At 51.4% G+C, this 142,537-nt stretch overlaps 2 protein-coding genes and 1 long non-coding RNA gene across 3 annotated transcripts; 2 read left to right on the top strand and 1 right to left on the bottom strand.

The window, feature by feature from the left end:
* The first annotated feature begins 43,989 nt into the window (after window positions 1-43,989).
* Wfs1 (wolframin ER transmembrane glycoprotein) lies at window positions 43,990-70,121 on the top strand. Its single transcript, XM_059275772.1, has 8 exons — window positions 43,990-44,101; window positions 51,115-51,354; window positions 58,902-58,984; window positions 60,662-60,806; window positions 62,230-62,400; window positions 62,915-62,995; window positions 64,512-64,663; window positions 67,489-70,121. The coding sequence occupies exons 2-8, from the start codon at window positions 51,120-51,122 to the stop codon at window positions 69,292-69,294; spliced, it is 2,673 nt and encodes an 890-aa protein (XP_059131755.1). The 5' UTR covers window positions 43,990-44,101; window positions 51,115-51,119; the 3' UTR covers window positions 69,295-70,121.
* Window positions 70,122-79,464: 9,343 nt separating this feature from the next.
* On the top strand, window positions 79,465-81,659 carry LOC131920617 (uncharacterized). Its single transcript, XR_009381725.1, has 3 exons — window positions 79,465-79,923; window positions 80,822-81,043; window positions 81,254-81,659. It is a non-coding gene; the product is annotated as an uncharacterized LOC131920617 (long non-coding RNA).
* A 446-nt stretch (window positions 81,660-82,105) lies between these two features.
* Window positions 82,106-115,544, bottom strand: Ppp2r2c (protein phosphatase 2 regulatory subunit Bgamma). The gene is made up of 8 exons (XM_059274734.1): window positions 115,422-115,544; window positions 113,165-113,330; window positions 110,858-110,970; window positions 108,342-108,519; window positions 99,222-99,386; window positions 88,596-88,765; window positions 86,594-86,685; window positions 82,106-83,514 (listed from the first exon to the last, which is right to left on the bottom strand). Exons 1-8 carry the CDS (start codon window positions 115,542-115,544, stop codon window positions 83,223-83,225), a joined length of 1,299 nt encoding a protein of 432 aa, XP_059130717.1. The 3' UTR covers window positions 82,106-83,222.
* Window positions 115,545-142,537: the final 26,993 nt, after the last annotated feature.

Genomic DNA, 142,537 nt, shown 5'->3' with positions numbered 1-142,537 from the left:
GGAACGCAAGGCAGGAACAGACGCCAAGGGCCATGGAGCAGTGCTGCTTACTGACTTGCTCAATCTGCTTTCTTATACAATCTAGGTGCACCTACCCAGGGTGGCATCACCCCCAGTGAGCTGGGCCTTCTCACATCACAGCAATCAAGACAATACTCCATAGACAGGCCCACAGGCCAATCTGATGGAGGCAATTCCTCAACTGACATTCCCTCTTTCAAGGAGTATCTAGTGATCCTCTGAGGTCCACTTGTAGCTATGACAGGGGCCTTCCCCTCTAGAAATAAATAAATGTCATTAAATTATTTTTAATTTTTTATTTCATGTGCATTGGTGTGCACATATATCCGTATGAGGGTGTTGGCTCCCCTGGAACTAGAGTTACAGACAGTTGTGAGCTGTCATGTGGGTGCTGGAAATTAAACTCGGGTCCTCTGGAAGAGCAGCTAGTGCTCTTAACAACTGAGCCATCTCTCCAGCCCCTAAAAAAAATATTTTTAACTATGGCATCCTATCCCTAGCCAACTCTGAGTCACAGACATAGCACTTTGAGCCACACTCTTTCATTGTTGGCCCCAAGACCTTATGTTACTATCACAATATAAACACAGTCCGATTTTAAAAGTTCCATTCCTTAAAAAATTTCCATGATTTTAAAGACCATCATCTCTTTAAAAATCCAACATCAAGGCTGGTGAGATGGCTCGGCATTAAGAGCATATAAGCTCTTGAAGACGATCTAATATTCACAAGATGGCTCACAACCATGCCTAGGCATGTACACAGTCTACATACATACATACAGGAAAAACATTCAAACACAAAAAATAAAATAAATCCAAAATTTTTATAAATAAAAACCCAGAGGCTAGAGAGATAGTTCAGTGGTTAAGAGCACTGGCTACACTTGCAAAGGACGTAGGCTTGATTCCCAGCACCCACATGGTGGCTCATAACCATCTGTAACTCTAGTTCCAAGTTATCTGATGCTCTTTTCTGACCTCTGCAGGCACCAGGCATGTACACACACACACACACACACACACACACACACACACACACACACACGCACACACAGTATACTTACATACGTGCCGGCAAAATACTCACAGACAAAAAAATATAAAAATAATAAATAATAAATCCAAATTCTGTCAACTGTGGGCTCCCGTAAAATCCAAAACAAGTTATATACTTTCTTATTTCAAGAGGGAAGGACCAGACCACAGTTCTAATCAAACCAAAACAAAACCCACACTTAACAATGTGAAAAGCTCCAAGTCCGTCTGAGACTCACTCATGATTTTCTGGGCTCAACTGACTTGGTTATATCCACTCTCCAGTTCCGAATTCCACAGCACATAGCTTGTCCTGTCAGCTCTAGCCAGTTTTCCAACCCACTGCCACTGTCCTTGCCAAATGTCCCATGGTGCCAGCACCTCCAATATTCTGGGGTCCAATACCTTCAACGATGGCTGTCCTGGCCTTCAAATTTCAGCTTCTCTCTATGACCCCTTCAATCCTGAGATTTTTCACTGCTGGTGAGGCTGTACCTTCACCAACGGCCTGGCCTCTCATGGTGCCAAGCCTCTGCTGTTCTGCATGACCCCTTCATGCCTTCAAAATAAGTACCACCAGAGACACTCTTACACACATTACCAAGTTCTGCTGCCAGCTTGAGATGCAGACTCGACACACTCTGGACCACACACAGCTTCTGTGTGCTTACCCGGAGGAAATGCTTCCCCAAAGATTTCATTTCAGGGATGCTGGTCTTTTATTAACCACCATTGATTCTTCAGCCCCAGTTGGCCAGAAACTACAAATTTTTTTCATTCAAAATATCACATGAATGGCCCCAATAGAGTCTTTGAGGGACTCTCAAACTTCCCCTCCGAAGCTTCACAAGCCAGGCCCTCAGAGTCTGCACTGCTCTCAGCACCCTGTATTTCCAAGCTCCCACAGAACAGCCCATTAAGCTCTGAGCACTCAATGGCTTTTCTAGCCCAAGGCATCAAATGCTTCCACCATCCCCCAAAACAACATGGTCAGGTCCATTATAGCAACACCCCCTAGTACCACTTTCTGATCTAGCTTGCTTTCTGTCACTGTGACAAAATATTGACTGTAGTTGGTTGTTTTTACTCTTTACTCTCTTGAGGGCCCACCATCTAGCTCCCAAGCAAACACATGGAGACTTTTTTTTTCTTACTTGTAAATGTCCAGCCTTAGCTTGGCTTGTTTCTAGCCAGCTTTTCTTTCTTAACTTAAATTATTTCATTTATCTTTTGCCTCTGGGCTTTTACCTTTCTCTATTTCTGTTTCTCTCTCTCTCTCTCTCTCTCTCTCTCTCTCTCTCTCTCTCTCTCTCTCTCTCTGAGGGAAGATTTTGAGACAGGGTTTCTCTATGTAACAACAGCTACAGCTGGCCTAGAATTCACTTTGCAGACCAGGCTGGCCTCAAACTCACAGAGATCCGCCTGCCTCTGCCTCCAGAGTGCTGGGATTAAAGGCGTGCGCCACTACACCCAGCTCTATATCTTTTCTTTCCTTCTTATTCCCTGGAGTCCTCCTCTTTCTCTTCCTCCTCTATCTTCTTCATCCCAAATTTCTCCTGTTTATTCTCTCTGTCTGCCAGCCCTGCCTATCCTTTCTCCTGCCTTGCTATTGGCCATTCAGCTCTCAGGTGTTTCAGACAGGCAAAGTAACACAGCTTCAGAGAGTCAAACAAATGCAACATAAAAGAATGCAACACATCTTTGCATCACCAAACAAATGTTCCACAGCATAAACAAATGTAGCACATCTTAAAATAATATTCTACAACAATTGACCCATAGCAACTTCAAGGTGGGGGGAAGTGAGAGTTGTTACAGGTTACAATCCATCATTGAGGGAAGCCAGGGCAGGAACTGAAGTCAGGGTCTTGAAGGCAAGAACTGAAGCAGAGGCCATGGAGAAGTGCTGCTTACTGGATTGCTCCCCATGGCTTGCTCAGGCTGCTTTCTTAAAGAACCTAGAATCAACTTCCCAGGAATGGCACTGTCCACAGTGGGCTGGGCCGTCCCACATCAAGTAACAATCAAGACAATGTTCCACAGACCAAGCTGATGGAGGCAATTCCTCAATTCAGACTGCCCTTCTAAGGTATGCGTAGGTCTGTGTCAGATCGACGAGAACTAAGACACCAGGGCCATTGACTCTCACCAAATGAGGAAACTAAAATGCCGGGGATCCTGAAAGGTGCAGATATTTGCACAGTTAACAGCTAAAAGACAAAGCTGGCATTGAACCTGAGGCTGACATTTGTACTGGGCAGTGAGGGTCAGTAAAGAATTCAGATGCAGTTTAGGATGATAGAAAGTTCTGGAAATGGGTGACAGCCACGGCTACAGAGCAATGCAAATGTGCTTAGTGCCACAAACTATGCACATAACCAAGATTACTATGATGGCCATTATTAAATAGCAAATATACAGTTAATATCAAAATATTTTAAGAACTGATTAGCAAATTTTGACATTAGACATAAGATATCCTATACTCTGTACCTCATAAACAAGTAAAATTCAATGAGTGGCAATAAAAGTATAAAACTCCAAGAAAAAAAATGAAGAAATAAAGAACACAGACTTCCTGCCTCCAAACTTGTTGGCTATGTGACCTGGACAGACTGTAGAGCCTCTCTGTGCCCATTTATTAAGAGATTCCCCCTCTGGGTTCCTCTGGAGTCAGAGACAGCACTGCTCACAGGGCAGCAACCCCCTCTGCCTGCCACACCAGCTCTGTCAGGTTCAAGCCACAGCAGCCCCCAGCCATCCTGCACAGAAAGGCAGGGCAGGGCTGTGTTCCAATAACTTTATTTACATCAGCACCAGCGGCCAATCCTGCTGTGGACCCTAGTGCTTGGTAAGAGCTTTGCCATAATGTTCAAAGAACTATGGCATCTGCCACTATGCAAGTTCATGAGGAGCACACTTCCTGAGCAGCTTTGAAAGTACATCAAAGCCAGAGGCAAGGGCAGAATGTCATCTCCCACCCCATCACTTCCTGTCCTCTACCCTGTCCTCAGAAATCTGGCCTTCTCTCTATTACGTCCAGTCAGGCCTTTCCTTAAAAGATTGATTTTTATTTATTTTATGTATATGAATATCTTCCCTGTGTGTATGCCTATGCACCATTTACGGGCCCAGTGCCTGCAAAGGCCAGGAAGAGGCATAGAACCTCTTGGAACTGGAGTTGCAGATGGTTGTGAGTTGGCATATGGGTGCCAGGAACCCAACCCAGGTCCTCTTCAAGAGCAGCAAGTGCTCTTAACTGCTGAGCCATCGCTCCAGACCCCCAGCCAGGGTTTTGACCCAGCATGCCATTACCTCTCCCAAGTTATCACTGTCCTGGTGTCTACTTCCTTCCTGCCTCTCCACTCTCTGCTCAGGCTTTCAGAGCTTACCGCCCACCCCACCCCCACCCTGGTTCTCCGGCTGCCTGTGGCCTCTGTGCCTTCAGGGGCCTGAAGAACCACATAAGCAAAGCAAGCATTTCCCCAAGGCTTTGGAGTCAGGGGATTGCTGGCCAGCCCAGGACCCTCTTCTACCCCTCAGACAACAGCAGCCCCAGTGGCTAGGGGGGTGTTACGGGGGCATGTTTCCACAGAAAGCAGGGAGAAGGTACTTCAAATCTCAAGCTAGCGCCACAGGAAGGTGGTGATACACTGCCCAGTGGGGCAGCATCTGAGGTAGAGGAGAACTCACTGATCTTCTGCTCCTCCTCTTCCCACGATCTCTACCTGCATGGCACGGTGGGGCTAAAATAAGATCCCCCACAGCAGAAGTGGGAGGTAGAGCAGCGCAAGCTACTCTCCTTATATAACCTTCGCTCCCACAGAGCACAGAGACTTCGTGCCTTGCCTAGAGACACAGAGCCACCGGGACCTGAGCTCACCTCACCCATGACTGTTTCTTAGGATCACCAGGCTAGCTGGGAAAGGGCAAAAGAGAACTTCCAGTATTGGGCACCTCTTCTGTGACAGAGCTAAAGGACACAGGTCATCACACACTTGTCATCATGACCATTTAATAAGAAGACCACACCTCTGATCCCCCAAACAACTCAATGAAAGAGAAACATTGTCCCCATTTATACAGGAAACGAAGAGTGAGAGAGCTTAGTCCTCGGGACCAGGACCTCACAGCAATAAGAATCAGAACATAGATGAGTCTAGTAGGTACATTCCATCACCTTGGAGGAAGAGACCCACCTGAGAGAATGGGGACCACAGGAATATCTCCCCAAGGGAGGACCTTTAGTCAGAACACCCAGGTGGGAAACACCTGCCCGTTCGTTCCAGCTAAGTGGCATGAAGGGTCTAAGACACCTCAGTCCCCCAAATCCCTAGTGGGCTAGATCTGACTCAGGGGAAAACCACACAAATCCTGTTGCTGCACACGTGTGGGAAGCTCTGGGAGGTGCAGATAAGGAGTCACACAGTCTGGTAAATAAAGAGAAAACCACAAGAATGTAACTCGAGTGCAAGGCCTTATCGTGTGGAGTTCCCAAGCAGACAAAAGAGGAACATTATTTTAGAGAGAGAGAAAAAAACATTTTTTAGAAAACTTGTGTGCAGACATGACCATGGAGCACAAACGTGGCTGAGACAGGACAGCAGGAAAAGGGATCAGGTGGGCCAGGGACTCTGATTGGTGGGGACAGTGGGACTCTGCAGATGGTTTGTGGTACAGGGAATAGCAGTCTCGTCATCTCCTGAGACCACGGACCTTTTCAGGATTTCTTGTTGCAAAAAGGGCAAGGTGAAAATTACCTCCAACTCCTGTGCAGACCCCAGCAATCCAACCTGGAGCAAGGTCCCATGAGCATGTTGCAGAATCCTCAGCCTCACAAACGGACTCACAAAATGAGCTCCCTCCGCCCCCACCTCATTTCAAACCAGTCCCTTCCAGTTGTCCCGCCCAGCTGATGGAACTGCCATCAACCAGCCCTCTGTCCTGGAGAAACAGCCAGCTCCTCCCCCACCTTTGCCCACACATCAGAGCCTCCCAAGTTACAGGAGGTGACATCAGGTGTGGCTGGCCTTGCCCTCTTCACCTGGGCTGGTTCGGGAGGCGCAGCTATCCACCGTGAAAGCCCAGGGTGACAAAGCCCAGGGTGACAGGCCCTGCCATACCGGGAAGCTTAGACTGGCAAGGAGCTCCTACTTTACTTTGGTCTACAAGGATCTGGCCAAATGAAGGAAGGGCGTGCCCAAAATGGGAACAACACAGCAAAGACCAAGGTCAGTGAGCCTGAGTATGCTAAAGGCAGGTGGCTGGGCACGGCCAGTGAATGTATCTTTGAGCCTAAAGCGTAAAGCAGAGACTGGCGGAGAATGGGGGGGCGGGGGGGGGGGAAGAGTGTGCGGGAAGGGAAGCAAAAAGGCTTCAGCCTGGCCAGTGGTCTAAATGGGCCTATCCTCAGGATCCCGCAGCTAGGAGGATGGAATGATGGAGAGAAGGCCTAGGAATGCGTCGCACAGCGCAGACCCCTAACACGAGGCCGAAAGGTCGCCGGCCTTATCAGGAGCACGGCATGGTACCCGGCGAGGTGCTCTGCACCGCCGAGCCGATCCTGGTGCCAGCCCCGAAAGCCGGTGAGCCCAGGGAGCGCCGCCGGGCACAGGGTGGGTACCAGCCTTTCTTCACAGCGCCCCAGCCTTCTCCCCGGCGCACACGTGGGCGGAGCGGCGCGAGGGTGTGCGTAGCCCGGCAGCCGCAGCGTGTGCAGTGCGTGGGGTGGGATACCGCCAGGGCGGCCTCCCCCTCCCGGTCACCCCTACAAACCCTGTGCTCCACCTAGGCGGGGACCTGCAGGACAGAAAGCCGCCGGCCAACCACGCCCCCCTTGCTGAGGCAGGGGTGGGTCTCCTCTCACTCCTCAGCTCCAGGACATAAGGGGGAGAGGAGTGGAAAGCCGGGTGGCGTGAGCGACACAGGGGAGCCAGGAGCTAGTGTCGGGGAGAGCCGCCACCACAGGAAAGGTTGGGGGGGTCTGGAGAGAGTGGGGGAGGGGAGATGGGCGGGGCCGGGAGGTGGGATGAACAGTGCAGGGCTGTCGTGAGGGGTGCGGAGGCTGGGGGTGGGGATCGGACAGGCAGCACCAGTAAAGGTGTCCCCGCCGCAGGGTCCGCCCACTAGGTGCGGTGTCCCGGGCCCCCTCCCTCCGCGGCACACCTGTACCCACCTGCTTGACGCTCGGACCCGAGCCGGGCAGCAGCAGAGCGCCGCATTCTCCGGCCGCCCCCTCCCCGCGCGTGCCTACGCCGCTGTCGCCGTCGCCGCCGCCTTAGAAGGGACGAGACAGGACAGAAAATGAATGCATGCAAAAAATAAAAATAAAGAAAGCCTAGACCGTAGCCAAGGAGGCTCGGCCCGCGGGGGACCCTTGCGCGATACGGGGACTGCGGGGACCGGCACCGCACACTAGCGGCTGCAGTTCGGTGGGCGCCGGGCGCCGGCTCTCAGTGCGGCCCCGCCCCCTCCCTTGTCGTCCCTCCGATTGGTGCGTCCTCCCGCCAGTCAGTATGGAGGGCGTGGCGTCCTCCCGGCCCCCAGGCAAAAGCCCAGAGCGGTGGTCAGCTCTGGGCACACGCGAGCGTGCGCACTGAGCTGGGAAGGCCTAGGGGTTGTTAGTCCCTACCCAGGCCATCTCAGGCAGGAGCAACGTGAGGAACCTGTCTCAGGCCGAGAAGCTTGCGCCCTGCCCTCAGAGGCCGCCTGCCGCGGGATGGTAACCATCCTGGGAAAGATGTAAGGATGGCGATGGTGGAGTGTCTGCCAACCCCCCACCCCTTTGGGCTAATGGGAAAGCTGAAGATCAGAGGTTAAAGCGAAATGTTCAAGGTCACAAGTGGTAAGCAGAAGACGCAGGATTCTAACGGTTCCGACATCTCTGTCATTGAGCAAAACAGCACCAAACCTACTTCATGACAATGCAATGTGGCAACCGGGTTCTTGCAGGAGGGTAGGCTTTAGCTAGGCAGAGATTCATTTGTTCAGTGTCGGTCTACAGATATGTATTGAGAACCTACTGTGTTGTCCCTAAGATCTAAGGATACCATAGTGGACAAACCATCAAAGATGCGGAAGAGCGTCCATGCCCGGGGAACAGCGTCTAAAGACATTGGAGCGTATTTGAGACTGAAAATGAATGTCTGCTTCAAGGCAGACTGGAAAGGTGAGAAAGAAGGGATGGTCAGAGACTGTTGCACCTTGGGAAAAACCGCTGTCAGATTCACACTCTTTTAATGTACCAGTCAAGATGAACTCTGTTGAGCTGCGGTAACTAACAAGCAGAAATCTCACTGGCTTGTTTTTAGCTTACGCTACTTAGGTCAGTGGAGCTCTGTTGACGGACATCTATCACAGGCACATGTTTATGAGATTGGGTCAGAAGGCGCACCCACAATTTGCAGAGCACTGTGAAGGAAAGGTGGCCTGATTCAGGTTTTTTTTTTTTTTTTTTTTTAAACCAACCCTCCCACCTTACCTCAAAAACGCGACACTCCCCCTTGCATTTCATTGGTCGAAGTAAGTCACATGGTCACGCCTGACTTCAAGGAGTGAAGACCATCCCCTGAATAGGGGAGGGAAGATACAGAATGTTTGTGAGAGACTCCAAGGATGTCATTAACAATAGAGTAGCTGTAAAGAAAGCATGGACTGAAATGAAGGTTGGGTGGCAAAACTTGGAACAGCAGAAAGGTGGTGGGACTGTAGGACTTGCTGGTGGCTTGAACACGGGTAGCAGGGAAAAAGCAACAGGGATGAGGCCCCCGTGTTTCAGGAATGAAGCCTGTCTCTCTCTGTACCTCGCAATATGACATATGACGTTTGTTTAGAAACAAGACCTTGGAAAGTGTCATTAATGAAGATGAAGCTATCCTGTAGTACACTGGCCCTTCATCCAGTCTGACTCCCATTCCTATGAAAATGGGTACAGAGAGACACACAGGAAGGACATAATTTGTGAGCCTGAAGACATCACCAGAACACCAAAAATCAACAACCCAGCTTGAGAAAGGAGCAGAGGGGAGTCTTCTGAGAGCCTCAGGGGAGTTTGGCCCTGAAGAGGACTTGAGCAGATGTGATCTAGCTTAGAGCTGAGACAGTAAGTTTCTGTTACCAGAGCCGCTGAGTTCGCCCTGCTTTGATACATGTGTATCAGTTACAGATTACATTTGGCCACAAGTTATCCAAAGCACTGTTACACAGTGGGTTAAATTGCTTCTTTCTCACTTAACAAGAAACTCGAAAAAAAAGAAAGAAAGAAACTCAACGCAAGCCAACCCCAACTTTCTCCTGTGGTTCCCTCCCCAGCATGAGATTTCCTTCCTCATAGTGATAAGGTGGCTGCCTGTCTTCCAGCATCCCAGCATCATTCCGGTCAAGAGAGGGAGAGACAATAGGCACACACACTCCACAGCTCCTTTCACAGCTTCTCTAGAGGCTCCCGTTCGGTATGTTTGGCCAGAACAGAGCTGCACAGCCCCTCTGACTCCAGAGGAAGCTGCATTTCTTTTTCAATTAAAGAAGCATTTTTCAGATGCATGAAGAAAAATGATACCCTGGAGTTCTGTTAATGGGTAAGAGAAGAATGGATCCTGAACAGATGTCTATTTGGTACATGAGTTTCATGCTGCCCAAAGCTTCTAAAGTCAAGAGAATGAGAATTACATTCCCCTTAAAAAGAATGAGAATTACAAAATCCCATGCAAAAGACAAATCTTTATTTAGAATAATTGGGCCCATAGAGATGGTTCTGTGGATAAAGTAACTATCAGTAGGTCTGATGACCTGAGACCCACATGGTGGAAGGAAAGAACCAACTCCCACAGTGGTCCCCTCCCTGGTGCATGTGTACCACCGTGGGAGTTAGTTTTCTCCTTCCACAATGTGAGTCCCAGGGATTGAACTCAGGTCGTCAGACTCGGTGACAGCTGCTTTTACATATTGAGCCATCTCTCTGTCCCCAGTTATTCTAAATAAGATTCGTCTTGAAGCTATAGTAGAAGTGAGTCAGTCCTCTGCCTCAGCCCCTGGAGTGATGGGATAATGAGTCTGTGACAGCATACCTGACTATAAGCTCTCATGAGGAGAAGCATCTACCTAATCATTGCAAACAGAAGGGAAGCAGGCCAGCATTTCCAGTCCTGGGGCCCATCCCTGCCACCTAGGAAGAAAGAAGAAAAAACCCAGGTCCCCAAGCTCCCCCAGGTCCACTGAATGAAGTATCAACACGGCAGGCCAAGGCTCTGCAATCTGGTGTGTGCTCACTGCATCTGATGTCTGTTGGTGCTGGCAGTGAACATTCACTGACTCTCAGTTGCCCTGTGGCTCTGGCAGCCTATTTATGAATCCTGGCCAGGGCATTTTATCGCACCAACAAGAAATGAAACCCAGACAACACTGGCCATGGGAACCCACACATGAGGCCATCCCAGACCCTGGAAGGGGCAATGCTTGACCTCTCAACCTTGAAGGTGAATCTACCCCATTGCTACTGTGTGACTGCTGCATAACCCTAGTTAGGCCTGGTGAGAAGGGTACCATCATGCTGTCCTAATAAAGGACGAGAAGCTGGGCCCAGGTAGCTAGCACCTGAGGACACACCTAGTATCCAAAACTGCACCCCGCTACTGTGTCATATGACACCCAGCCCTAGGACCAAGGCTCAGCTCCACACAATGGCATTCGCAGTGTTCCCAGCATAGAAGCACCTTCTGAGAAGCCCAGAGAGCCACCCTGTGGTGGAAGGCCTACTCCTGAGAGGGAGAAGGATTTCAGGGGATCACGAACCAGAGAGTGACTGGTAACTGCAGACAGCGCGGCAATTCCCTCAAAATAGAAAGGGTTTTTTAAAAAATCGATCATCCTTTGATAACCTTGAAGGCACTTCACTGAGGCTCTCGTTCTGCACAGAATCAGGGAGGTGTGGTCAGGGGCTGCAGGGTTTCCTCTAAAAATTAGGAGTGTCAGCCTCAGGGGCTTGTGAGCCTAGCTTGACTCTCCCAGCCAGGTCATGAGGCTTCATGTGGGAGCTGCAGGTTCCCCTGATGGGGCACTGCTACCTTGGTTCACACTCTTGAATGGGTGTAGTTTGCTCTCTGTGAGTCCTGTAGAAAGATTTAAATAGTGCAGGCAATTGTGGAGAGGAAAATAAAAGCCACCTTCAGTCTTACCTCACTGGATGTGTTTATAGACACTTGCCAACCTTGCCTCAATGTCTCTCCTTGTGTGCAAACACATACACAGAACTTTATAAAGTACAGACTCCCCACCCCCGCACCCATCACACCTTATCAGGCCCATCTCCACAGCCTGGCTAGTTTGGGTTTTATTTTTAGTACTTGGGGGTTGAGCCTAGGCTACCAGATGTGCCAGGCAAGTGCCCTACTGCTGAGACATAAGCCACATTTTCCTGGTTCTCACTCTGAACTCCATCGGCACCTCAGGAAAATCCCTCCAGTGCTTTGGATCTCTAATTCTCCTTCTGAAGGGCTGAATGCCACAGTGCTATACACTTTCCTCTTGGTGGCCAGCCTCTTCATTACTGCCATCCAGGGACAACGGCATGAGACACTCTTCCACACATGTCCTTAGATGCCAGGAGTTCTGTTCCTGTGAGATATCTTCCTAGGGGCAGAGTTGCCAGTTTCTGGGTCTAGGCTTATTTTTAATAGATGTTCCTAGGACCCTGTAACATATTACTCCTGCATTCTTAGTTCCCATGATCAACCCATGTTACTGTGCCGCAGCTTTAGCAGGGAATCATAATGTGGCCTGTCCTTGGAAGTCATTTTCAAATAGTGTTTTGTATATTCTAGTCTGGCTTAAACTCATTATGTAGTCTGTAGGGATACCTTTTCCAAATACATCCTTTGCCTTAAAAGAGACTGAACTTTTGCCAAACCTTGAATCCAAGTTAATAATATGCCATGAGATGGTTTAAAACTATGCACTTAATGCTGGGAATGGTGGCCCACACCTTTAACCCCAGCACTCAAGAAGCAGAGGCTGGAGGATCTCTGAGTTCAAGGCCAGCCTGGTCTATAGAGTTCCAGGACAACCAGAGCTATACAGAGAAACCCTGTCTTGAAAAACAAACAAGCAAAAGACTACGCACTTAACTGTTGTAGAATATTTGTTTATACTGTAAAGATGTGTTTCTGCCTAAGACACCTAGTGATTGATGTAATGGCCAATAGCTAGGCAGGAGAAATGAGGGGACTTCTGGGCAGAGAGAGAAAGAGGAGATAATTGAGGTGCGCAGGAGATGCCATCAAGACACAGAATAAGTGAGACACATAAAATGGGAAAGAGGTAAAAAGCCATGTGGTAGAATGTGGATTAATAAAAATATGGATTAATTTAAGTTTAAGAGCTAGTGGGACAAGCCTAAGCTAAAGCCAAGCTTTCATAATTAATAATAAGTCTCCATGTTGTTATTTTTGAGCTGGTCGCCCAAAGGATAGTCCAGTTACACTTAACATGCTGTCCTATTGTCCTTAAACCTTTCTTAGGTTTAAGATTAACCATCTTCTAAGGAAACGATGTAACCAACCTGACTATACCTTGGGCTTCCCATGTAATCAGCTTTTATAAACTAAGCTAATGAATAGCTTTAATCTTAACTTACGTACTCTTCCATGTCCAGAATAATGTAGATGTGTGTGTGTGCTGAGGTAATCATTTGCTGAAAGCAGCCAATAGGTTGAAAGCAACCTTAAACAGCAAATATCCCATAAATGTTTAAAGCGATATGTAGATCCAGTTGATAACATCTGTTCGCAGCTAGAGTTCTTCTCAGTTCAGCTAGGGTCATAAGGTAACTTCGTTCCTTCTAAAACCCTGTTAAAGATTTCTGTAAAGAATTCCTCATTTTCACTTCTTTTCCATATCTTATTTCCTGTGATGTTCAATAAATACAGAACAAAGCCCTTTGTTAGGGGCAGTCACAACAAGAAGGCTGTCTTCATTCTTTAATGCTATATGCCATCGGGCCCAAGTTCAATCCCCAGTACCTACATGGTGGTTCACAACCATCTGTAACTCTAGTTCCAGGGGATCTGATGCCCTCTTCTGACCCTGGAGGGCAATAGCCCCTCATATTATTAGAGGGGGCAGCGAATGGCCAGAGAGATGACTCAGTGGTTAAGAGCACTTGCTGCTCTTGCAGAGGACCTGGATTCACTTACCAATGCTCACATGGCAACTCACAACCATCCATAACTCCATTTCCAAGGAATGGAACCTGAAATCCTCTTCTGACCTCCATGTCCACCAGGCACACACATGGTACACAGAGATACTTGCAGGTAAAACACTCATACATATAAAATAAAAACAAATGTGTCCTTTTTTTTTTTTTTTTTTCTTTTTTGGTTTTTCGAGACAGGCTTTCTCTATGTAGTTTTGGTGCCTGTCCTGGACCTCTCTCTGTAGACCAGGCTGGCCTCGAATTCACAGAGACCCACCTGACTCTGCATCCCGAGTGCTCGGATTAAAGGCATACACCATCGCTGCCCAGCCCAAAAATAAATGTTTTAATAATTAAGAAACTTAAAAGCACTTGGGTGAAAAAGTTGACCCCATAAAGTATCCTTATGTGGAAATTTTTCCTACCGTGTGGCATATTGCAAGAATATCAGAAAAGACATGTAACAAACACCTTCTCCAAAGGCCAGTGAGAGGCTTCCAATGAAGTCAGTTCTGCCTCAAAAGTAAAACCCACAAAGCCAAAGACAGTGAGACCATACCACACAATTCGACTGGTATAGACCCAAGACAACTCCAAAGAAACTGCCACCCTCTGTCACTATCCCTCATGGCAGTGAGTTCTCATTGCCCTTTGTGAGAGCAGGGTGGGCCAGAGGCATGACTGTATGTAGATGTGCGTTTGTAGATCGTAGTGCATTCAGGAGTATGGAATAAACATTAGGGACCAGCATTCACTTACACAACAGCATCCGAGGTCCATCCCCTGGGCCTCTCCTCAGTGTTTGTCTTTCTCACTCCATGTGCAGGGAGTTGTGACTATAAATCTAATCCAAATTTTTAGACCTTTAAAAATCCCTAATTTTTTGGGTTACCTGTGTCTTGGAGAGACATTGTTTTAAAACATATTGCAACAAGGCAACTTGAGCATTTGGGTGTCTGACCACGCTCCTCCAGAGCACAACACTTGATCTTGGGGGCAGGATGATTCTTGAGCAGGGAACAGAGCTATGTACTTACTTACAACACTTACTTGAAACTCCATCTTGTGTCCAGCCTGTGGCACAAACAAAGCATCACAGCATCTCCAGCCTCCATCCCAAAGGGGCCAGAGCGTCTTCCCCTGTGCTGCAGCAAAGGGAGAGCAAAGTTGCCCCAAGGAGAACCATGATAGAAGTGTGTCTGCCGTAGAAGTGGAATGGCTGGCAAGTCTACAGAGGTGTGAACATCATCAACTTCACAACACAAAACAACCCTCCAAGACATGCGTGCCAGTTTATCACACAGCAGCTATAGAGGAAATGTTTGCCAATTCCCAGCCGTAACCCTACATCTTCTAGGTGCCAGTGCTGGGCTGGGATCTGCTCCACACATGTCTTCTCCCATATTGCTGTGGGTTCCTCTGCATGAATGAAAACAGTGCCTTCGATGCAGTCAATGCTTGCAATACTTTTCTCTGTTCTGTGATTCTGTGTTTTAATAAATTCTCAATCTTGAAGCAATAACAGAATATACTCCCACATTCCCTCAGGATGCACTCAAGTTTTACTTTGTTTTTTCATCTCAAATAATATTGTCCTGGAACTACAGTTTTGTTGCATGTTTATTTGTTACATCATTGTGTGTGTGTGTGTGTGTGTGTGTGTGTGTGTGTGTGTGTGTGTGTGACACATGTGTCATATAGCACATGTGTATAAGTCAGGGGACAACGTTGTGGAGTCAGCTCTCTCTTTCTACCTTTACATGGGTTCCAGGGACTGAACCTGGGTCTTCAAGCTTTTGAAGACAACACCCTTACTTGTTAGCCATCTCTCAGATCCAGAACTGAGGCTTACGAGCACCTAGGCCAGTGTGAGTCTGTCTTTCCCGGGAGGAAATTAACAGCAGTACTAGCAACACTTACGTAAAGTTTTGTGTCCACACGGAGTTTCCCTTACGTTTTGTTTGTCCTGATTACCCCATTTCATGGGTCTACTCTGCCTCTTGCCACACTGTCCTGGTCACCTGTCCGGGCACCTCCCCTAACTTATTCATTGTCTCAGAGCATGGAAGCTGCTCTTAACCCTCTGCTCTTCCATATAAATTTTGGAATTTACTTGGCAGTTTTTGCAAAGAGCTGTGTTAGGGTTTGATCAGCTGTGCATTGAATTGATCACAATTTATACACACACACACACACACACACACACACACACACACACACACTGGCTGGCCAGAAAGACTGGTGATCCTCTTGACTCTGCCTCCCCATAACTGGAATCATAGACACATGGGACACGTCACCATGCCCAGCTTTTTATGTGAGTGCTAGGAATCTGGCCCCAGGTCTTGTGCCTGCATGGTGGCACTTTGCTGACTGTGCCATCTCCCTAGCTCCGTTCTTTTTCATCTTTACCCTTCCCACAGGTGTGTGGGCCATGTCATTGAATTCCATGCCCTTGAATGCATGATCAGTAACAGTTCTGTTTTCATGAATTTGTTTGCTACTTATTTATCTTCATGTTTATTTAACTCTTGAGCCATTTTTAATTATTTGGTTTTCTTATTGGATACTGAAGATTTTCACTTTCATGTATTTATATCATATAGTCATATAATAATGTAATTTCTTTATCCCAGTCTCTTATGTTTTCACATTAAGCAATATCTTATATTTTTGCCATTATATCTGAGAAATCTTTGCCTAACCCAAAGCCACACCATTTTTTTCCATTTCCTGCTGCAAGTTTTGCAGATTTAAGCTTTTACATTTACGTCTGTCATTCATTATGAAGAATTTTTTATAAATGGTTTAAGATTTGACTCAAAATTGATTTTTCATGTAGTTATCCAATTGTCCCAACACCATTTGTTGAACAACACTATCTGTTCTCTACTGAATTTTCTTTGCATCTTTGTCTAAAAAAAAATCAATGTCCCACATGTGTGTGCGTCTATTTGTGCATCTCCTGCTCCATTGATCTGTCTCTGATATCAACACCATGCTTATTTGTAAGACTCTAATGCCTTAAGCGATATTTCTCTGGCTGCTTTGATTTTGTTTATTGCTCATTTCCAGCAGGCTAGAAAGTGTGTCTTCATGTGTGCACATGTTTGGGGGTTATTGAGTTGTTTGATACTTGTTTTCATCAAATTTAGAACTTCTGGGACTATTTGTTCCAGTATTCCTATCTGCCTCCCCTCTTCCAAAGCTGACATATGTAATCTCCTGAAAGCACTCCTCAGGTTACTGAGGCCTCCCCTCCTGGCATCCCTTTCCCTCTGCTTCAGCCTAGGGGGTCTCTGCTGCTCCGTGTTCATGGCCACTACCTTTTATCTTATGCAAAGCTAACCCAGAAAATTTTACATTTCTGAGATGGTGTGTCCAGTTCCAGAAGACTCATTGGTTCATGGTTTCATCTTTATTTCTTCACCGGTTCCGAATTTCTCTCTAGTTCCGTACATATAACAGCAGCTTCTCCGCAGCCTTGGATGCCAGCTCCTCCTCTCTTTCCTATCGGGGAGTTTCCTTGAGCTTATTTCCCTCTAGTTATGTTTCCATTTTCACTGTTACAGGATCTCAGTTAGCCTAGGGTGTCCTTGAACTTATGACCCTCCTCCAATACTCTCCCCAGTGCTGAGATTACAAGCCTGCTCACTCCAGTGTGCCCAGTTCATTCGGTACTAAAGAAGAGCCCAGGGTTTCGGGTTTGTTGTTGTTTTGGTTTTGTTGTTGTTGTTGCTGTTGTTGTTTTCAAGACAGGTTTTCTTTGTGTAGCTTTGGAGCCTTTCCTGGAACTCGCTTTGTAGACCAGGCTGGCCTTAAACTCACAGAGACCTGCCTGCCTCTGCCTCCTGAGTGCTGAGATTAAAGGCATGTGCCGCCGGGCAGTGGTGGCGCACGCCTTTAATCCCAGCACTCGGGAGGCAGAGACAGGCGGATCTCTGTGAGTTCGAGGCCAGCCTGGGCTACCAAGTGAGTTCCAGGAAAAGGCGCAAAGCTACACAGAGAAACCCTGTCTCGAAAAACCAAAAAAAAAAAAAAAAAAAAAAAAGGCATGTGCCACCACCGCCCAGCAAGCCCAGGATTTTATGCATGCAGTGCAAGAACTACCAGCAGAGTCACACCCAGCCCTCTGTTCACATTCTCCTCTTCCCATATTTGTCTAGTAGTTTTTGATGGGTGCCAGCCTTATGGTTTATTTGCAGAGTGCACTTTGTGCTTTCTTCCTTTAAAGAATGTCTGGTTTTCTTCCATCAGATCACATAGTTACTTGAAAATCAGCTTGATCTTGTTTGTCTTGAGGTAGAGTCTCAAGTAGCCCAGGCAGGCCTCAAACTTGCTGTGTAGCTGAGGCATGCACCACCATACCTGACCTAACTCAACTGAACTGTTCATTGTGGCTCATGGTTGACTGGCTCCCCTAACCTTAAGAACTGTGGTGGGATGGGACATCATGGCAGAAGGATTAGGATGGAAAGCTGCTTACCTCGTAGCAGCCAGGAAGCAGAAGGTCACAGGAAGGGGCTGAAGATATAGCTGCTCTCCCAGGAAATCTGCCCAAGGACCCATTTCCCCCACCCCAGCCCCACCTTCTCATTTTCACGCTTCCCAATAAGGCCATCAAATTATAACACGATGAAGGAATAAGTCCATTGACAGTCAGAGCCCTCATAAGCCAATCTCATCCTAAAGGCCCACCTCTGAACAGTGCTGCTTCCTACCCAGTCACAACAAAAGAATCATTGGGGGACATTTCCTCTCCAAGCCAGAACACAAGCCCATTAGTTCTGACACCCGCAAAAGTCCTCGGTCACAACAGCTAAGGCACTTGCTTTGCTCTTCCCACACTCACACTTTAAGAGTGTGCACAAAAATCCCCAAATCCTCTTATTTAACAGGCACAGTTATTATCCCCACTTAAGCGGCATCGAGATTGAGCCCCTAGAGATGTGAAGACACCAGCCTGAGATCAATCAGCAGAGATGATCCCAGATTGTTGAGCTACAGGGACATTACCTTGATGTAGGCAGCGCAGAAACTTACACAAAGAGCCTAAGAACCCAAGGTTACTTTACGGTCACCTAACACAAGCCTGACACTAACACGCAAACACAGCAGGAATGCCTTTGGAGCGGGGCAGTGGAAGGAGAGCTTGCTGTCCCAAGTGTTTAAACTGTCATTTAAATTGTATCTTTTTTTAATATTAAGGAGGTACACCAAAGCATTAACAAGATAAGCACAAGGACTCTGCTCTGAGCTTTCATTCCACCACCAGCGATCATGTAGCATGTATTCTTATGAGATCAGGAAATATAAAAAGACGTATAAATAATTTAGAAAAGAGACTATCGAGACAGCTCCCTGTTGGCAGCAGGGGAGATCCGCTAGCATCCAGGCCCACACCGGATGGGGCGGGGCTTCCAGGCCCTCAGCCCCTCCCACTTCAGCTTCCTCCAAAATTCGGGAGCTCGAACCCCGAGTGACCACGCCCCAGGACCACAGCAGGAGACTGCCGACTTCCCTCTGCAGGGCAATGCCCACCGGAACCGTGCAGCTGGACAGCAGCCAAATTCAGCCGCAGGTCTTGGTCCTGTGCCGCCTCTATCGCGAGAGCCAGGCTTCTCGGAGCCGGGAATGAGGTGTCCTCCAGAAGGGACAAGGCACCCCAAGTGATTCCCCAGGTCCTGGCACGTGACTAGCCTCACACCCTTATCCCGTCCTTGGCTCCAGTAACTCCATGCAGGAGTTACCTAGCTCAGGAGCTTCTAGGACGCTGGAGCTGTCCGCCGCCTGGTGCTGAAAGGGACAAGGCGGGTTCGAGATGGTCTGCTGCCAGGCCGGCCACAGGACGGGTAACGCCACTGCTTGGGGAGGGCAGTGACGCGCGATGCTTGGCTGTTTCGTGGCACGCCCACGGCGTCCTGCCACAGGGATTGGCCCAAACGCGTTTTTTAAAAGGCGTCCAGCACCTTGAACCTGGATTGGAACCCACATTGATACCGTTCTGCCTTCCAAGCCAACCGTGCAGATGGTGAGACTGACGTTGGAAAGATGTGATGTCTTTCTGGAATTTACCTTTATGCAGCTGCTCCGCCCACATTGAATGGTTCCATGTTTGGGGTGTACCTTAGAGTGACATCCCTTGTACTGCCCGCTTCCTGGGCGCAGGCATGGCAAGAACCAAGTTGTCCTTAGTGGCTCCCTCTTGGCAGCCCCTCCTCCCAGGTGAAAAACAAGATGTGACCGGTAGGTGGCAGCACTGACTTAAGCTATACTGTCCTAGTCTAAGGTGTGGCCGCTACACTGTCCAGCTGCTCTGCAGGCCTGGGCTCCAGGCAGGTGGCACCACTGGCAATCTTGGGCATCTGAGGGTCTCTGCTTACCCAAAATTAAAACAAGAGTATTTGGTCGATTGACCATTTACTGTATTCTACCTTCTTCAGGCCACATTGCTTTGCCCGCTGCTGTTTCATCTGTTTACGGCTTGGCACACCCTCATACTAATGTCTGTCCACAGAATGAATGGACAGGCCAAGGGCAGCCAGCCACCTGTGTTCTTTCCTGGTGCTCACCAAGCTTGAGCCCTTGGGAAGGGATCGAACTGGGGGAGATACAGGCAGGTCCTGTTGGAGTAAAAGTCCGGGGTGTGGTAAGTAAGGAGAGGATCTTTATTTGTCAGTGAGGTGCCTGGGGAGACGTGGAGAGCAGGTCAGGGGGCAGTATTTGTCTTCCCTGACCACATCTATGAACTTGTGTCTCCTTCTGTCCAAGGGATATGCTGTGTGTTGCTATAGTTAAGGAGTAGATGTGAAGAAGATTCTGTGGGAGAGGCTATCTGAAGGGCCTGGCCATGCTGGGGGGATTGTTGTTTTGGTTTGGTTTGGGTTTGTTTGTTTTGTTTTGTTCTTTAATCCTTGACTTTCAGAGATAATTTCGCAGTTTGGATGATGGGGCTTTAGGCTGCAGATGTGGGGCTGGGCATTCTAGAACCTCGGATGCCAGGCTGGGATGCCTGGGCTTCATGCCAAAAGTGATGGGACCTGCAGAGGGCACATGCATGCCTACTGGCCCAGAGGCAGGGAGTGCTTATATGAGAGGGTCCTCCACTTCTGGGAGCAGCCATGGAGAGAGGAACATTCCACCAATCCATCTGTCAAAGTTGCTTTTCTTATGGGTGTGACAAAATACACAGCAAAAGCCACTCATAAGAGAAAGAGTCTGTTTTGCCCAGTTCCAGGACACAGGTCATTATGGTGGAGAAATCTTGGTAGCAGGGGTGTGGAGCAAATGGTCACACTGTGTCCTTAGTCAAGAAGCAGAGAGCGTTGAATATTGCTGCTTAGCTCAACTTATCCTTATTCAGTCTTGGACTGCAGCTCAGGAGATGATACTGCCAACATTAGGGTAGGTCTTCCTACCTCAGTTTACACAATCTGGAACTACCCTCGCTGAAACACCCATAGGCACGTATATGTTTCTATGGTGATTCTAAATCAAGTCAAACTGAGGAGGGCTATGGATCTTCATACCACAGGCACACCCTTTGACTCAGCAGCCCAATTCCTAGGAAGCTCACCACACACATGCAATATCATGGAGACCATGATTGATCTCTGTACCTATCACTGGGCTGTTAATGCTCTGTGACTCATGGGCACAACCATCATGGTACAGACACTTCCAGAAGACATGCATGGGGCACAGAGACCACTGAGACACACTTGCACTAAAAAAAAAAAAAAAAAAAAAAACCAGTTCAGAGCAGCATGCCAAGGGTGCTAGTGTTCAGCAAAGTGTTCACGGGGGCAGACTCACTCTGTATCTTTGGGAGGAGCAAAGGAGAAGCCCAGCCTCCAGGGAAATCATTACATGCTGCTGAACCAGGGTGGGGCTAGCTGTCCTTTCCCACCATCCCCTCAACCTTAACTTCTGAGCCATACTCATGAGTTATAACCCAAACCCAGAATTCCATAAAAACATAAAGCATAGTTTCAGCAATGGACTCCTGGGCCTTGCCTAAGCTCAGGTGTGTGGGGACAGAAAGGTGAGAGAAGACCAGGCCAGGCCTTCTCTATTTGTGCCTTTGCTCTTTCCAGAAGTTCCTGAGGAGAGTCTCTTCTTTCAGACTCTCAGAATGATTGGCAGGGAACTGGCTTCTGTGTTGTGGCTTCATAATGGCAGGGGCATGATGAGGTCACCTGTGAGAATGCTACCTTGAGAACTGCTCAGTATGAAGGGCCTAGCTGTGGCATAGGGTATGATGGGCAGGTCCTGGGCTGGCTGCCAAGAGACTTGAGTTCAAAACCTCGCATGTGCACTTCATGCCTATGTGGTTCTGGGCCACCTGTGTCTCCCCACATCTTAGTATTCCCATCTACATATTAGATCATGCATGTGACTGGGGAGACAAGCCATGGTTATGTGTGAACCAATTGACCTGAGCTATGCACGTGCCACCTACTACCTCCTGCCCTCTTGTGAGCAAAAACTGAGGCACTAGCTCAAGCCTGACACACTCATGTGGTATCACTGTCAGCTTCAGATGTCAACTTGACACCAACCTAGAGTCACTTGGGAAGAGTGAATCTCAGCTGAGGAATTACCTCCCCAGGATTGACCAATGAGCATGTCTGTGAGGCATTTTCTTTTTTTTTTTTTTTCGAGACAGGGTTTCTCTATGTAGCTTTGCGCCTTTCCTGGAACTCACTTGGTAGCCCAGGCTGGCCTCGAACTCACAGAGATCCACCTGGCTCTGCCTCCCAAGTGCTGGGATTAAAGGCGTGCGCCACCACCGCCCGGCCGAGGCATTTTCTTAATTGCTAATTGATGTAGAAGGGCCCACTGTGGGCAGTGCCATCCTTGGGAAGTTTGGCCTGGCTTGTATGAGGAAGGTAGCTGAATGTGAGCCTGAGAGCAAATCAGTGGTTTTCTGTTTCAAGCTCCTGCCTTGAGTTCCTGTCTTGGCTTCTCTCCATGATGTATTATTTAGCCTGTAAGATGAAATAAAGTCTCACCTCTACATATTGGTTTTGGTAGTGTTTTATTACAGCAACGTAAACAATTGAGAGCATATACAAAGATCACAATCGGTATAAATACCCCTTCTAGCTCACTACTCTGATAGCCTTACCATACTGTCTCATGGTCCAAGGTAGCTGCTAAATCTTCTTTCCATCCCAGGAAAGAGATAAGGATTATAAAAGATCCCATGTCCTTATAAATCCGTTCAGAAGTTGAACACTACACTTCAGTTTAGTCTCATTGGTCAGAACTTGCCTACAATGGATACTGAGAAGCATAATTGTCCCAGGTGACCACAGGAGCACCTAAAATTCAGGGCTCGGTTGCTCCTGGAACATGGCAGACAATAGCTGAATTGGGCTTCTCAGCCCACAGACATGAAGGACCAAGATCCTGGCAGCAGCTCAGCCTGCTTCTGACAAAGGGCCTTATTCTTAGATTGCAGAGGCCCCTGTCTCTGTGTGTCTGCCCATGACAGGGGAGGGGTGTTCTTACAAGGACACAGCCCTACACATGGAATTAGGACCCCATCCTTAACCTTAACTATCTCCTGGACACCCCATTTCCAGATGATGGAGGTTAAGGCTTCAACATGAGATATGGAAAACATAATTCACTCTAAAGCATGGTGGCAGTTCATTTCCAAACAAATACACTTGGAGCCTGACTAGAGGCAGGGCTGTGATATGTGAAGGTGTGGCCCAGGCTTAGCAGTCCTCTGTGAGGTGGCTGCAGTTCTGTAGAAAGCATCCTCATAGCTCAAATAGGCAGAGCACCACATGCCCTTGAAAAAGCCATCATCCACATAGCAGGGGCTGGGGCCCAACCTTCCAAAGAATTTGTAAAACCTCAGAGGCCACAGCTGTTCCCTAGCCATAACTGTACTCATTGTGTGAGCTGGAGCCCAGCTCTCCATTGAGTGACATGGGAAGCTGCATAGATTAAAACATCTGTCCATCTAAGACTGGCCCAGGCTCCTCGTAGAAGCCTGTCTGTTGGCTCCAACCTTGGTTTTTTTTCAACACTGAGGATGGCAGGGAAGGAGGACGTCCCTGGCACTTCTGCTCTGTGCCAAGCCCTTCATGCACATAAGCACAAGTGGCCTCATCTCCTTTTTGCCTTTTTCAGTGGCAGCTGTAGGAGTAAAATGCTGACAGGTCATGTGCGGCAGGGCTGGAGCTGAGCCGACCACCATTCAAGCCCAGCTTACTTGGCCTTTGTGAAACAAAAGCCAGTTTGTCGAACCAAATGTCCAAAATGCTCTGCTGCAGTCTGAGCCTGATGCCTGTGCCGGGGAGAGGTCAATCAGGTGGACTCTTTGGCCCCTTGAATTTTGCTCCCCTCTTGCTTTTCTGCAGCGCGCCAGCTGCACTCTTTAACCGGCTCTACCCTTTGAGCTACACTTCCTCCTTTTCCTTTTCTGCTGATGCACTCTAGCCGGTGGTGTGCTGTCCACATGGAGATGCCCTTTGCCTAGCGATGAGCTAACAAGCTCACGGTCTGCCTGGCTCTATGTAGGCTAGAGGCTGTTTGGTATACACCCTGCATGAGAAAGTCAACAGGAACAACAACCAAAAAAAAGAAAAGAAAAGAAAATTATTCTGCATCCCGCTCGAGTCTTTTTGTCCTAGTAACCATGGTGTCTGAGCAAGCAAAGGGAACACTCAGGAAGGATTTTTATCTTAATGGGAAGCTGACACAAAGGGCTGAGAAAGACTCTAGGGAAAGGCTCCACCAATTTGATTTTTTAATTTAGACTACTGGAATAAGGAGGGTGGGAGTAAAATGCATAGAATATTCTCTCCAATGATGCAAAACTCCGCCTTGTGGAGTAGCTGAGGAGAAAAGAGGTGGTTATGTGCTCCAGGGAAGAGAAGACCTGACCCAGGTTCCAAGTGGGGTCTCCATCAGAAATGCTGGCTCCTGCAAGCTATGAGTGCGTTCTGGGCACGGGGATCTCAGCAGTGCCACTCGGTGACACAGTAATGACATTTTTCAGTGGTGTGGAATGATAATATTATTCACTGCTGGTGGGAAATGACACTCAGATTCAGGAATGGGGTGGGGGTGGGGATCCTGGCTGGGTCTAGTCAATGGCCTAGGGCTGAGCTCTCCGAGGTGCTGAACGTCCCTCTCTTCCACAACTACACAGCTCAGCATAGAAGTAATGAATGTTTGTGAATCAGATTGTATTTGCTGAGCGCCTACTGTGTGCCTGGTGCCTGGCTCCCTACACAGCATTACTCATTAGCACACATTGTCCCTAACCTGGGTCTTTGTCTTTGGTTGACCTGAGCTCTGTCTGTCTGCTCCTGAATCCTCTGTTGCCACCCTGACCCTCGTGTGACTTGAACAGATACTCTGTCCCTAGCACAGATAACCTGCCCATGACAGCACCCTGTGGCTTGCCTGCTGGGCCCCTCACTCACTCTGTATCTCCTGCCCTGGGAAGGCAGCATCTGGTTCCTGGACAGAGCCTCACTCTGTAGCCCAGGCTTGTCTTGAACTCACTAGGCAGCCCATCCTGGCTTCAAACTCACAATTGTCTTCTTGCCTCAGTTCCCCAAACATCGGAACCACAGACATTTGTAACCCTCGCCAGCCAGGGTTTTGTCTTGCTCAGCCCTGTGTCCTCCACATATAGTACAGAGACCCAACAACAGGAGGACTCAGTCACATGACTGATGGACCTAGAAATGAGATTGATGGCAGAGGGGACTGAACCTAGGGCTTCTATCCCTGGCTGGCTTCTGTGGGGAGAGCCTTGTACCTCAGCATCCTCTGCTCTCAGGAATTCCTAAGTATTAACACCCCAGATCCTCCCTGCGACCCACAAGGTTGTACTTACCATTCGTCTTCATTCTATAAGCAGGGAAACTGAGGCATGGGGTCAGTTGATAGTTATCTGGAAAACAAACCATCCACTTTCTCACTGTGTCCTGTGCTGAGGTGGACCCTGTCCACTGTGAATCTATCGAGTTAAGCCTGGGTACTGCTTCCTGACTGTGCCCAGTGGCTCCCACACCCACTGGATGATGCCGAATGGCCAGAGCATCTCTCTGGGCTTTCAGGACACAATAATTTCTGCTCTGCAGAGTGGCTGGCAGGTCAGAGGCCATCTACATGGCACATGGAAAGAACCCTGTTGGTACACTGTCACTGGTGTGCACTGTGACTCACACATGCTCTGGTATTACTGACAATCTTGGAGTCTTTCCTCTACAGATTTCTGTTTTAGAAAAAACGTAGAAGCCTGGACCAAAGACCAAATAAACCTCAGAAGGGCCTATCTGTGCCCTGGGTGCCTACAACAGGCAGCATCAGGGACGTTAGACCAACCCAAAGGGAACATCACAGTCAGAGCCTGTACTATAGCCTGGCCACAACCTAATCTCAGCTTTCACCTGCTCATTTCAGCCTGTGATCCTGAGGCTACAGGGAGGAGGGGGCAGGCTAGCTGGTTCTGAAAACTACAGTTAACTAGGAGGCTGGGATAACTGGCTTGGATCACAGCTGGGAGGTGGTGTGGGGACGGAGGTTGGAGATCCAGGTTTGCAGTCAGGTCATGTAGGTTGACCTTCCTCAAAACTCAGCTTCTTTCCTTGTTATGCTGACTAATCTTATATCAATGGGACACAAACTAAAGTCATTTGAGAGGAGGGAACCTCAACTGAGAAAATGCCTCCCTAAGATTGGGCTGTGGGCAAACCTGCAGGGCATTTTCTTAATTAGTGATTTATGGGGGAGGGTCCACCCCATTGTGGGTGGTTCCATCTCTGGGCTGGTGGTCCTGGGTTCTATAAGAAAGTGGGCTGAACAAGCCATGAGAAGCAAGCCAATAAGCAGCACTCCTCCATGGCCTCTGCATCAGCTCCTATTTCTAGGTCCCTGCCTTGTGTGAACTCCTGTATTGACTTCCTTCAATGATGAACAGTGATACGGAAGTGTAAGTTGAACAAACCCTTTCCTCCACAACTCGATTTTTGGTCATAATATTTTCAACACAGCAATAGAAACCCTAAGACATCTGTGTCCTGTGACTTTGCTCCTTGTCCTCTGTATCTTGGGCCACAGAAGGGAGGCTCATGCAGATCTCCACCCTGAGATTCCCTTTGTCCCCCTTTAAAGCCTGCATGGCTCTCTCTTTATCCTCAGGGCTGATACAAGTCTGTAATGAAAGTATATTTCCTGGAGTCCTATAGACCAGGGATGGCCACATAACCAGCCACAGCTTATCTTTGTCCGCTCAGCCTTCTGACAGGAGAGGAGAGGGGCTGGACCTGGGGCCTTAGGCCTGAGAGCAGGTGGCTTCATGCATATTATATGGAGGGGAAACAGATCTGGTAGGCTGAATGAGCCTGGAACATGGCTGTGCACTGGGGAAGGCCTTCCTTTCCTCCCAGGTTGCAGGAATAAGTCAGGCAAGTATTTCCTTCCCTTAAGTGAACCTCCTGGGGGACCACCTGGCAAATGATGGTTGTTCCTCTATCTAGTGAAATCCTTGTACCAGCAGCCTGCATCCAACCCTGTTCCTCATGTATATTTCGGGACAAAATCTCCCCAGACACCTTCGGTGTTGTGAGCATGATCAGGGGGGTATATTTCAGGGAGCATGTGTCCATTGACTTCTTTTTTATTGACATGGAACAATTGCCCATGTTTCTGGGGCAAAGTGTGTGCCCTGTATGTGACAGCCCCAGGTGTGATAAAGCCTGAGCAGTTAGCATGTCAGCACCATCAATACCCAGTATCCAGTGCCAACTGTCTCCTGGGATCCTAATGCTGTCCTCCTGGCAATGCCATTCCATGTACCTTGTGTACCTTGTGATTTGAGCATCTAGTCTGGACCATAAGCCCTTTGACCCGAGGCATCAATCCACACATTCCACCTAGGAATCCAGCCTACCCAGGACCCCCAACCTTGTCCTCTGTTTTGGGTTGAATTGAGGCTAGGTCAAGTCAGGACCACTAGTTAAGATTGGGGAGACCAGAGACACAGAGGGGGTGACGGGAATGCGGGCTGCAGTCCACACCTCTGCACTGACATACAATCCTGACGGTTCAGCCACCAGACAACCTCCTGGCCAGATTCCCGAGGGTCAGACCCTGGTGGGACATGCTTCTCTGCAGTCACTTAAAGTTCTCCCAGGACACCAAATGACAGGGTGACAGGCACAGAATAGGACCAGGGGTGCTCTGTGTGGGTGGGAAACTCCCAGGCCATGCAGACCCCACTTCAGTGGTGATCAGTGTATTTACTAGTGAGCTGAGCTGGGACATGGTGTGACTCAGACATCTCGTACCATGACCCAGGAAGAAACACACATCTCAGGTGATCCTGGACACAGACCAACCATTGAACTCTGTGAGACAAGGTTAGCCCTCCTCAAGAGTGACTCAGACAATTTGTCCACTTTTTCATCCCATGTTCTAAACAGCCAGGCACCACTCAGTAAACTGATTGCAGACCTTCTCCATCGGCCATGAGCTGTACTCTTACAGCTTCAGACAGCGGCTCAGGGATGGGCAGTTTAGCTGGGAGAGTGCTCACCTGACATGCATAAAGTCCTAGTTTGATAGGCACCACCGCATAAACCAGATGTGATGGTGTACACCTGGAATCTCAGCATCTGAGCAGTGGCAGCAGGAGGATCAGAAGTTCAAGGCCATCCTCCGCTGCATGATAAGTTGAAGGCCAGAGACCCTGTCAAAATAATATGTAAAAAATAAAAATTAAAAATTAAAATTATTTTCAAATTTTAATTCAGGCATCTTTCCCTGAAGTCCTTGGTCTGATTACCTCATTTGGAACCAAGCCGTTAGGAATCCCCAGCCTAAGTACTGGCCTCTTTCTATTCTAGCAGATCAGCAGGAGCCTGAGAGGGTCATGGTGCTCTGCCTGCTGCAGGTCTGTGTGAGACCTGACGCCAGGAGAGCCGGGGATGAAGATGGTATACCACAGCCAGGTGGGGCAGCCTCTCAGGACACAGGGGCCATTCCTACAGGGAACTGGGTCAGATGCTCCACCATCTGGAACTTTTCTTCCCTTTGTCTTTGAATTTGTGTTCTATGACAATGGGGCATCAGAGTACACACACACAGAGAGAGAGAGAGAGAGAGAGAGAGAGAGAGAGAGAGAGAGAGAGAGAGAGAGAGAGAGAGAAAGAGAAAGAGAGAGAGAGAACATGGCAGCTGGGGCAGCTGGTCGGGGCTGGAAACCAGGTCAGGGTTGTTGCTGGTGATAGTGATGGCAGCTGTGGGTATCCCGGGAGATGAGAAGATTCCTGTGGGGTTAACGCTCAGACCATCTGAGAACGTGGTAGACCACTGGCTCGCCATCTGGGAAGCCTGGCCCAGAGGTGACTATGTGTGAACTCCGGCCAAAGCCAAGATCAGAACTGAGGGTGCAGACAGTGAACATGACAGAGGTCTGGAAGTATGCACAGAGTCAGAGCAAAGCGATCAAGGGAATCAACATAAAGCTTCTCCAAAAGCTGAACACAGAGGTACCACATGACCCAGCTAGACCCCTCACAGGAATCTATACGTAGGATGCTGGATCCCACCGCAGAGATCCTCAGACACCCGTGGCTATTGCTGTACTTCTCATGATAGCCAGGAAATGGAAGTCATCTAGATGACCAACAGAGGGAGAGATGGATAAAGAACACAAGGTGCCCGGTGGGATTTTATGCAAATGAAACCATTTCCATGAAAATGAATGGGATGGCAAAATTATGTTAAGTGGAACAAGCCAGATTCAGAAAGACAAACACCACGTGATTTCCCTCCTGTGGAACCCAGACTTAAAAATTATATGAGGGGTGGGGCTGGAGAGATGGCTCAGTGGTTAAGAGCACCGTCTGCTCTTCCAGAGGTCCTGAGTTCAATTCCCAGCAACCACATGGTGGCTCACAACCACTTGTAATGAGATCTGGTGCCTTCTTCTGGCCTGCAGGGACTCATGCAGGCAGAATACTGTCTACATAATAAATAAATAAATAAATAAATAAATAAATAAATAAATAAATAAATAAATAAATCTTTAAAAAATTATATGAGGGGTGTGTGTGTGTACATGTTTTGCATGTCTATAGGTGTATGTGCATATATGTGCACATGTATATGGCAGTCTGAGGTTGATGTCAGGAAGCAGAGAAAGATAAATGCTGGTGCTCAGCTCACTTGCTCCTTTCAGTTCACAATGGCAGCACACGGGATGATGCCACCCACATCTGGGGCCGGTCCCACCTTCGTAATTAGCCCAATCTAGGAACGTCTTCAGAGAGTGTCCATATGTTTGTCTCTGAGGTGACTAACTATTCTGTCAAGTTGACAATATTAACAAACCTCTGTACTGGTCAGGGTTCTCTAGAAGAGCAGGATCGATCGAATGTGTGGATATAAAAGGAGATGCATTGGATCAGCTTACATGACGCAGTCTGAGCCGTCCACCCACAGCTGTCTACAGGCTGGAGAGGCTGAGAACCCGGTATCTGCTTCATCCCTCAGTAGTCTCAAACTGACACTGAGGCCTGGAAAGGTTCCAGGAGAGCCACTGGTGCTCAGTCCATGGGTGGAGGTACAGGTCTGACATCCGCAGAGCATGGAGGCTGCAGTGGCAGTGGAGGGTAGAGACAACAGCAAGAAGGGAAGCCAGGCAGGGGGGCTCACCTTGCCTTTTCCTTGGATCTCTTTATATCCTAAAAGCCATGTCCCTCACTTAGTTATCTTCTCTCAGAATGGCCACATAGACATGCACAGAAATGTGTCTCTCTGGCAGATCCAGACCCCACCAGGTTGACAAGACCAACTATCACAGCTTGTAAGTGAACTTGCTGAATGGTGACCTGCAAAAACTTGACATTCGGGTGTCACATGCATAAAATGTTGGGGCTGGGTGATGGCTCAGAGGTCACATGCTTGCCACACAGGCATGAGGATCAGAGTTGGGATCCTCAGAACCCACAAAAATGCTGGTGGGTGTAGTGGCCAGTCTGTAATTCTGTTCTCGGAAAGTAGACACGGGCGATCTCCAGAGCAAGCTGGCTAGCAAGATTAGCCGTATCGGAGAGCTCTGGGTTTGACTGAGAGTCCCTACCTCAGTGAACAAGGCTTGGATGAGCAATAGGGAACGACTCCCAACATCAAGCTTGGTCCTTAACATGCATGTACACACATGTGCACCCAAACACAAATGAAAATGGAAAAGTTTAAGCTGCTTGGTACACAAACTACAATTTCTCAGAATGTTAGTCTTTCAGTTTGTGCTGGCTAGTTTTTTGTCAAGTTGACACAAGCTAGGGTCATTTGGGAAGAGGGAATCTCAGTTGAGAACACACCTCCATAGGACATTTTCATGATTAATGATTGATGCGGAGAGCCTAGCCCACTGTGGGTGATGTCACCCTGGGCAGATGGTCCTGGGCTGTGTTAAAAAGCCAAGGGGAGCAAGCCAGTAAGCAGCATTTCTTCGTGTTCTTTGAGTTAGGTCCTGCCTCCAGGTTCCTGGCTGAGATCCTGCCCCGACTTCCCTCAGTGATGGGCTGTGATCCGCAAGTGTTAAGATGAACTAAACCCTTTCCTTCCGGGGTTGCTTTTGGTCATGCTGTTTTTCACAGCAACCAGCAGCAAATTAGGACACCATTTACATGTTTACGTTGTGTGTTGGTTTGAATGAAAATGGCCCACATAGGCCTATAGGGAGTGGCACTATTAGAAGGTGTAACCTTGTTGGAGTATTTGTGGCTTTGTTGGAAGAGGTGTGTCACTAGGGGGCTGGCTTTGAGGTCTCAGCTGCTCAAGCCAGGCCCACTGTGGCACTCTCTTCCTGCTGCCTGCAGGTCTGGATGTAGAACTCTCAGCTCCCTCTCCAGCGCCATGTCTGCCTGCATGCCACCATGCTTCTGGCTGTGATGATCATGGACTAAACCTCTGAACTGTTAGCCAGACCCAATTAAATACTTTCCTTTATAAGAGTTGCTGTGGTTGAAGGGACACTAGCCCACTGGAATGTTGCTCTGGCAGGCCTTGCCCTTCTCCCCAATCCCCTCTGCCTTGTTAAAAACCATTAGCTTACATTCCTAAAGGTGGCCACCAAGGTTTATTCCCTTATTTGGCCATTTCCTCCTCCTGAATTTGACTACCAAGGTCCAGCCATCAAAGTATTGAAGTCCATCAATCAAAAGCCCCCTTTGGCTCACCTCATCCTAATATGGGGTTTCCCTCTTTACCTTTACAAACCGCCATTTTTCTGTGTGCCACATCTGATCCTCCCTAGCCAAAGGCAGTCCTTTGATCCTCCAGGACAAATACCCTGCTCCCTCTTCCTTGTTCTTTTCCCTTCTCCTTCATCTTCTATCTCCTCCACCACTGCACTCTAGCCCATTCTAAGACAGACCACCCTTTCTTCTCTTCTTAAAAATTACACCTGCAAGGTCACTTGCTGCTGTTTCTCTGCCTGACAGAAAGCAGCCACTTTTTTCTTCCCTGCTTAATAAAGGATCTCTGTGAACACAGGTGATTGGGTGTGGTTTGGGTGTAATTCAGGGTCTGGGAGGGAGCCCCCACTGTTTGGGAGTCCCCTTCAGTGGTCGTGGTGTCTCTTCACAGCAATAGAAACCCTAACTAAGACATGTGTCACTCATCGTTAATATTGCCCCATCACGGTCTATAAATAATCAAATATAAAGAGAAGAGTGTCCTGTTCCACATCCTTGCCAGCATGATCTCTTGCCCTCAGAACAAGCGACCTGTGCTATTTTAAACCGGGTCCCTTAAACTAATCAAGCTCTGTGCAATGTAACTCAGGGCTGAAGGACCCTCAGCACACTTTTTTCCCTCAAGAGTCTGCTGTGTGTTGCTTGGGTGAGAGAGCTCCAGCTTGGAGTTAGCCCTCCCCAGCATATATCCCAGGGGAGCTCCAGCTCTACCCTTCTTCTGACAAGAGCTGGAGAGATGGCGGTGTCTCCTGCCTGCACCTGAGGGCAGGGTCTAAAGCCCTAGCTGCCTTCCTCCCACTGCTGGTGGGCTCTGTGCCCCAGCACCTACGGAACCTCGACTGGTTGCTTGTCATAAATGCAGAATCCCAACCATGCCCATGTCTGCTGAGATGGCATCCAGGTCCTAATAACATTCCCAGTGGACACGAAGCCCTAAGCAAGAAATGAACTCTGCTCAGAAAATTTAATTTCACTTATTGCTGTTTGCAACATGGCCACTGGGGGGCACCAGAGCTAGGCATTAGATAAATGGTTTGCCCGACAGTCTGAAAGGAAAAACAAATTCAAAACATGATTCTCCACCTAGATCCCAGTATAGGAGCCTATGCCAACTGCAACAACAACAACAACAACAAAATGTGTTTCATTGGAAAAGTCTTTGCAATGGGCATATCAATCAAAATTAAGAGGCTGCTTCCCACCATGGAAACCCCAGGGCACAGGCCTTAGACACCCTGTGCTTGCGCGGCTCCCACTGTGACCAAGACCTGTCTCCTGTCTGGGATGAGTGTCTCCATGCACAATGTACAGATATTTGGGCTGCAAGGTCCCCAGAGTCCCTTCTGGTTCCAAGGCTGAGGGTCAGACTGTGGGGGTCATTCTTTTCTTCAACCTTCTGTGCTAGGCCCTAGAACTTTCCAGGGAAATGGAATATGGCTCTATACCCCTATGTCCATAAGTAGAACATACTCCTTGCCTGTGTCTATCCTGGGAGACCTGGGGCTTGCTGAAATTGGGGTTCTGCATTCCTGGGTGTGAGATTTTCCAGTCCTCTAGAGGTAAGGGCACTTTGGTCTCTTGGCTGCAATGACTCTGAACCTCAGTAGGGAAACATAGAATGAAGCAGGAAATCCACCTAGCCATTCAAGGATGGAGGAACTGGGGCCCAGAGAAGGAAACAGCCATAGCCTAAGTCCCTGTGGGTCAGTTATGGTAGAGCAAGGAACAGAGCCCAACTGTCTAAAAACCAGGAGCTGCACCCCAATGCTGTTGCTTCATCCAAGGGCCCTGGACTGGAGCAGTCAGAACTCATCAACCCGTCCAGGAGCAGCTGCCAGGGCAGTGTGTTGGCCTCGCCAGCAGAGAAAGATCAGGTCTAGGGGCTACCCATGGTCCTAACATGTCTGCCCAGTAATGGGCTCCTGTTCTTGTGAAAGGCAGGCAAACAACATCCCAGGAGTGAGTCTGTGGCACCCAGAAGGGCAGGTTAGAGGACAGGCAGGGCCCCATGTGGTGGTCAGGGAAAGCCTCAGGAGGTGACTCATGTGTCAGAAACATGGGATTTGGGGGTGGTTGTGTGGACTTAGGGAACAGCATCCAGGCAGAGGGAACTGCGGGCACAAAGGGCATGCGATGGGTTCAGTGTTAAGAAACAGGAATCTCCATTCATAACAAGAGTACTGGAGACTCGGAGTAGCGAAAGTGAAGCAGTTTAGATGATGATTTTGCAAAGCCAGGTGTCTCGAAAATTAACGTGGGGGAAGGGGGCAACAAGACGGCTCCTCAGGCAAAGGCACTGGCCACCAATCCTGACTGTGGGGGTTCCCAAGCTCTACTGACTTGGCAGAGAAACAAACCACGGGAAGCAAGAAGGAAACCCGTTCAGCATGACTTAGTTAGCCGGGCCTGGAGTCTGACCCCAGGAGGTTTGTTTTGACATATTTAAACACAGCACAACTTTGGAAAAGGGTTTCCTCATGACAATTATCACAATAAAGCTTCAGGCATGACTACATGAAAACTCCTTTGCAAAGCACATGTCTTTTGCAAGTCACTTGTGACCTCTCCCATAAGAATGGGTTCTACTGACTGAGAAACAGTGCTCAGGATAAGGGTCTAGGGAGGAAGGGTTTGTAATGGCAAACTCTTTGGCAAAGTACATGGGACCTCTTTCACAAGAATGGGTTATTCAGGTGAGACCTGGACCTACAGATAGTAAAAGATCAGCAGACTGTTAAACAGCATCCCTCCTAGGTTTCTGGATGGAAAACAGGTATGCGTATCCCTTCTGTTGAAGAAAAAAGCCTGTATGTTTAACAATTCTGGTTTCTCCATCGCTATCTATGAGCATGGAGGCCTTGTGTCCTTCTACACACACACACACACACACACACACACACACACACACACACACACACACTTTTTCTTAATTAAAATAAAATCTAGTAGCCTAGAGACCATATCAGAAAACCCTTAGACCTGATAAATTGATTTGGTAAAGTAGATACAAAATCAACATGAAAAGCCAACAATCATTAGGAACAGCAACACTGGACATGCTGAAAAAATAACAGGAAAACTCTGCCATTCACAACACTCTCAAAAACTACACACCCAGGTTAGGAATAACCTAACCAAGGGGCAGTGTGATCTTTACAATTAAGTTTTTAGACACTGAAGGAGGAAAACTGCAAAAGCGCCTAGAAGATGGGAAGACTTCCCATGTTCACAGATGGACCAGGCGAATTAATATTGTGAAAACAGCTATATTACAGAGCAACACTCAGATTCAATATTCCCCATCAAAATTCCAACGTCATTCTGTACCCACATGGATCAAAAAAAAGACCATGAAATTCAAATGGAAACACCTAACATTCTGAATAGCCAAAGCAATCCTGAGCAAAAAGAGCAGTGTTGAGGGTACCACAATATCTGCATTCAAGTTATACTTCAGAGCCACAGTAACACAAACAGCATGGCACCATCAGACACAAACAAGCAGGCCAACAGACATGGGACCTAAACAAACCCACGAAGCTCCAGCCACCTGATTTTTGAGAAGGGGCCAAAGACAGGCTGAAGGAAATACAGACCCTTCAATCCAAGTGCAGAGAACCTGGATACCCACACGGAAAGGGTAAAACTAGATCCCTGTCTCTCGCCCTATGCAGAAATCAATCTCAAATGGACCAGTGACCTTAACAGAAGACCTCAAACTTTGAAGCTGTTATAGGAAAACAAAGAGAAAATATTTTAAGATCTTGGCACCGGCAAAGACTTTCTGAAAAGGACTCCAAATGCCTAGGGAATAATCACAGGAACTTTAAAAGCTTGTGCACAGCAAAGAGACAATTAACAGAGTGGAGACAGAATGCACAGTGGGAGAAAAATCTCTGCTGTATCTACACACATCTGACAGCATATATGAAGGCTATATGAAGGACTCAGAGAGTATCCAAGGTCACATCTCAACTGTCCACAAGGCTCCTGCCAGCATCCGAAAACTCTCCCCCTCCCGCCCTCCCCGATGTCTCCACAGGTCTAAGCGGTCTGCTGCTGAGCCTCGAGGGTGTTGAAAGTTTGGAAGGCTTCTGAATTGGGCAATTTTCAGTTCCTCCTCAAATCTGAAGTGCTGCATTGCTAAAGATTTTCCTCTATTGTTTCCTGCTCCATAGAACAAGGCGTTCCCCTCCCACTAGCCCTGGGCTTTGTAAGGGTGACAGTGGGGACATGGGGCTGAAAGCGCTTCACAGCAGAAGTAGGGGTGGGTGCCATGCACCGCCTCCAACCCGCAGCCTGGGTGTGTGAGATGTTCTTAGCGTCTCTTCTTTGGAGCCACAGGAAATGTTCCGGGCACACCTGTTGGGTTTTGAACACTGAGGGTGGGGCATGTTGCAACAGGGTTTGGGAACGCTTGGACCCAGAAGGTGTCCATAGTGGCTCTGGGCATACCCTTCAACCTCTCACAGCTGTGGCTTCCTGCTCTGTGATGGGAACAACATCCTCTTCCCGTGGCTGTCCCATGGATTAAATGAGCTATTGGGTATGGCTCAGGGAGAGGAGCCACTGACCCCTGGAGTGACTACAGAACACCAGCTCTGGCAGATCACATGTCTGATGTTGTACTGGGTCAGCTCCACAGCCCAGAGTCTATTGAGGGGTGCTCAGAGAGGATCATGGGATTTCTGCAGGTCTAAGGGCACCTCATGGGCCAGACTTACTGATGTCCCTGTCCAGGCTCAGCCACCTGACTTAAAGGCAATTGCTCTTGAAAACCAAGATGCCTTGAGCTGTGACTGGGTGAAGGGTCCTGACAAGGAAATGTCACTCATCACTAGGGGAGAAAGAACCATGGAGCCATGAGGGGAGCATCTAGTGACAGACGCTAAGAGAGAGCTGGCCACTGGGCTGCTGCCCAACACCAGCTTCCTGACATTCAGGCCAAGAGAATAGTGGGGACAAAGGAACAGTGGACAGACTAGACGTCTAGGCCAGTGATGCGTTCTTCCTGAGCCTTCATGGTCCCTTTGTCTAAACCCAGAGAGCATCCAGGACCGAGATCCCAGAGGTAAGGTCCAGCTCCAGGGAGATAATGACCTGCTGGTACTTCCAGGAGCTGGAAGTCCACAGTGGGGGAGACTGGGCAGAGAGAGGGAGAGGTAATGTGATATCCAGGATTTTCTGCTTCATTTTGCTGTGAAGCTTAAACCTCTCCAAACAATGAAGTTTATTAAAAGGCAGAGGAGGAAGAGGTCAAATGGGGGAGGAATGGAGTCACCACCTCCTCCTGGGAGCCTTCCCTGACTGATGCTCACCCCTGAAGGCAAACCATCTCCCATCAGGGATCTCCACCACCAACTTTTTTCTCAATTGGCTCTGCCCAGACCCCCCAGGCTAACCAGTTCTTCTATTTCTAGCTGGCCAATTGACCCCTTGGGGTGGGGGCTGAGGGGGAGGGTGCCTCAGACCCTCACACTCCTGCCTTAGTAGCAGAGAGGCCTATGGAGCACAGCATACTTGTCTAAGTAGCTGTAAGCCTTCCTGCTTCTTCTGATGACAAGACAGACACAAGGACACACCATGCTGGGTACTCTGGCATGCTCAGTTTGTAGTGCCACTGCTGCTGCGTCTACCTCTGTGACAGCCTGGGACGTGAACCGCCACCCCTGAAGCACGAGGCCCGTGTGCACATCCATGGCCACTCTTCCCGTTACACACGATGTCGGTAAGGGCCTGGGCACAGGAAGTCACCTGTTTTCGACATGGTGACTCAGTGGGCTGCCTGGGAGCAGACATCCTCAGACAATGGTCCTCCTCCGAGGGGCCTCGCCCTTCTCGCGCAGTTCCCCCACACTCTCCCCGCATGATACTTCCCAATGCATCGGGTGACTCACTGGCAGGCGGTGGTATGCGGTTGGCTGTCGCTCTCTGCCTTCAGAGGTGGGTACATCACGACTCAGACTCACACAGGGGTTCAGAGCTCGGAGAGACAATGGGGTGTGTGCACGCTGGGGAGCGTGGAGGTGTTGGCAGTCGTGGGCCTGATGTAGCTCACAGCCCTGTGACACGAGCCGTGTGACCGTCACCAACTCAAACTCCCACTGCTTGTACTGCGATTCCCAGAAGACAGTGGAGTGGGTGCCGCTTGGGTGAATGAAGGAGAGATGGAAAGGGGTGTGGGGGATGCTGCCCACGGCCGTGCTAGGAGGTGGGGGAGAGGAGGATGGGGAAACAGGGGCTCTGCCATTCAGCAGCTGCACAGTGTGACCCTTAGGAACCTCCATCTTTGACAGGGGGACAGATAGGTTACAGGGTGTCAGGGAGATCCCTGGAGCCCAAACAGCAAAACAGCCTGATGTAGCCAAAGCCTGGAAAGCCTGCGCAATGCAACAGGGGAGGGGGTGAGCTTAGCATGACCAGGAAAACCTCAGAACTGGCTACATGTTCAAGGTGATCATGTGCACCTGTTCCCGGGACTCCCGTGGAATTCAGCCCAGTCGCTGGGGTTGGGGGACATGCTCCCCAAGTATGATGTGGAATGACAGCCTCCTGCCTACAACGATGTCTCCAGGTCTCACAGGCATCCCGTTAAAGTGAAGCCCTGAGCTGGGTGGTCTAGGGTTGGGCTCTGCGTTTCTACTTTGATGGCATGGTGACCGATCACGTGACCAGCTGGCTTGGTAGTCGTGGGTAAAATGTTTGTATTAGTGAGGTTTCTATTGCTGTGATAAAACACTATGAACAAAAGCAACGTGTGGAGGAAAGGGTTTGTTTAGGTTTTAGTTCCACGTCACAGTTCAATCACTGAAGGAAGTCAGGACGGGAACTCAAGCAGGGCAGGAAGCTGGAGGCAGGAGCTGATGCAGAGGCCATGGGGGGAGTACTGCTTACTGGCTTGCTCTCATGGCTTGCTCAGCCTAATTTCTTATAGAACCCAGGACCACTTCCCTAGGGGTGGCACCACTCACAATAAGTTGGTCCCTCCCAAATTAATCACTAATTAAGAAAATGCACGACACACAGACCAATCTGGTAGGACATTTTATCATATGAAGGTCCCTTTTCCCAGGTGACTCTACCCTGTGTGAAGTTGATACAAAACTAGCCAGTACAGTGGCCCTATACATCAGAGATTCCTGGGCCTAGCTCATTGGGTGCTGATGTAACTCATCAACTCTGTCCTGCTCCATGTGTTACCTCTATCAACCATAGGACTAAAAGCCCCAGATTCAGGCTATGGGGATGGATATGGTGTCTTAGGTTTTCTATTGCTGTAGAGAGACACCATGACCATGGCAACTCTTAAAAAGGAAAACATTTGATTGGGGTTGGCTTAAAATTTCAGAGGTTTATTCCATTATCACCAAGGCAGGACACGGTGACATGCAGGCAAACATGTTGCTAGAGAAGGAGCTGAGAGTTCTACATCTTGATCTAAAGGCAACAGGAAGTGAACTGTGTACTGGGCGTAGCTTGAGCATAGAAGACCTCAAAGCCCTCCCCAACAGTGACACATTTCCTCCAACAAGGCCATACCGACTCCAATAAAGCCACACCTCCTAATAGTGCCACTCCCTAGGGCACTATTTTCTTTCAAACCACCACAGATGGTAAGTCTCTGAAACATTTGACCTGGTCACTCAGGGGCTAGCCACTGTGCTCAGCACTGCTTGCGTATCCTGTGGGCACTGGGTCTTTCATTTCACGAATGTCTGTTTAAATGCCAAGGGGTTGACCACACTCTCTCCAAGGCCATCCTTGTTAAAGACCAGAATTTTCACACCCAAGCTTATCTATGGGAACTTGGCTGGGTACCAGGTACCACAGGGCCATAATCCTGGCCATGTTATCACTGACTGTTCATTTCCTGTGGTTGCCTTGTGATAACTTGGTGGCTTCCAACCACTGAGATGTACCTGCCACCATTCTGGAGCTAGCCCTCTGAGGTCGCTATCACTGGGCTGTCACTAAGGAGAAGCCATTTTGCCCCTTCCAACTTCCAGTGGTGGCCAGTTGCCACCACATCCTTCTAAGTATAGCATCTCTGACCTCTCTTTGTCCCAGATTCATCTTCTTCTCTATGTGGTTCAAACCTCCTGCTTCTCTCTCCAGATGAAGACCCATGATTACATCTAAGGCCCACCCCCACCCCCAGGCTACTCCTGCACCCTTAATCAAATCTGCATGGTTCCATTTACAGGATTCAGCAATCAGGACCTGATATTGTTGATTCATTTCCTGGCATACCAGAAGACTGGAAAAGTTCCAGTTCAGCTCTCCTGAAAACAATTCACCAGCCTCTGCCCTCAGTGTCTGTGAGTTTGGGTGTAGCCCAGTACCTGGATGTGGACCTGGGAAGAAGTCACTGAATCCTGTCAGCAAAAGGGAGTTGCAGGGGAGCAAGGTGGGGGGGGGGCACTTGAGTGGAGGATCTGAACATCATGACATCATAGGAAGAAATTAGGACTAGGATGTGGGAGGAAAACAAGGCAGGTGGCCCTGGGTGCTATAAGAAAGCAGGCTGAGCAAGCCATAAGGAGCAAGCCAGTAAGCAGCACTCCTCCATGGCTTCTGCTTCTGTTTCTGCCTCCAGGTTCCTGTTTCGAGTTCCTGCCCTGACTTTCTTCATGATAGACTGTGTTCTGGACCCACAAGCTGAAATAAACCCTTTCCTGCCCAAGGTGTTGGGTGGTGGTGTTTATCACTGCGACAGAAACCCTCAATTCTGCTTCCTTATTGGTCCTCTGGCCTTGCCTAACTTCCACATTAATTCAGAAATTCTCTGCCACTTTCCCACTAACGACAGCTTTCTGATTCCTGAGCCACAAATGGTTTTTTTTTTCCTTTAAAGCATTAAAAATAAATGGCAGTGGTACCCCACAAGGAGCCTTTCATGCCCTGCTTTCTCTCCAAACTAGACTTCCTTCCGTCCTCCCTCCCTCTCCCCAGTCATGTGTGATGCTAGACTGCCCTGACTTCTCTAAGAGAAGCTAGATTGTATTTTTTAGTTGTGGGTTAACATGGACTTTCCCAGGAGCTGGTGGTGTACTATTTGAGAGCCCCACTTGACAGCCCCAGCAGGGAGTTCTGGTTCAGATCAAATCAGAGCTAAGAGCCACTGCTGGCCACCACTTCCTGTTTCCGGCTGTACTCTGTCTAGTGGTCTCCACTATGTTTGGGATGTCACCGTCAGAGCAGAACTTCCTGACTATTTCCCTCTACAAGGCGGCTCAGCCCAGCTGTTTGCCAGGTTGCATGTTTTCTTTCTCGTACCTGACAGATGAGTCCTGTCACTACAGGGGAGGGAGACTTGATTTTGCTCCACAGGTCCCCAGAGGCTTGGTGCCGCCGGGACTCTTCCCTCCTTTGGTTGTGACCCTTCCTTGCGGACATCCCACACGTATTCCTCCATTTCCTTGGGTCACAGGGTACCTGTGCAGCCCAGGGTCACTGCCCATCTCTTCTTCCACCTTCTCTTCCCCTCCAGTTCCTTCTGTTTACTACATAGCGCTCCTCTCGGGATGTCTTTTAGATCATTAACTCCTCTTCCTCCATCCCTTCCTCCTCCTGCTCATCTTCTTTTTGGTGCATGTGAATGTATGTGCTGGTGTGTGGTGTGTGTGTGTGTGTGTGTGTGTGTGTGTGTGACGTGTGTAGTCTATGTGGGTGGGTGCATGCTTCTGTTTACAAATGCAGAGGCCAGGGGAGGAGGTGGGATGCTCTGCTCTAGCACTCTCTCCCCCTGACGCCCTTGAGACAGGGTCTCCCACGGAACCTGGAGCTGGGCTGGGGACCAGCAACCTCTAGGGATCTGCCTGTCTCCGACCACCGACAGAGCTGTGGTTTGAGGCAAACATGTGGCTGTACCCAACTTTTTACGTGAGTGTTCAGGAGTCGAGCTCAGGTCCTCAGGCTTATGCAGTAAGTGCGCTCACCCGCTGGGCCAGCCTCTCAGTCCCAACTCTTTTTGTCTGGTGTGGTTTGTGTTTTCTCTCCTCATTATTTGGTGCTCGCTCCTCGAGTTACCTTCCAGTTTGCTAATTGGCCCTCACTCCCACTGTTCCTTTCAGATTTGCCTGTGACTTTGTCCATTTTTTAATCTGCCATGGAGAAGGCAGCGTGGTACTGCATCCCAAGACCCTGCGCAGTCAGAGGCAGTTTTCCTCAAATCTCTTCCCTCAGCCACAGGACGATTTGTTCCATGTGTACTCTCCGTGCCCTCGCCCCATTCTGGTCTCTGTGCGGCAGCTTATGCAGCATGCTGAGTCAGGCTGTGTGATCTCCCAGACAGTGGCCAGCAGTGGTGGATGACCAGGCCAGGCATGCTCTCAGAGGCCCTAAAGAATGAGTAGGCAAAGCCTAGCTAGAGCAAGCCTAGCTATGCTGAGCCTTGCAAGTGTGAAAAAGATGCTAATCCTCAGGGTGGGCCAAGCCCCAGCCCTCCCAGATGGAGGGGAGGTGGCCCAAGTGTGAAAAAAAAAAAAAAAACCTTCACCAAATTGGTTTTTAAAGAACTTTTAAATGCTCAAGAGATAATTGGGAGGGAAGTGCTTCCCAGGAGGAGGAAACAGGTGTGTGGTTGAGCTGTGGTTTGTAGGAGGTGGTGGGATGGGGGAGAGGTGGGAGGTGGACACTGAGTCAGAGGAGGGAGAAGTTCTGGTGGATGTCACACAGTAAAGTGGCCCTATGCTTATGGTGATGAGCTGTGCATCTCAAAAATAGAAGAAAATCATCACCGAGATGACAAACGTTTGAGCTATGTTTACCCTGACTTAAATCTCAGTCTGTGTGTGTGTGTGTGTGTGTGTGTGTGTGTGTGTGTGCTCCTCAAACAGTACCCATACACCTGTATAAGTTTTATGTATCAGTTAAAGTGTATTTATGTTAGCAGTGTGTTTCCCACTGTGAAGAGTTTAGAGGAGATGGGCCTTTGAGGTGGTTAGGTCACTAAAGGGGTTGGAGTCTTTTTAGAGGTGCATTAATTACTGTCATTTAATTAGTGTCTACTGAGCAGGACACAGAATGTGGTGCCTTGTGCGTTCTACTCTTCACATCCTACCTACCCTTCTGTTTTTCTGCACACGTTGATGCAGGACAAGGTCCTTGCCACATGCTTCTGCCTGATCCTGCCTTCTCCCACCCCCAGAACAATGAGCCAAATAAACTTCTTTCCTTTGCAAATTACCCAATCCCGGATATTCTGTCATAGCAACAGAAAATGCATTAAGACAATTAGTTACCATGGAAATGTGAATTGCTACTGCAGGGGCCACTTTTCTTTTTCCATATTGGGAAAGGTTTATAAAAAAAAAAAAAAAAAAAAGTCATTCCTCCAAACAACTCCTAGAAACTTGTTTTCGTAAGATAGGTCTGAAAAAGCCACTGGTATCTGGTGCTTCTGCGTCCTGAACTCGCCCCCCCCCCGCCCCCCCCCACGGCAAACAGTCACCCACACACAGGGGTGAACCAGAAAACCTTCGTTTCTGAAAGGGCCCCAGATGGAGCCAGGGCAGAGCCATGCTGCTGGGATGAGCTTCCTTCCTCCTCCGTGAGCCTCTCCGGGGTACGTGAGGAGATTAGGCCCCCAGAGCAGCTGCAGAATCAAAGTATCTGGTGAACCATGTGCCTTTGACAGAGCACGGTTGGAGTGGTTCAGGGGACCGAGACCATCTCCAAAGCCACCTGGACTACCTCCTGACACGCTGGAGGTCCTGTCTCTGTAAGCCTGAACGACGGTTGCTGCACGTAAGCAGGACAGGTTTTCCGTGCAGTGGGTTGTGCGGTCCAAAGAAAGGAACACAAAAATTAAACCATAGCTCTGATCTCCAAACCACACCTCTCAGACACCAAAAAGAGGATCAGAAAGAAGGGGCCTTCCAACTGCCTGAGCCAGGCAGGCATTATTGCCTGGCTAATCTTAAAAAGTGTGCTAGTCTGAGTTTGGTTTTGCTCATTTAAAGCGGTATTTGGTGGCACGTGCACACTTACTCGGGCCACACTTATTTTGTACTTGCTGCTACACTGGGGAGTCCTCTGTGTATCTAGATGGTCGGAATTAGGACTCCTGGCACGAGATGCGCGCCGTCAGTAAGCACTGCAATACCCGGTCTGAAGTGTGAAGATGGAGCTCCACGGTGCAGAGGCGAGCGGAAGGTGGCGCGACTCTTGCTCCTGGGTCCAACCACCTGTTACTCAGCAGGCTCACAAGCTTGGGTCAAGAAAGAAACGTCCTGGAGGCGGGGCGGCTAGGGGCAGGACTCCGGCCGAGTTCACTCCGAGACTTTCACTGTGGGCCGGCCGCACCCGCCCTCCGGGCGCCATCTGTCCACTGGTGGACCTAAGAGAGCGCATCGATGCAAGGCGAGGCGCACCGTGATTGGCGAGGGCAATCGATGATTGGCAGGCGCACCAGCCGCTCAGCGAGCCGAGTCCCGGGAGTCGCTTCAGGAATGGAGGGCGGCAGAGGCCCCGCCCAGGCCCCGCCCCTTGGCCGTGGCCGCGCTGGATGCAGGGCCGCGCGCTCCGCCTCGCTTGCTTTGCTGGCCGCTGCAATCTCCGCGGTTCCTGAGCAACTTCGCGGCGGGCTGGGAGGCCCAGCACTGCGGCCGGTGAGTACTTCAGGATCGTTGTGCTGTGGCCTTGGCCCTGGGCACGCAGCGGCAGGGAGGGTTCCGGAGCGCTGGGAGGCGCTGCTCTGCCGGCCTCAGTTTCCCCTGATGGGTGGCCGGGCCCCAAGTCAACTCCAAGTTGCTAGAAATTGGAGGCCAGGACTCTCACTGCTCCGAAGAGCCCGAGGCGCCTACTGCCCCATCCGAATGGGGTGTGTCCCAGCCGCGCGCCCCTCGTCCAGCCCCGGAGTCCCAGGCATGCCTGCAAATCTCCCGGTGAGACTGTGCTGCGGATGGGACACCTGGTCTGAAAGACTGTCCGCGCCCTAGAGCTACCCCATCATGCCCTACCCCCCCCCTCCCCTTCGCAGGGCGGCACAAGACCTGATCCCTGGGGCGTATAGGGGCTCAGCCCACCCCGGAACCGTCTGGCTGTTTCTCTCCTCCTTCGGGTCCTCAGTGAAGGAGGCAGGACAGTGGGAACCCTTGGGACCTGCCTGGAGTGACCCACCCTAGTATGAACCACTGGCCGTGGTGTGCCCACACCTCTGGTATGCCCCGCACCTTGGGAAACTTAGGTTCTGGTCAGATGACTGGAAGCCTTCTGGAAAATCTGACCCTACCCTTTTGGGTGTGATTGGAGCTGCGTCCTTTCACCGCATTTGGTTAGTTGGTGTTATATGAGATTCCAATAAACCAGCGTTTGGGTTCCTTAGAACTCCCTCCCTGCCACCGCCACCTGCCACCGCCAGCGAGCCTCTAGTGACAGGGGTAGAACTTTACAGTTTCCATTTGACACCAGAGTCTCAGTGAATTTGGGTCCTGGCCAGGGCCACACAGCTAATGGACAGAGCTAATGAACCTCTGGCCCCAGCAAGCAAGTGCAGCCCTACCTCCCTCACCTTGGACAATGACCCCTGGTGGTTGGCTGGGACTTTCCCATCTCTGGGATCCATCACTCTCTCAGAGCTGTGCCCTAGACTCTTAATGCCCATGAGAAGCGCAGGGGCTGCCTTCCCACCTTCCCCACCTGCTGACCTCTGTCTCTACGGTGCTGATGACACTCACAGGTGTTTTCATCTGACTAGGGATCTAGAGAGAGGTTCTTTTATGCACTTCCTTTCTGCATGCTCCTTGCACCTCCTCAGACACAGGCAACATCGGGTGGAGAGGCGCTTTGCTTTTTTTCCCAGGTGGAAAAATGTGGGGAACACCCCAGTGCTGGCCTCCCCTATGACTTCAGAAAGTTTAGGGCTGGTCACACAGGAGACCTAGCTCAATCTTGGCCCCAGAAATACCTACACTGTAGGACAGATGCCAGACACATCCTTGTCCCTGCCGGGGACACAGTGACAATGGGCAGGGAGCACTATGCTCTATAAGGCACCCCTCTTCCCACCTTTCCAACTTTAGGAGGGGGCTGAAGCCCCCAGCCACATGCCAAGCCACTTCTGAGTCCCCACTTTTTAGTTCTCCTTACATCTTCGTCCAGTTACAACCTCCTGTCTTTCCTGGCTTCCCATCTACCCCGATGCTTGCCCTGTCCAGGCCCCTCACTCTGCCTGGATGGCCCCGACTCTCCTCCCTGGTCTTCCATGGCTCCAGAAATTCTCAGCCGTTCTTACATTCTTGGGCCTATGGGATCACACTCACTCCTAGCCTGGCATTCCTTCTGGCCCCAGGGGACTGATGTTTGTCTATCTATCCACCCCTCCCCCAGGGCACGGGTACATCTAATGCTGAAAATCTCCTCTCTGCTTGTCCCGAAGGCTCAGCCAGGCCTTTGCAAAGTCCCTAATGTGTCCCTTCCCACGGTTAAATGAGAGCTTCTCTGTCCATTCAGTCACTGTGGCTTCTTCATCTCAGGCTGTCTAACTAGATATCACCTTCCCACCAAGACAGGTGCTCAAAGATTAGCCCTGGAGCATCTTCTCCTGGGCAGGGAAGCTCAGTGCCCGACAGTCCCCGATAGGCCCCCAGTCCAGCCTGCTGACCCACACAGCCAGCCCAGAGCAGGTGCCAGACATGACAAGCTTGGTTGCCCACCACTGCAGCCAGGCCCCTCCCAGTTCACTCCCCCTCTGTTCCTGTGAACTTGTCACATTGGGAGAGCTGGACTGTTCCTTGGTTTGGACTTAATACTCTGGGCAAAAATAGGCACCTGGGAGCCATCAAGGGCTTTGTGACCTTGTCTTGAGGGTCAGCCCTGTGCCAGAGGGCTGGGTCAGGCCAAGCCAGAGTGGACATCCTAAGCCAGGGGCTTGGCCACTGGTGGATTTTAAAATAATGCTTCATTTTAACTCCCCAAATGCTCCACATTCATTATAGAAAATTAAGGAAATGTATTTTTTTATGCTAAAGTATAACCACCTATGTTCCTTATCGAGAGATAGTAAGTATTGCTGTGGGGGAGGGGCATTTCTTCCATCTTTTCCTACAGATGAGTTTTATTTTCATCCTAAACAGACCCAGAGTGATTACCAAATCTGTTTCAAACATTGCTTGACAGCATTATATTTTGTTTTCTGTCTTTGACTCTTTGTACACAAGATCATGGTTCATAGCTGTGCAGCGGGTACCATGTAGGGGCTGAGGGCTTTATCACTGGGCTCTCAGGACACCAAAGCATTGCTGTGGGGGATGTTTCTGTGTGTGAGCCCTGCAGGTGTCTCTCACGAGTGCCATGTGGAAGTAGACATGCTGGCCATCTTGACTTCCCACGGGCCTTGTTACCAAGGACCGAGAGAGTGGCACTACCCCCTGCAGAGCAGGATGAAGTTGTCCTGGGAGGGCTAGAACCTCTGGATAGAAGGCTCCATGTGGTCCTATAGCCCTAGCCTCTGTAGACCACAGTCAGGCAGCCCTCTCCAGAGTGGCCTCTCTGGGAATGGCCACTCCTCAGCACAGCTCCTTGACGCTGACATTTGTGTTTAGATGGGATAAAAATATGCCTTGGTGTTCACAGGGAAAGAATGCTAGCCACTCTGTGTTTTGGGATCTTACTCAATGATGGGTTCTAAGCCGCTGCTCTGGCCACCATGGAGCTGGGACCAGAGCTGGGTGACAAGGTTCTTGTTCTACAGCCAGGGATTTCCAGCCCTAGGGAGGGACTTGCCTAAGGTCATTCAGCCCCATCGGTCCCAGGGTCCTGAAACCTGGCTGCCTCTTGTTTCAGCTTGCATCCATTAAGCCGTGGTGTATACCTTGAGGTGCAGCCCTAACTTCTGGGCTCACAGCAGCACCCAGCAGGTCCTCCCCCCCTCCCCCCTCCCCCCTACTCTCCCCCCCCCCCCCCAGTCAGATCTGATGGTCTGATTCTTGTGTCTCTGTGGCCAATAATTCCAGGGAACTGTTTTGAGTTAACAAGCTCTTTGACCTAAAGTAGGCTTGGCCAGTGCCCGCAAAACCTGAAATGAATTCCCCTGCATCTACCCTGTCTTACCAGATTTCTTTCATTCTTTCGTCTTCATTTTTTTTTTTTTTCAAGATAAGGTTTCTCTGTGTAAGAGTCCTGGCTGTCCTTGAATTCACTCTGTAAACAAGTAGACAAGGCTGGCCCCGAACTCACAGAAATCTGCTTGCTTCTGCCTTTCAAGTGCTGGGATTAAAGGCTTGCGCCACCACTGCCCAGCCTTACCAGATTTCTTAGAATAGTTTTGCCTTGACTGCAGTGTGCGCATGGTGAGTTACCTAGGAGCGTAGCAGCCAGCCACAGCCTGATTCCCTGACATTTCCTTTTATAAGGTGTTTTTCACCTGAAGGAGAGGTTTTCACACTTGGGTTTCTCTCTGTGTGTGTTTATATGTATGCATGTGGGAGCCAGAGGTCAACCTTAGCTCTTGTTCTTCAACCACTGTCCACCTTGGTTGTTCGAAACAGGGTCTCTCACTGGCCTGGAGCTCGGCAACTAGGCTAGGCTGGCCAGCCCGCAAGCCTCCTGGATCAGCCTGTCACTGGGATTAAGTGACATAAGACTTGTTTTTACTTTGGGATTGGAGACTGAACTCAGAGCTTTATGCCTGGCAAACATTTTTCCAATTTGAGCTATTCCTGCAGTAGTCCCCCATTTAGGGATTTTGTTTTGTCTTGTTTTTTAAATGCCTCACCATTTACAGGTGGCCTTCTCCTGTACCTTTGCACCAGATGTGGAAGGTGTAAGGAAACCGAGGCAGGGAAGCTAAGCAGCTACTCCCCATGGTACCTGTGGTTATGAAGCAGTGTCCTGTTGTCAGGAAGGTGGCCTCTTTTTCGTCACAGAGAGAAAGCTGGACAGAAGCCCTGAGAGCTAGAGTTCAGGGCCTCAGTGGAGGCATTTGGGAAACCCTGGCCAAAGTGTAGATGGAGCTGCAGCGGAAGGTTGTGGGGCTTCGTGCTGAGGAGGGGCGGAAGGACTCCCGAGGGGCGCGCTGCAGGCACAAGCGTGGAGGTGGCAGTTGCTAGGTACTGTGGAATGACAGCCAGTGTGTCAGTGAAGGGACCCGGAGAAGGGTAGGGAGCATGCAAGGCCTCTTTCAGCAACGTGTTTGCTGAGGTTGGAGGAATCGGAAGAGTGGGTTTGAACCCAGCCCCAGAACCTCAGGCTGTTTTGACACTTCCTCCTCCTTCCAGACCTCAGAGTCTGGGTCTGGGCGATGGATGAGATTAAAGGCTGAACAGTTTCTTCACCAGTGACCTGGGATGGGGTGTTCCTGGTCACTGATGAGGACTGAGCAGAGCTTTTTCCTAATGACAGTGCCGTGCCTTGTGTCTGTGGGGTAGGGAAGCCCCTTCTCCCTTTAGTGAAAGTGGTGCCTTTGTTCTGTGGCGGGGGAGCCAGTGGAGGAGGCAGCTTGTGGGTGACCTTTCTTGAGTCTGAGGTGGTCTGGTGACCTGAGTAACGTCTCTCTGGGTGGAGAGCCCAGCCCCGTGCTCCCTGTACTGCTGGCTGTGGTCCCCTTGGGTCTGTGGGCTCGCGTGGGTATGAAGCCCCTGTCGATGCACATATCCTCATGGGTCTGTATGTCCCTGTGGATGTGTAGCCCTCTATTGGTCTACATGTTCCCTTGGATCTACATGCCCCCATGTGGCTAGCTGAAAAGATTTGCAAGGCTTTGCCATTCCCTGAAGCCTGCATTTGGGAGACAGCTCAGAACCCTGCGCTGATTTCCAAACAGATTCATGAGGCTTGACCATGCTTTTGGTTTTAAATATCCCTAGGGAATGTTTTAAAATATGGGCTTAAAAAACATAAATAAGAAAGTAAATTGAATTAAGGACTCTGCTCTGTGCAGGAGAATGTTAGATTGAAATCTGCTTTGCCCTGTGGACACAGCTCCCATTTCTGGGACCCATTTGTAGTTGGGGGTGGAACTGAAGTGGAAGAGTCTGTGACTAGCATGTAGGCCTGGGTCCATTCTTGTGCACAGTGTGCAGAATCACCCATCAGGGAGCTACTTGGCCAGGATCAGGGATAGATGCTGAGACCTGGTCCTTTTCAGCTTGGGCTTAAGTCCCCTGTCCTCACCATCACCCTGAGCATTCAGGGTGATAAGAACGCTGATGCTTGGAAAGGCACATGTCCATTCAGGATCGCACGGCTGGTAGCCCAGGCCAAGAGGTCAGGGGCCCTTTGAATCAGAATTCTATTTCCTCATTGCCAGACTCCCAAGCTTGTTTCCTTAAAGATGATGGAGAGGACAGATATGGCCTTAGCTTTGGGGAGTGTCCTTTGGGAATCTGAGGAATGATCTCACCACACTCCAGTGTGCAGAGATCCAGCAGTTTCAGGGGTCTCTGTCCCCTCAAAGTCCTTCTAGGCTCGGGAACCTCAGCACTTGCTGTTCCATGATCTCTGCTCATGGCTGCCTTAATTATGATGACCTGTTATTTTCCAAGTTGCTAAGCTGCTTGCAAGGCCCTTTTGCTGACTGGCCAAGCCCCTTCACCAGTGCTGCGTACTGACCGCTCTCCAGGCTCTTCTAGATGTCACTTCTCACACCACTACTGGCTTTTCATAATGTGTATTAAAAGCTGGGGTGTGTGGTCCTGAGACTAGGACCCGATCCCCAGGATTCTCCAGTTGTGCCTCCGACCTCAGCCTCATCATGTATGTTTACTCTACCGGGGTGTTTGTTTCTTCTTAAAAAGAGATTGGTTTTTATTTTATGTATATAAGAGTTTTGTCTGTGTGTATGTATGCATGTATACCACGTGCGTGCATTGCGGTGCCAGGAGACGGCATCATACCCACTGGAACTAGAGTTCTAGACAGTTGTGAGCTGCCATGCAGGTGCTGGCAATCAAACCCAGGTCCTCTGGAAGAACAGCCAGTACTCTTAACCGCTGTCTTTCCAGCGCCAGGGTCCATTTCTTCACGCTTCCATTAGAAATCAGTGTGTTTACTGAAGCTTACTCGTGTGTTTACAGTGGGTCTGCTGTTGTGGAATCCAAAGGCAGAAGCCAAGATGTGTCCAGTCCTGGTCCTTCTGGAGACTCCAGGCTATTCTCACCTCTCCAGCTCCTGGGGTGGCTGTCAGTCCTTGGTGTTTGGCCTCTTGTAGCTGTGTTACTGCAGCCTCTGGTCCATCTCCACATGGCCCCTGTGCTGTGTCTGTTTCTAAGGACCCCACCAATTGAACTTAGGACCAGCTTCTAAGCCCATGTGATCCCATTCAAACAGCTTCTGCTATTACGTCTGCAGAGACTCATTTTTCTGGACAAAGTTACTTCCACAGATGCTGGGTGACAGATGTAGGTCCCCATGCATCCATCCCCCATGGTCAGGTCCTATCTACGTTCAGTATACCACATGCTCCATCTTTCTGAGTGTCATCAATGTCATCCTCATTTCTCAAATGAAGGCACGAAAGCCCCAGGTCACCTGGCCTGACCTGATGAGATGGGAACTGGAAGCCACCCCGTGGGGCTGTCAAATGTAACGAGATTGCCGAGCTTGGCGCACCCGGTTCCTTGTTTTACCATCAGGCTGGTTTAGGGGCCTTTTTGTTATGTCTGACCCTCCTCTTTGTTTGCAGGCAAGATGGACTCCGGCACTCCGCCTCCAAGCCCCTCTGGCCCACCTCCTCCATCCGCACCACAGCCCCAGGCCCGGGCCCGGCTCAATGCCACTGCCTCACTGGAGCAGGAAAAGGTTGAAGCACCACATGCTCCCAGACCTCAGGCTGATCCCAGCGCTGGACCGGGTGCTGGGGAAGCCGCCACTCCAGAGCCACGGGCCCCTCACGCCAGCAGCCGGGAAGGAGTAAATAAGGCTGGTAAGGGGTTAGGGTCAGGAGGTCCTGCAGTCCTCAGCCCACAGCAACTTGGGGAAGCAGGGTGGGCACGCGGCCCGGGTTCCTCAAGTTGGCGTTGCTCTGCAGTACCGAGGCTGCAGCATGCAAAGTGTGTGTGGATGTCAACTGTGTGACCAGCCTTCCAGTCACTACCTTTCTCCCGTGCAACAGCCTCATTTACAGGTGGACCACATGACTCAGAGATGTCCACAGTCACGCCTGCCGTCTCTGTGGTCCTACTTGGACCCCCAGCTCTCAGAGTGGCTTGAGGACTTAGTGGTTCAGTCCTGTGTCTTGCCTCTGGGGTGTCGCCTGTTCCTCTCTTGGGGTCATTCTGCGTCCTTCAGATTGGCCCTTGTGGTCTCCCATCTCCTTTTTGCCCACTGAGAACCTCTGTCCCCAAAGTGCTCAGCTCACCTTGCCTTTTGGGATGCCACTTGCTCATGAGGTCTTCTACCTCTGGCTCTTTCCAGCCTCAACCTATGGGAAGACCATATATTCTGTTGGTGCCTTTGGAGTGCAAGCATACATGTACACACACATTCATATTCTCTCTCTCTCTCTCTCTCTCTCTCTCTCTCTCTCTCTCTCTCTCTCTCTCTCTCTCTCTCTCTCTCGGAACAGAAGTTTCCCGAGAAATATCCTCCTTATTCTATGTCCCAGTCTGAAGGTCTCTTCCCAGTTTCTTAATTAAAATTAAAAAGTACTTCTTTGGGGGAGCATTTGAATTGACCTCATGGGCCTCTGCTGGGTGAACACTAAGCCTTGGGAATAGTTACCATTCACCTCTGACTTAAAAGTGTCCTGAGATGCAGTGGGACCGTTATGGGCTGAGTGTGAGACTCTGTGCCTTGCAGGGGCTGGCCTATGTGATCACACTGGGGCTTCTTGTCAGCCTCTGGCCTCTCCAGATTCTGTTGCCTCCAGACAGCATGTGTCCCTCTCCTTCTGTGTCAGATGCCAAACGGGGATGGGGGGGCCGGAGCGGGGGATGCGGAGGTGGAAAGTAAGCATCATATAAAATGCATGAGAGCACTGCACACTACCAGCAGAGGTTGGAGTCCAGCAGTGCAGGACAGGGTCAATGCTGCAAGGGATCTGCGGGGCAGAGGATGGGAGCCTGTCAGGAAGGTGCACCGGGGACCATGTGTAGAGAGTGGATTTGACCTATCATGATGCAGAAGGACAATGCTGCCTCTTGGTGGCAACTGACTGGCACTGACTCTGGCTCTGGGTCCTGTGTACTAGGCTCATCCCCTCCAGTTAGTCCTGCCACCCTGGCATTTGTGTGGCTTTACAGTTTCACTTGACACCGTGTTCCAGTGTGTGGCATCATTCATTGGACCTTTGCCAGTGGTGGCCAGTCACAGACTGGGGCTGTATCTTTGGGTGAAGGTTTGTGTCAAATTACTTCTCTCCACAGGCTGTAAAGAGGGGGTACCTATGTGGCCTCTGCTGCTGCCATGCAGATGCTGAGACTATCCCTTGCTATATCTGGCTGGGTTGGTACGAGGCTCCTTTTGGTCCCTGGGTGGTAGGTATGAGTGATGGGGTACAACCTCCAGTCCTGGTCAGTTAGTCTGTAGTAGGCTTTCTCAGACCACAGCCCCCAAATCATGACACAGAGACTTCTTTTTAATTATGAAAGCACAGCCTTTAGCTTATGTTGTCTAACTAGCTCTTATAACTTAATTTAACCTCTTTCTCTTAATCTACATTTTGCCTCGGGGCTTTTTACCTTTCTTTCATTCCATATGTCTTACTTTCTTGCTTCTTCCCTGTCTGGCTGGCCCCGGGTGTCTCCCTCTCTTTTTCCCTCATTCTTTTCTCTTCTGAGCCTAGATTCCTTCTCCTACTTATTCTCTCTGCCTGCCAGCCCCATCTATCCCTCTACTGCCTAGCTATTGGCCGCTCAGCTTTTTATTAGACCCGTCAGGTGTGTTAGGCAGTCAGGGTGAAACAGCACCTCATCTTTACATAGTTAGACAAATGCCGCATAAACAAATGTAACACATCTTTACATAGTTAAAGCAATAGTCCCCAACACAAATGTAAACCATCTCTTACCTAGTTGAAGTTATAATATTTAATAGTCAATATTCCACAACATTGTTCCGTCACCGTGTTCCAGCTGTTGGCACCTTCTGTTTCCTCCAAGCAGCCCTCAATGACCACTCCAACTCAGCAGCACCCCCACCCAGCACCTGTCGGGTCCCCAGATTAGTGGTGAACACCCCTGTGTCTTCCACTGTTTGCCAGCCTGTCCACAGATCGAGGCCTGGAGTTTCAGTTCCTGGATCAAGGGCCCACATCTTCTGGCTGCCTCCCTGGCAGAGCTGAAGGGTTTCGGCCTGGTTGGCTGGGGCTGAGGCTCCTGGGCAGCTAACACTGCCTGGCCAATGCCACCCTCAGCGCTGCCCTGCCCTCGGGCCCTTGGCTTTATGAATCTTCTTAAAAGATCACCGTGTCCCTCAGCTTCGCCTCCAAGGCAGGCAAGGCCTGACCCCAGATCCAAGCCTGGCGCCAAATGCCACCCACTCCTTCTCTCTGATATCGTGTGACTATGGGGGCAGAGGCCGTGGCCGGAAAGCTGGGTTTCAACCTGGGTAACTGAGTAAAAGGCCCAGACCGCTGTTTCAGATACCACCCAGGAAGCAGACGTCAGCTGTGTGTGCTCTGAGACCCACAGTGGCACTGGGAAGAGCCAGCCAGGCAGGTCAGCAGTCTGGAGTTTCTAGTCCTTAAAGTCCAAGCTTCAACTCCCCTGTCCCTGGTCACTGATGTGGGATGGTGGCAGGGGCAGTGGGGCCTAGAGGTCCTGCCAGGGAAAGTTCAGCCAGTCAGCTAACGTGTCTGCAGGTTTACTGAGCACCTGCTAAGATACGGACATGTAACTACAGCAGGAGGCTTTACCTAGTACCTCTTTAGGCCTCCTACTGCGTCAGCCCCGCCCCCACTACGAGCCTAGGGTTGGGCACTGTCGCCTGTCACCATCTCCTTCCTCAGATGAGAAAGCAGATGGAAAAAGAAGCTGTGGACCCAGGGTCCCCAGCTAGAGGGGGAGACATGGGAGTTGGGAGTAGTTTGACTCTGTGCTTACCAGTGGGCCACCAGGGACTAGTTGGCCAAAGACAGAGGATACACTGCATGCCTGGTGAATTGAGTCCATTGTGCCCAGGGAACCTTCACCTTCCCCAGAGTGGAGCCTGCCAGGCTTTGGTGACAGGGTCCAAGGCTCATGACTGCCCTATCGGACCCTTCCCAAGCCTGTGCTGTATGATGGTAAACTGTTGTATCCTTAGGGTTGATCTCAGTGCTGGGGACTTTGGTTGTAGCCCCTAAGGGAACCCAGAGTGGTCTATTTCCTCTTCAGAGCATCAGAAGTATGCCTGGGGGGCTGCCTAGAGAAGGTATCATCTGAATTGGCTTTCAAAACCTGGGACATGGACCAGAGCTGCTTAGGGGGGTCCTCATTCTCCAGCTCTCCTCCAGATTCCCTTCTGGTCCACAGAACTTACTGGAGCACCCACACTCCTGACCCTGCCGTTAGTCCGGCAAGCCATATGCCGCATGAGAAGACGCTATTCATGGTGCTCATGGCCGGACTGGGATGCTCTGAGACCAGACAGCCAAGGGGACCGGTGACACGGGCTAGCAGAACACCATAGGAAGTTGTGAGACTCTGGGGGAGCAGTGGTGCCCACTGCACATCCAGATGGGGCCCTTCTGAGTTTTTCCCCCCGAAGTGCTGCCCAGGTCACAGGCGAGTTGCCTCCAGCTGTGTCCAGCCTGTCGGCAGGAGCTCATAGCAGCATAGCCTGTAGGTCAGCAGAGGAGCCCAGCACTTCTTCATAGATGTCCTGGGCTTTGGCCTGAAGGGTCTTGTCAGTCTCCTCAGCAGAAGCCCAGAGCCTGGTCCTAGCAACCTAGATGGCCTAAGTGACACCGTGGACACAGAGGGCCGCTGATGAGCCCTGCTCATGTGCCCCTCTGGTGGAAGGACTTGAGTAGACTTTGCTGCTAGGTTGGGTTAAGCGACACTACTCTGGGCCTGTCAGAGACTTATGGGCCATCATGCTGCACAGCGCCCCTGGCCTGGCGTGTGCGGGTCTGCAGCCCTGGCCTGGATGCACCTTGGACCAGACATGGGCCTCTGAGACAGAGGCCGTCTCGGTCCCAGCCTGGTTACAGCCCTTTCTCCTCACCCCTCCGGGCCTCTCAGGAGCCCCTGGGCCTCACAGGTCTTTGGTAGAACCACGGCTGTTTAGGTGTCAGGAGCCAGTGTAGATGTGAGTGTGGGACCCTGCTGGCCTGAGGTCACACAACGGAGCACCGCTCTCAGAGTCACACTGTTGGTAGTTTAGGAGGCAGCGAGGCTTCTGTTCCCCAGCCCCCGACCTTGTACCTTCCTGTGTACCCATCCTTGAGTGCACACTGTGACCTAGTGCTTAAGCTGCCTGCCGTGAAGCCACCCGTGATGGTCTCTGAGTCTTCCGGAAAGCGGGCAGCAGCATGCCTCTGTGTGTTACTTCCGCCTCTGGCTGCATTCCAAGCCCCTGATGTCAGCCTCTCCAGGAAGTCTCTCCAGGCAGGGCTGTTGTCTCCAGTCATCATGTTACCTGAGCTGACAACATGGATGTCTTCACTGGCTCTCGGAGTGAGCTGTGACAATGACAGGTTCATCAGCTTGGTGCCTATGGCTCCTTGGCCCAGCAGCTGCCTGCTGGGTGGATGATAGGGGCCGAATGCCTTAGCCTGTTCAGGCCACTACACTACGGTTGTCTACCTGTGCCTTCCCCAAAGCTCTGCTAGCCAGAGGGTGGAGTCCCTACTGTCCCACAAGTGTTGAAGAATCCCTCTTCCCAGAGTGATCCTGATTGTCCCAAGTGGGGGATTCTATCAGTTCTGACTGTCCTGTGTGGAGGAGTGAGTATTCCCAGCTCCCTGTGGGAGGCCCCTTCAACCTGGCTATCCTACCTGGGAGACCCCGTGGGCCCAGGGTGGCCCCAGCTGCCCTGTTTATTGTGGAGCCCCTCAGCCAGGTAGCCTTGACTATCCAGTGTAGGGAAAACCCTGGTCCACATGATCCTCTGCTCTGACCACAAGGGTCCTGTGGCCCCGGGGCCTTTGCCGTTCTTCCCGCCCATCAACATAACCCCTCATGGTGGATGGACAGAGAAATCTGGAGGCCGAAGACCCCGGACCAATGATGAGGAAGTGTGGCATGTTAGAGACAGGATGCTCTGTCAGATTTATTGGTTGTGTGTTTAACGGTCGAGTGTTTAGCATGCTGTAGGAAGTTTAAGGAACCATTAGGTACAAGATGGCTCGGTGGTGTGGAGACAGAAGGTAGCTTGCGGCATGGAGGTTGCCTCTGGGAGTGCTTGGTGTACCGTCAGGGCCGGGAGGGAAAGATGCCAGAGGCTGCGTGGTGTGGGTGAGCATGGCCCCGCAGGCAGCACCACAGTTGCCCGACAGAGTGAGTGCTGGACTGGGGTGCTGGGATGCATGGGGCAGAGGAGCACTGCAGACCTACTCACAGCTACTCCCTTGTCGGCCCAATGTTTATTCTGAGTTTGCTGAGCTGTACTGCTGGGAGCTGGGGCTTGGAGACCAGTCGGACTGGTGCAGTGGACCACACCCGTGCACTGCTGGGGGCCAGGATGGGGGAAGGAGCTGGGGCCAGCAGAAAAGAGTGTACCACTGGGGCTGTCCTCCCCAAGATGGCCAGCAGAACTGCCAAGTGCATGGGGCCCGTGTGAGAACACCAGCTGAAGAGATGGGCAGGGCCCTGTTCATGGGCTCACAGAGGTCAAGAGCTCCTCAGAATTATATGGCCTACTTAGGACTGTAACTCATCACATATGACTGTAACTGACTGGAGGTAGTTCAGGAACCTCTCAGTTGCAAATGACAGAAACCCAGTATGCACTGGGAGAAACAGGAGTGGGGGCAATGGCAAGCACCTCTCCCTCTCCCTCCCTCCCGCCCTCCCTCTCTCTCTCTCTCTCTCTCTCTCTCTCTCTCTCTCTCTCTCTCTCTCCCTCCATCCATCCATCCCCCTTCTCTCTTCCTTCCTTCCTTCCTTCCTTCCTTCCTTCCTTCCTTCCTTCCTTCCTTCCTTTCTTCCTTTCTTCCTGTGTATGTAAAGTGTGGCGTGACGTGTGTGTCTGTGTGTGTTCCTGTGATTGTGCAGATGTGTGCACAAGAAGCCAGAGGAAGATGTTGGGTGCCCTCCTCTATTGCTCTAATTCCCATGAGACAGGGTCTCTCATTGAATGAGAAGCTTCTTGTGTGGGCTTATTGGCCGACTGGCCAGAGGGCTCCCAGAGGGATCCATCTTCTTCTGGTCTCCAGTGCTGGGCTTGCTGGCATTCACAGCCATGATTAGCTTTTCGAGCAGGCACTGTGGACTTAAACTCAAGTCCTCTGGATTTCCCTCTGCACTATCTCCCCAGCCCTCTAGAGACTCTAGAGTAGCTTTTGGCTTCAGGTGAGGCTGGACCCAGGAGTTCATATGCTGTCACTAGGAGGTACCCCCTTTCCACTCTTCCCCTCCCCTCTCCTCCCCTCTCCAGTCTGCTCTGCCTTCCTGTGTTGTCCTCTGTCAGGTAGGCTCGCCTCATAGGGTACCCCTCCACAGAGCCGATCTGGCATGAGAGGAAGGCTGTTCTTCCAGATCCAACACAGACTCTCTTGGCTTGACTATGCCCATCCCTGAACCATACCCTTATTCAGGGATGGGAGGTGCCAGGTGGGCTTGCGTGCATTTCCCTACAGCCCTGGGCAAGGTTATTGCTTATTTCTGATTGGAGTGAGATGAGATCATGAGGATAGAGCCTCATAAATGGGATTAGTGCCCTTATGAAATAGGTCCCAGAACTGTCTCGCTTCTTCTAGGCAGGGCACCATAAACTATAAACCAGGCCCTCCTGAGATCTGTCTGCTGGCGCCATGAGCTCGGACTTCTCAATCCCCAGAACCCTAAACAATAAACTCCAGTTTGTAAGTCCCTGGGTTATAGCATTTGTCGAAGCAGCCCTGACAGTGAAGATACCCGCCCTTAAGAAAAAAGGAATGAATGCCCATCCACTGTGCCCTCCAAAGCTGCAATGTCTGCTGAGTATGGATGTGCATTCTTACTCTTTAGGGCCTCTCGAACTACAGCCCTGTGAGGGAATTGGAACTGAAGGGTAACAGGGGGACTTGGGTCTGCACCCCACTCCCAGTCTTCACATCCACAGAGCTCCTAGTGACAAATACCCCTGGTATAGAACGTTCTGGCTCACTAGCGGCATCAGTGGGCAACCCAGTCTCCCTTTCTGTCCCAGCCTTCTCCTCCTCCTCTTCCTCCTCCTCCTCCTCCTCCTCCTCCTCCTCCTCCTCCTCCTCCTCCTCCTGACTCTTGCTTCAATGTTAAAGTGAGAGTCAGTGACAGAACTCCTGAAGCCTGGTCCCGGCAACCTTCCATTCCACTGTCGGGTGTAAGGTCTGGCTGTGTGACATTCTGATTTCTCTTCATGTTCAAGGTCCCGTGAAAGCAGATGTGAAGATCCCCTTTGAAGAGATCCTGGAGAAAGCCAAGGCTGGAGACCCCAAAGCACAGACAGAGGTGAGGACCAGCTATCGTGGGTAGGGGGATGTCTTAGAATGTGACCCCAGCACCATCAGCCTGACTTGGTGTCCTGTGGCTCATGGAGTAGAGGTCTGGCTTTTTCTTCAGGGATGAGGAACTAGTATGGTTATGTAAACCTCCATATTGGTTAGTTTGGAGTGGTTTTTGTTTGATTGATTATTTTTTCCTTCAGTACCTTCTTGGTGCATCCATGTTCACCACTCTGGTCCTGTACACAAATCCTGTCTTGGGCATGCATTCCTCCAGAGCACCCTCCCTCCTTCCTGCCCACTCACCCTCTTCTAGGTGTCTGCAACAGGCTTGCTCCTGAGGACGGGCTGTCTCAGCTGAAGGCCCACTGTGCCCAGGGCATTGTGGGACAGGAGAGTCAGGAATGGAGGAGCTGAGGCAGGACTAGCTTACTGGGTGTCAGAGACCCAGGTGCACAGGGAAGAAGAAGGGAGAGGCGGACAGAGATCTGACAGGCCATCGTTTCTGTCCTCAAGGTGCTGTGGCAGGTGGGAATCAGCTGTCCCACGTTTTGGCAGCAATGGAGGCCAAGAAAGTTTCATCCCCTCCTACCTGCTCTTCAGTACTATGTAGGCAGCGACACCAGTCCATGTTCCTGCTATTTCCCTTCCTGGGGTCTAGAATGCCCTCCAGCCTCGCCTCAGCCTGCCTTAAGGGGAAGCTACTGTGTGACATAGGGATTTAGAGTGACCTCTGACTTCCATGTTTGTGGCTCAAGCAAGTGACTCCTGGGGCTTCCCACCCTACAGCCCTTGAAGAAGGGAGAGAGTCTCTATGCAGGGACACAAGGAAAGTTTTCTGTTTACATCTGAGGGGCCAGTTGAACTGTGAAATTGTCCCCAGCCTGTGCCCCATGCCTCCGGAGGCTAGTGAACACCCATAGAGCTGGTTGGATTGTGAAGTCCTCCCCAGCCTCCTGAACTTGGGGAGCATGCCCAGTTCTTTCCTGGCCTGTCTGTGTTTTTGGCTCCACTTTGCCCATCTGTAGAGTGGGAAGCTTGGACTGGGTTAACGAGCATTTTTTGCATAGGGCCAGAGAGAAAATATTTTGGGCTCCACAATCTGTCTAAACTAATCAACATTCCCATGGAAAACAGAAAACCTGTCATGCTAACATGTAAGCGAGCGGCCATGGTTGCCTCCCAGTAGATCTGTCAGGGCTGGCGAGATGGCTCAGCAGGTAAAGGTGCTTGCAGCCAAGGCTGGTGACCTGAGTTCAAGTCCCAGAACCCACATGGTGGAAGGAGAGAACTGAATCCCACAAGTTGTCCTCTGACCTCTACGTGTGTGCTGTGGCATACATGCACATACACATATACATATGCAAGAAATGAATAAATAAATGTAATACTTTTTATTTTAAAATTCTATTATAAAAATAAGTAGTAATCTGGCCTAGGACCAGGGCTTCTCCTGGCTACCTTCTCCAGCTTGAGCTGTTTGAGAGGCAGCAAATGGACTCAGCCATTCTAGTTTTCTGACCGTAATGGGGTTCTGGCACCCGGTAGGCAGGAGCAAGGGAAGGAGCTGAGCACAGTGTAGCGCCCACATTCTGTCATTATGGAAGGCTCCACACCTGCCCCACAGCGAGGAGAACAGGATCCCGGAAGCTGGAGGGTGATGGATGTCTCTCTCTGCTCTCAGGTGGGCAAACACTACCTGCGGCTTGCCAATGACGCAGATGAAGAACTCAACAGCTGCTCAGCCGTGGCCTGGCTAATCCTGGCAGCCAAGCAGGGCAGGCGGGAAGCTGTGAAGCTGCTGAGGCGGTGCCTGGCTGACAGGAAAGGTGAGGCTGTGTGGGGCCTTCAGCTGCTGCCCGCGGGTGTGTGGTTTGCAGTGCTGGCCACGCTGTTGGGACAGGAGAAGTCTTTTGGGTGGCCTCCTTGCCCTGAGAGGTTTTTGAAATCTGCCGTGGACTTCACATGCCAGACTAATTCCTTGTCCTTTGTCCTGCGCTTGGTGTCCGCGGATAATTAATTAGTCTCACTTCCCTTCTGGGTTCTAGTCCAAATCAGGAAGTAAATCTTAGAGTCAGAGGAGGCAGCTGTCCCAAGTGCCTCGGAGCGTAAGTGTCCTGTAGGCTCCAAGGTAACATGGGTGTGTGTCACTGAGTTTTTGTTGTGGCTGTGTATTTTGATATTTATTTTTGATTGTAAGTTTTTATGCTTGCTGTATAAAACTTGCAATACATAGAAGCCACAAGTATACAAATCACTCATAACCAAAGCCCAGGGAGACACTCTGTATCTCTCCTTCTGAGATATATCAGTGTTTTCAAAGTTACAGTTAGTGTACGGAATCTTTTCTCTTTGACAACTAGACTGGTCACTTAGGAGAGAAACAAAACAACAAAAGAAAAGATTTTCCCATTAAATTCTGTCAGCCAGGATGTCTCAGCCAGACTGCCCAGGCCACAGCAGGTAGAGTAACCTAGAGCTGGCCGGGTTAGGGGAGCCAGCGCGACCCACATGGCGCTGGTCTGGAGCCAGTGGTTCCCAGGGCTGCGTAGGAGCAGGGGCAGGCACACAGCTCTAGAGGGTGGGAAGGGGAAGCAGCACAGGCTTACCCGCTCTGCCCTGCCCTACCCTGCATTCCTGCCTGAGATTGCTGGGCAGATAAGAAGTCCAGTCCGAGATTGAGGGGGCGGGGGAGGGGGGGAGGGGTGCATTTTGCCAGTGCTAGCCATGTCTCTGCTCACCTCACTCCCCTGGCCCATCTGGCATTCTTTCTTTGTTCTGTGTGTGTGGAAGGCTCCATATTCCCAGCTGCCCTGGGTAGAGTCCCAGCCCAGAAAACACTGGGCACAGGGGCGCCCCCTCTTGCTATAGTTCCACTGGTAATTGCAGTGAGTTTATTTCTCTTCAGACTCGTGGCTTGGACCCACAGCACCTTGCTTTGTACCTTGTCCCTATTATAGTACCTGCTGATGAGGGTGCCCGGAGGATGAGGCGTGAGAGGGAACAAGCCAGGAAGGGCTGGCAGCCCTGTGCTCCAGTGGACACTCAGGCATGGCCAGACCCGCCTGGCCTCCAACTTGGAGCATGGGTGCTGTCTTGGATAGGCTCAGATGCACTTTGGGGTCAGGTATCCACTCTACCCTGAGTCAAAGAAGCCAGTCAGTCCTTCCTCATGGCCCTGTGCCCAGCCTCCTGGGAGTGTCCCTGGGGGCTGCGGTGGGCCTGGGTTTGCCTAATGCTTTTGTCTGTCAGGCATCACTTCTGAGAATGAGGCTGAGGTGAAGCAGCTGTCCTCTGAGACTGACCTGGAGAGGGCCGTGCGCAAGGCTGCCCTGGTCATGTACTGGAAACTCAACCCCAAGAAGAAGAAGCAGGTGGCCGTGTCCGAGCTGCTGGAAAATGTCGGGCAGGTCAATGAGCAGGGTAGGCCAGCCACATCACCAACAACCAACTTCCCCTTGGTTTCCCCGTGGGGGGTTGGAGCCCCATGGTTAGGAGGTGACTGGCATATTGGCAAATACTGTAAATACCATTTATTGATCATTTATTGATCGGAGTGTATCCTGGGCTGCTTCTGGTTCAAGGTCCAGAGATACAGGGAGTGACAGAAGCCTGGTTCTCACCCCCAGGGAGCTGACTACTATATAATATTGGCTGAAGATGGTCAAGGGCAGGCAGTGCCAGCCAAAGAGGGGAAGGGTGGGTGGAATATGTTCATCACTGAGTAGAAACAGCCCTGAGCATGCTGGTCCTCCTTGTGGGATGGTTCAGAGATGGCTACCCAGGGATATGGCCCTTGCGTATGATGGGACCCCAAGCCCTGTGATCCCTGAGCACAGTGGTAGCCCAGGATCCTGAGGACATGTGCTTGATGAGCTATGGGTCATGAAGGGACAATTGGGCAGCCTCAGCTTCCGATCCTCCCTGATCCTTACAGATGGAGGGGCGCAGCCAGGCCCAGTCCCCAAGTCCCTGCAGAAGCAGAGGCGCATGCTGGAGCGCCTAGTCAGCAGTGAATGTGAGTATGACTGCCCATCCTGCTGTCTGCTGGCTGCTCCCAATCACCACCCAGCACGGCATCCTCTCTCTCCCCTGCATCCTAGCCTGGGTCGCCTACCAGGGTCTCTGGCTTAAATGGACCTGCATTCAGTCCCTTTGAGTGACAGTGTTTTTGTCCCTGGGACCTGAGCCTTGTACACTGGGAGCTCAGACTACAGTGGGAAACAGATCCATAGTGTGACAGTCCTCATCGGGTGAAGGCCAGAGTCGGGGCTGGTGCCTGAGTGAGCAGGAAGTTCAATGAGGGAGATGGGTCTATAAGCAGGAAGAAGAGGGGGACCAGGGTGTGTGTGTGGGGAGGGAATGTGTCTGATGTGGGCACTTGCGTTGAGGCACAGGTAGAGTGTTACAGCATCCATGTGGAATGGGAGAGAGGCTGGGGGAACAAAGAGCTGGAGATGCTCTTGGAATGTCTGGGATCAGAGAATTAGAAGACACCAGACCATCACACCATGTGTGGTGTCGGGGGTGGAGGGGGAAGGGGAGGAAGATCTGTAGTTCAAGGGCCCCAGGCTCCCATCCTGGAGAAGATGGACATGTGGGGAAGGGGGCTTAGGGCTTCTCATCACTGATAGGAGAGTTGAGTCAAGATCATCCTTGTGAGGCTCCGTGAGTGGGACAGGGGCTCACAGTTATGACTCATTAACTCATGAATGCAGCCTCCCCAAGCTAGCCCAGCAAAGGCTTCCAACATGGCCGTGGCTCTCAGGGACTCTGTGCCAGCATCTAGCATTTGACTTCCCTGGAGGCTGGTAGTCCAGCCTTTGACACACGCTGAGTTTCTTGTCCCCAGTGTTTCCCAGAGCTTAGAAAAGCATCCAGTACATAGTAGGCTCTTGGCAGACACGGGTGGCATAGAGAGGTTTACAGACACACAGTGGGTTCTCAGGGGATCCTGGTGAGGATGGGGGCGAAAGGCAGACTTATGTTGGCTCTCTATAAACCCTGTGAGGTGAGAGCTTGGCGGGCACGTGGTAGGCCTTGTGGGATGGAGGAGTTATTGGGTGTGTAGTAGGTCTTTTTTGGGGTCATGATGGATGGGGGTCAGAGAGTCGCAGGTCCACAGACCCTGTTGTGTGGAGGGCTGGGTGGTGGCTGGCTTCAGGGCAGCTGGTCCTCAGCACCTTGAGGCCCTGCTAGGTGGAAAGGAGAGAAGGACATCAGAGGGTACCAGGTAGCAGGGATGCAGGCTGATTGACGGTCTAGCAATAGAGCTTGGCTTAAGGGGTTGGGTGGACTTCAGATATTAAGGACTAGGAGGACAAGTCACTTCATGTAGGTAGCATGTCACCTAGGTCAGAGGAAGAGGTCAGGGATAACAGGTGGTAGACCCAGGACTTCCTCCCCACCACTTTCTTTCCCATGTCCTTGCCCAAAGAATGGGCCTGTGCCTGAACCCAGATTGCCATCCTACGTCATCTATGTATCCGGGCTTAGTGGTTTGGAGAACCTGGTGTCTTTTTCTCTTGCTTCAGCCAAGAACTATATTGCTCTGGATGACTTCGTGGAGCTCACCAAGAAGTACGCCAAGGGCATCATCCCCACCAACCTGTTCCTGCAGGACGAGGATGAAGATGAGGATGAGCTGGCAGGGAAAAGCCCCGAGGACCTGCCGCTACGCCAGAAGGTAAGTGTGGTTCCTACCTGGCGAACGGGTCCTCTCCCAGAAGCAGCAGGTCAGAAAGGTCCTTGATTTCCTAGACACACCCGGATCTGGGTCACTGTCCCTTGGGTCATCTGAAGTTCCTGTGTGAGGAGGTGTCCTCAGGAAAGCAAAGGCAGGGTCATGCAGGTGTGCTGGAGTGATCTTCACAGGGGGCTCGGGACTCTTCCCATGTCTGTGCAGATGTGCGTGGGCAGCAGGCCAAGACAGAGAGTTGCACTTTCATTTAGATTTACTATGTAGCAATGTTGTCAGTGGCCCAGGACAGAGGCCACTTTCTAAATACGCCTTCCCAAAACCCAGAGCTAGGGACTGTGGGCCAGCTGAGTTGTGGATCTGGTCACTGAACCTCCTATACAGGGACACTAAGAATGAGCCGGAAGGGCAGACACACTGGAGGGAGACAACAGGAAGAGGAGGGACATAGAAATGCACCCTGCTTTGGCAGGTCTCCACACTGTTGGTGGGACTCTGTGCAGACACAGGGTGTGGCCATAGGCCCATCACAGAGTTGCCCCAGGTCAGCTTGTGAAGCTGGGTCAGATGTATCCATAGCTCAGTCTGCAGGAACACGAGCATCACTGGGTATTGGGCAGTCTGACCCAGGGAAGTGCTTCACTGCCGTGCGGCCACAAAGCTGAGGCCCTCACAGGGACCTATCACGAGGAATTGTTAGGTAGCAAATAGCTGTGTATGCCACAGTTCCAGTGTTTATGACTAGGAAGAGATGAACCATGCACGAGTAAGATTGGGGCAAACGGGTCAAAATGGGAGCAGCAACATGAGAAGGCTTAGCTGGGTGAGCTGGCATGGAATGGCTGGAAAGTCTCCACATGGGGCTGGAGTGTGGAGCAGGCTATCACAGGGGACGGGGAGGCAGGACAGACATAAGAAAGGGGGGAGCAGTTCACCACACTCCAGAGAGATGAGACCCATGGGTGAGCCATGCCCCCAGGTTGTTGACAGGTAAAGCCTCAGCCTTGCCACTGAGGACAGGTAGCGGTCCAGAGCAGAAAGGACTGGTACTCGTAAAGTTTTGAGCATCAGGGTGGCACAGAGGCTCATCGCTGAGGAAGGTCCATCCAGAACTGGACTGCACTGAGCATGCTCACAGACAGGATACCCAGATGGTGTTCCTACCATGAGAGGAGGAAGCCGGTGTCCATAGTTCTTGGCAAAGAGGAGCCCCCCATCACACACTTTTGCTAGTGAGGTCAAGATGGAAGGATGGATTGGAGAAGACTCTCGGGCCAGAGCTTCCCAGCTTGCACTGCGATGCCTCCTTCTGCAGAGCCCTGGTCTGAGTGTGCACCATGGCCCTTCACAGTGACATGACCGTCTGAACTCTGTGAGGTCAGGAAGTCCTTTTAAAGAGAGAGATTTAAAGTCCGTGTGGAGATAAAGAAGGCCAGGTGCTGCAGTGTTTGGACCCGTCACAGCCCCTTTGCCTCTTCCGACTGGGTGTCATTGTGCAGACAAACCAGCAGCCAGCCCTCACAGGAGTCTCCGCCCGCAGGCTGCCTTAGCTCTCAGTGCCTTGCCTTGCAGGGGACCAAGAGGCTCCCGAGAGAGTGACAGGAGCCTCCGTACACTGACGACTCCCACAAAGAAGGTTCTAGATGCCAAGCAGCTTTCCTCAAGACTGGGGAAGCAGGGTGGCCCCTTAAAAGCAAATGTAATGTTTTAAAATCCTCGTATGTTTTACATTAACTTACGGAAACTCGGCCACGGACATTTGCTCTCAGGTTTCAGCGGAAGCTGGCTTCCTTCCACTTGCCTCGGGCATGCTGGTTGACGGCGGCCATGGTCCGTGGCAGCTTGGGTTGCAGTGTCTGCGGGAGGGCTGGGTACTGAGCTTCCAAACCTCACCATCCTTCCTCAGGGCTCATACTGCCATCACTATGTAGTGTGTAGTGTAGCCTGGTGAAATAATGGTTACTGTCCCTTTGGCAATTGAGGAAACTGAGGCTCAGGGAGTTGACATCTGTACCCTGGAGAGGGAGACAGTCTCTGATGGGCAGCTCAGTGCTGTTGTATCTTGAAGCAGGAGGCCTGAGGGAAGAGGTGGAGCTGGGGACCCATGTGCCTTCCCCTAGATATGGTAGGCATGTGCAAATCCTCAATCACCCTAGCAGAAGGTGGGTGTCTTAGTTACTGTTCTATTGCTGTGAAGAGACACCATACCCCAGGCAGCTTAGAACAGAAAGCATTTAATTGCTTGCCATTTCAGAGGATTAGCCTGTTCCCACTATGGCGGGAAGCATGGCATCAGGTAGGCAGGCATGGCACCGGAGCAGAGCAGTAGTTGAGAACTTACATCCCGATCTGCAAGTTGTAGGCAGAGAAAGAGCAAGACTGGGTGGGCCTGGTGTGGGCTTTTGAAACCTTAAAGCCCACCTCCAGTGGGCTTTACCTCCTCCAACAAGGCCACACCCTCTCCAAAAGTGCCGCACTTCCTAATCCTTCCTAAATAAACAGTTCAACAGTTGGGAACCAAATGTTCAGATATGTGAGCCTATGGGGGGCCATTCTCATTCAAAACAACACAGTGGGAATCTCAGCATGGAAGTGTAGAGGTATGGGGCTTAGAAGAAGGCAGGCCTCTGGGGACTTCCGTGGGGGAGGTGCTCCTGGTGGATGGACCAGTTAGGACAAGGCCCGGGGTTGGGAAAACATGGGGTGAGGCATTCACCTTGTGTAGAATCACGGAACTAGAGGTGGCGGGGGGTCTGTGTGGGATAGCAAGTGGCTCTTGTCCTGGTTCGTTCCAACTACCTGTCTCCCCCTAGGTGGTGAAGTACCCTTTACACGCCATCATGGAGATCAAAGAGTACCTGATTGACTTGGCCTCCAAGGCAGGCATGCATTGGCTGTCCACCATCGTGCCCACGCATCACATCAACGCCCTCATCTTCTTCTTCATCATCAGCAACCTAACCATCGACTTCTTCGCCTTCTTCATCCCCCTGGTGGTCTTCTACTTGTCCTTTGTGTCCATGGTCATCTGCACCCTCAAGGTGTTCCAGGACAGCAAGGCCTGGGAGAACTTCCGCACGCTCACTGACCTGCTGCTGCGCTTCGAGCCCAACCTCGACGTGGAGCAGGCTGAAGTCAACTTCGGCTGGAACCACCTGGAGCCCTATGTCCACTTCCTGCTCTCAGTCGTCTTCGTCATCTTCTCCTTCCCGCTGGCCAGCAAGGACTGCATCCCCTGCTCGGAGCTGGCAGTCATCTCCGCCTTCTTCACAGTGACCAGCTACATGAGCCTGAGCAGCTCCGCCGAGCCCTATACCAGGCGGGCCCTGGTCACCGAGGTGGCTGCTGGGTTGCTGTCCCTTCTGCCCACCATGCCTGTGGACTGGCGCTTCCTGAAAGTGCTTGGCCAGACGTACTTCACCGTGCCCATTGGCCACTTCATCATCCTCAATGTCAGCCTCCCCTGCCTGCTCTACGTCTACCTCTTCTACCTCTTCTTCCGAATGGCCCAGCTGAGGAACTTCAAGGGCACTTATTGCTACCTGGTGCCCTACCTGGTGTGCTTCATGTGGTGTGAGCTGTCAGTGGTCATCCTGCTCCAGTCCACCGGCCTGGGCCTGGTCCGCGCCTCTATTGGCTACTTCCTCTTCCTCTTCGCCCTCCCCATCCTGGTGGCTGGCCTCGCCCTGATGGGCATGGTGCAGTTTGCCCGATGGTTCCTGTCACTGGACCTCACCAAGATCATGGTCACCACGGTGATCTGTGGCGTGCCCCTGCTTTTCCGTTGGTGGACCAAGGCCAACTTCTCGGTGGTGGGGATGGTCAAGTCCCTGACTCGGAGTTCCATGGTCAAGCTCATTCTGGTGTGGCTCACGGCCATCCTGCTCTTTTGCTGGTTCTACGTGTACCGGTCAGAAGGCATGAAGGTCTACAACTCCACACTTACCTGGCAGCAGTATGGCTTCCTGTGTGGGCCGCGGGCCTGGAAGGAAACCAACATGGCACGGACCCAGATTCTGTGCAGCCACCTGGAGGGCCACAGGGTCACGTGGACAGGCCGCTTCAAGTACATCCGAGTGACCGAGATCGACAACAGCGCTGAGTCGGCCATCAACATGCTCCCGTTCTTCTTGGGTGACTGGATGCGCTGTCTGTATGGTGAGGCCTACCCATCCTGCAGCCCCGGCAACACATCCACGGCCGAGGAGGAACTCTGCCGCCTCAAGCAGCTAGCTAAGCACCCCTGCCACATCAAGAAGTTTGACCGCTACAAGTTTGAGATCACCGTGGGCATGCCGTTTGGGACCAACGGCAACCGTGGCCACGAAGAAGATGACATCACCAAGGACATCGTTCTCCGGGCCAGCAGCGAGTTCAAGGATGTGCTGCTGAACCTGCGCCAGGGCAGCCTCATTGAGTTCAGCACCATCCTCGAGGGCCGCCTGGGTAGCAAGTGGCCCGTCTTCGAGCTCAAGGCCATCAGCTGCCTCAACTGCATGGCACAGCTGTCCCCAGCCCGGCGGCACGTAAAGATTGAACAGGACTGGCGTAGCACGGTGCACGGCGCCCTTAAGTTTGCCTTCGACTTTTTCTTCTTCCCATTCCTGTCTGCCGCCTGAGGAGTGCCCGCCACTGGAGGAGGGAGGTGCAGTGCATGTTGCCGTGAGCCCCACCCCACCCCCCGTGTGGCCACCCAGCCAGCAGGAGCAGTGCCGTGCAGAGCATGTGTGTGTGTGTGTGTGTGTGTGTGTGTGTGTGTGTGTGTGTGTGTGTGTGTGATGTGTGTCTACTCTGTTCTCACGTGGGTAGATCCCATGTGCAGGGGCCTTGTGCTCACCTGTAGACTGCAGACCCCACTGGAGGGTGGTTCTCTATAGCACTGTCCACTTTGAATGCCAAGTGTCAAGAAACTGCATGCTGTCCTCACTCACAATCCTGCCCTTTACCTATAAAGCTGGAGATCTGGGCCTGGCCCCAAAGACCCCCCATCCCGAAAAGCACTTTAAAGATAGGAGTCTCCCTCTCAGCCCTTCACGCCTTCCTGCCCTTCCTTATTTTGTGTTGGATTTGTTTTTCAGAAAACCAAATACGTGTCTATGTAGACTTCATGGTAGTTTTCTTATTTATTTGGTTGCTGCTAATCCTTGACAGTGGTCAAGTGTCCTTCCTGGGCCGTCCCCAACGGTCACATCCTGCCTGGCTTCCTGCCTGGGGATAGCATGTCCAAACTGGGCTCTGAACACTACAGCCTGCCTTGGAGCTCTCCCATCTCTGGGGGGGGGGGGTGGCAGAGAGTTTGTAGGGATGCCTCTTCTGCATCTCCCAGGACCTGGGAAACAGTTCAAGAGTGTCCCTTTTCAGAACCCAGGTAAGCTCGGCCATGTTCAGCATGGCAGAGCCAAAAGCAAGGTCCTAAGGCAGCCGAAATAAAAAGCTTTGAAACCCATACCCCTTCCTCTTGGTTTGTTTACAGGGAGTTTTGTCTGGTGTGTGGGTGAGCGTCAGAAGATACCTGAACCCAGACTGAGTGGAAAAGTGCCCTTTGGGTTGCTGAGGGCAGAACTGATGTCCACACAGTTGACCCCATCTGCTCAGTAGCAGACTGGCACTACACGGGTGTGAGAGTCTCCGAGGTCTGAGCCACAACCCAGCACCCGGTTCCAGCACATGGGTGTCAGCTCAGCTGTTGACCCTGGCCTTTGGGTGAAAAGTGCTTTGTGGCAATGGTCACTGGAACCCAGGTCACTGACTGGATCGTCTGCGTGACTCAGGATTTGGTATTTGCACCACTGCATTCAGTCATGTGGAGTCATTCCACAGGGGCATAGTCAGAATTCCTCATAGGGGACTGGGCAAGTTAGGACGCTGAGCCTGTGTCATTGATGTGGCAAACACCATGACCAAAAGCAACTTAGGGGAGGGAAGGGGTTATTTGCCTTGTTATTTGCAAGTCATAGTCCGCCATTGAGGAAGGGCGGGGCAGGAACTTAGGTAGGCTTGCTTGGTATTCTTCACTCACAGCCAAGGAAGCAGGAACCATAAAGGAATTGTGCTTGGTGGTACGCTCTCAGGCTCACTCACAGACCCATGCTTAGCTAACTTTCTTATACAGCCCAGCACCACCTGTCTAGGGAATGGGGCCGCCCACCATGGGCTGGACCCTCCTACATCTTTTAACAGTCAGGACAAACCCCATAGGCAATCAACTGAGCCTCCCTCTCGGGTGATTCAACCCTGTGTTAAGTTGATAGTTAAAGCTAACTAGGATGGGCTCCAGGTAGGCATGTGCCCCTCTTTGGTGTTATGTTTTGTTTTGCAGGGTCTCACTGTGTACGTAGCTCAGGATGGCCTGAAACTCACTGTGTAGCCCAGGCTGGCCTCAAAGTCAGTGATGCTGCTACCCCAAACCTCCCAAGTCCTGAGATCACACGGGTGAGCCACCAAGCTGCCACTTGATTTCTAGGCAGTCATCGTGATTGTCCGGGACGCTTGTTACAAAGCACAGGTGACCTCAGTTCATCTCCACATGGATGGGGGTGTCTGTGACAACCTCATCTACAAGAAAGACTGGGTTCAGAGAGCCAGGATGGGACTCACATAGGCCTGCCCCTGGGCCACCACACTGCTACCATCACCTCATGACTGACATCCCCTGGGAGTGGAGTGGACTCATGGGGAGAACCCGAGCTAGTCATGGGTTCTGGGTGCCACCTCTCACTCTACTTCAAACCCCCGTGTGGCCAAGAGCCCTGCAAGGGCAGCTGTCCACAGCCTCCATGTCCCTGTCTGGGACAGCACTTCTCAGAGCTTCTTTGCAATGACCCCTGTGCAGAAATGGGTGTCATACAGCACCCTGGCGTGTAGCTAGAAGCATTGCTCTCCAGTCTGGAGGTGTGGGCTGGGCGGGGACCTGAGAAAACGTATGGCCACATGGAGGCAGCATCCCCGGCTGATGGGCAGCTGCTGAGCCCCACGCAGCGTCAGACTCACGCTGTCTTGAGGGGGAGAAAAGTTGATCGTCTGGGAAGGTGATCACAACACATCAATAAGCCCTCCATAAACATGGGACCTTTTAAAAGGAGAGCATTCCTCAAAGGCAGAACCTTGGGCCAGAGGCACTGTGACGTCCTTGCCGGCTTCCTATTTAAAACTGAAAACAGCAATGTTTAGATTGGAGCTGAGCTAAATGACCAGATCCAAACAGCGGACCTGGCTCCTGGCTGTCTGCACAGCACGCCAGCACGCAAGCCGCCCTCCTTCCTCACGGCCATCTAACCCAAGCCCCCAGTATCTGTGACTTACGTCTGAAATATTTATTCTTGTCTACATTAGCTAGCTGCCTGAATGCATCCCATGCAACCATTAGGGAGACCTAGGTAGATAGGGCTAGTGGCAGGCTCCCCATCCCCAGATCTCCCGCTCCGGACTCTCTGGAGGCATCCTTGGGTCTTGTCTTTGCCTACCGGCCTTGGAAGTTGGTTTACATCAGGGAGAGACCAGCCACCTAAGGGTTCTGCCCCCAGCATGTGGTCTGAGACCTTCCAGCCAAAGCAAAGTCTCTGTCTCAGGCCCCAATTCCTCCCAGGCAGGTCTTGGCTGGGGGTGCAGCCTCCTTCATTCAGACCTGCACAGCCCTGGTCCTGCTGCCTTGCGATCCAACTGCCACACTATCGGCCAGGTCCACGGTAGAGCTGTCTCAGGAGGGCTGTCAACAGGATGCTCACTCTTGGTCCAGAAGCTGACTCATGCTCCGTGCCAAGGGTCAACTAACTGTTAACAGAGTTGTTAGGGGCAGAACCTGGGTCCTGGAAGCCCTCACTACACAGGCCTGGGCACCACCCTCCATAGGCCAACTAAACACACGAGGAATAGAAAGCAGAGAAAGGGGGTTATTTGGAAATAACACATTGGAAAAAGAAAGATATCTAGTAACGGTCCTCTCCAAGGACCTCTAGGGCAGTGGTTCTCAACCTGTGGGTCGCGACCCCTTTGTGGGGTGAATGACCCTTTCCCAGGAGTTGCCTAAAACCATTGGAAAACACAGATATTTACATTATGATTCATAACAGCAAAATTACAGTTATGAGGTAGCAATGAAAATAATTTTATGGTTGGGGTCACCACATGAGGAACTGTATTAAAGGGTCACAGCATTAGGAAGGTGAGACCCACTGCTTTAGGGGACTTGAGATTTAAATAGAGGGACAGAGCTATGTATAAGCCCTGGTCAGGGTATCCCACTCATTGTCCCAGCTCCAGTTTCTCTTGCAAGGTGGCCTGACAAGTTGTCAGAATTGTATAAAATCTTTCTGGAGAGAAAAGCTCTCCCTCAGGCTGACATCATGGCCCCAGCCTTTTCCTTCTTCCAGAGTAACTAGGGAGAAATCCTAGTTTCTCAGGGGCCATTGTCTCTGTAGTCTGTGTCTCTCACAAACAAACATCACAGGTGTCTGTCCATCCTGTAGCACTTGGTGGCAAACCATGGGAATGGAATCTGGCTTCCCCCAAAGTCCTGCTGGAGGTGCTGGGACCCAGCTTGAAATCTAAGGTTTGTGGGAGCCCTGGGGTGCAGCACCCTAGTGAACAGAGGCAGGAACAGTGGGGTAGATGTCCCCGAGGGCCCCTTCCTCCATGATAGTGAGGACCTGGTTTTAAGCTGGCCTTTGGTTGCCCAAGAGTAATCTCATAACCCAGCTGCCCCATGTGTTGATGCAAAACCCAGCTCTTGCTTCAAAAGGAATAAGAGAGTTTATTATGAGCCCAATATGACCATGACTGGGGCTATGACCATTTCAGGGTGTCCTTTTAGGACCTGTTCCACCACGGAAGTGGTCTCATGAGATTGTGTTAGCTGCAGAACAAAGTCAGAAACCAAGGCACTGTGGGGGAGGGGAGGTGGGCAAGTGGGGAAATCCCTGCTATAGGCTTCAGATGCAACCTGATGAAATGCTTAGCTTTTTGGTTGATGGAAGCTAGTAGTCTGCTACACATGTGTTCCAGGGGTTCATCTGATAGTCATAAGGATGGCAGGTAGGGCACAGGGTTGGGCAATAAACAGCCAGTAAGGGAACTTCAAACATTCCGTGATAATTTGGTTTGGATCTGCAACATTCTAACTCTCCACAATCACAGAGTTCTGATCAGTCAACCAACCTAGTAGAATCTTCAACTCAGGCATGCCCCTATTCCCCCACCACCCCCACCTCAGGGAACTTTACACCTGCAGCTCCCTATGGCCAGGGAATGGATAGAGTCAATGTCCAGGTCACACCACGGACAGACAGAGGACCTGTTGCCCTTACGCTCACATGTCATCATGGTCCAACTGTTGGGACGAAGACAAACCTCGGTGACAAAGAGCTGAGAAAGAGTCCAAAGTCACCAGGCAAAAGTCTATCCCAGCTCAGACTTCTATGCAGAGAAGGGAACCCATTTTGTGTGCTATTATTCAAAGTCTTCATGCCACAGAGCTGATGTGGTATCTCACAACCAACAGCACTCATCTTCCAGCCCCTGGGAGACGCCTCACACCAGTCCAGAGACCAGCAGAGTGAGGTGGTACTGGTCAGGAGTAACAAATACCCGTGGCCCTCCTGCTGGTCTGTCCAGGGGATCCAGATCCTGGCCAGACCCCGCATTGGCAATGCCAGGGGTCCTGAGATGAGTATGGATGCCTTAGGCCACTTCCGGTTGGCACTGGCTCCAGGCTCCAACTCAAATGCCCTCCCTGCCCTGTAGCCTCTTCCTGAGTCCCCACCACTCTTTGCAGCTGATGCTGTTCTTGGCCTGGCCTCCAAGTCCCAGCATGCACTGCAGACTGTCTCACTGTTCTGGGACAGCCAGGACCCAATGGCACTGTGCAGTGGGATTGCAGGGGTCAGACACAAGGTAGGGGGGAGCAGTAGCCCCTCAAGGCAGGGCCTGTGTCCTCCAGGTCTGCAGACGGGAACAACAAACGGTAGAACTCATCAGGTTAGGGTGACATCCCTCAGGTCCACAGCCAGTGTCGAAGCTGAGATCAGAATCCAAGTTCTCTCACCCTGTTGCACTCAGTGGGCCCTGAGGACAGGTGTTGAACAGTTGGGTGATGGCAGACAGACACTGACTTCCTAGGACATTGCCGTCTGTCCCTTCACAGTGTTTCAGACAATACCGTGAATACTCACTGCTCTTACTTCTCTATTTCCCATGTTTGGACTTTGGGGATATAGGTATCAAATAGTCGAGCCTCTCCCCACTCTTACTTTTTTATACAGACTCCCAGCTTTCTCTCTGAGACCCATCGAGTCAGCTGGCCATGTGACTGACTAATCCTGACAGTGACAGGTAAAGATAGCTGAGCTTTGTTCCAAGGACCGCACTGAAAGTCACTCTGCACGCCAGTGATGATTTCCAGTTCCGAAAGCTTTGGTTGCTAGGCAACAGTGCTGGAGGCCCGGAAACTTTGTTTCATCTGTGTATCAAGTGGTTGAACTTGAGCGTGTTACTTTGAAAGGCAGACTGGGTGAAACCGAACCAAACTAGGGAAGGACTCAGTGAGCAAGAAAATCAAGAACCCAGTCTCAATGGGCTTGGGCTTCATTCTGACTAGAGGGTGGCTTTTTTTGTTGTTGTTGTTGTTTTTGTTTTTTCAGATAGTAACAAAGGTTCGTTTCTTCCTATTTTAATATATACATATATTCATATACATATATATTTTTATGTGTTTTGCCTCCATATGTATATATGCACTGTATGTGAGCCTGGTGTCTGCAGAGGCCAGAAGAGGGCGCTGGATCCCCTAGACCTGCAGTTACAGATGCTTGTGCTCCACTATGTGGGTGCTGGGAACTGAACCTGGGTCCTCTACAAGAGCAAACTAGTACTCTTAACTGCTGAGCCATCTTTCCCGCCCCGTCTTCCTATTCAATCATCAGGATGGACTACTGTATGGGACACTGCTGCCCAGGGGTTTTCTCCCAGGTCCCTGGGCTGATCTCATCCTGGGATGCCAAGTAGCTTGGCGCTGGGTCTTGAAGGCTCCCAAGAGAGTCAAATGTGTCCTGTGGCTGGTGTCATGTGTTACCAACCTTGCAGAAATGAAGATATTCTAGAGAGAACCCTCGGCACACACACACACACACACACACACACACACACACACACACACACACCCGTACCCCCTACCAGCTTCTTGAAACAATGGTTTCCAAGTGATGGGAATTGCCCAGGAGTCTCATCCTGGGAGAAGGAAAAGGCTGAAGCCTGGTGCCAGGCAGAGGGGGAGCTTGTCTCCCAGGAAGAGATTGTACCCAGTTCTGACAGCTTGTCAGACCACCGTGCAAAAGATACTGGAGCTGAGCCAGTGATGGTGCAGTGATGGGCAGGTGATGGTGCAGTGATGGGCAGGACGTCACACCTTGACCAGGACTGTTGAGTTATGCATACCTCTTTCTCCCTACTTAAAACTGACTTCATGACAGAACCCTGAAAATGGACTTGCGGGTGTGTGTGTGTGTGTGTGTGTGTGTGTGTGTGTGTGTGTGTGTGTGGTGTCACTGGACATCTTTGTTCCTCTTTCCAGTGTGGCCACAGTGAATAAATCCCTTTCTCTGCTTTTCGCTGTGCTTGTGTATAATTGCCCCATTAAGGGTGGGTGGCTGCCAGGGCCCAGGCTGAGCCTAATAACTCAAGGCCGTATTCCTTGTCTCTTCTTGCTGAGGTCCTGGGGTGGCCTCCACAATGGTCCATGGTCTCCACACACCTGCAGGACTGCTCTAGTGCAGTGGGCTGGTCTCTAAGCAGTAGCATGTGACAAAGAGAGCAGACCCTTTATAAGGGGTGGTGGCTCTGAGCAAGGCTCCTCCTAGAACAGTGGCTCCGGATGACTCTACAGAGAGGCCTGCATGCCAATGGATCAAGCCCTCAACCCCACAGTCAGTTAAGCAAACAGAACAGCCTCCATCCAAGTGATTCCTCTCCCCCACTCCCTGGAAATGCAGCTTGACTGTGAATTCCTCTGACCAGGGCCTGTCTACTCCTGGAGCCTGACTTCAGAAACTGGGAGGTGATGACTGGCATACCTTTATGCTGCTTATTGGGGACAGTTTGTTACGCAGCAGCAGCTGCTAAGGATAAACTCTCCAGCACTGGCTCCAACTGGCTGTAACTCCAGTTCCTGGGAGCGCTGATGGCCCTCTTCTGGCCTCCATGGGTACTGCACACAAATGGTACACAGATAAATGCCAAAAAGCCCAAGGAGCCTTGAATGCTTTGACCCCACGACTGTCAACAAAGGTGAGCACATCACCTTTTTTTCGAATAAATTTGTTTTTCTAGATGTTTCCATCACTCTTGTATCCATTTGTTTAATGAAGTTTGAAGAGGCAATACTCCTGACTGCCAGGACTTAGTAATTTTCAGACATCCTGAAGCTAAGCCATGGTATAGAGATGTGGAACCCGTCACCTGTATGGCCCTCACTTATCCTCCTGCTCTGATACCCCCTTGATGGGGACAAAGGTCTGGGCTTTGTCTGTTGGGGCCAGATGTGGCCTTCCCACAAGCATTCTTGTGCCCTGTGAACTGAAGCTCCCAGAAAAAAAAAAAAAAAAAAAAAAAGTCTGTGTTGAAGATTCTGCAAGGTTGGTCAATTAGAACTTGGTGGTTGTGGGGGCCCAGGAGGAGGCTCAGTCAGTAAAGGGCTTCCTGTGTAAGCGTGAGGAGTAAGCGAGTTCAATCCTTAGCACCACTGTGAAACAAACCAACAACCACCTGGGTGTGGTGGTATGGACCTGTAATCCCAGAGCTGGCGAGGCAAAGACAGGAGCATCCTGGGGCATTCAGGGTTGACCTCTGACCTACACACACACACACACACACACACACACACACCTTAGTGATTCTGCCTAGGTGCTCTGTTAAGCTTAGGCCTGGGAAGCCATTTAGGTTTTAGCAATGATGGTTTTCATCAGAGTGGCCACAGCCACTGTGCAGCGACCTTTTGGGGTGTACAGGAGTCCCTATTCTTACCAATGACACAGAGTGAAGGGGCTGACAGGTGCAGGGATCACTCAGGGCTCACAGGTTTTGGCAATGGTGGTTTTCATCAGAATGGCCACAGCCACTGTGCAGCAACCTTTTGGGGCGTACAGATAAGGGAAGCCGGTAGATGCCCATAGAAATGGAAACACTCCCTTTGGTTCGGGCTGCTGGCTGTGCATCATCCTGTGGCTGGCGAGTGTCAACGCATTAAGAGCTGTTCTGAAACAGGAAGAATGTTCCTCCCATGCTCCTCTAGACGGTGTGCCTGCATAGGTGTCAGAGACCCAGGTTCCAGTCCGGCCTCTGCCTTTACTGTGCAGCCACATGCAGTCCCTAGGCCTCTCTGAGCCTCAAGTCCCTCATGTCTGCGATGTGAGGACTAATAACAAGGTGGATTCATGATAAGAACTAAGGAGTGTAGAGTGGCTGGGCCCTTAGGGTCTCCATCAGTGGGCACTACTACATAGCTCCAGGCGTAGCAAAAGTTTGGATGGTGGCTAGAAACACCCACCAGCACACCTGTGGGCCCCATGCTGTTGGGGCAGCTGGCGAGTCCAGAGCACAGTATGAGCATTCTGACCAGGGGCTCTGGGGACTGACCCTGGTACAAGCATGGCAATGAGTATTCTCCAACAACTTACCATCTCCTATATGGACGACATGTTGGTGGTTGAGATAGGCACACAACTCTTAGTACTGCACATGGCTCAGAGGCATCCCTACTGTGTGTGTGTGTGTGTGTGTGTGTGTGTGTGTGTGTGTGTGTGCACAGGTGTGCCTGTGCATGTGAAAGCCAGAGGCCAACCTTGGATATTGTACCTCAGGAGCTGCCACCCTATGTTTTGAGTGTCTCTTATTGGCTTGGGGCTTGCTGATTCCAGGAGCTGGCCCAGGGTGGGAACTAGTCCCAGGGATCCCCCTGTCTCCTCTTTCCTGGTGCCAGGTTTACAAGTGTGTGTTTCCCCATGGGTCCTAGCTCCTCATGCTTGCACAGCATCCATCAGGTGACAGACACATCTCTGCAGACCCAGAGGAGTCCCTATTCTTACCAATGACACGGAGTGAAGGGGCCGACAGGTGCAGGGATCACCCAGGGCTCACAGGGCTGTGGAGAGATTAACAATGCGAGCTTGTTTTCAAAGGGCACATGGCAGCTGGAAGGCTCTGGAAGCCTGAGCCTGAGCGCTGTTTCATGAAGTCCTGGAAAGCTCCTCCCCAGGGCATCAGGGGGCCCTGTCTCCTGTCCAGGGTGCAGTGTTAGGGCAGAACAGCTGCCCCTCCGCTCTTCAAGTTCTGGCCCTGGGATCCATTCCTCTCCACCTCTGGCCACTCAGCTCTTCAGGAGAGTGACAGCCACCCTCTTTCCCTTTAGGAGGCCTAGGTGTGGTCAGGGTGGATCTAGTTCCCACCCTTGCTGCCTTCTCTGTGCTGTGCAGCTTGGGTAAGTCCTGGGGCCTCCCTGAGCATCCTGTCTATGATGGGAGGTGGGAATGTTCCTAGGTAACCTGAAGAAAGGTACTAGTGTGCTGGCCTGGAGCTTCGGTGACAAACGGCTATAAACCCGGTGTTTTAGAAGAACACACATTCATCACTGCACAGTCTGGAGGTCTCAGGTCCAATGTGGCTCTCGGTGGGAGAAGTTGAGGTTGGCAGGGCTAACCTGGAGTTAGCCAGTCCTCTGGAGGCTCCAGCAGTGACATAGCTCGGGTCAGTAATGGTTGCTAGGCAACTATGAAGAACGAGTTAGATCCCTGGAATCCGTGGGAAACAAATCATGGTGGCACCCTGGAAGAGACAGGAGGATCCCTGGGGATCATTGGCTAGCTACTAGAATTGGCAAGCCCCAGGCCAATGAGAGACTAGAGGCCTCCTAGTGTGGCTGTGGCCCCTCCTCCATCTCTCCAGCCAGCCATGACTGTCCTGTCTTTATGCTGTGCCTCTCTGAACCTTTCCTGATGTCACAGTGGGATAGCCCCCCACTATGGAGAGCTCAGGAGACCTGATGGGACCGCCTGCGTCATCCAGGATGGTCCCTCTACCTCAAAGACCGTGGGAACAGCCACCAACACCAGTGATGGCACTCCATCACTGTAGCTGAAGTTAGACTGGGTGGGCTGAGGTCACGGTATCAGATGCCAACCTGAGCATCCACACGGTGCTGGCACTTCGGCAGTGATGGTTTGAATCCTGACCCACCACCTACTAGTTCTACCAATTCAGACATGGTACTTAGTCACCTCGGAGCCTCAGTGTTTCCTTATATGAAATGGGTGGAGTGACAATACTCTGTCCACCCTCTGTGAGAAGCATGCATCCTATGGTGCCTAGGCTACCCGGGACTACCACAGCCTGCTCAGGGACCCTGAGGTTCCATGATGGAGTGTTTATCTCATTAGTCACCCAGAGGTCCCGAGGAGCCATGCTCTGTTTACACATATGGGTCAGAGGTTACCCAAATGACACACAGCCAGGAAGTGGCCGTCTCATCCTGAAGCTGACCTGGAGGCTGTGGACAGACGGCAGCCGCAGCCCCACCTCTGCCTCCTTCCTGAGTGTGAGGGGTTGGGGATTCAGGGGATACAGGGCGGGGGAAGCCCTGACTCCCTGACAACCCAGAGGCCCAGGCATGGCCTTCCTCCCCGCAGCTGTCCATTCCCAGACGCCAAGGCCTCTGCAGGGTGAGGGCCACCGAGGAACACTAGAGCTGAGGCCAGCCTCAGGTAGCACACGCAGCTGGGATGCTAGGCTAATGCTCTTCTTTGAGCTCTGTGTCCTTACCTGTGTTTGTGGTGAGTTACACCCACCTGCTCCAGAGGGAGACAGGCCACCTATTATAAAACACGCGCCAAGCTCTGCGGGCACCACCTAGGGACCCCTCCCCCAGGCACCTGTAGGCCTGGTGTCCCTACTGACTCCATTTCCTCCACCTGGGTTAGGATCCGGGCCAAAAAGACAGATGGGGCCCAGTCTTGATGGGAGCCGCTCCCTACCCCATCCACCCCGCTAGCTCCCCCTCCCAGGTCAGCTCTCTAACAGCAGCCTTCTGAGCCTTGTCTTAGATGTAACATTTGTTATTTTATTGGAAAAAGCTGGTATTAACATATTTATAATTTTATTCAACAGTTGGATAATTTGTGAGACACCGAAGAAAACAAGAATGCACCTATGAGCCGCAGAACCCCAGATGACTGGGCCTGACTATGTCACCAGCACGGACAAACCCAACACCCTCCAGGGGCTCCGCCCTCAGAGAGGAACCAAAGCAGAAGAGACGAACTCAAAACCCAACAATGTCGCGATGATGACAGGAATGCCACATATTCAAGACCAGAGAACTTAAGCAGAGTAAGGTGGCAAAAAGTCTGTGGCTTGGCTCTGGTCCTTCTGCTATTCCTCACGCTGCCCCTCCCCCTCCGCACCTGTTTCCTCAGTTAATACACACATTACTATTTGCAGTCCGCTCTGGACCTGGGTGATTTCCTGGGGTCCCAAAGACATGCTTTCCTTCTGAGATCTTTTTCTGTCTCTCTCTTTCCTTCCTACTTTGGTACCCAGTGTTTAAAACAGAAGTCTAGAATCTAGGGGCATGTGCAAGACCCCTCCTTTTGCAGACCACGTGAGATTTGACTCTGAAGACGGTACGTGTCACACCTGTGACCTCACAGCAGCAGCCAGCTCCCAAGGCAAGTGTCCCCTCTGACGCCAAACTGTAAAGGCAAGCAGGTGTGCCGGAGATCCAGGCCAGTGCGTAAGGCCCTCTCACCCGGATTTTGGCTGCAGTGGGATTTATGTACAACTGGCCACATTCTTCCACTTCTTTACATGAGGGGAAAGTCGCCCCATCTTTTGATTCCTCACTTTAACCAGGGTCAATATGTACAGATAATACTGTCCAGAGCGCCTGAATTTTACAGTGATGGATAAACATTCTTCATTCACATTGATTAAAAATAAAAATTAAAAAAAAAACCAAAAATGTAATGGACCCAGTTTCTGTGTAAATACATGGCCGGAAGTGAGTGTGCATGCGGTTTGTGCTTTGACACACACAAGGATACCTTGATCCACTGAGAAAAAAAGCTCCGTTGCGTCTCCGTTCCCTGGGTGGCAGTTCACGTTGTAAAAACTGAAGCCCCTCTGCTGTCTGCTTCCAGAGTCAAAATGCCAAGCCCTGCAGTTCTGGGATTCCAGGAGTGAGCACGGAGCAGGGATCACTGTGAATGGCCACTGACCTGTGCCTCTGGGGAGGTCGGAGCGAATGTCCTCTGGGGCTGCCTGGCTGCATGCAACCTCCGTGGGGAGCAGCTGGGAGGGTGAAGAGAAAGCTGCAGGTAGAATGTAGGTGAAGTGCATCTGGGAGCATGTCCGGGTGCCACCAAGCAGAGTGGGGAGCCACCTCAGCTCTTCTCCATCTTCTCTCTCATGTCATCTTGTCGCCAGTGCACCTGCTCTGACATCACAAGATGGAGATACTTCCCTTCCAGAACCTTCCATGGGGATGCTGCTTAGAAACCAGTCATCAATGGGGTGGGTTGGAAAGAGCCGGTGGAAAGACCTGCATGGAACCCCAACTCAGCCCTCGGGCTGTGACTCCTTAGGCACCCCGTTTCTCCACTTTAGTTTCCTTCCTATGTACAAAGGGGATGGTAACCACACCCCAGCTCCAGCAGAGCCTGGGACTTACGGAAATGAGTGGGCACCTGCCTCACGGGCTCGAGGATTCTGCAGTCAGGGACAGGACCCACTGTCAGCTGTGGGAAGATGACCGGATAGCGTGGGAGAGTGACAGCAAAACCACCACAGAGTGGGCTGTGGGGATCCATCCACAGCCACTACGGACTGAGCACCATGCCCAGCGTGCAGTGGGCACTCACAACGGACGGCAGTGAGGTGAGGCCTACAGCCACACAGGTCCCCAGTCCTGCCTCTCAGGACTTGCCCCAGCCTGGAAAAGCCACCCAAGGAACCTAGCCCTGCCTCACGATTAACCCGAGGACTTCAGCTCTGCCTCTCAGGACCTGCCCTGGCCTGGCACCTAGGATACGGAAAGACCTCCCCAACACCCCAGTGAGGAATTGGCATTGCCATCACTCAATGAAAATGCACTGTCCAAAATCCAACAGGAGCCAGCAGCTCTGAGCCGGAGCACGTGGCTGGCTCCCTGCGGGAGCCACAGATCTTGACCGGCTGCGAGCTACACTCTTTCTCTGGAGCCCCATCAGGGACCAGCTTAACTTTCCCTGATAGCAACTGATCCACTGCAGTAAAAATCACCCTGGACAGGAATGAAGTCCTGATAATAAACAAAGGCCCAGCCTGAGGCAGAAGGACCGTAAACAAAGGAACCCTGGACCGAGGCCCACCAGGCACATCCATTTTATCACCTGTGACTGATGCTCTTCCCTTTCCTTTGTTTAAACTGGCAATTACCATCCAAGGCAACTCCAGCCTAGGGACTCCTGTCCCCTGAGGGCCACCACGCTCATCCTCCTACAGAGGTGGCCGGGAGGGCCACTGAGACCAGCTAGTGCATGTCAGAATTGACCTTATCCTGGAAGATGTACAGGTTGTTGGTGGCCGCAATGGCGATGATATTCTCGGCTGGGTGCCAGGCTGTGTGCAGAATCTTCTTGGTGAAGTCCAAGCTGTCCACACTGATGTCATCACGCCGCCGCTTGCCGCCCACACACACGCGCCGGGGCTTGAGCACTGCCCTGGGTTTGCTGCTCTCCCTAGAGGCCTCCAGCGTCACATCCCGCTTGGTGTTGCGGTCGAACATGCGGAAGAAGTTGTTGTAGGCCCCTGTCATGATGACGCTGGTGAGAGAAGAGGAGGGGGTCAGTGGGGGAAGACAGAGGGGACAGGGACACTCTGGAGCTATGGGTTGTCACTCCTGCGACAGGGAGCCCTGTCCGCCTCTCTGCCACCTTTCTGCTGGCGTCCCTGGCCCCCTCTGACATCTCAGCTGCCATCTCTACTTTAGGACCTTTACATGTTGCCCCAACAGGCAGGAAAGGTACCTTCCCATCATTTGTACATAGCCTAAGGGAAGCAGTCCTTGCTTGCAGCCGCCGCAGCAGTAGAGACAGGGATGACACTAAGATATAACTGTGGCTGTCCCAGAGCCAGTCAACCTGCCGGGCCTCCCTCCCTCCCCTCCACAACCTGAGGGGCCGAGCCGATGAATAAATGAATGCTCACTGCCACGGGTCACACGGGGTGAGGCAAATGCCATAGCAGACCAGGGGACCTGGAAACAGACTTCTGCCCTGTGCCTTCTGCTAACCAGGGACTTTATCTAGTGAGGCATGGAGTAGGTTAGCTCCCTGATGCATTTACAAAGCAGGCCTGGGCCTAGAGGAAGGATTTGGGGTTTCCAGCCTCAGGGAGGCTGGAAAAGCTGTTGGGAGAGGAGCAGAAGAGGAGGAGGAAGAGGAGGAGGAGGAGGAGGAGGAGGAGGAGGAGGAGGAGGAGGAGGAAGAGGAAAAGCTCTAGAGGGAAAAGCTGATAACCACAGAGGGCTCCACAGAAGAGAGAAAATTCAAATCATCTCAGTGGTTGACAAAGAACATAGACCTACACCAGTCTTGTGTGTGCAGAGCACAGAACACCACTGCCAAGAGGGACGCAGCACCTTGTGTGTGTGTGCATGTGTGTGTGTGTGTGTGTGTGTGTGTGCATGTGTGTGTGCATGTGTGTGTGTATGTGTGTGTGTATGCATGTGAATGTGTGTGTGTGTGTGTGTGTGTGTGTGTGTGTGTGTGTGCATGTGTGTGTATGCATGTGTATGTGTATGTGTGTGGGGGTCATTCAGCCTAAGACGTTGGCACAAGGCTGCATGAAGCCACTTTCCAGAGGGCTGACTCAGGAGAATTCATCTGTTCCCAGCTGGAGTTTAAAAGACCAGGAGCAGAAACAAAGCCGGGTCCTGTGCCCCCACTCAAGGGTGCTGGAGGGGGATGAAGGTGCCACCGAGGGCTGTTATGTCAGAGAGTGACACAGTAGCCCTCTGTGGGCCCATTGACTAAGAGGTGTATATCCCCCATGAGTCCCGCAGAGCAGATTGTGAGCCTCAGGCTTGCCTTAAAGGGATGGGGAATTTGTTTCTCCTCTTACCCTTGGGCCTCTGGGATGAGGTCCCAGTCCATAGACAGACCAAGCTCAGAGGAAGCCAGAGGCAAAAGGAAGGGACGGATTGCTCTTTACCACCCAGAAATACAGACATCCATTGACTGGACACTCTCCTGAGGTCCCTCCTACCAGACATCTCTTCCAGGGATGGTGGAGGAAACAAGGACAGAGGCAATGAGAATCTGTTATTTCATAAATAGCAAGATACAGGCTGAAAGCCCAGGAGGCTGTGGGACAAGGCAGAGAGGACCAGGGCCGCTTCCTGGAGGAGACAACGGCAGAGCAAGCTAAGGTACTTCGGCAGAATCCCAGGGTCAGAAAGGATGGGTGTGGAGGAAGGAAAGGAGGGGTGGAGCACATCTATGGGACGCGTCAGGCAGAAGTAGGTTGCTAAGCCCCTGCGCTGGCCCTCCATCAGTCAGAGGCTTACTGGAGATTGTGCTGGGCTCATGCACTGTCTGGTTACATGTGCCCCCTGGTGGTAACATACAGTGCAAGCAGTGGGTGGTAACCTTGAACCATCTACCCTAATATCCTGCCTTATCTTTGTCCTTCAGTGGACACTCTGGACCACCACACATGCCCTCTGTTCAGTACGGTTCTGTTAAGAGCTCCTGCAAAGCAGGTGGGCCTTTGGAATGACAGCAGCCCCTATGTGGGTCCAGGCCTGCTCAGAGTGACTTTCTCCGAGTGGTCCTTTCTCTGTCACCACCGCCCCTAATTACAGCTGCAGCCTCGAACACAGCTGCTCTTACGGGCCACCTCAGAAGCTCTGGAGCATCCTGGCCACCCAGGCAAATGGCAAAGCAGATGCCACCTGTGTGGATACACACCCTGGATGGAGGGGAGTTGGGGCTGAGGCTCTGGGGCCACCACTTCTCACCTGCCGACGGAGGGACAGGGGAAGCGGGGAGGGAGATGATGCCTCAGAGGCTCTGGTACAAAAACATGCCGGGTGCTACGCTCCCCTGGTCACCTGGAACCTCTTTCCCTTATGTGGGCAGGATATGTGGCTGTCCATCCACAGGACACCCTGAGAGGCTCACCTACCAGCCTCCACACAGGTAACTAACTGAGCCTGAGGCCTGTGAGGCCTCATAAAGCATGAGTGGGGACAGGGAAGCAATGCCCCCCCACCCCCGCAACCGGAAAGCTTCTGAACTGTGAGGCGGGGGCAGGCTCTTGGGTACAGCAGGGGAATGATGTAAGATGAAGAATGCAATGGCCCCATCTGCACTTACTGTGCTGGGTCCAGGCTGTGGCAACACAGGAGCCTGTACCATGTTACTAAGGGGCTGTGATCCAGGCTGTGGGATGGGAGAGGTGGATCACTACTAGGTCACCAGTTCAAGTTGTGAGCCCCAGAGGGCCTGCATGAGGCTGCCAGATTGATGGCAGGAGATGTGTGGGTGGCCCGAGGCCTTTCTGTCTCCTGGGGAGGGAGATACTGGGGTACAGGGCCCGCAGTGTGGGAGGCGCTTGGCTGATCCTAACCTAAAACCCCACAGCACCCTAGGACAGGGTGTTAATGTGGGTGTCAGCATCAGTCACAAGGGTAAAGAAAAAAAAGCTCACTTCCCCAACCTGGACTTGAGTCTGAGAGCTCTGCCTGCTAGGGAGGAGGCCTCCCACACCTCGTCCACACCTCGACCTGGCAAAGGGCAGCTTTGTGGTCACCGACTACAGGAAAGATCCCTCCTGGGGTGACTGGTGAGGGGCAAGGCAGGGCGTCGGAGGCTGGGTGCCCGCCGCTGGCTCACTCACCTGTCGCTCCCGTTCCAGGCACACTCAAACTTGTCAAAGATGCAGTCACTCTCATACAGGGAACAGAGCTTACTCCGCAGGTAGTCATGGACCTGGTGAGGAGAGGGCACAGGCTGAGCAAGGGACACCAAACAGCCTAGACACCTCTGCCATTAGCAGATCCAAGCACAGGTGTGGCAGCTCCTCCTCCTGTGTGCCAAGCCTTGCCTGCTGCCTGGGGGCAGGAGAAAATGCTTCAGCTATGGGGAAGAGTGAGCACCAGGCTTCCCGGACCTGTCATGAAGGGTGCTCCACGCCTATGGACCCAATGTCTTCAAGAACCATGGGCGAGCAGGGTGGTGGTGGCACACACCTGTAATCCCAGCACTTGGGAGGCAGAGGCAGGTAGATCTCTGTGAGATCAAGGCCAGTCTGGTCTACAGAGTGAGTTCCAGGACAGCCAGAGCTACACAGAGAGATTCTGTCTCAAAAACAAAACAAAACAAAAACAAAAAACAAAACAAAACAAAACCCCATGGGCTGAGGATGATGATGAAGTCTTAGGACAATTCCTCTCCTGGCAGCCCATTCCAAGACTCCTTGGATGGAGTGAAATAGCTCTGACTTGTCAAGTACTCCAAGTTGGCCAAGCACTGTCCCACTACATACAATTTCCAGGACATATAAGTCACCTCCAAAGACTCAAATGGGAGATAGTCATTAATCATTGCTATTTTAGAATCTGTAGGTCAGCTGTACAGAAAGCCAGGCATCCAGCGTTAACCCCTGGTCCCCAAAACAGTAATGCTGTCACTTCACCAGGGCCCCACAGGCTTTCAGAGGCCCAGAGGCTCCACCACTCACCCCTTCCTAAGAAAACATCCATACACATAGGCCTGTGCTGACCACAGTGTTGTGATGGCCCCGGGAGGCTGGGAAGGCACTGGTTCAGTCACTCACAGCTTGAAGGTGGTTTCCTGCCTCAACCTTGGGCTGCTGACACTTTCAGAGGGACACAAGAGGGTCTGTCCCCATCTAGAATACAAGGGGTAGGACCTAGAGAAGTGGGGAGCCACAGGCCCTGCCCACTGCTAACAAAGGGGCAGCTGGGTCACTAGGAGATGTCCTGGGAGCATGTGGCTTCTAGGAGCCCCTTCCAGAAGCTTGGACACACCTCCTCAGCTGTGGTAGGACAGGAAGCAGTGCTGAGCTTTGGGCCTGCCACCACTGGGCTGAGATTCCTCGGTCACTGTCCAACTTCCCAGTGTCCCTGTCTGTAGACCGGGCAGTCAATACCTTCTTTCTTTGCTGGAGCAGGATAAAACAAGTGATGGGCACATGTGTGGACATACACACAGCCCCGTGGGTGGGGCTGGGGTTTCTGGTGGCATGCTTCAGTCCATATCTGCCGATCCAAATTCTAGGTGACCTTCAAGTCCCAGCACAAATGCAGCTGCCTCCAGAAAGCCCTATCCCTCCCTCCCTGCCCCTGGGCGCCCCTGCCAGATACCAAGCTCCACGGCACATGTGTTATTTTAACAGCAGGTCAGTTTTATCCTGTGCCCCACCAAGAGACCTGGCTGGCTGATGAATAGAGAGCTTCCTCAGAAGTGCCCAGCAGTCCACCCTGCACACTAGCTCAAAAGGCTACCCTGAGTGTCTAGAAACATCTTCCACACTGCCACTGAATGCAATTCACACCCAGATGTTTGTGGTGGGGTCACGCTTACCTACTTACTGATAAGGCTGTGGGTGCCAGGGGTGGCATCTGACTTCATGCCTTTCTTTGTCCCCTCCTCCCCTCCTTCCCCAGAAACTGGGGTTCTAGATGCAGATGGCAGCCCCATGCAGTGGCTGGGCTGGACGCCTCTCTGCAGCTTCATCTACAATGCAGCATAGAAAGCCCCAGGGCTGGGCAGCTTCCTGTGGAGTTGTCAGCACAAGGAAGTGTGTGTGGGGGGGTCTGCTCCTGGGAGATCTCACACCACACAGACAGCCCTGAGGCTGTGACCTCTACACACACCTGGTAGGTCTCTATGGGCCTCGCCTCCATGTTCAGGTCCCAGACCTTGACCGTGAGGTAATCCCTCGTGAGCATGTAGCGCCCACTGTGGCTGAACTTCACGTCGGACACCGAGGAGATGATCTCTGAGAAGAAGGAGCGGTTGCTGGGGTCCTCGGGCTCTTCAAAGACTGCGGAGAGAGAATCAGCAGCTGTCATTGGCTGCCCTGCTCCCAGTCAGAACCACAGCCAAACTGTATCCACCCGGGCTTAGCTCTCTCTATATACCATCATTTATTCATTCATCAAACCTTTCCCTAAACACCTACCAAAGCCCTGGCCTCTAAGGACCCCTCCAAAGAGGAAAAGCCCTGGAAGGGCATCCTGGTGGGAACTACTTCATCTAATCCCCTAATAAAAACTTCAGGGTGGTACCCTAATTATCCCCATTTTATATCCAAGAAAACTGAGGCTGAGAGCGAATCCACGTGCAAATCTCAGAGGCACATGAAAGTGGGAGATTTGAACTCAGAGCTACACTTGCTGCAACCCTCTGCTGCCCCCTACTGGTAGTGCAGAATACCAGACTGAAAGTGTCTTGGCAGTTTCTGATGCACTGGGCATTTTCAGCCTCTAGGCCGGACCCTGATGTGGTTCTGGTACTAACTGGTCCCAGGTCTTCAGGCCAGGAGCTCCGTCTGTACATGTGCAGTGGACATCTGTGGTCAGTCACACCCCAAAGTGGCCCTGGTGGCAGAGCAGGTGGGGACCAGGACTGCTATGGGGCTGGCATTAACTCCCTGGGCTCTGTGGGGACATGGGGGGGGGGGGTGAGGGGTGCTGGCACCCAGTCAGCTAAGCATCTCCAACCTGTAGAGCCAGCCTCAGGAAACCACTGAGTGGCAGCCCTGCCCACTGTCTCACTGGAAGAAGAGGGCTGGCCACAGCCCCCAAGAGACTTAGGACAGACCCGTCCTGTGGGCCCCTGGGGAATCACAGGTGTCATGCTCCACCTCCTGGGTCCCACCCCTTTGCCTCTCATCTGGGACCTGCCATTCTCCTCCTGTCCAACACACATGTCATCGCTGCTAACCTGCTCAGAGCCCCCACAGGGCATCTGAGGAGACTGAATTCTCTGCTCGGCACTCTCTCGGTCAACAAGCCCACCTCAAGTGCCTGCTACGTCCTAGGCTCTGTTCAGGGTATTGGGTGAGTGACGCAGACTTCGCTCCCTGAAGCCAACAGGACAGGCTGTCCCAGGAGGCTGTGCCAAGAACAAGGGGAAAGATGGAGGCCATCCACCCTGGGGCCTGGCCCAGTCCCGCCAACCCTCCTATTCACCATGGCTTGCAGGCCCTTCCCAGTACACAAGCTTCTCAAGGGCCGGGGGGAAGGGCTGAGCAGGAAGAAGCAGGCACCCTGGGAAGGGAAGGCCATGCCAGGAGACAGAGGCTACACACCCTCCTCTCCAAGCCCAGCCCAGGCAGTAAACCCCCAGCAGTGGTCCAGCCCAGCAGGGATGGAAGCGCCCATAAGCTGAATGTAACAGAGCTTACTGATTAATGTCGGACAACTGTTTGTCCCCTGCTCAGCCTCCCACACCAGATGCCCATGAGACCACGTGGAATCTGCCCCTAGTTGTGGCCCCTCAAGAATTGACATGTTCTGGCCCCCATTTCTGAGTCCCACTGTTCCCATCTACTCCTGTCACACTCTCCCTTATACTGAAGCCTGCAAAGGGCACCCCTGGGGAAGCTCTGGGGCTCACTCCCCAGGCTTGCTCCCACCACGCTGGTGAAGAATCTTGAGATGGGATGGGGATTTGCACTGACTGTCTAGGGGCTGGAGTGACAGCCCTGAGCCGAGAGGTGAGGTGGCTTCAGCAGCTAGAAAGGACAAAGGAACAGCTGCTCCTGAAGCACCCTGACCAGACCTCCAACCTCCACAGCTGTACAAAACACGCAGGTGTTGTCTTAAGCCACAGAGAAGAGAGCTCTCCCATGGCTCCAGGGTGATAACGTGAGGAAGCGGAGGAAGAGTGCATGCTGGGTAAGGGGCACCCATGGTTCCACCCTGGGAGGCTCTGAGCATTGGATGGTACGCCATCCTTGAACAGCTCAGCCACTGTTAGCTGCGGGTATCCCCAGCATTTGGCCATTCACGTTGCTGGAGTCCCATGACGGTGAACCGTCACACCCCCCCCCCCCATTCTGAGTCAACGCGTGCTCGGTGCTCAGCCCTTCCTTCTTGCAGACTCTGCTGTCAAAGCAGAAATAACTATTTCGAGGACTCGTGGATGGCTGTTTCTATGGTTACCCTGTCACAAGGCCTAGCAGGCAACAATCTGGGTTTCTTCTGGTGTTTCTAGGAGAGCCGAAGCCATGAATGGGAGGACAGAATAGCCAGTTTACCCCAGCCTGGCCTGATTCAGACAGGTCTGGAGAGCTACTGTAATCCTCTACCTTCGGCCTCCTCACCTGCCCGGTGGCAGGCATGAACACACAGAGGTCCACAATGCTTCTCACTAAGTGAGAAGAAAGTCACAGTGTCATCCTGTTAGGAAAGGATGCTGTGGGCAGGACCCTGGGGGTGTCTCTTGACAGCCACACCCTGGCTTTTCAACATAGGAGTGGGAGGCAGAGAACCAGCCAAAGCCCCAGACTTCTTAAATACAGCGGGAACAAAGATCATGGCTGATTAGGAACATGTGCCGGGCAACTGGGAACCAGCTGCTCCACTTCTCATGAACACTAAGAACAAACACTATGGATGAGGCGCACAGGGCAGGGACAGTGGCCCCTGTAGCAGCATCAGAGTGTAAGATGTTGTGGCAGGAGGCATCGTTTGGTGTCAGAGTGTTATCTTATCTAGCATGCTCCCGGCTTTGGTTCCATCCACTCTGGGGTCTGGAGGCAAGCAGGTGAGGATTGATTCTGGATTCTACACAGGCAATTCAGAGGGCGAGAGAAAAATTCCAGAAGAATCTGAAATATAGAATTAACTCCAATAGAAAACCTGTATGAAGCAGGCAGTGAGGTACACACCTTTAACCCCAGCCCTGGGGAGGCAGAGGCAAGGGAATCTCTGTGAGTTCGAGGCCAGCCTGATCTACAGAGTGAGTTCCAGGACATCCAGGGCTGTTATACAGAGAAACCCTGTCTCAAAAAACAAAACAAAACAAAAACCCTGTATGAACAACTGTATTGGTTAATACTCACAACATGACAAGATCTAGGACCACCTAGGAGATAAGCATTCAGGCACACTGGGCTGGCTTCTGGGCTATCTGGATTGTGTTCTCTGAGGTGGGAAGACTCACTCTAAAAGTGGGTGGCACCATCCCCTGAGCTTGAATCCTGAGCTGCATAAGAAGGACAAAGCCAGCGGAGCAGCAGCAGTTAGTTGCCTCTCTCTGCTTCCTGGCTGCAGATGTGATGCGGTCAGCTCCCTCAGGCTGCTGCTGCCATGCTTCCCCCGCCATGATAGGCTGCAACCTTGACCTGTGAGCCAACGTGAACCCTTCCTCCCTTAAGCTTGCTTTTGCTTGGGTGTTTTATCACAGCAACAGGAAACATAGCTAATCCAGAAAATTGGTACCAGGGAGTGGGGCTGTTGCTGTGATGAACCTGACCTCTCGGCTCTTAGGCCTTTAGAACTGATTTAAAGGAGGAATGTGGAAGAGCTTGGAGGCTTGGGCTGGAAAAGCCCTGGAATGCTGTAAGCAGAGCTTACGCTATTCTAGTGGGAGCTTGAAAGACAAGAATGCTGAGAGAAATTTGGACAGTGGAGGCCCCTGCTCATGAAGCTTCAGAGAAAACAAGGGCTCCATCAGAGCCTGTAAGCTGGGGAACATCCACATAGATTCTGGCAAAGAATCTGGCTTTACGTGTAAATGTAAATATAAGTTTAAAGGTCATGGACTAATTTGTTTGGTGCAGGACATTCCAAGACAGAAAAGCATTTAGGCTTGGCATGATTGTTTACTGCACTCATACAGGTCCACAGTGAAAAAAAAAAAGTAATAATTGGGGCATAACGATATTTTTAAATGTACAGTTTGTCAAGGAGAAAAAGAATCCAAGGAAGCTAAACGGTGCAGCCAAGGCAGGAGCAGAAAGGAGGCTGAGATTGTTAGAGAAAGTCCCTGCTTGCACTGGGAAAATAGAAAATCTGTCCAGAGGGCAAGACCCATCCATCAAAGGCTCAAACTCATGAATTTGCAAAGTCTCTGAAAGGAGACAGCCTGGACTGAGGGTACACCTGGAGGGGTTCCCTGCTCACTGCCAAGGGCCCTTTTCCCCAGGGTCAGCCCACAGAATCTGACACAGCTCTGGTCCAAGGGGGCCAGGCCACACCTCACACTGGCAGCAGAACTCTGCGGCATCATCCACAGGGCACTGGTTTTGTAGGCATGAGATATTTGAGAGAGAGGAGGCCGTGGAAGCTGGCACCAAGATTCCAGAAAGCCGCTGCAGCCAGATTATGTGGTAACATACCGTTCCCTGTAAGGGTCCCTGAAGGCCACTGTGTAAGCTCAGAAGGTAAAGACAATGTTGCAATAGAGACCCAAGGATTCTGGAGATGCCAGGACCACGGAACATCCACCAAGGAAAGCTACAGGCATGGGGGAGACCTGGCCTGAGGGAGGCGCTGTGTGTACTGAGAGCATCAGAGATGGTCTGTGGGTAGGTGGGGCTACTCAAGCTCTTTGCTGACCTGTTGAGGCCATCAAGGGTCCCGGATACTGGGCATGGAGCTGACAGATTCAGTGTTTACCCTGAGAGTTTGGTCTTGCCTTAGCTGTTCCTTGCTATGACTGCTCTCTTCCCCTTACTACACTATGTCATTATATGTTGGGGGCATGTGACTTATTTTTCATCTTACAGGTTCATGATTAAGAGACTGCCTTGCATCTTAGATAAGACTTGGGCTTTAGACTTTTAAATGATGGTAGAATGTTAAAAAGACTATGGGGACTTTTGAAGTTGGACTGAACACAGTTTGTATTATGAGATGGCTATGAACCTATGGAGATGAGAGGTTTAAAAAAAAGTGTGGCTTAAAAGTAATGTGTTGGGGTGTCAAGTTAGCTAGAGGTACCGTTGTGATGGCAAATGTTGACGGTCTACATGACAGGACCTAGAATTACTTAGGGAACAAACCTCCAGGCTGGCCTGTGATGGATCATATGATAATATAATAGTGATGTGAAGCCCCATCCTAAAAGTGGGTGGCACCATTCCCCAGGCTTCGGTCCTGGCCTGCATAAGAAAGAGAAAGCTAACTGAACACCAGCGTGTCTCTCTCTGCTTCCTGACTGTGGATGAAATTTGACTAGCTACTTTCTGCTGCCATCACTTCTCCAGTGTCAGGTCCCAAAGAAACCCAGGCCAAATGGCTGAGGTGCCTATTAGCATACTAAAGAGCATGCTGGCTGCCAGGCGCACTCAGTACCTTCTGCTCCCTCTGCTCCCCTCACTCCTCCCCTCTGCCCTAAACCTCTCCAGTCCAGGGGCTTCCCTTCCCTTCCCCTAGCGTCTCTTTTCTATATAACCCTGCCATTTTGGCCTCTCTCTCTCTCTCTCTCTCTCTCTCTCTCTCTCTCTCTCTCTCTCTCTCTCTCTCTCTTTCTCGCTCTCTCGCTCTCGCACACACATATCCCCTTCTCCTCTTATGGCCCAGTTCAGGCTGGACTCTTCCAGAATCCTCTGGCTGTATCATATTTATCATAAAAAAAACCTTCTCCTCACCCATCCCCAGGAGCAGTCATATCCTCCTTTTCATTCACCCACCGTAATGAGCAGTAACATCAAATTGTGAGCCAAGATAAACCTTTTCTGCCTTATGGCTTTTGCCGGGGTATTTTATCACAGCAACAGAGAAAAGAAGCAAAGACTACTCCAAAAGAGAAATTGAACTCAGTGGCAATAACGGACAAACAAAACGATGAGGCCAGGGAGATGGCTCAGTGGTTGTGTGTGTACTGCGCTTCCAGAAGATCCCAGATTGGTTTCCAGCACTCACATCAAATGACTCCCACCTGCCTGCAACTCCAGATCCAAGAGATGATGCCCTCTTCTGGCCCCTGTGGGCATTGCACTGACATGCACATACCTAACCCACAGATGCAGCCATATAATTAAAAGAAATATAATAAATCCTTGTGTTAGAAAAAAAAATAAGGTCTCCTGCTCAAAAGGACATCTGACAGATGTACACACAACCTGTACAAGGCCCTGGGGGACAGGTGAACTATGCCAACCTCAGGAAAGGGAAGAGAGCTGCCAAGCTCTTAGGAAGGCAGAATGATGATAATCACAGTGTAAAAAGAGCAGGGGAAGAGAAAGCGACAAGCAGAGTCACCTAGACACCCAAATACAAATGCTCTTAACCCTGTAGACTGCCATGTGCTGTGGCGCTCTGTCTCCACACAGGACCACTGGCCTGCCGAGAGCCCCAGATATGCCGATGTAGCCAAAGCTCCCAGGTGAGCTACTAGGCAGCCAGGCACCGGGTTCTGAGAACCCCTCAGAAGAGACCTGGCCTCCAGGATAGCCAGCTCCATTCAAAGTCCTCAGTGGTGGCTCCTTCCACACCTCAGCCTTGCAGCCTTCAAGTACCACAGTGAACCACAGAGGCAAGCCTGTGAACACTCAGTGCATCCCTGAGAGGCAAGCATGGTATGAACGGAGACTGACGCTGTGAAGTGAGCTCCGCCTCTCCCACACCTGACTCCTGTGGGGCTCCATGTCACCAGGCCTATGACAGTCACATGGCAGGGCAAGTTCTTATGTCTGGGCTCAGGAAGTGTACAAGGGACACTCAGTGGCTGCCCCATGGGGTGCTGCTTTCTCACTCCACCCACCCCACCCCAGGAATCTGGGTGTCACAGACTACAGAGGCCAAGTGGCTCTGGCTGCCACCTCTACCAAAGCACATAATCTGAATCGGCACAGAGCACAGACAGCACCAAAAGCCTCTCCCTGTCTGAAACACACACACACACACACACACACACACACACACACACACACACACATACACCTACCTTCTCATTTTTAACATGAAGATACACAGACAAATGCCAACAAAACACCAATCACTGTCTCATGGTCATGGCCAGATCTTGATGTCTTCCTTCCTGGTACTTTCTCTCTTCCATTTTAGGAGCAAAGCAGTATTGCTCTTTCTCTCATTCCCCCACTGAATTTGTCGATGCAATAGCTTTCCTGTGTCACTAAAAGTCTTCTACACATTTGAAATAACTGAAGGGTGTCTCTTAAATAGGAGGCACCATTGCTAATGCATCATCTACTCTGCTGGACCAGTGGGGTAGCTGGCTTCCCCACCACTGAAGGACGTATCACAGAGCCTCTGCTCCCTCCAGGGGACTCAGACAGAACTCAACCCAGAGGAGGCCCAGGCTCCCCAGTTCCCCATCTTTTCTTGCAGTCTGACAAAGAGCTGAACATGGACCCAGTTCAGGAATCTATGCAGTAGGAAATGGGCACAGGAGTCTGGGGCAATGCCCCATGATGGTAGGATGGTCCCAACTATGTCTGTCTTAATCCATGGAACCTATAAATGTCACACACAGCAAGGGGAATTAAGGCCAAAGAAAGCACGAAGACCACTTGTTCGGCAGCTGATCTTGAGAAGCGTTATCACCCTGGATCACCCGGTGGGTGGTCCCAGTGTGACAGCAAGGATCATTATGTGAGAGTAAGAGAGTGAGTGCAGGGCAATTCTCAACATAACTTTGAGGATAAAGGAGGGGCTGAGAGTCAAGGAGGCAGCAGGAGTGAGCCCTGAGGGTGGGATAGCAAGGGGCACCACTGCCCGAGAGTTACAGAGAAGCTGTGTGCCTTCGGCTAGGTCTGGCCAGCGAGAATCACACCGTACTTCTGACAGACTACTGTAAGACAATGAACTTGTGTTCAGGTGGCTCTGGTGGCTGATGGGGCTCAGCTACAGGAAATCCAGGGTTATGTTTGTGAGGCTGGCTCTGACCACAGTCAACTGAACCTCTCAGACCTCCCTTCCCAAGTCCATCGAACACAGTCCAGGAATGGAGTCATGTGAGGAGAATTCTGAGTGCTTGTGAGAACACTCCAAGAAAGCATGACAAGAGTCTTGTGACCTCAGCTTCTTAAAAATATGGAATTGTGGGAAATGGATGAGATCTTCATGAGCAAACTAGGGGTCAAGGGGGTAAAGGAGGGCAAGGGTCAGGGAAAAGAGAGCTTAGGGGAGTGGGAGGTTCTAGCTGGATCAGGAACAGAGTGGGAGAATAAGGAAAGAGATACTATGATAAATGAAGACACTGTGGGAATAGGAAGAAGCAGAGTGCTACAGAGGTCCCCAGGAATTCACAATGATGACTCCTCCACAGAGGGTGCCTGAGCTGACCTACTCTGGTGATCGGATAGCTGAATACCCTAACTGTCATCATAGAACCCTCATCTAGTGACTGATGGAACCAGATGCAGAGATCCACAGCCGGGTCTCAGGCGGAGCTCCAGGAGTCCAATCGATGAGAGAAAGGAGGGATTCTATGAGCAAGAGATATTGAGACCATGATTGAAAAAAGTACAGAGACAACTAGCCAAAGTAGTGGAAACACATGAACTGTGAACCAATAGCTGAGGAGCCCCCATGGTACTGGACTAGGCCCTCTGGATAAGTGAGACAGTTGTTTAGCCTGAACTGTTTAAGGAGTCCCCAGGCAGTGGGACCAGGACCTGTCCCTAGTGTATGAGCTGGCTTTTTGGAACCTAGTGCCTATGGTGAGACATTTTTGCACAGCCGTGGTGCAGGGAGGAGGGGCTTAGACCTGCCTCAACTGAATGTACCAGGCTCTGCTGACTCCCCATGGGAGACCTTGCCTTGGAGGAGGTAGGAATGGGGGGTGAGTTGTGGGGGAAGGCTGGGAGGAGGGAGGACAGGGGACTCTGTGGTTTCTATTTAAAATGAATAGAAAATTTCATAATAAAAAAAGAAAAAACATGGAATTGTTCTTGGAATGTCTTTGTCCGCTCTTCCCAAGTGTAACGGATAGGAGTGAGTTCACTTCGGATTACTCATTATTGCTTGCTGTTGTTATTCAATTAAATAGTTATGCCTCTATGGAAAAACATGTTCTTGCCACATGTGGCTTGTCCTTGTGATTGTATAGCTTGAACTCATGAGAACTTTACCCATGTCACTTTTCTTAACCCTCAGAGTATAAACTGTCTGGGGTTCTGAATAAAGTTGGTTATTGTACAAAACTTGAGTCTGCCTCACTTCTCAGCTCCATTCTCCTGGGTCTCACCATCTCTAGAGTGGTGACACCATCCCATGCTGATAACCCCATAGTTTCAACCTCAGTTAAGACCTTTATTACCAACATCTGTCCATCTACTGCTCCATGCCCCTGGAATCCAGTGAAGATCCCATCACTGAGCCCCAGGTCTGTATGCACCACTCCTATCCATCTGGAATATGACCCAACCCCTCCCAACATTCATACCCAGCAGCCATCTGACCATCCACACACTCCCGGGCAGAGGCCAGCAGCTCTGCCTCCAGAATGCTCTTTGTGGGGCTACGTGGTCCTTCCCCACAGCTGTCCCTTCTCTCTGCAATGCTTGCTCTGCATTCTGATCAACACCATCACTTCCCAGCCATCCTCCAAAAGGCTGCCCACCATGCTTAGAATAAAACTCAGCTTCCCCTTGACCATGATGACTCCCTAGTTGCCTTGACCTGCTCACTGATCCCCTTCCACCCTTTCCATATGCCCGCATCATCTTTGGTAACACTTCCATCTTGAAGCATTTGCTCCTGTGGTTCCCTCCTTCCAAGGCCTCCATGACTCACCCTTCAGAGTGTCTGTTCCTGGGTAACCCATGATTGAGGCCATCCCTGCCCCTCTACTACCCCATCCCTAGGTGGGGGTGTTCTACCTGTCCTGTGACAGGAACCCATGCCTACTGAATGCTCCTGTCATGTGGTGTATAGACAAGCCTAGAGGAGAGCCGCAAGGTGGGCATGGGTAGAGACCTGGGCAGGCTTGGTCAAGGAACGGGAAAGCAACTGGAGGCTCAGCCTGACTCCACTACCCAGCAGGACCTGGGGGAGAAGCATGACTCCATCACTCAACAGCCTGGACTGTCTGCACCTCCACTTTTCGAAAACCTGCCCAGGACCTGCTGGAATTACCCATTTGTTCATTCATATTTATTTCCAGATTTCATCACGGGCACTAGGGACAGTTGGGTGGTGGACCAAAGGGACACAGCCCTATCCTCCTGGTTAGGGCCTCCCTGGGTATCATGGGGAAGGCAGTCTTCAAAGCTATCACCATTGGTGGGGGACACAATTTGAAGCCTTGAGTCATTCTTGGGGCCTCAATTTTCTCTGGTTACAGTAGATCCCTCGGAGCAATGTATAGAATGTAGCAGACTTTGCCAGAGGTTTCGGAAATAACTGTTGCCCCCCGGTGAGAATGAGCATTACATACCTTGCCTCCAAGGAGCTCTCAGGGTGCTTAGGGGAAGGAGGTAGCCAGTGGCTAGAACAGCCCCCTGAGCCCATGCTGGTGCATCCTCTTGCCAGTCCCAATATACCTAGTCCCCACGCATCCTCTCCAGCGCAGAGACTTACGCTTAGAGTGCTTGTCGCACAGGGCAGCTGCCCGCATGTCACAGAGCCGCAGGGACCCCTTGCTGCTGCTGTAGACAAAGAGGTTGCAGTGGTGAGGATGGAACTCAGATGCTGTGATCACTTCTGTGAGGTCTTCCATGTTGGCTGGCTTGATGTCTACGATATCTGGGTTGGTGAGGTCAAGGGCGACAGTGGAGTTGCTTTTGCTCTCTCCCTTCCATAAGGCCCAGGCCAAACCCAACCAGCTCTGAGTGGCTTCTCTGGCTTTTAAGACATGCTCCCCCAAGAAACATGCCAGTCCTTAGTCCCCCAAGCCACAGATTCACATGGAAGACTGCTGGCCCCAGTGCCCCTTCCCAGTACCTGTCTTCGGCAAAGCTGAACCCACACCCTCTTACTAAAGAGTGCCTGCCAGCTGCCCAGCTCTGCAGTCACCATGGACCTCTCCTGACAGCCCACCTTCCTCTCTCAGTAGCCAAACAGAAAGGGTGCTCAGTGTGCACTGTGACAGTGAGCTGTCCCCCACAGGCTCGTGTGTTCCCCGCCCTCTAGTCACTGCTGTTTGGGGAGGCCAGGGAACTTTTAGAAGTGGTTCACTAGGGGTAGGCCTTTGAAGGTAACACCTGCCGGATTCCTGCCTTACTCTCCATCTCCTGGGCCACCCTAATGTAAGCAGGCTCTGGCACACACTCCCATGGCCAAGAACTACGCTAAGGCTCCACCATGCCTTCCCTGCCCAGGTCAAACCATGAACTGAAATAAACCTTTCTTTCCATCAGGGACTGTGGTCACAGAGACTCAGAAGATGAACAGATACACCCACTACATGCTGGGCCATGGGCACTTTTAGTGAGTAATTGCACATCACTGCCCCTCTGAACTGTCTGGAGCATGTACATAGGTTTGTTGCCCCAGCAGCTACTCCACTTCCATCCGCAGTATCAAGACTGTCAAGTGGGAAAAATGTTCTCTGATTTGAGCCAGTCACACACTTAGCTCTGACCAATGCCTCGGAGACTCCAGAACCTGGAATACAGGGATGCTGTGATATGTTTCCCTGGGCTGGATGGGAACAGAGGAGAGGATTCTGGGGCCTGGAGTCACACCCCAGTCTCTGCCATCAGGGCAAAAGAGCATTCCACAGCATTCAGGCTGTGGGCATCCAGCTGGGTACATGGTCATGGAGCCTAAGGACTGATCAGTACCTGTTGGGCAGCAAAGTAGCCTACAGGCTGCGGGTGTCCAGCTAAGTGCACAGCTAAGTGCACGGTTATAGGGCTCAAGGACTGGCCAACATCACCGCCTGGCTGTCATCAGGTGCCACTGGGATGAATGTTATTAAGTACTGAGGGTCTGTGTATTACTTACCTACATTACTTACATTGCTTCAATAAAATACCTGGCAACAGCAACTTAAGAGAGGAACATGAACGGAACACCAATAACATAGCCACTACAGTCAACAATTAATAAATGGGACCTCATGAAACTGAAAGGTTTGTGCAAGGCAAAGGACACCATCAATAAACAAAACAGCAGTCTACAGAATGGGAAAAGATCTTCACCACCCCCATATCTGATAGAAGGCTGATATCCAAAATATATACAGAACTCAAGAACTAGACACCAACAAAAGAAACAATCCAGTTTAAAAAGTGGTATGCAGAGCTAAACAGAGAATTTTCAATAGAGGAACCTCAAATGGCTCAGAAACATTTAAAGAAATGTTCAACATCCTTAGCCATCAGGGAAACACAAATTAAAAGTACTTTGAGATTCCATCTTACACCTTTCAGAATGGCAGAGATCAATAACACAAGTGACAGCTCATGCTGGCAAGGATTCAGAGTAAGGGGAACACTCCTCCATTGCTAGTGGGAGTGCAAACGTGTATAGTCACCATGGAAATCAATATGGCTGTTCCTCAGAAAATTGGGAATTGATCTACCTCAAGACCCAGCTATACCACTCTTGGGCATATACCCAAAGGGTGCTCCATCCTACCACAAGGGCACCTGCTCAACTAAGTTTATAGTGGCTTTATCTACAATAACCAGAAACTTGAAACAACCTAGATGTCCCTCAACTGAAGAATGGATGAAGAAAATATGGTACATTTACACAATAGATTATTCTCATCAGTTTAAAAAAAATGACATCATGAAATTTACAGGCAAATGGATGGAACTAGAAAAAAAACATCCTGAGTGAGGTAACCCAGACCCAGAAAGACAAACATGGTATGTACTCACTTTTAGGTGGATATTAGCTGTTAAGTAATTGATAATCATTCTGCAATCCATAGACCCAGAGAGGCTAAGTAACAAGGAAGGCCCAAGAGGAAAATGCATGACTCTTCCTGGGAAGTGGAAATAGAATAGATTTCATGGGTGGACTGGGGGCAGTTGGGGATAGGTATAGGGGGGATCAGGTTGGGGGGAGGGAAGGAGGGAGAGAGTACTGAGAGAGATGACTGGAATTGGGGGGCATTTAGGGCTCAATGTGGAAACCTAGTGCAGTGGAAATTCCCTGGACTCTACAAGGGTGACCCTAGTGAGAACTCCTAATAATGAGGATATGGAGCCTAAACTGTCCATCTCCTGCAACCACGCAAAGCTTCCGGGAGGACTGGGACACCAACCCAGCCACAAAACTTTCAACCTACAATCTCCCTTGTCTGCAAGATCTGCTGGGGCAATGGGGGCACAGAACTTGTGGGAGTGGCCAACCAACGACTGATCTAATTTGAGGCCCACACCACGAGTGGGAGCCCATGCCCGACACCGCCTGGATGACCAGGAACCAAAGGCTGAATAGCCCAGAGATCTAGGGTAGAACCAAACACAACTGGCAGGAAAAGGAATGAATGAAAAGATTCCTAGTGGTGTTCTGCTGTGCTCATAGATCCGTGCCTAGTCCAGTTGTCATCAGAGACTGTCTCCAGAAGATAATGGGAGCGGAGGCAAAAACCCACAGCCAAACATTAGGCAGAGAGAGAGCCCAGGTTAGAGGTCTCCATGAAGCCCCTCAGCCAGAGCCCAGGGAACCCTGTGGAAGAAGGGGAGAAGGAACTGTGGGAGCCAGAAGGGTCGAGGACACTGGGAGAGCATGGCCCTCAGAATCAACTAAGCGGGGCTCACAGGGGCTCACAGATACTGAAGCAGTAATAGCAGGGCCTGCATGGGTCTTCGCTAGGTCCTCTGCATACAGGTTATGGTTGTTGACTTGGTGTTTGGGGGGGGGGGACTCCTGACAGTGGGAGAAGGGGTGTCTTTGACTCTTTTGCCAGCTTTTAGGACCCCTTTCCTCCTACTGGGTTGCCTCGCCCAGCCTTGATGTAAGGAATTGTGTCTGGTCTTGTTGTATCTTATTGTGCCATGTTCGGTTGATGTCCCTGGGAGGCCTGATCTTTTCTAGGGGGAGATGTGGGGAGAGTGGGTCTGGGGGAGAGGGGAGGTGGGAGGAAACTGGGAGGAGTGGAGGAACAGAAGCTGCAGTCAGGATGTATTGCACAAGAGAAGAATAAGTATTTTTAAGAGAGGAAGAGAGCCGGGCGGTGGTGGCGCACGCCTTTAATCCCAGCACTCGGGAGGCAGAGCCAGGTGGATCTCTGTGAGTTCGAGGCCAGCCTGGGCTACCAAGTGAGTTCCAGGAAAAGGCGCAAAGCTACACAGAGAAACCCTGTCTCGGAAAAAAAAAAAAAAAAAAAAAAAAAAAAAAAGAGAGAGAGAGAGGAAGAGATCAAGCTTGGTGACACATGTCTTTAATCCCAGCACTCAGGAAGCAGTGGTAGGCTCTGTTAATTTGGGGTCAGCCTGGTCTACATAGCAAGCCAAGACTTGGGTTAGCCAGGTCTATATAGTGAGACCTTGTGGATTCTGACTTTGTCCTTTCCATTCTTTCCAGGACCTGAGCCCAGGGAATGAATGGTGTCACCTACATTTGAGATGGGTCTTCCCTTCCACCTCAATTAATCAAATCTAGATAATCCCTCACACACATACTCAGGGATTGGTTTCCATGGTGATTCTAAATCCAATCAAGTAGACAATCGAGATTAATCATCACAACTTATCCCACTAAGTTTTATTGAATCTATCCTAAAACGGGGACCTGAAGGAGACGCCTGACAAGGGGGTAACTGCGGGAGGAACACACAGCACTAATGTGCTGGACACACCTCTCCTTGCATGCCATGTCAGCGGGGGCTTCCAGATACTCTCAACTATGACCCCTCCAGGTGGCTTTAATTTTGGAGATCATGTCAGAATTTAGGGCTAGATGTCAGAACATAGCTCTCTAGAATATGCTATGCCACACAGGAACCCACAAACCTCAGTTTCCCCCTATGCAAAATGGGGGCTTGAGTGTGATTGGAAAATAATGGTTCCTTTCCAGGACTGACCTGGGTAGCCATGAGCCAAGATGGGCCCCCAAAGGATGTGGCCCTCAGAGACTGGGAAATGGGGACAACAACACAATTCTGTAATAGAGAGGGTGTTGGGGTGACAGAATTCCTGGCTTCCCTAGGTGGCCTGGAGTCCAACACAAGTGTCCACATTAGACACACAAAGAAAGAGTGGTACAGGTGCAGGGGCTGGGGGATGGGAGACACATCCTAAGTGACTCAGTGATGGAGACAGCCACCAGGGACTAGAAGAGATGGTAGAGGCTAGACCATCAGGAACAGCCCTGAAAGGCAGGTGGAGCTCTACACCTGCTACACCCCAGTGTGAGCTACAGGTCGGGTGAGAGACCGCCAGGCTACTGCAGAGCCAGGCTGTGTTTGGATCCAGAATGACATCTGTGGTCCTTCCTGTCAAGGACACAGGAAACATGAGCCACATGGGCCTCTGCAGCACTGTCAGACTGTAGGGACTTCAATAGGCTGTCTGTCCTTCATCTCCTGTCGCCAAAGGCATTGCCTGATCTCCTGAAGCTCAGCCTGGGTCCTGCTATCACTTTGGCCTGGTGAGTTGTGGAGAGGAGGGGCTGTGTGTCCCACGGCTTCCATTCACTGAGTCTCAGCATCCATCCTATGCAGTGGTGGGGACTGAGGGCCACTCCTTCTTCACAGGGGATTCTCTGCTAACCACTCACTGAGCCCAGACTGTGAGCTGAAGAATCATTGGCTTGTTCTAGCAGAATATCAAGGGAGAAGTGGGCACAGAGAGCAGAGAACCAATAGCAGCCCCCATCACATGGGCATTCACGGAGACACCAGGGGAGAAGCTAAGCTGTAAAGACGTAACAAACTGTGTCTGGAGGCAAACTGGGTCTCCAGACACAGTATTAGCCCCGGTAGAAGGCAGCAAGGAGCCCATCCCTGAAGAAAGCAGGGAGGCTGGGGTGAGCAGGGACATACCCAGAGCCACATGTGGAGCTGTGGAGGGGGGAGCTGGCTTCCAAACGTCAGGGCAGGGCAGGCCTCCCAGCAGCCTCAGCACGCCAAGGACCCCGATGCTGTGGCTACGGCTGTCGCTCAACACGGTGGACGCCAAGTGCAAACGGAGGTGTCAGGAGAGAGAATATGGAAGCCCTGGGCTGCACCGACTGCACCGGGCAAAGCATGAGGCTCATCCACATGTCTTCCCAAGGACCCTGCTCTCAAGACTAGAAGACGTTGTCATGGCAACCAAGTAGTGGCTGGAGTGAGAAAAGAGGCAGCTCCACCAGAACCCTGCGGACGGGCCTCCTGTGTGGAGAGCCCCCAAGGCCCTTCTGCACATACAGATGGTCTAAAAAAAGAACTGGTTTTCTCTCCAAATTTCCTCCAGCAGATGACCTGGCTGCAAGCAAGACCTGAGGGCACTCAAGGCACAGCATACCAAACCCTAGACCCGGAGCCTGGCTGCCACAGCACAATGCCAAAGGTGAGTGGGTGAAGCCTCAGACACCCAGTTCTCGGAGTCTGGGAACCTAGAAGTCCGCCGCTCAGGTCAGGACGGGGCGGGAGTCTCCCAAAGCCTATTGCTGGCATTTCCACGGGGTCACCTGCCCTGCCCCCTGTGTCCTTACCTAGTCTCTGCTGTCCCACCCTTGTGCCGGTGACCTCGTCACCTCTTCAGCTAAGGACACCAGTCACCCAAGACCCCTGTGCTTGATTTTAAGCTGACAAGCCCTGAACACACTGATCGCACATCAGCATCATCTTGAGATTCCGGTCACGGTTCCAGCACGGGAGTGAGGGTCGCCGCACAGTGTCAGTAGCATCCTGGGTCCCTGTGCAGAATATCTTTCTGGCTGGGAAGGTGCCTTTGTGCAACTTATGAAAAGACCTCTTCTGTGAAGCATTTAAAAAAAACAAAACAAACAACAACAACAAAAAAAAACAACCTGTCCTCTGGAAACAACACCTCATGTGCTGCTGTGGCAGGACATGAGCGGTTTCAACAGGCTGAGTGGGGCTGAGGGAAAGCTTCCAGGAAGGAGCAGAGGCTATGGGTACACTGGCCTGGCCTGCTTCAGGGCTCTGAGGAGAACCTGGCTTTGCTCGTTCTGCCTTCCTGGACGCTGACGCCCCTGAGAAGAACTAAAGGTGAGTCCAGGCTGGGGTCCAGGCTGACCTCCAGCTCCTCAGGGTCTGGCGTTTGAGTCATCTTGGCCTCAAACAGGCAGGAAAGTGGCTGTCCTAGACCTATGTGCAAGCAGTGGTTCCCACACTTTAAAGTCGCTTGCCTGCTTTGTATCGAAATGCTCACAGTACCTCTGCACTGGGCTGCAGAGTGCCGGGGACACAGGGAGGTCTCATCCTGGGTTCCAAACCCCAAACTGTGTGTGTTGTCATAGAAATCCCTGTGTAGCCAGAAATCAGAGAGATGGGGCCCAGGAGGGGTCCTGCCAGCCCAGGAAGGGCATGGCAAGGACAGATGGGACTGGGCCATGGGACTGTGGGCGGAGGCTTATGGGTAAAAGGGTCATGGGGCCAAGTGTAAGAGGGGACTCAGCAGACGGTGGAACATGGCTCCATGGGTCCCTGAAGGACAGACAAGTCTGAGAGTTTGGGGATGGGATGACGGAAGTGTCACCAAGGATCACCAGCCACCAGTGAGGAGCACAGGACAGTCTCGGAAGCCAAAGGGACCACTGGGAACTTTGAGCAGAGGCTAACAGGAGCAAGACAGAAAGGGATGCAAGACCCTGGTCCAGACCCAGCCCTGCTCCCTGCACTCAGAATGGCCTCCTCAGGATGGATGAGCCAGAGTCCTCCAGGTGACCCCCCGCTCAGAGGGTGTCACATAAGCTCAGAGCCATTCCAGCTCAGCATGAGGTCACACAGACCTCTCTTCTGGCCCTGTCCACGCCAGAAGTATGACATCTCTAATTACTCAGCTGCCCTCAGACCCGTGGAAACACTTGCAGCCCCGAGTCCAGACCCTTTTCTGCTAAGGGAGGCTTACCTCAGGGACTGAGCCCAGAGCTCTGTTCCAGGTGTCTGAATCTCATCCCTCTGTGGCCTGCCACCAGCAGGCCGCAGGGAGGCAACACGGCTCCCTAATTAACCTGCCAGTCAGAGAGGAGGCTGCTTCAGTCCTAATTTTCCTCAAGCCACCTCTGGGTCTCCAGCAGCACATGACACACACACCCTCCTCCAGTGAACAAACCAGGCATCTCTTGTCAGTGGCTTACCAGGCACTTTCACAAAACTGGAGCCACACATAAGTGGGACACAGTTCCACAACAGCCATGTTAGTTTACTCGTCCCCACAGGGTCCACCAGTCCACTGACATGCTCCCTTTCCACTCTAGTTCCCACAGGGTCCACCAGTCCACTGACATGCTCCCTTTCCACTCTAGTTCCCACAGGGCCCACCAGTCCACTGACATGCTCGTCTTTCCACTCTCCCTCAGCAGCCCAGGTTTCCTGGTCAGTTATCCCACTCACTTTCACACACACCATCTGCTCCAGGCCCACAGATTGCTGGAATGGCTACCCACTACAAGATTCACATGGCAAAGGCCCACCTTGGCTTCTTCTCTGCCTGCCTGCTGCCTATGACCCACAGTAGAGGTGGATGAAGAAAGTGTTCAGCATATGCTGGCCTGTCTCCAAGACCCCAGGACTGGTCATTAAAGACTCCTGCATATCAGGGCCTTCCATACCTAGTGTCAGCTTCAAGCATGTCAGTGGGTATTGAATAAACACCTGCTGGTAAATGCTGTGCTCTTCGACATGGGTGAGCATAATTCCTGTATTCTAGATGAGAAAAGGAGGCCAGTGTCACAGGGACAAGTTTCAGTGTTGGAGTGATCAACTCTTTTTCGTTATTCACAACTAACTTGTTCTAATGTCCTGTGGCCACATAGGTCCAAAGACAGTTACAACACACCCCAAATCGATGAAGTCAACATTTTTGTACTGTCTCAATTCCATCATAGCTATGCCCTTCCCTGCCTCTCACTCTCTCCCAGTAGATACTTGTCATCTATGAGCTCAGGCTCTATAACTCAGGTCCCTTACTGGAAAGGGGCTGGTGACAATGCCTATCTCACTGAGCGAAAGCCCAGCACATAAAGCTTCACTTAATACGGCTGTCATCAACAGTCCACATAGTGACATCTTAGCAGCCCACCCTTCCTGGATGGGCCCTACCCTTCCCCAGCTTGGTGCAGGCTATGCTGGCATGTCCTGTAAGTGGCTCTCTTCTTAGCAGGCTGGGGGAGGGACAATGCTCCGTCCCTAGCTTGTTCTGACACCAGGACCCCATTTCTGCCTGGCTTCTGACACCCAAGTCTCTGATACCCTAGTTGTCACCCTACATCCAGAGCAACACAATACTGGACCAACACAAGGGGATGCAACCTCCAGGTAGCTGTCCGGGGGGTCAGCCTCCTCCCCTCCAGAGCATGTTGCCTCGAGCTCTCTTGCTTCTCCATCGTTCCTATGGTGACCAAGGTGATGGAAACCACTGACACTCTAAAGAGGCATGAGGTGTGATGGAACCTTCACAGCAGCTGTGTCTTTAAAGTGTTCACAAATAGACACCTTGCGATCCCACACCTGGCCTCCTTTACACCTTAGATAGGATGATTCTGCAGTCAGGAAGACTGAAGCCCCGGAAGCCAGTGTGCTTATGGACCACCCCGAGGTCACTTCCCTGCAGGTCAAGCCAAGGATACTGAAGCTCCGATCAGTGATGGCCAGATGCCAGAGGTTGATGCGTAGGTCATCCGCCGACATGTATGTCTCACAGTCACTGTTGACTGAGATGGAGTTGATGTGGTAGGTGTGGCCATTGGCGAAGATTCTCCTCGGGCTCACCTCCACCATCAGGTCCATGGGCTTCAGCACAGGCACCTGCAGAGCAGAGGCAGTCAGTCACATGGGCAGGGGAGGAAGAAGTGTCACAGGACACACAGTCTTTTGTTTTTGTCCGAGACAGGGTTTCTCTGTGTAGCCTTGGCTGTTCTGGAACTCTCTGTAGACCAGGCTGGCCTCAAACTCACAGAGATCTTCCTGCTTCTGCCTCTGAAGTGCTGAGATTAAAGGCGTGTGCCACCACTGCCTGGCAGAGGACACACAATCTTAATGGGAGGATGCAACGCTCATTCGGGAGCAGGGTGTGAAATAAGTAGTTATAGATGGCAAATGTCCTTCACCTGCCCTGCTCACGCAGCATGCTCTACAAGACTGTTTAACTGTGAGGTTTTCAAAGTTTCCTGACCTGTACAAGGGGCTCAGGAGGTAAACCTGACCCACCTCACATGAACTGAAGTACCCAGCATGCGCGTGTGCCCACGCGCGCACACACACACACACACACACACACACACACACACAATATTCCTCTCTCTCTCTCTCTCTCTCTCTCTCTCTCATTCTTTTTGTATTTTATTTAGTTTTTTATGTGTATGAGCATTCTGACTGCATGTATACATGTGAACTATGTGTGTGCTTGGTACTCCAGGAGGTCAGAAGAGGGCATCAAACCCCTTAGGACTGGAGTTACAGATAGCTGTAAGCTGTCATGTAGGTGCTGGGAGCCAAACCCAGGTCCTATGCAAGAACAGCAAGTGCTCTTAACCACTGAGCTATCGCTCCAGCCCCCTGAATTCTTTCTTGCACGTTCCACACTCTGCTGGAGGATGCAAGTCCTTATGCCTCTTAATTAACTCTACCGAGCCACCTTCCAGCCCTCACTGTACCTAAGAAGATCTAGCCCAGTTCCCTCCACCCAATAGTAGCCCAGGGCTCAGGGCACACTGAGCTCAACTCAGTAACTACAGGGGAAGTGTGGCTATACTCTGGGACTCAGTTTCTCCTTTCTGTAACGGGCATTTTCTGACTTACTATCCCCTCAACTGCAGGTGAAGAGCCCTTCACAGACACAGCCCACCACACTATGCCAGTAAGGAGGCATCCAGGGTGTGTGCTGTGTAGTGGATTAAAATTTTTCATCCTGGGGTAGGGGGAATTCTGAAGACATAGGATGTAAAAGGGAAGTGGAACAACAGGATATGTTAGGACAGTATGTTTACAAGGTGAAATAACAGAATGGTCTAAGGCAGTGATTCTCAACCTGTGGGTCAAGACCCCTCTGGGGGTCGAACAGCCCTTTTACAGGAGTCGCATATCAGATATCCTGTATTTCAAATATTTACATTATGATTCATAACAGTAGCAAAGTTATAGTTATGAAGTAGCAACGAAATAATTGTATGGTTGGACGTCACTACAACATCAGGAAGGTTGAGAACTACTGGTCTAAGGGGAGGTGTAACAGTTCATCCTTCAGGGAAGCTCCTTTTGGACGGTAGATAAACAACTCAAAACAGCTTCAGGAAGTCCCTGAAACCGACAAGGTTTCACTAAGTCCCTCCCTTTCCAGGAGTGCATAAGCAGTGAAGACTACAAAGTTACTCTCTAACAAGCTGAGCTGCTTAGAGAAGGCTTAACCATCAGCCTGGAAGAAGCAGAGACCAGGGAACTGGCCAGCCCAGCTGCCGGGTAGAGATTCAGACTAGCTGAGCCACCTGGAAAGGGCACTCCAGCCTGTCGAGCTGCCTGCAGGCTGTGCAGTGTGCTCCAGGTCCCCAGCTTTTGTAAGCTGTCACCACGCTGGGGTGGGCTTTGATGGTGTAACTGTTTATCACTCATTTCTGCTCCTCTAAGTTATCCCAATAAAACTCGTTGGTTCAGCCAAGCATTGTGGCACATGCCTTTAGTCCCAGCACTCAGGAGGCAGAGGCAGGCAGATCTATGTAAGTTCAAGGCCAGCTTGGTCTACAAAGTGAGTTCCAGGACACCCAGAGCTATTACACAATAAACCTTATCTTGAAAAAACAAAAAACAAACAAACAAACAAACAAAAAAACCTCATTGGCTCACCTTGGTGGGCTTGGTAGTATCTATACTTTGGTCTATTATTGGTTCCCTATCTAGGATGAGTAGATTGTTCGTTCATTGCCCCAGGAATAATGTCACAACAGTATGACCGTGACTCTGGCTCCAAGAGTCCTAGACATCTCATGGCCTGGTAGAACATAAACGCTGGACATTCTGTGCAGGACGTCACTGTGGACAGGTCTGTCTTTCATTTGCTCACCTGCAGTGACGTCACTGTGGACAGGTCTGTCCTTCATTTGCTCACCTGCAGTGATGTCACTGTGGACAGGTCTGTCTTTCATTTGCTCACCTGCAGTGACGTCACTGTGGACAGGTCTTTCAGCTTCCCCTCCTCATCCTTCAGGTTGTAGCCCTCTGGCCTCTTGTCTCGTTCGGTGATCTTCCATAACTTAATAGTTTTATCTTTAGGAACAGAACGGGGAAGAAGAACCAGGTCAGGAAGGGAACACCTGCTCTAGCCAGAGGGACGTGACGTGTACCCCAGGGGTCACCCCACACCCCTGTTCTCACACAGCCAGGTTCTCCCTCACAATGCCTTACATAGACTACCTCTGCATTTGGGGAATCTATCTTCACCCCACCTTTCCTAGTCGCTGACAGGGGATGTTGTTAGGTCAAAGGGCATGGTCCCTGCAAGGATCACTACTGACCTCTACAATGGGTCTGTACCACTGTTCCCTCCTGAGAAGAGGGTGGCCTATCTGCCCTTCCTAACTCGGTGGTACCTGCCACCCAGAAGCCAGTTCCAAGGGCTTCTCTTCTCTGTACTCCTCCCTCAGATGTCACAGGAGGAAGCGTAGATGATGGTAATCTCATGGCTCGCCTTGGCTCTGCCATGGGCACTGTTAAAAAACACATCGGCTCTTGCTATGAAGGATCTTTTAGAGGCAATTAAAATTTAAATCCATCAAGCTGATAACCTGCCACCAGGAGAGGATGGACATCGTAAAATTGGCTGAAGGCCCTGGCAGAACAGAAGCCCACCTCCCAGGGAAGAAGGGACTCTGTCAGCAGACACCCTTCAGGCTTGAGCTGTGTGCTTCTGGCTTCACAATCACATCCTTTCCATCTCCTCCTTTCCCCCTCTCCTCTGTCTGTCTCTCCCCCACAGGTCTGGGTCCCCAGAGAACCCTGATAACCTCAGCAGTCAGAAACAACACTGTAAGTGTGGGAAGGAGCCACAGGGAAAACTGGTTTCCGATGGGGCTTCAATAGGGACCTTCAGTCTTCTGTAAGGAATGGGTGGAATTGGGGTACAAAGCTGGTCTAGAAGTTTTGTGGAGCTAAGAAGTAGGTGACTCCCATGGCTGGCCTTTCTTCCACAATGTCAGGAAGTTTTTTTTTTTTTTTTTTTTTTTTTTTTGGTTTTTCGAGACAGGGTTTCTCTGTGTAGCTTTGCGCCTGTCCTGGAACTCACTTGGTAGTCCAGGCTGGCCTCGAACTCACAGAGATCCGCCTGGCTCTGCCTCCCGAGTGCTGGGATTAAAGGCGTGCGCCACCACCGCCCGGCAGGAAGTTATTTTTAAAGACAAATGTACATGCATGGGCACGCACGTGAGCATGCACACACACACACACACACACACACACACACACACACACACACTTAATGTCATCTTTACACGTTCCTAGTCTCATGTGCCTATCCATCCACTCCTACACAGGATAAAGACCCCAGAGTACAGGTGTGCCAGCTAGAACCTGTCCTCTGGAAGCCTGGCAGAGACACACAATTAGAGTGACAAGTGTCGTGCCAAGGGAGGGGTCAGGCAGAGGTGAGACATCAGGGCAGACTTCCTGAGGCAATACCCAGTGGATGGAGAGGGGATGAGGAGGGAAGCCACCATGTGAGAGATTGTGGGGGCAGGCAGGTGATAAAGGCTGAGTCATTCTCAGGAAGCCCTTGGGGCCCCCTCAGCAGCAGGACTTCCTCAAGGGAGGCACTGGTGACACCATCTTCCCAGCCTCCCTCAGGCTCACACAGCACAGAGCACTGGATGGATATCATAGCTCCCCACAACCTCAGGAGGGAGCCGAATCGACCCCTGGGCAGTGTGCATACTGAAGTTAATAAAAGCAAGGCCACATGCCCCAGGCCACAAAGCCGGCCAGGACCCAAGTCTGCCCCACCAGACTCCTGGCCCTGACTCACAGGCCGAGGAGGGAAGAAGGGGCAGCAGGGCGAGTGTGAGACCTAGTGGGTGCCCAGGCCAGCAGGGGGTGCGAGGCCTGGACCCAGTCTAGGGTGGCAGGCAGAGCTGGCACGTAACAACAGCTTTCTGAGGTCACACAGCGTGTCTTGGAGGAGAGGGACAAAGGCCAGCCACCTGTCTGTTCTCCACCACTGGGGGCAGCCCCAGTCTGGGTAATTGTGACTCTGACTAAGAGTTCAGTTGGTATCTTGTGGTCACTGGTTTTGGAATATTCAACTTCATCTCTACCTTGGAAATATCCATGACCATTGTGTCTACAATGAGGGGGTAAGATGTGTGATTAGCCAGGGAAAGCTGAAGAGAGTGGTCTGATCAACACCGAAGTCACAGAGAAACCCAGAAGCCGGAGGGAGGTCAGGCTAGCCATCCCCGCCAGGCCTCACCATTGGTGGACAGCAGCGAGTGTGCGGCGTTCTGCTGTGGGAGCCATTTGATCTTGTTGATTTTCTCCTCTATCTCCAGGCTCTTCAGGTAGTCAAACTCCGGCTCATGGCTCTGGAAGGTGCTGTACACATCGTACTCACCCTGGCTGTGAGGTGCGTTCTTACTCTGCAGGGAAACCCAAAGGCAGACTGAGCCACAGGAGCAACCAGGGCTGATGGAGGCAGACATGAGATGGGGCTGAATCAGCCCTGCACTGGGGGGTGCTATCAACACCACCAAAGGAAGCTGCTAATGCAAGTGTACATGTGTGTGCAGGGGTGTGTGTGTGTGTGTGTGTGTGTGTGTGTGTGTGTGTGTGTGTGTGTGCAGGGATGTATGTTTGTGTACAAGGGGCATGCAGGTGTGTGTATGCAGGTATACACGCATGTGTGTGTATGCAGGTATACACACATGTATGTGAACATGCATACAGAGACAAGGGACAACCTTAGATGTCATCCTCAGAATACTGTCCATCCTCTTTGAGGCAGGGTTTCCCATTGTCCTGGACCTCACCTGGGGATCTGCCTGCCTCTGCCTCCCCAAAACTGGGATCACAGGACATGTATTTTTATGTGGGCTCTGGGGATCAAACTTAGACCCTCATCTTGTGAGGCCAGGGCTCATCCCAAGTATCCATGAAGTGGCCACCATTCACCCAGATAGGCCAGATCAATGCCAATCAATGCCAAGGCTCTACCTACCCTCATCTGTCAGGCCCTAATCCAGCTTCCCATGGCAGCTCCCATGCCAGTTTGGGCAGCAGAGTTCCTGCTATGAACCCCCTCTTGGTGGAGACCCCCAAATACTGAGTGTTAGATCTGCCATAAACACCAGGGACCACTTTTCTAGCGGACAAGTTTCTATGACAACATGAAATCACAGCTGGGAACAAGTGAAGACGGTCAGCCAAGCCCAGGGTCAGCTTTTTCTGTTCATTTTGAAAGTGTCTATTTTTAGGTTACTGGTAGTCTCTGTCTTGCGTGAGGACTTGTTTGAAAATCCTTCCACATTTTTTGCCTCCTCCTCCCATGAGCACTAGTTGTGAAAAAGGTCAGCAGGACCAGAGGGAAGAGGCAGTAAAGGGGAAAACCAGAACCTCCGAGCACATTTCTCTTTGCAGTGTGCAGAACGATGGCTGACTCTGGTGTGCCCTGGTGGGACATCCTGTCTTGTGACACCTGTGTGCATCAGGCTGTCCCTGGCCTGCCCTTGGGGAGCTATTTTAAGCTCTCCATGCTGTGGGTCTTCAGCTGTCAGATGAAGGGTAACAGCAACTCTCTGCCTGGTGGGGCGGCGATGCGGGGCTGCATGAGCTAATGCAGCATGGGAGACCGTAGCATGGGCGAGGCTGGCTTCAGCTCCTCTCCCTAGCCCTGCCTCCCTGAGCCTCTCCCTCCTCCCCCTCCCTGGTTTCTCATCTCCAACACATTCAGTGGTGAGAGGCCCCTTGCTGGAGTGGTGTGTGACAACACAGCCAAGAGCCCGGCAGGTTTCCATGGGGCTTGCTGCTGATTGGCTTGTTTGTAAATGGGTGTGCATCTGTACCCTGAGAGGCCAGCAAGAATGAGCAAAGGCAGAAACTGTATGGAATACAGAATAGGGACAGCTCATCCCAATGTCTGCATAAAGTAGTTTCTCAGTGAATGGGCAAGGGGTCTCAGACCACACAGTTCCCTCAAGGTTTCAGAAATGGCCTCCTGGGTGGATGGTCTCAGGCTGTTCTTGTTGTACTTAGAATTCTGCTGCACAGCAACAGGGGAGAGCAGAGGAGCAGATGGAGACTGACTTGAAGGGTGGAGGCCTGAGCAAAACCTGCCAGGCAGGCCAGCAGAGAGCTGGATGGGGTAGGGGTGAGGTCCTCCCCCCACCTACCGGTAGGGAAGGTTCTACTGGGGACTTGTTGGTTCGCCTGGGACTACAGTATTGTCAGTGAACCATCAGCAAACTCCTGCTGAGTCGGGGGCTTTAGGAGCTGACCCAGTCCACCTCCTAGGCCCATCCCCTTTCCCTCCAGCCCCAGGGACCTCATGACAGAGGGGAGTCGGTGAGGGAACTCTAGATGGGACACGTAGGCAAGGTGGGTCAGAAGTCCTGCTCAGAGTATAGTCTGCACCCTGCCAGGCCCACATCCGCCTTGACCCTACCCTCACCCCTGCACTCTAGCCATCTGCCCATCCTCTTCCCACCTCCCTCCTGACCCCCCCCCCCACATACCTCTGGTTCCCGCTGGAAGATAACCACACGGCCACCCTTGTCACCTGTGGCCAGCAGTTCCCCAGTGTGGTTGAACTCGACAGTGGAGATGATGTCAGCTTGAAGAAGCAAGACAGAAGGCATTGTTAGACCACTGCATTATCCCACGGTGACATCAGTACAGTGCTATGCTCTACAGACCCACCACCCCGGGGGGCCCACGGAGCAGGTGGGAGCCCAGGAGTACAGAGCATGCTGAGGGTCCCCTCCCTCCTGCAGGAGTGTGGGATTCTTCCCGACACCGTGTCCCTCACACAGCATCAGGCAGGCATCCCCCTGTGCTCAGCAGGTCGCTAGTACAAATCTGACATTTAGGCTGGGCTCCAGGCCTAGAGGACAGACCTGGGGACAGTGTGGGACCATGCTGAGGGTCTGGAGCCTATTGGGGCATGTAGGCACCATTCCACAGGGCTGGATGTCATCAGGGCCTTCCACAGGCCAGGCTCCAGAAAGCTGAACTCAGTTTAACACCCAGAGGCCTTCCTCATGGAGTTGCCCCAGTAACTGATGTCTGACCCGCCTGTGTGGGCAGGTGTCTGGAGAAAGTCCACAGCGCTCGCTCCAAACTCCAGTCTCAGTATCTGGGAACAAGGGCAACACCCAGTCTCTTCCCCAACCTTCTCAGGCTCAATGAGTCACAGCAAAAACTGGCCTGAACATCCCAGGCAGCCAGCTACAGGGCTAGGACCATGCACAGGAAAGCTAGCCCCTGACCTGGCAGAAGGAAAGTTGCTCCTTCTAGAAAAAGCTCCAGAGTTCACCAGTCCCCAAGCTGAGGCTGCCCTACCACCAGGCTTTACTGGAACCCCAAAATGATCTTTACTTTTAATTTGAATGTATTTCTAATACTGAAAAGGTGAAAGTATCCCTGTAAAAAAATGTGTTGCCAGTACATTTTGAAGCACAGAAAGTTCTAGAACATCGACCCATATGCCCAAGCAGCACCTGTTGGCAGGGCAGGGCAGTGTCTATACCTGTGAATGGGATCCTGGTCATTTTTCACATTCCTGGCCTGGGCTCTGTCAGGGCCAAAATCTCTGGCTCCAACTGTGGTAACAGGATCGTCTGTAACAGTCCTCCAGGGACCCCAGCAGAGCACTGGCCTTCCTGACTATTCCATCTTCAGATAGCTGCCAGGGAGATGCCTACACCCTTGAACCATGGTCTCTCTCCTCACGCTCCGCCCCCAGCAGTTCCTAAACCTGGGTATTAGTAGTAGCAAATCACCCCTCCCTGTCCCCACAGCCTCAGCTCAGGCTCCATGACACCCAGATCCCAGTGCTATGACCTGTCTGCTGCAGAATGTGTGTTTAACTGTGCAAAGATGTGTTGCATTTGTTTATGTTGTGGAATATTTGTTTAACTGTGTAGAGATGTGTTGCATTTGTTTAATTATGTAAAGATGTGTTGCTGTTTTACCTTGCCTGCCTAAGGCACCTGATGGGTCTAATAAGAAGTTAAATGGCCAATAGTTAGGTAGGAGGTATAGCCGGAACTTCCTGGCAGGGAGAGTAAGGAGGAGGAGGAATTTAGGCTGGCGGGGGCGGGGAGGTGGAAAAAGAAAAAAAGAAAAAAGAAAAAGAGACAGCAGGGGCCAGCTAGCCAGACACAGAGGAAGCAGGAAAGCAGGACATACAGAATAAAAGGTAAAAAGCCCTGAGGCAAAACACAGACGACTAGAAACAGGTTAAAAATAAGGTAAAAGAGCTAGTGAGACAAGTCTAAGCTAAGGCAGAGCATTCCTAATTAATAATAAGTCTCTGTCTTTATTTGGGAGCTGGTTCACGGCCCAAAGAAAACGCCAACTGCACGTGTCCTTCAAATGAGGGCCAGGGCCCCTCCTAAATGGTCTCCTACCTCACTGTGCCCCACAGGCTGCAGGGAAACAATAGGAAGAACCCAGCAACACCATGACTGACTCTATGATGTGTCATTTCCCTGCCCAGGGCTTCTAGCAGCCCTGTACTCCACAGTCAGAGCAATCTGTAATTGTGCACACCAGGACCCCAGACCTTCCCTTCCCCTGCACCTACTCCCTTCTCCGGAACTCACATGCCCCGCACCTGGACAGTAAACCTCCACCTGCCCTGGACTCTGGGCTGGGCCCTGGGATTTGCTTGGGCCTATCTATGGGACAAGAGCTAACAAGCTGCAGACAGGGCCAAGAAGGGGCTGACACACTCAGCTCTACCCTGTCGCCTCTGCTTCTGCCAGCAGAGGGACCTGCCCAGGCTAGCCCACCAGTCCCCACGGCGGGGTGGGGGGGTGGGGGGGTGCCACAGAGCTGCTGGCCAACCCCAGCCTGGAGCAGGCCACCGACAAGCCCAAACTCAGCTCTCTGCAGATGTGTGACAAACGGTCTGTAAGTGATAGACACCCTCTAAGCCAGCCCTATCCTCTTCTACGTCACCATCATTCCATGCCTGACCCAGAAGTCTCTTCTTCCCGGTTGACGTCAGCACCCAGTCTGGATATTGGGCCTGGGTGCTCTCCCTTGACATCAGTACAGCACAGTCTAGAGACTTTCTTCTCATCTTGCACATGGGTGGCCTGCTCCACGAACCAGTGTGGCCACTTCGTTGAACCTTTTATCAACACCTTGACCCCATTCCACAGCAGCCTGTTCCCCCTTCTCCTGGCCTGGGCTGCATGCTGTGCTCCTTGTCTGTGTCTGGCGCCTGACTCCATGAGGGCAGAGCTCTGAGATGTACTTCAAAGCCTCAGTGGTGCCTGTGTCTGGCATAGTGTGTATCTACTCAATACAAACCTTTTGTTTATCACAAACTTTTCTTAGCCAGGCAGCAGTGGCTCACGCCTTTAATCCCAGCACTTGGGAGGCAGAGCCAGGCGGATCTCTGTGAGTTCAAGGCCAGCCTGGACTACAGAGCGAGATGCAGGACAGGCATCAAAACTACACAGAGAAACTCTGTCTCGGAAAAACAAACAAAAAAACAAAAAAACACCTTTCTTTGAGGGTGCTGGGTTAGGAACCAGGTTATTATAGCCCATCATTGAGCTGTATCCCCAGCTCTAATATATGCCCTCCAGAGGGAGCCCCTGACACACACTGGGCCTCTGAGCTGTAGTAAATGCCAGCTGTGGTAGTAACAAATTAGGGCAGAGACAGGATATAGTGGGACATATCCCTTTACATTTAAATAGAGGGGACCGGGCAAGCGCCTGCTACACACACTAAGTTGTCCTGGCCACCAACTCCATCCCTCCATGCAGCACCTGCCCTGGCCCGGGACACTCTGGGCTCCCAGATGAAGCAGTGGCTTTTGCTGCTTCACATTCAAACTCCCTAAGGGGGAAAGAGCAGAATATAAAATTGTATATAAAATGTCTTCATTATCTAGACCAGTGATCACAGCCTTGTTTTAAATACGCAAACAAGCTAGGGTGGGGGCTGGAATTTCCCAGAATGTCAACAAAGCTTTATGCAGGATGGATGAGACAAAATAGATTTCCCTTCCTGCTTCTGCAGATGTTCTGTGGTGCAGCTACATTATTTTAATAACTTTATTAGGATGTAATCAATACATCAAAACCGGCATATATAACGTAGACAATTTGATGAGTTTGGGTTTATCCATAACGCTCGTTATTTTTGTGATGGGCAAAATAATGCAATTAAATTAAAATGCTGACATAACCTCGCTATCCAGAGCAATTGAGGTCCACCGAGGCCGGGCGGTTACCACAGTAACAGACACTAATGTCTGTGGGCAATTTACAATTTGTATGTCATTTTCATGTCCACTGCTTCCTTGGAGCCTCAAAAGCCCCCCTGGGGGGGAGATTAGTGTGACTTCCAGTTGGTGATGGGAAGACAGTGCTCCCTCCATAGGCAAAGGCTTGGGAGTTCTCTATGGACCAGTTAGACGTCAGGGTTAGCATCTTGGCTCAGGCCACTCAGCTGTGTGGCCTTGAGTGGGTAGCAACAACTTCTCTGATCCCTGGCTCCTCACCTGTGCCTAGTCTGTGATGTATGGTCTTTCTGGGTACGGAGGATAGTGAGGCAACTGGGAAGACCAGGGAAGGAGGACCAACCAGGTCTCTGAGGAATAATGGGCTAAAAAAGAATCTACCTCACAGAGAGAGCCACAGCCTTCTGCCATCCCTGCCTCTGGCTTCTAGAAAGCCCAGTGGTGCTCAGAAGTGTAGGTCTATGGCCCAGCCCCTCCAGTCCTGCTCTGGGTACCAGTGCAGAGCCATCTTTACCCCCAAGATCCTCTTACCCAGGTCAGGGCCCCGACAAGCTCTCCAAACAAGGGCGGCGGGGGAGGTCACACCAACCGTCTCATAGCACAGGTCCCAGGCGTTTGCCTGAGGCCAAGCTACCGCAGAGTGCCAAGAGTCACCACCCCCCAAAGCCAGGCTCAGTCACTGGGAAGCTCCTCTGCAGAGAAAGGTCACCTCTCCTTCATGTCAGGTCCTTGTGCTTAGAGCCCTTCTGCCTGAGGTTTGACATCTTTATCTTGTCGGTCCACAAAGACTCTGCTGCAGAGCAATCTCAAGAAGCTCAAGACCTTGTCATATCTTTGTAGGGGATGCAATCCAACCCATGCCGCCATCTTGGTTCATCCTTGCCTGTCACTGCATGGTCACCAGAGGTGACACCTCTCGCTTCTCAGGTGTTCACAGGTAGACAGGCACACACTGGGCTGGCTCAGGGCGCTGACCAGTGGCCCCTTGTCCACTGCCCCTGCTCCCCTCTCCTGCATGCCTGCCAACTCTGTAGAAGAGCCTACGGCTACTGGCAGGCATTCCAAGTGTCTGCAGCTGCTCACATTGCATGGGTGGCCCCCGCCCCGAGGCTAAGCCTTGAATGAGAAGGCTCATCCAGCCTGAGCTTTCCTACTGTTGCTGACCCACAGGCTTCCTAGTGTTTGGTTCCCCTCCAGTGACCGCAGATAGTTCGGTTTTGTTATTTGGTCATGGGTTTTGACCCTGCTGTTGTCACTGTGGGAGCCCAGCTCCAATAAGGGTTCCTGGGCTAGATCAGCACTACCAGGACAAGTGGATGGGATTGGCTGCAGGCCCTGCTGCTCTTCATGGTCAGGACTAGAGGTAATGTGGACATAGACCACCAGGGAGACAGAGCTTAGGCCTTATAAGGGACACACATTGGTCCTGAGCCCACAGCTAGAGGAGAGACCATTTTGCTGGTGTGGAGTATGGTAGGGATGCTAGGAGCGCTTCCTGAAGGAGGTGGTACTGGGGCAGGAGATGTCTCAATCTTACTAGGAAGAGTGAAGGAGGAGTAGGACACAGGGGCACACAGACATGGGGAAGGGACCACATGCTGAGAAGCAGCAAGCAGACCCTAGTCTATAAGCCAAAGACTACCAACAACACCAGTGCAAGGAAGGGGTCAGGCGGAGTCTATCCTGGGGCCTTTAGAGGGAGTACCAGCGCCACCCTGCAGATACCTGGAGCTCAGACTTCTGGCCTCTAGTGCTCAGAGGATGTGTGTCATTTGTTTTAAGCTGTACAGTTTGAGATGCTGGCCCTAGGAACTTAGCACATTCAGGCTATGGCGAGGCCATGAAGTCATGAGCCCTGGAAATTGTAAGAATCCCCATCTATGTCCAGGCTGGCCTTCCACATCATGCTGTGTGGACCTGAGATGCCCACTGAGCTTCATCAAGGTGTAGCAACCCAGCCTCAGCTCCATTACTTCCTAGCTGTGTTTCCCCCATCTCAGCCCAGACCACCCAAGGACAAAAGGAGGAACTGTCTGTCATCCTCACCTGGCCACTATGTGCCTAAGGTTTATAAATAATTCAAATGTCTGGGGCCGAGTATGGTAGGCACACCCTTAATCCTAGCAGAGACAGGCAGATCTCTGTGAGTTCAAGGCTAGTCTGGTCTACATAGTGAGTTCCAGGACAACCAGGGCTATGTAGAGAGACCCCATCCATCTCAAACAAAAAAGCCAAAACAGATGTCTGTACCAGAGGCTCTAGACAGACCTTCAAAAGCAAAATGATCAGAAGGCCCTCATGGAGATTCCTTCCCTCCCTGACGATTAGGAACAGCACGCTGGGTGTCTGGACCCAGAGCAGAGGCCTGGACAAGTCCAGCCCAGTCCTTCTGACATTTAATCAGCATCCTGAGATCCAGGCTGCTGATGAATGGAGAAGCATGGGAGAAGGGAGGAGCTGCATCTCACGGGGGGGGGGGGGGGGGGGGGGGGGGAGAAGGAGAGCAGGGACAGGAAATGCAGGAAGTGAGGAGAGGCTGGGGAAGGCAGAGCAGGAGGAAGTGGGTACAGGGGTCAGGGCCTGGAGGGACAAGAGGTGGAAGGTTAGGACTCTCAAAACAGAAGGAACATCCGGGATTGGAGACGGTGAGGCTGAGGATCTGCCTCAATGGCTTCTGCACCTCAGGCCAGAAGGAGCCATAACCAGCTGTATACCCTCCCGCTCCAGCACCTGCCCACGCTGAATCTTTTTAGCAACTTTGAGAAGCTGCTGTACCAATATCACCTCCTTTGTTCAGATGGAGAAACTGAGGCAGAGAGGAAAATTTACTTGCCAAAAGCCACCTGGCCACTGGCTGCAAAGCTGAGACGTAGTACCAGGCAACTGTCTCCAGAGTCCTTGAATTTGGCACCACTCCGTCTACCCCAGGCCTAGAGCTTCTTAAGGCTTAAAGGGATCAGAGGCAAGGATGTGGGGGTTAGTGCAGAAAAAAGCAGGAGTAGAGATCCACGGACTGCCCCAAAAGATGCTTCCTAAGCATGAGAGGCCCAGGCCTGATCCAAGGTCTGGGATCCGAGTCAGCTGGGGATGGGGATATGACCCACATGCACTTGGGAGATGGCAGAGGCAGCCCAGGGTCATCGTGTGTGTGTGTGTGTGTGTGTGTGTGTGTGTGTGTGTGTGTGTGTGTGTGTATGTGTGTGTGTGTGTGCGTGTGCCAGCTGCACAGAGGACAAGGGATACAACAGAGGGAAGCAGAGGAGGAGACCTCAGGCCACGGCTGGCCGCTGGACACACAGCTGTGACTCCCAGGCAAGTGCTCTGTTGGACAGCTCTATGGGAAACTGGCAGAACAGCAGGGAAGGGATCTATGACAGAAACGGGCATCTGGGTCCACCTGCCAGAATGACCAGAGCAGGCAAAGTCCCTGCAGGTAGGATATGGCCCTTCCTCCTTTCCCACCTTCCCCAGCCTGGACTCTTTCTCACCCCCGGCCCCAGGGTGGGATTCTGACATTAGGAGAGGGGTTGGAAGCATGGTAGTCTTGTTCTGAGTTCATCATGTTCTAGGCTAGAGCATGACACGTTTAATTCAAAGCTCATCCTTTCGAAGTGTGCCTACCCCTCTGTGGATACCATGTGCTGGGAAGCCAACAGCGCCATCTAATCCACACTCCTATCTCCCAGAAAAGACATTCCAGACCCCAGCAGCATCCTAGTCTGTCCTCCCCAGACCAGCAGCCACACATCTCCTTCTGTCCCTGTGGGATCTGGCTACTGTCACTCCACATAAAAAGCATCTCATGATGCGTGCAGTCTGTGAGGTCCGAGCACTCTGCACTCATTAGCACCCAGTTGCCTTTCAGGGCTGTGATGCTCCACTGCCATCATGATGGTTTTAAGACACATTCCTTACTCCTCAAGCAGAAACCCAGGCCCCAGAAACTCAGGGGTGTGAGCCTCTGAAAGCCATCACACCTTGATCAGTGCTGGAGTTACTGAGGAAGCCAGCGTGAAGCTGAAAACTACTGCCCCTTCCAGGCCACCCGATAAGGATGGGGTGGAGGTGGCTGGGACCCAGACAGCCAGCTCCTCCTACCCAGGCTAGACAACTTGACCCCCCACCCCCCATGGCATGTCTGCTGGCCAGACTGGTTCAACAACAGATGGGCCTGGAAGGCAGACAGGCAGCTGCAGATTTGCCTGTGGTCAGCACCATGTGGTCACACTGCTGTGCCTTGAGGCCAGGCCAGGCAGGATGGCGCTCAAAGCAGGAGGACACCCAGCTCTAGCCTCATGGCCAGGTGGCCTAACGCCAGCCTCTGGCCTCGGAACAGATCAGGGTGAAGGAGATGGAGAGAAAAACCCTCTGCTCACCGCCTGCTTTCCTGAACTTTCAGCTCCGGAAGGGTTTCCATGGTACCCAGCTTCTCTACTAAAGAAGATTCCAGAGTCTTGCCTGACCTGGAGGGCCTGACAGGGCGTGGAATCTGCAGAGGGACAACTCTTCCCTGTGTGCTGAGATTGGAGGGGGCCCTGGCAAAGCACTGGCAGGTGGGGAGATCCGAGCACACACTTCTTGGCAAGTTCCAGTCTCTGACCCTCAGCTCCTCAAGCTCTGAGATGGGTATAACACCTATAAGGATTAAATGAGGAAGCAGAGCAGCATCGCCTGGCCAGAAACCATCGTTAGGTACAATTAGCAGGCCACTACCATCATCACTGTGCTGGCTAGTTTCATGTCAGCTTGGTACGAGTTAGTTATCTAAGAGGGAAACTCAACTGAGAAAATGCCCCCATAAGGTCCAGCTGTAAGGCATCTTCTCAGTCAGTGGTTATTGGGGGAGGGACCACTGTGAATGAGGACACCCTTGGGCTTGATGTTCTGGGTTCTATAAGGCAGGCTGAGCAAGCCATGTTGAGTAGGCCAGTAAGCAGCACCCCTTCACGGCCTCTGCATCAGCTCCTGTTGGAGTTCCTGTCCTGACTTCCTTCAGTGATAGACTGTGATGTGGAAGTGTAAGCCAAATGAACCCTTTCTTCTCCAACTTGCTTTTCGGTCAAGGTGTTTCATCCTAGCAATAGAAACCCTAAGACAGTCACCATCGTTCTGAGTATAAACGCAACCACATGGCCACTGTGATAATAATAGAGATAAAAAGAGATAATGGTGTTCTGAAGCAACGGTTGTCCAGGAGGAGGACGCTGCCCTGTGCTGTGCAAGAGGCGGGGTAAGCTGCCTGACACTGATTTGGACTGACCAGTTAGCTATCTGATGCTGCTTGGCTGGGGCTGGCTTTAGACCTTCCAGCACCTGCGGTCCCAGGGGCCTGCCCTCGCACTCAGGCTGCAGCTGTCAGGCAGGAAGGAAGGACCACGCTGGTCTGGCACCATCAGGTCTCATCCCATCAGTGTGTCTGCCAGACCTTCCCAAGGCCTGTCTGCTCCAGGGTGGGTCAGGCACTGAGTGATGGAGTCCCTGGGCAGAATCACTGAGCAGAGTGCTGAGGTCACAGTTGGCAGAACCAGTCCACCTCTCCTGCTTCAGCTCTGGTTCAGGCATCCTATCCTGACTTTCCCTACAGCCTTCTGTGGACCCCCATTGCCTACGGAATACAGCCCCCACCCTCTCATTGCCTTCCACACAGTTAGCACTGCCCTATAGCCAAGTGTTTCCTAGTGCTCTAAAAGAAACAGGCCTCTACTGCTCACCCGCTAAGCATCCACTGCTCACCTACTAAAGTGCCAGACCTTACACTACACAACAAGGAAGAATTCAGAAGCGTGCCATGGGAGTCTGACAAGTGAGGAGCTGTCCTTACAGGCTGCGAGCATTCACGCGGCACAGAACAATGCTGGCCTCTGCCCAGTTCCTCCTCCTTCCTTGTTGACACCCACCCAGCCCCCTGCTGACACAGCCTGGGCTGCCAGACAACCATGGAGGCAGTGGCTTTGGAGAGGCCCCTCACCTGGATCCCAGAGGGCCTTACACAGATGCATTGCACAATATGAATTAACCACCCACCCCGCCTCCGCCCAACAGCAGAGGGGTTAGTAGGGAGCTGTCTTCCAGGTGGGGAATCACAGCTCCCAAGGGTCAGATTTGCAGCTGACCCAGGAGCAGGTGGCTAGTCCACACCTGCTGACCTCCAGGGCCAGCACCCTCAACACCACCATGCAGGCAGGCCCCCGAGCCCTTCACGAGCCTTGCAACTTCTTAGAGAATGATCACAGCGCTGGGCTCCTCAAGCCTCGTCTGTGGCTTATGGCCTGAAATGCCAAGCAAAACCTTTAAAACTGATTCCAAGCCCCTATGGTTTAACAATCGCCTTTTACAAATTCCTAAATCAACACGGGTAGCTTCCACAGCCAGACTCTGTAGCAAGGGCCACCCAGAACATCAACCCACACTAGTCCACACTGGTAGGACCCATGGTCAGCTCTGAATGTCAATGTCACTCTGAATTCAAATTCTCACCATAGCAGCAACCATGCCCATACAGCCAGGCACTGCTCCTGATGCCCTATGTGGCCGTCACATGACCGTTACCAGCCACAAAGCCCCCAGTGACCAGCCAACACCACAGATACCAGAACCAGGGAACAGGGCCTGAAAGGTAGTCAGACACCCATTCCATCCATGCTCCTGCTATGATCAATGCCCTGGATAACGGGGACTGTCCACGGCCAGGGTCTGGCTGGCTGTGCAGGGTTCAACTGCTTAGTGAAGAAACCCTGTGGTTCTTCCAGCTGTGTGGGTCTACCAGCCTTGGGTGCAGGGTGAGGGGTCTCGGGGATCCCTATGAACTCCTGTGCCATGTCTACTTTGGCTTGGGTGAATGAACAAGAGCCAGACACCTCCTGCCTGCTTGTGCTGACTAATTTTATGTCAACTTGACACAGGCTAGAGTCATCCGAGAGGAGGGAACCAATTGAGAAAATGCCTTCATGAGTTGGGGCTGTAGGCAGGTCTGTACAGCATTTTCTTAATTAGTGACCGATGGCAGAGGGCCCAGCCCATGGTGGGTGGCGTCATCCTTGGGCTATTGGTCCTGGGTTCTATAAAAAAGGAGACTGAGCAAGTCATGGGGAGCAAGCCATTAAGCAGCATTCCCCATGACTTCTGCATCAACTCCTGCCTCCAGGTTCCTGCCCTGTTTGAGTTCCTGCCTGGCTTCCTTTGGTGATGGACTACAATGTGAAAATGTAAGCCAAATAAACCCTTCCCTCCCCAACTTGCTTTGGTCATGGTGTTTCATCACAGCAATAGAAACCCTAGCTAAGATGCTGCCCCTAACTAGCTGTGTGGATCGGGGCCTCTGAACCTCGGTACACTCAACTGTCAGAGAACAGTGTCCCCTGGGAGTGGCTGCTACCATCTGCACCAGAGCAGCTGTGATTGCTACAGGAAGGAGACCCTCGCAAGATCAGGCTTCTCAGCTGTCCAGCCTAGAAGGGGGTGCAGAGGCTCATCAGGCCCTCACCTGAGATTCCACCTCCTTCCTCCTGACCCTCGCTCCCAGCCCTCTGTAATCCTGCTCCAGCGAAAGGATCGTACATCATTACACAGGATTACTGGTGGTCTCTGAAGGTGCTAGAGTGTACAGAGAGTGAAAGATTAAGTGAAGGGGGACTCTATTTACTCACCTTTTGGGAGTCATCACCCACACTGAGGTGGAACTCTGAGGTGACCCAGCTGTTTTAGGGCCACCCATGACTGAGTTTCTTTGGTACATAGTGTCCTATCTGGGGTCATCAGACATTTGTTCACATCCCCCAGGAGAAGTTAGCTAACACAGCCCCTCACACCGGGGTTCATGACTTGGTGAGTGACAGCTTTTCATGGGGTCCTGTGAGGCTGTGGTAACACACGGAAGGATCTGGAGTTCCAAAGAGTGGTGCTTGCTGCTCTCATCCCTGCCAGCAGCCTGAGGAGGGCGTGAGAAAGCCAGCACTGAAGATCCTGGTCAAGGCTGTAGAGCAGGCAGGCTCTGCACACCCCTGCCGGGTCTCTAACCACCTTCCTGAGGCTCTTCACGCTCTCTGCCCTGTGTCAATGCGTCAGACTCGCTCTTGTTCACACTACAGGGAAAGCTCCGGGTTCTGGCAGCTGCTGCTCTGGAAGCTTGCTGCAGTGTCCCCGTGTCCTCACCTGCAGCACGGATAAGGCACTGCCTGCTCTCTGCATTCCTGACTCCTCCTTCTTCAGCAGCCACACACCATGATTGTTGCATATTGAGTGTGTCCTACCTTCATTGAGGGGTCAAGGATGTGGACAGATGCCATGGAGGAAGACACGAAGCCTGGGAACACCCGGCCATGAATCTGGGGCGGTGGGGGGGGGGGGGGAGCTTCTTGGCTTCTTGGAGGAGGAGTCAACACTGAGTTTGAATCCTGTCAAAGCATAGGAGCAGAAATGCTGCAGGTAGAGGACCATAGAAGGCTGTGCATGTGTGCAATCATTCCAGAGGGAACCAGGGCCCCATTAGACCCTGGAGCACCAGCTTCTTGCAAACCCAACTGACCACCAGGGAAGCCCACTCCACCCTCAACTAGGCAGCCTAGCATTCTAGGCCCTCCTTTTAACCAGCTGGCAAAGCCAGGAGGCAGGAGGGGGCCTCTCAGCTAATTAGAACAACCAAGCAGCCAAGGACTTCAATTATGGTGCCTGGCAGGATGGTGCCTCCCATGCAGGTGAAGATTAGGCCCACCAGGCTGGCACTCTCTGGGCAATTAAACACAGGCCAGACAAAGAGCAGCTTCCTAGCTAAGGTGGGTGGAGCATTCAGAGCTGCAGATGGGAGCCTGCTCAGAAACAGTTGAGAGGCAAGAGTCACAGAAGCTGTTCCTGGGGCTCTATCTGCTGCTTCCCAAGAGTCTTGTTTGATTGAGCAAGTGAATTAAAACAAGGTAACTCTAAGGGAGGCAAAGGAGAACCTTGATGGCAGCGAGGCTGCAGTACGGTCCCCAGGCCCGAGGGATGTCCTGCCAAGGGTGTTATCGTCCTTCTCAGGGAGCATCCTTTCCCCTGGACTAGATGCTGCATCTCAGAGCATGAGAACATGAGCTGTCTGTCTACAGCCATACCACCCTGAATGTGTCTGATCTCATCAGGTCTACAGAGTGGAGAACACGAGCCCTTCCTGTGGACACAGGACACCTGCCAGGAGGGCTGAGGCTGCTTCTGACCCTGCCATTCACTGTAACTGAAAAAAATGGATTATGAATGTTTGTCTTTGTTTAGGTTGTTGGTTACAAATTGTTATTGGTCACAATCAATCTCTTTCTAAAAGAAGAAAGGGGGTATGACATAAAAATATAGGATATAGATATGATAGGATAAAAGGGTGGATTGTTGAGCCTACTTTTAAAGAGCAACTTGTTTAAAATGTTTTACATTAGTATAGATTTTAGTTTTTTGATACAAATTTAAAGGTAATTTTGTTAGACTGTATGTATATCTCTACTCTTGTTTAAAGTATTTTGTTTGTGCAACTCATTTGAAATTGCAATGTATAGTTGAGAAATACAGATTAATAAATCATATATGATAATCAAACTTGTAGTCATGTTAAGTTTTCTAGGTATACATAGATATAATTCTGTTAGGTAGGTAATATTCAAACACTTCAAAGACCTACAGAATATGGCATTTAAAATGTTTTAAAAACTTAGACTTTCTGGACAATGAGACATGTCTGCTCCTGGTAGCACCAATTACTTCAAAGAGGAGGATGGGCATCGAAGACACTCCATATGGAGTTTATCTTCTTCTTGGCAAAAATAGCCATTTGGGCAAGAAACTGTCCTTGCCTGGACTGCCTGACAAAATGTATCAACTGGACATGCAGGACCCATAGGAAGGTGACCACTGAACTTTGCAAGGTGAGATGGCCTTCAGGTTCCTGCTTTGAGGAGGAGACTGCCAGACATTCTACAGGACACAGGAAAAAGTGACTGAGAGACTAGGCCTATGGCCTAAAAATGGATGCCCCAACATTGCAAAAGAACTTTGGGTGGCTGTCCAGGCAGCCAGCTGTCTCTGTCATTCTAGATTTTTGAAAGTTGCTTACAATGTTCTTCCTGTTATATTATATCCTTACTTAGGTAATATTATAACCTTCTGAGGTCTTTGATGTAGTTGAAGACTAGATAGTTATAATTTTCCTTGGTTATGATAAAAGATAAATTAGATTTAAAACTTTAGACTCACAAATATAGGACAGATAAATTTTTTTCTTTAATTTTACAAAATACAAACAGACTAGATATTGTAACTGTAATTCTTGCTTGATAAGTATTTGTTATATGTAATTTTACTACGTTGACATTAAAAACTTCCTTTAAAAAAAAAAGAAAGAAAGAAAAGGGGAAGTGCTGTGGATATCACTCTGTATACTGTGAATGTGTTGCTTGGATTGGTTGATAAATAAAATGCTGATTGGCCAGTCGCGAGGCAGGAAGTATAGGCGGGATAAGCAGACAAGGAGAAGTGTGGGAAGGCTAGAAGGGTGAGTCGGTAGCCGTCCAGGGAGCAGCATGTAACAGCACACAGGTAAAGCCACAGAACATGTGACAACATATAGATTAACAAAAATGGGATGAGTTTAAGTGTAGGAGCTAGTCAGTAGGAAGCCTGAGCTAATGGACATACAGTTTTAATTAATATAAGCCTCTGTGTGTTTGCTTGGGTCCGAGCTGCTGCAGACTGGTGGGTGAGAGAGATTTGTCTGGACCGCTGGCAGGCCGGGACACAGAAAAACTTTCAGCTACAATCCACCAATCGTCCACAAGTGTGGTTGCACTTCCTGTGTCTGGTGCAGTATTTGTGCCATTGGTTGGGAAGCACCCAGGAAGCACACTTCTTCTCCTGAGTACTTGCAGAAGCAGCCATAAGTACCCTAAAGAGAGGATGCTCTAGCCAGTGGGCAAATCAGAAGCATCCCAGGGCCTGCCAGGAAATGAAGGACTATGAGATCTCTAGCTGGGGAGACTGGGGACAGCAGGAATCTGTCATTCACAGTACTAAGAAAGGGTCCTCTTGAGGCAGGTGTATGTGGCGGACCTATACCCTGCAGCAAAAGTGAAAGGTACAGAAAAGCCAGGTAGCCAGGATGAAAATAAAATCACTCCTGTAAAGCCCTAACGAAAAGTAAGCAAGCACAGCTGGGAGGTGCTGAGGATATGGGTACAACCAGAAAAAGATTCCTCCGGAGCCTCAGTCTGTGGCCAAGGATTGCTGTGCCAAAATACCTTACATAAGCCTCGGCCTTTAAACGGGTAAAAGTCTGGGGTGAGGAAGTAACCGCCTAAGTGAAAGCCAACCAACACCGTGCCTTTAAACTGGCCTGCCTCAACCCCCTTGCAGATATCACAGTCCCCACAGCAATGTTCTGCTGTTCTCGGAGGCTAACCAGTGGAGGAGCTTTCTCAGTGTGTTATTTAATGTGCCAGGACAATTTTGGTAGCGTCTAGTGTGGCGTGGGCAGCCCAGATGAGCAGGAGTCCCATAAGAGCTGCGAGCGGGCAGAGGAGTGCCAGCCGTAGCCAGGACTCCCACTCTGCCTGTGTCACCTTGAGCAAGCCCCTGTCCTTTCCGGACCCCGGCTGCCTCATCAGCCCACAGGGAAGGATGCTTGCAAGGTCCTACAGAGGCCTGCCAGAAGGGTTCCAACAGCAGACGGGGGAGGCGCTCTGAGGAGCAGGGGCACAAACGAAGTGCAGTGTGAGAGCCCAGGGTTCTGTTACTGGGTTGTTGTTTTGTTTTGTTTTGTTTGTTTGTTTGTTTGAGTTTTTTTTTTTTTTTCGAGACAGAGTTTCTCTGTGTAGCTTTGGTGCCTGTCCTGGATCTCACTCTGTAGCACAGGCTGGCCTGGAACTCACAGAGATCTGCCTGCCTTTTTCTCCTGAGTTCTGGGATTAAAGGCATGCCCGGCGGGTTCTGTTACTGTTATTGCTCTGTGTGGCAGACTGTGGAGGTCACCTCTGTCCACACCCTGAGTTCCTGAGTTCACTTGTAGAGCGACTGTTGTTACATAAGCAACATCATCACACTGACGAGAAAACCAAGTCAGAAGGTTAAAGGGACTCCCCAAACTCACAGAGCCCCTGAGCACAGACTTGGTGGCCCTTCTCTCCTCCTGGCCCTGTCCACTCAGAACTGGTTTTTAGCAGGCAGCCAGCTGTGGTTTGGGGAACAGATAAATGGATAAAATAAATGAATGGGGGTTGACGCCTAACAAATGCCGCTGGGAGGCCTGCCGTTCCTTCAACCCCAAAGCAGGAGGATCCCCAATTTAATTATGAGGAAGGAAGCTGCAGGCAGCCCCACGCTGAGCCTCATCTCCAGCGCTTTCATTACAGCTTACAGCTTCCTGGGCCCATTAGCACATCCCCGGGTTCCCCAGGAGTGATCAGCTGGGGGAGGGGCCAAGCCTGCTATTTCCCACCCAGAGCATGGGGTGCAGGAAGCAGCCACCTTCAATCCAGACGCTGACATAACATCCCAAGAACCTCATTTGCAAACACAAATTAGTGCCATCCTGATGATCATAGAAGGAAGGATGGCACACATATCACTGGAGCCATGAGCAAGCAGGACCGTGGATGACAGGATCCAGAGGAGCGGGCAGAGCTCATGCAGGCTGCTAGCACAGCCACCCAGCTGTTGACTTATGGACTGGGCTGGGCTGTATGGGCACTTGGAGCTTAGTTTCTCTATTATGGTCCTTTGTTGTTCATCTGTTATCTATTATTGAGATGATGGATATACAGGTAGTATAGTTAACTGCAGGGTGAAACCCAGATGTCTTCAGCCCGTGGGCAGGATGTGGAGTACCTGAGGAATGGGAGTGTGGTAAACAGGAGTATGTTTGTTTGGGACAGTTATGGGCTCCCTCAATTTCCTAAATGTTCATCAAATGACCTCCTTCCCCACCTTGCCCCTTGCTGGTCCTGGGAAAAGTAAAAGCCTAGCCCCAGCTAAGTAGGGCAGTGGTACCCACTAAATAGGTGACCTGTGGCCATTACACATTTCCTGTTTGGGAAGAACGAAATGCTAACTCCTTGCATCTCTGTCCAAAATGAAAGGCTGAGTGACACCTTCCAGTGACAAGTCTACCTGTTGAGTCTCAGAACCTGTGAAAGGGGTCTTTGTAGATGTAATTGAGCAGAGGACCATCCAAGGAGTTTGTCCTGGGTCACTCTGGTGGACCTTAAGGCATCCAATGAATAATCTTACAGAAGATATAGAGCAGAGAGGAGCAGGAGGTGATGGGAAACTGGAGGAACATGGCCGCAAGTCAAGGAATGCTGGCAGCCCCACAGCCTTCTCCACAGAACCAGAGAGAAGGGATCCTGTAGGGGCTTTTGTTTGTTTGGTTGGTTTGGTTTTTCGAGACAGGGTTTTTCTGTGTAGTTTTGGTGCCTGTCTTGGATCTCGCTCTTTGGACCAGGCTGGTCTCACAGAGATTCTCCTGGCTCTGCCTCCCGGGTGCTGGGATAAAAGGCGTGCACCACCGCCACTGGCTGAGAGATCCTGTGGTTTTAAGCCACCCAATGAGCACCGATGTCGCCACAGCCAATGTTGAGGAATGGGCTCACCAGCAGCACATGAACAGTGATGGCCAGAACTGCAAGCCAGAATGGAGACCCTTCGCCCTGCAAGCCCCACAGAGGATGTGGAACTGGCACTTCAATGTCAATCAACAAGTGCATTGAAGGCTCCTTCAATTGTTCCGACGTGAGTGACAAAAGACGCTTCCTTAAGGATGTAAAGCAAAGCCATACTTCAGAGCTATGGTGGACATGGTGGGTAGGGGCACTAAACCTGGCAATCAAACCTTCCTGCCTCTGCCTCCCAAGTGCTGGGATTTGAGATATGAGCCACCATGCCCAGCGGACTGCTAGACCTCCAATTCCATATGTGGTCCCAGTGCATTCCCATTGCCTAGCACTCTCATACAGGCTGCTGGAAATTGATAAGCCCAGCACAGGGAATTTAAATGCAACGCCATGCAACCTCAGATTAGTTTACACACACCTACACAATACTGAAATGAAAGGGACTCCAAAAAGGATGCTGACATCCAAAAACTATAAGCAATTTCTTTCTGCTGTTTCCCCTGAGGAGGTTAGCCCAGCCTGGACATAGCTTCACACTGGCCTTCAGCTGATTGAATCAAGAGGTAGGCATGTCCTTCTACAAATAGCCAGTCACCAGGCTTCCCAGAGATCTGAACGAATCACATTTCTCTCCTAGGAATCCATATGAGGAGTGGGGACCAGGTAGAGAAAGCCTCCCTGGAAAATCAAGAAATAACATTGTCAATGAACATCACAGCCCAGACTGACCACTGGCCAGAGCTGCCACTGAGTGAGATGCTAGATGAGGAGCCCAGGATCCACCCACCGGATAGAACAGGGCGGAAACAGTAGGGAGGCCAGGTCTCTGGCCTCCGTGAGCATACTGCTTCCCCACACTGGGCCCCTCGTCTCCCAAGCCCTTGCTGTCCTGGTCCCCTTCCTAGGATCCCACTTGCCCATCTGTCTTGTGTCTGTTTAGTGAAAGTTCTGTATTCACTCCCGCCTGAGGCCTTGCCTGGTGTGAGGGTTTACGGAAACTTCTAAGGAAGTGGATACAAGCCAGGAGCCAGGCCAGTGTCAAATCTATACTGCATGTCCTTAATCTCACAGGGCTAAACTCCACCCAACCAAGCAGGCGGGACACGCCCACCTTGAAGAAGATTCCAGTGGGTCCATGGAGCCCCCCAGGCCAAGCCCTCCCTGAGTATGGAGCTAATGAGGCTGAGACTGAGCTGTAATTACAGGAGCTCACGGGCGCTCAGGGCCCAGGCAGGCATGTGTGCTTGTTCACTCGGGGCCTAATGAGGCATCCCATGTTCTACAAAGCTTTACCTCATGATTTAATTAGCCCTCTGCTCTGGCTTTGCCCTCACCACCCACCACTCATGGAGCAGACTCCCCATGCCTGACGGGGGAGCAGGGCAAGGGGTGATCATTTGGAAAGGATCTGGATGACTGGTATGGCAGGGGTCTCTGTGCCCACAGCTGGTGGGGGATGGGCTTTGAGCTCAGATACACACAGAAAGTGGTCTTGGAAAGAGACTCGGGGGTGGGGGATGCAGAGAGGAACACCTGGTGGCAAAGCCCATGTAAGGAAAGGGACAGAGGCTGGCTGTGCCTGGAGTATCATGTTGGACCTTCAAGGCCACTCTGGATGGTCTGCCGTGTGGAGCGGGCACAGCGGAGCACATGGCAGTGAGAACCAGACAGAATCAGCGAGCCTCAGCTCTACCCGGTCACATCTGAGCAAGGGAGAGGACGCCTTCCCTTCAGAAGTGTCAGCCCCCCCTGAAGTCCTTCATGAACTGAACACATTTCATATTTGAGACTTGCAATGATATCAGAGAGGGTTAGCGGCATGCCTCCAGCCACACAGCCAGGAAGGGGTGTGGCCAGAACTCCAGCCCCAGCCTCCTCATTGCTCACTACTGCCATCCTGGCTCCCTAGGCCCATGAGGTCAGCTTTGGAGTGCTGCTGTGACTATTGGAGCTGGTGGCAGGATGCAGAGTGACAGACACCACTTGCTGTTCCTCCCTTCAGTGACTTTCTGAAGTGCTCACCGCAGGGTGATGTATGTGGCTTGCATGTGTCCCCCGAGAGGTTCTCTGTTAGAAATGTAATTCCTAAATTCATGGTGAATGGCATTTGGAGGTGGGGCCTTGGGGAGGTGTGATGGCTAACCTTCATCGTCAACTGGACAGGATTTAGAATGGCTGAGGACACACACCTCTGAGCATGCCTGTGAGGGTGTTTGCAGGCAGGTTTAACTCCAGGAACACCCACTCTGGAGCTAGAGTGGGAAAAGCATCCCATGGGTTGGGATCCTGGACTGAATATAAAGGAGAAAGCGAGCCGGGCACCAGCATCCATCTCTCCCTCTGCTTCCTGACTGTGGACACTACGTGACCAGCTACGTCAAGGTCCGGTCACCATGCCTTCCCAGACACAATGGACTGTACCCTAAGACTCAGAGCCCAAAGAAACCCCTCCTTAAGCTGCCAGGTATACTACTGGTGCCTCATACACACTCATCTCAGCCTGAGATGGCATGTGTCAGGTGTGTGTGCATGGTAAGTGTGAGGGTGTGTTCCTGGAGTGATCATCAGAGTTCTCCCTTCAGTCTCTTAGGCTGCAAGAGTGCTACCATATTCCACTGACAAACCAAGACCTGTGTCTCAGGCTGGAACACCTGCACTTTTATATATGGGTACCCCAGCCGCCCTGCTGTGGGCAGACGGAGATGCTAAAGGCCTAGGAAGTAGGGTTGACCGTACTATGGCCAGTATGGAGATTTCCAGCTTGCTCACAGGCTCACAAGCTGAGACAACAACCTTCCTTGCCCACCACGGTCACCTACAGCCCTTGATCTCGCCCTCCCTATTTTCCCATGAATTCTTGGTTATGATCAGGACCAGCATGCCTCTGGAGCTCCACAGGCAGCGCCAAGGCAACGCCATCTACCAGTGGCTAAGCACAGATGAAAACTGTCCAGATCTGCTGAGTGATATGCTGGGCACTAATATAGATCAGACACTCATGTGTGCGTGCATGCATGCATGTGTGTGTGTGTGAGCAAGTGTGTGCAAATGTTGGGTATTCCAATGAAGCTAACAGAAGCATTCCACCTTAGCCAGCTCTGGGGTTTGCTGCTGGAGCAAGGGCAGGGGATCAGAAAGGAGGAAGTCAGTGGGTAGCAACAGCAAAAAGCTGCCTTGTGTCCATTTAGCATCAAACATGGCTGTGGGGCAACCTTCCAGAGCACTCACTTGTGCCCTAAATCCTGTGTGGAGGTGGGGTAGCCATGAGGAACTTTAAAAAGCCAAGAAGGAGCTCTAAAGGTCATTCTCTCCAACCTGTTGTGTGGAATCCTACTATAGCCTCCCAGGTGATCCTCCAGTCAACACTTGCATGCCTCCCATGATGGGACACTCACTGCCATTTCCACAGCTCACCCATTTTAAGACATCTCTGAGGGCTTAAAAAATTCTCCATAAGTCTCTCTACTACAGGTTCCTCTAACTGGTCCACCTCTGCCAACTAGGCCTAGACAGAGCATTCAACTCCTCTATCCACATGACTGATGGAGACCCCAGGACCAGTTTCTTGTTCGAAATTTCGAGCCATTTCTTCTGACTGCACAGCTCTGATTCCCCACTAGCAATCTGAACAACATGCCTAGGATCCAGTTGACCATACTGCTGGGGTCCACAAAGGTTTTCTAGTGAGATCTGAGCTTGCTTTACACAGCGGTGCTGCATTAGGGGATGGCTTGACCACGTGCATGGTCACCAAGTGTCTGGAATGGTCTGCACTTGGCTGTGCTGGTGGTGGAGGTCTTTTCCTCCACCCCTTGGCATTCCTTTAAAAGCCCTTTGGCAGAGACAGTCGGGGCCCAATGGATTAGGATTCAGGCCCTCCCGGGGCTATCCTGTGTTTTCTGTCTGTCTCTCTCTAGCTATATTTCTATTTAATATTTCCTGCCGCTTCTGCTCAAGAGTACCCTGGGGAAAAGTGGGGGTGGGATGGCCCCCCACACCATACTACAAACAAATCCCTCTCCACTGCTCCCAACCCTCAGCCAGGTGGAAGGCGGGTAAGGCACGTTCCTCTCCTCAACATGGACAGTATTGACATGAAGGACCCTGTGTGTTCTGGCTTGGAGTAGATGCATTATATAAACAGCTTTATAGGGGCCTTCCCCCACAGTGCAGATAAGGAACCCATGGCTCAGGGTGGTCATATAACTGAGCAGAGTCACAGAGAGCAAACACGGGAGCCGGGACTTGAACTGAGGTCTGTCCCAAAGCCCCTGAAGCCTGTGGACCAATTTGCTGCCTGAAGCTGCCCTGCAACTATTTCTGAGCCTCCCCATATCTCCTTCCAGATGCCCACACCTGGCCCTGGGAGGGCACTTGTCCCTCTTTTTGTCCCCCACATTCTCCTAGGAGTGACTTTTCTCTTACAAAGTCATTGGTAAGGAGATCCCATCCCCCTCCTCTTGGAAGTCACTCTGCTCTGGCCCTCCCACCACCAGCATCCAGTACAGGGTAGATGCATCAGACCATTTGGGGACAGTGGGTCTCCAGAGGCCTCCATGGCCGCCATGCTCAGGCCAAGTCCCCAGGGACAGCAACATCATGGTGACACTCGGTTCCTCTAGTTCTGCCTCCTGTGTTCATAACCTGAGTGGAGAGAGCCATTTCCCAGAATTCTAGCAGACCCTCCTGAGGGAGTGGCAGGGGGTGGGTAGGAAGCTAGGAGGGCAGCAGCCTAGCTGCTTTGGTGTTGAGGACCATAGGCTCCCTGTGGCTGGACAGCACAGCGCCCGAGGCCGTCGCCTCCAGTTCCATGGCCTTGGGTTTGGAAATCTTCCACTGAGCACATGTGGCTGAGGGACCTATGGCTCTTCCCCGTGGTGAACTTGCTCTGCCTTCCCCAAGGAACCGTCTTCTTCTCACCCAATGCAGAGACTGAACCAGGCTCCCTGAGTCCCAAGGGGAAACCACTGGTGTGTTTCCAGAGCCAGTCAGCCTGGCCCAGCTCCCTCTGGGTGCTAGTGCTCTAGTTCTCTGTAAACACGTTCCCCTGCTGAGGCCCACAGAGGCTCTGGGGACCCACATCTATGGCCACACCCCAGGGCCACTGTTCTAATGCCTCCCAGTGAGCATACAAGCCACCAGTACCCTCTCTGCTCAGGGCTCACCAGGATCAGACCCAGGATGAGCAGGGATACCAAGGACACCCCATCCACACTTCACTCCATCAGAGTGGTACCTGGCCAGGTCACCTTGCTAACGGGCTGTGCCTATGAGGAAAGGCTGAATTCATGACTCCAATCCAGGGATCGCCAACTGCAGCTCACAGGTGTGGCTCAAGAGCCAAGAGTGCTTTTTTAAAGGCTTGTCAAACAGCAAAACAGAAAAGTATGCCCAAGGGACTCCAGCCCTCCAAGTCCCCTGGCCCTTTCCAAACACAGTGGCATGATCGCAGCTCAGGACAAGCCTCAGCCTGCAGCTGGGAGACCGGGGTCAGCTGTAATGGGCAGGCAGGTCTGCACATCTGCGCTGTGGCAGGGGACATCAAGCCCAGTGGTCTCAACACAGCAGTAACCAGCTCTGGGAGTGGAGAATCAGGGTGGCACAGGGCAGTCCCTCTGGACATGCAGGTGGCTCCAGGCTTTCTCTAAGCTTCTTGGGTGGAGCAATTCTGTCACTGCTTGATTAGAAGATATTTTGTCCCAACCTCTGCCTCTGTGGTCACATATCTTCTTGTTTGTATCCTCGCTCTCCTCCCCTCCTTTCTTAAGGACCCCAACCATAGGGTCCATCTAATCCACTGTAGCCTCATTCTAACTAGTGACATCAGTAGGAAGCCATTGCAAAGAAAGCCCCATCCTCAGGAATCTGGAGAAGACCGGAACACATTCTAGTCTGAACCTCCATTTCTGTCTCCTCTGCAGGACTGTGTTCTCAGGATGTGGACATCTCTCGCTCTCCCCTCCTCCCATCCACTCCCCTTTTACACACACACACACACACACACACACACACACACACACACCACTCCAAATGACAGGTGGGTAAGACTTCCCAAGGACAGGCTGTGGGGCGACATGCAGGCTGGCATACTGCCATGACAAATGACTTGTCTCCTGCCAAATCCCACTGCCAATGTATCCTTGCACCAGGCTGTCCCAGTGGCGATGGAGGTAGGACTAAGATCTCTGCTGTGTGTGGTCCACCAGCATCCCTGCCTGCTGTGGGGCCAGTTGCCAGCAGCTTACAGAGCTAGCCTAGGGTCCAGAGCCTGTGTGGCTTCTGGTTCTAAAGAAACAAAGGCACTTTTTTTTTTTTCACTGCAGAACACAGCCCTGCCCCAGCCTTAGGGTCCAAGCAGGTCCCCTCTCAGCTACTCTGTCTGCCTCTCCATCTGATATGGTGAGATCTAGAAAAGGAACTGCCATCTGCAGGGCTCCTATGTGCTAGGGACGCCCCTCTAGGACTTCATATGACCTGCTCGCCAGCCTACTGCAGGAAACACCGAAGAAGGGGTGGAGTTGGGCCCTTCTGATGGGTCAATATATTTTTCAAAAGTACCCACCAGTACAGTTGGAGGGTGTACCTCAAAACTCACCAGCTGGAAACATCGTTCCCAGAGCAACAACACTGACAGGTGAGAGCCTCCGGATAACTGGGTCACCAGGGTCTGTCTTCGTGAGCAAATGATTCACTAGTTACCAGGAGAGTGAGCTTGTTATAAAGCAAGACCTGCCCTTCTCAGTCACCCACATGCCACCTCCTGCTGTGTTGTGACACAGTAGGAAGACCCTCACCAAATAAACCCACCAAATAAATGCATGGTGGAGACTGGCTTCTGAGTCTCCAGAACTGAGAACTATATTTCTTCTCTTTATAAGTTATTCCATCTACAGGGTTCTGTTAAAGTACAGAAAATGGACTAAGACACTTGTGATGGTTAGCTTTAATTACCAACTTGACACAATTTAGGATCATCTGGGAAGAGAGTCTCTATAGGGATTGCCTATGTTGGGTTGGCCTATGGGCACATCTGTGGGAGATTATCTTAATTATGTTAATTGATGTGGGAAGACCAAGCCCACTGTGGGCAGCACCATTCCCTAAGCAGAGGATCCTAAGCTATAAGAGTGGAGAAACCACGCTGAGCACAAGCAAACATGTATGCATTCATTTCTATCTGCTCTTGACTTGCTTGTGATATCATTAGCTGTTTGAAGTTCTTGGGCCAGTCAGATGCTCCCACCTGGCCTTGTGAACAAAAACCTCCAAAGAGGGGGTGATGACTAGAAATCTAGCTGTGACACAGTGACCGGTCCTGGGAGGGCTAGACATCAACTCTGTGCTGCTAAAACAGCCACAGGCCTCCTGCTCCTTGGCTTCCAGGCTGCCATTTTCAGACTGCTTTTCCAGCCCTCCCCGAGTCTACAAGCCACAGATGGAGCCAGGGTGTAACCCTGCTTCTGGCCCTTCAAAGCACCCTAATGGTACCTTGGTGTGGAGTGTCTCTGGGTTACATGACAAACAGCTCCAGACACTTTGCATCAGGTGTTCTGATGGCGGTTGGACACAGCCATGACTGCCACATACCCAGATCTGGCTCTAGATGGTCACTGGTAGGTGAGCTACATGCCACCAAGCTAATGGGGTGACTTCAGTGCTGTGGATATCGCTTTGTATAAATGAAATGCTGATTGGCCAGTAGCCAGGCAGGAAGTATAGGCGGGACAAGCAGAGAAGAGAATTCTGGGAACAGGAAGGCTGAGTCAGGAGACGCTGCCAGACGCTGCCATGAGTACCAACATGTAAGATACTAGTAAGCCACAAGCCATGTGACAAGGTGTAGATTTATAGAAATGGGTTAATTTAAGATATAAGAACTAGATAGCTAGAAGCCTGAGCCATTAGGCCAAACAGTTTAAATAATATAAGAGTCTATGTGTTTATTTTATAAGTGGGCTGTGGGACTGCCGGGGCTTGGCGGGAACTGGAGAGAAACTCTCCAGCTACACTTCAGAGGGGGCTGAGGGGAAGGGACAGGGCACACAGCTGAGGACTGACTGTACCTCCAAATCTTCACTCCTTTCTTCAAGATAGTCTCCTACAGCCCTGGGTTATCTTGAACTCCTTAAGTCACAAAAGCTGGCCTGGAACTGATCCTCCTGCCTCTGTTTCTCAAGTGCAGGGATTCCAGGTCTGGGCTGCCGCACCCAGCTGCACCCTGGCTTCTTAAAGATCCTTCCAGAATGAGGCCCTCCAGGGCAGCTCTAACAAAGTACACACTTGTCTTCGGCAGAGGAGGCTGGGAGCTGAGCTTAACGTATCAGCAAGCCAGTTTCTGAGGCTTCTGCAAGGTCACTGTCCTAGGCTTGCAGATGGCACCTTCTCCGTGTGTCCACACATGGAGTCCCCTCGGTGTCTGGGTCCTGATCTGGTCGAGTAAGGAAAGCAGCTAGATGGAACAGGACTCATCATAGGGACCTCATTTCTCTGTGATTGCTCCTTTAAAGGGCCTGTTTCTAACCAGTCACATTCCACGGTCCCTGGAGATTTTGTGTGTGTGTGTGTGTGTGTGTGTGTGTGTATGATTTATATACGGTAAGAATGTATAAAGTTTCACACAACACAGAGGGACCCCAATAAGTGCCACACCTTCAACAACTGGCGTCAACCAAGCACCTCATTTCCACTTGCCGGGTATTTGACAGGCTTTATTGTTCCTCACTCCTAGAACACCCCAGGAGATGACTCACCTCCACCCAGGCCGGCACAGAGGAGCTGCACTGCACCTGCACAGCCCCAGGTCCTGCCTGAGTGGTAAGCAGGAAATACATACAGCAAGAAACGACAGTTCAATGGCACAGGCCTCTAGGGAGCAGACCACTGCAGTCATTGTTAGGATGCTAGGAGCCCGGGCTGAAGCTGAGGAGACATTCATGAGGGCTTGAAGCACCAAGGAGGCCCTCTGGGAGGAGACGGCAGAAGGAAGAGTGCAGTGAACTGACCCAGGACAAGGGACAGAAGGGAGGGGACACACAGTTGGAAGGACAGAGGATGGTTTCACAAGGCACTGAGGAAAGCCTATGTTAAAATTTGATTCTTAGTATCTTTCAAATAATTCACTGGGGAGGGGACAGGGGTGCTTGGGAGTGTGTTGATAGCCCCCCTAGAGTATACCAGAGCAGCCCCAGATTCCTTGGGCAGTGGCAGTTCAGCAGATACATGGCAGGGCCTGAGCAGAGGACCATCCATAGTGGTCTCCTTTGGGTCAGCAGACTCAGCTGTGGGTCACACCCTAGGACAGATAATGACGTGACCCTGCCTGGAATGGGCTGTCAGAGCCTGGATGGGGGAGATCTTTAAGTATACAAAGGGACCAGGTGGGCCAAGCGGCACCAGGAAGTATGGGAGCCACTCACCTGGGGACACCGAGAAAGTTCTGCTCCAGTGATAGCCTTAAAGCAAGGGAAGGCCAAACAAGAGTCAGAGGCTCGGTGACTCCTTATGTGACGCTCCCGTCCCCAAACACTGGGGAAAACTGATCCCCAGAGTCTTCCCTCCACATGAAGAAAGAAAGACTCAGAACCAGATGTCCCTCTGGGTTTTGCTGACCCTCAGAAAAGGCAGCCTGGCCCCAAGCAGGCTGGGACAATAGTGGCCCGCTGCCAGCTCACTCCGAGCTTATGGGTTGACATGCCTACTTAGAGAAATCAAGCCAACTCTGGGAGCTGCTAGCTCCTTCCTGCTT

The sequence above is a fragment of the Peromyscus eremicus genome, chromosome 10 (assembly GCF_949786415.1).
Source record: "Peromyscus eremicus chromosome 10, PerEre_H2_v1, whole genome shotgun sequence".
In the NCBI taxonomy this organism is placed as follows: domain Eukaryota; kingdom Metazoa; phylum Chordata; class Mammalia; order Rodentia; family Cricetidae; genus Peromyscus; species Peromyscus eremicus.
Note: the sequence above shows the minus strand (reverse complement) of the source record. Positions and strands in the feature narration are given on the sequence as shown.

Coding starts and splice junctions, on each gene's coding strand:
- Ppp2r2c (XM_059274734.1), bottom strand. CDS start 115,544: ATGCCTTCTGTCTTGCTTCTTCAAGCTGACATCATCTCCACTGTCGAG. Junction 86,686..88,595: donor GGCCCATAGAGACCTACCAG/GTGTGTGTAGAG, acceptor TCTCCTCACCAG/GTCCATGACTACCTGCGGAG. Junction 83,515..86,593: donor GCCTGGAACGGGAGCGACAG/GTGAGTGAGCCA, acceptor TTCTCTCACCAG/CGTCATCATGACAGGGGCCT.
- Wfs1 (XM_059275772.1), top strand. CDS start 51,120: ATGGACTCCGGCACTCCGCCTCCAAGCCCCTCTGGCCCACCTCCTCCA. Junction 58,985..60,661: donor ACCCCAAAGCACAGACAGAG/GTGAGGACCAGC, acceptor CTCTGCTCTCAG/GTGGGCAAACACTACCTGCG. Junction 62,996..64,511: donor GCGCCTAGTCAGCAGTGAAT/GTGAGTATGACT, acceptor CTCTTGCTTCAG/CCAAGAACTATATTGCTCTG.